The 144179-nt window shown below is 35.0% G+C and overlaps 2 protein-coding genes across 4 annotated transcripts in view; one reads left to right on the top strand and one right to left on the bottom strand.

Annotated features, from left to right (window-relative positions):
- Positions 1–55529: 55529 nt before the first annotated feature.
- On the bottom strand, positions 55530–94350 carry LOC145249594 (uncharacterized). 2 transcript variants are annotated; one of them, XM_080111303.1, is made up of 4 exons: positions 94205–94350; positions 82072–82256; positions 67918–68260; positions 55530–56495 (listed from the first exon to the last, which is right to left on the bottom strand). In XM_080111303.1, exons 1-4 carry the CDS (start codon positions 94292–94294, stop codon positions 56439–56441), a joined length of 675 nt encoding a protein of 224 aa, XP_079967429.1. In that variant the 5' UTR covers positions 94295–94350; the 3' UTR covers positions 55530–56438. The 2 variants fall into 2 exon arrangements, with proteins under 2 accessions (XP_079967429.1, XP_079967428.1); XM_080111302.1 differs by lacking the exons at positions 55530–56495; positions 67918–68260 and adding an exon at positions 75548–77907.
- Positions 94351–121009: 26659 nt separating this feature from the next.
- Positions 121010–144179, top strand: part of LOC145249593 (extracellular tyrosine-protein kinase PKDCC-like) — a 117502-nt gene continuing 94332 nt past the window's right edge. Inside the window, exon 1 of one of the 2 annotated variants that reach the window (XM_080111297.1) lies at positions 121010–121220. The gene's annotated coding sequence lies outside the window, so the exon portion shown is untranslated. Of the gene's footprint in view, positions 121221–127881; positions 127918–144179 lie in introns of those variants that run through there. The other variant, XM_080111301.1, reaches the window with a different exon arrangement.

Below are 144179 nucleotides of genomic sequence, written 5' to 3'. Positions count from 1 at the left end.
AATCAGTTTAGAAATGTCCTCCGCACTTTTACCTTTTGTCTCGATTGAGCGGAGAAACGACTCCTCCACTGTCACTTTATTTTCGTAAATTTTTACGTAGCGTAACACCTCACTCATCTGGTCCTTGTGAGATACATCAGGAGTGGAGTGCTATCCAAAATTATGCAAAAATATTTGCTTTCTTTGATCTGATCGATAATTTTCTTTCTCACTTGCTTTGCCAAAATACCTACACCCTTCCAGTTGAGAAATGCTTGAGTAATATTAATTAGACGTAAAATGATTTTTCATTTCAGAGATTCAAACCCACATGCATATATATATATATATATATATATATATATATATATATATATATATATATATATATATATATATATATATATATAAACGCATATGTAAAATGTAGCATTTTAGAAGACTAACCAAAAATTATTATTTTCCTCACGGAAATAAATTCTGTAAGCTTTTTAGGGGGGGGGGGTCTAAGCGATTACGCATAGTTTTACAACCTTGCCAGTCAGACTTCTGCTTAGTGAACCTTCTACAATGTTAGAGTAGCCTGGAAATGATAATTATTCATCATTTTAGGTTAAATTAATGTACAAAAGTTTAAATTTAAAAATAGTTGTTTGTGCTTTTTTTCGACAAGATTTTCAAGGTGTCCATATGCAATCGCATAAAACAAAATGAAAGTCGAATAAAATAAAAGGAAAATATAATTTTTAACCAAGGGTGTTAGTCTAAAATTCTCACAATATTAGTAAAAAGTATTTCTATTATAATTATCTGTATCTTGTTTTTTGTTTCGTTTTTTTTTTTTTTGTTTGTTTTTGCGTTAAAACAAATCAATCTACTACATATCTATGACATTGTCAGTAGTAATAATTGTTTATTAAATGTTAAAATAATACTTCTTTTCAACGTCTGGATTATTAACTAAAATTCATTAACTAAAATTTATTAACTAAATATCTATGATATTGTCAGTAGTAATAACAGGACAAATATTGATGACTAGCATGGGTGCCCGGCGTTGCCCGGGTGTTTGGAGGTGCATGCTGTATGGTAATTATGTTATTTAGAAACTCATGTTTAAAATGGAGAGGGGACTTTGTTAACTATTCTGATCCTATACCGTTTTATTTTGTATAAAAATCGTTAATTTCAATTGTTCATGAAATATTCAAATAGCATTTTGCCAACTAATGACAAATGCAAATCGGCTTTGTTTTAAAAGAGAAATGCAGCTTTAGTTGTTTCAATCAATTAAAAGGAAAACATTCGAGAAAAATATTTAGAACCCCCCCCCCCCGTATATTTATTATATGTCCCTCCCACACACACAAAATGCATTTTTTGTTTGCGAAAATATACCGTCTACTCCAGTTTGCTAAGATAATACCTTTGGAGTGGAATAAAAAAAAAAAATTTTTTAAATCATCATCTTGTGTTCGGTTAGCAGAATCAACTTCCAAGATGATTGATGAAGAATCCTCCACAGCTAAGTAAAGTCAGGTATGACGTCATGTTTATATATTCGTGTTATATGTAATTCACATATCCAAATACTAAGAGATTTCTAGACGATCACGGCTTGATAAATACGGCCGTAAATAAAAGAAGTTGGGGAACACACCCAGCTAGATAAGTAAATAAGAACATCGCATTACATAATATAGCACTAAGTCAGATAAGAAATGGAACCTGTTGAGTGTCGCGCAGTGAGTAGGTTTTTGTATTTTAAAGGACACACACCACAAGAGACTTTTGATGAAATAAAATAACAGTATGGTCATGATGCCCCTAAAAAATGGTATCATAAATTCGAACATGGCCGTAAATCTGTTAAAACAGCTTCCAGACTTGGCTGTCCCCCTTCTGCGATTAATGACGCATCTGTCCGTCAAAATGAGACCGCCATTTTGTAGGAGCGACGAGTGAGTACGCGCCAAGTAGCCCAAGAGGTCAAGATTAGTACATGGACTGTGGAAACTATCATTTATAACCATTTGCATATGCCAAAAGTGCCTGTCAGATGGATTTCCAAGTTGCTGACGCATTTCTAGAAGCGGGAACGCGCTGAGTGTACGAAAATGAATTTGAAGATCTGCCAAAAAAATGAGTTAAAGTTTTTTTCAAAAAAATTGATTACATATTATGAAACCCGGGTTTATCACGATAACACTACGATCTTGGAATCGTTCCATTACTAACATATAGATGCGCTTTAAAATTGAAACCTATCAATATAATAAAAAAGATTAATATAGTTGACAGAGCAATTAAAGAAGTAATGAAAATATATGAAAAACAAGTGAAGCCTGTATCGTCCCCCGTGAGTGCACAGTGAATAAGGCATAAAAAAATGACTAAGTTCAGCATTTGATCCTCCCTTCCACCCCATTTAACCCCAAAAGTCTCCAGGGGACTTCAAATCCTGGTGAAAATGAACAGACGGTGCAGTTTTAAGCCTTAACATGTAAATTTGAGTTCTACACCATGCAAAAAAAGAAATGACTAAGTCCATTATTTTCCCCTCCCCCCATTTATCCACAAAATTCACAAGACCTTAATATATTTAAATTGGAATTCAGCGCCATGCTGAATAGACTGCTAAATAGGCATACACAGAAAATTTGGGACAAATATGGTAAAATAGTCCTAAAAAATGGAGTGTTTTATTAACCCTAAAAAAGACCCTGGGGCACACCCAAGAGTTATCGCGAAGTATAAACAAACAAAATTATATAGAAATCAGTTAGTTTTACCTTTTCAGAAAGTTTTATAAAAAATCCAAGGCATCAATTTTTTTTTAATAAGCAAAAAATGTCAATTTTAACCCGAAAGGCACCCATGGTCGTCGGGGTTACATTTTCCCGGAAAATCCGTTCTGTTACGTTTCTACTCATATCATGTTTAATGTTTGTGCAAAATTTCAAAAGAATTCCAAGGCGCAGTTATTGAGATTAGTGCGTACAGGCGAGCGGGCGAACGGACAAGGGTGAATTTACAAGTCCACCCACATTTTGTCGGGGGACCAAAAATAAATTTGATTAAATTACAATATTGACTTTTTGGATTGTACAATTATTTATTCGCACTTAATTTGGCTTACTCTTCATTTACTGGATTTTTTTTTCAAATTATAACGATTATTTCGTTTAGATTTGTATTTTTTTCAGGAATTGATTAACTGGCTAATTACTGGTTGAAAATGCCTTATATTCTTATTTTTCGCATAAAGGTTTTCTATTTTATATATTTTTTTTAATAGTTTCACACTCGTGCTAACCATGAAGTTATTTTTCTTAACGTTTATCCTCCGAAGAAAAGAGCATATCGTTGAAAATACATGCATTAAGGATCTTTCACTGGTACAGTTTCCCTGTTTGAATTTCATAGATTAATAAATATTGTGATTTATAAGATTTTGTTTTTCATCATATATTTTGCGCCGCAACCAATCCCTTCCACAAAATTTTCAATAAAAATAACCTAAAGTTATCCTACAGCTGCTGCGAAAATTTAGAGATGATAATTAAAGCACATAATAAAAAAATATCAAATAAAAGCAATGAAAACAAAAACAAAATAAACAATAAAAATGGACACCATGATAAAATAAAACTAAACACAAAGAACACATATGTAACTAGTAGCAATAATAATAATAATAATAATAATAATAATAATAATAATAATAATAATAATAATAATAATAATAATAATAATAATAATTAACCAACTCCGGACAACGACAACCATACTAAAAATAAAAATAAAAATAATAATAACGAACAGGATCAATGCAATTGCAGAACCCGCACACTTCCCCCACTCTAAAATAAATGTTTCACCGAAGGCATAGTTTACCAGGCCACAATATTTGCGAAATAAAACCCGAATAACAAGAAATATTGCGTAGGCATGACTTCCTTAGATTTAAAACCCGATATTATTACCACAAAAGTATATTCAAAAATTAAAAAACACCGAATGAAAACAACCCTAGCAAACAAATACTGGGAACTCAAACAAAGCGGGCGTTCGCCGGTAGTCGAATGGAAAATAGTAAGACAAGCAAACACATGTAGAGATCTAGACGATCCCTGTAGATTATGCCTTCATGAAAAATTAGCTATCCTATACTTTAAAGAACCCCAACATCTGTTAAAATGTAGGGAGAAATAGCGAACAACTGTGTTCACAGGCTAAAATTTACTCTAGGATCGTGATACAAAACAATTTTAAAACAAACAATAACAATAGAAAATAAACAAATAAAATAAACACACATATACATAAATTATCACATATATATATATATATATATATATATATATATATATATTATATATATATATATATACTAACATGAAAAAAACACACACACATTTAAAATAGCTCAGGACACTAGATACCTACGCTCCCCGCCAAAACAGCACACACAAAGAAGCGGGGAAACCGGATGTCAACTGGGCCTTTCTCATGTAAGTGCCTGTTCATTGGCTGATTAGGAAGGGTTCGGCGAAAACTAAAAAGCTGATTGGCTAACTAAAACACAATAGAAGGTGCGTATATAAAAACGCCAGACAACCACAAAATCCTCGCATAAGCCTGATGAGTCCTAGTGTGGATGAAACGCGGAATATTCTGTGTAGCTGAATTGCCATATATATTTTATAACTTACTACCTAGCTCTACCTACGTATTGAGCACTGCTGAAGTAAATACTTAAAGTTTACGCATTTATTTTTTACTTTCGTATATTAATTTATGTGATTAAATTAAGTAATCATATATATATATATATATATATATATATATATATATATATATATATATATATATATATATGTTTACGAAATCAATTCTAACTCAAATATATGTGTGGATTAGAATGGAAAAATTGAAAACTTAAATGTTTCGTCAAACTGCCTAAGCTGATTCTTCATGGTTTATATAGAGAGTTGTATATTAAGTATTGAAGACTTAAGCGAATAAAATGAGACCAGAAAGAAACTTGAGAAGATCCCTAACAAAACGTCCTGCAACTAAGCAATTCGAAAACATAGAATATTCACAAAACGCTTGAAACCCGTCCCTCCCCCAACTTTTCTATTCCGCCCCCGTATCCATTAAAAGTAAATCGCAGAATGTCTCGTCAGCAGTTATTGGGGGTCTGCCTATGAAATATTATCTTTACATCTAAGTAAATGATATCCACGCGAAGTAAAAAGAGACAACGCCAAAATTGGCCACAGGAAACGGTTGCGGTTTTATTCCATATTGTATTTACATTAATTTTTTTGGGGGGGCACTAATTTATGTATTATTTAATTTGTCCAGGGAGGGAGAGGGGTACTCGACATACTGTAAATTAATAGCACGACAGGAATTTTTATTCAGTGAGGGTTAGGGTCAGGATAAGCATTAGGGTGGAGAGTCCTATATTGTTGACCGTGTTCAAAAGTTGAGTGCATTTTATGAATATCGAGTTCGTTTGTATTCGATCACCACTGAAAGAATCTATACATCTTACATTGTGTAGCAGCTAGGCTATTTCATACGTAAAACCAAAAATGAAAAACAATGAAACGATTTATGTCTGTGTGTGATATTTGAATTATTCAGAATACTGTTCTTATCTTGAGTGTAGTTTTCACAGCATTTCGGCCGATGTAACCTTCGACATTCTGTAGGTATCACTTGTCGAATTCGAGAATCTTATTGTCGAACTCGAAAACCTTATTGTCGAACTCAAGACGCTTATTGTCGAACTCGAGAATCTTATTGTCGTATTCGAGAATTTTATTGTCGAACTCGAGAATTTTATTGTTGAACACGAGAATTTTATTGTCGAACACGAGAATCTTATTGTCGAACTCAAGAATTTTAGTGTCGGACTTGAGAATCTTATTGTCGAAACCGAGAATCTTACTGTCGAACTTGAGAATCTTATTGTCGAACACGAGAATCTTATCGTCGAATTTGAGAATCTTATTGTCGAACTCGAGAATCTTATTGTCGAACTCGAGAATCTTATTGTCGAACTCGAGAATCTTATTGTCGAACTTGAGAATCTTATTGTCGAACTCAAGAATCTTACTGTCGAACACGAGAGTCTTATTGTCGAACACGAGAATCTTATTGTCGAACTCGAGAATTTTATTGTCGAACTTGAGAATTTTATTGTTAAACTCGAGAATCCTATTGTCTAACACGAGAATCTTATTGTCGAACTCGAGAATCTTACTATCGAAGTCGAGGATCTTATTGTCGAACTCGAGAATCTTACGGTCCAATTTGCGAATATTATTGTCCAACTCGAGAATCTTACTATCCAACTTGAGAATCTTGTTGTCGAACTGGAGAATCTTATTGTCAAACTCGAGAATTTTACTGTCAAAGTCGAGAATCTTATTGTCGAATTCGAGAATCTTACTGCTAAACTCGAGAATTTTATTGTCGAATTCGAGAATCTTATTGTCAAACTCGAGTATCTTACTCTCGAACTCAAGAATCTTATTGTCAAACGCGAGAATCTGATTGTCGAACTCGGGAATCTTACAGTCGAACTCTGAAATCTTACTGTCAAAAATGGGGAATCTTTTTGCCGAACTCGAGAATCTTATTCTCGAACTTGGATATCTTACTGTCAAACTTGAGAATCTTATTGTCAAACTCGAGAATCTTATTGTCGAACTCGAGAATCTTACTGCCGAACTTGGGAATCATTCTGCCAAACTTGAGAATCTTACTGTCGAACTTGGGAATCTTTCTCTCAAACTTGGAGAAACTTACTGTCAAACTCGGAAATCTTACTGTCGAACTCGAGAATCTTACTGATGAACTCGGGAATCTGCATGGAATTTCGAACGGAACACTCTTACTCGACGAGAGTGACATGTTCTCCTCCATTAATAAAGTGTTCTGTTTTAAAATCTTTGTTAGGATAACACTTAAGATAAGAATAGTAGTCCAAATAATACCAATAACACAAATTATTATACTTTATCTAAAAAAAAATTCCAAAACATCATATTGAAACGATATTTTTCAATTTACCCTTTTGGATATTGAGTAAATACAAAAAAAAAGAAAAATAATTAAACGATTTGGAGTGGGAATTATTCGGATTATTCGGACGACTGTTCTCATCTTTAATTCAATTTTCACAACATTTCGACCGATATATTACCCGATCTTCTTCAGCTGTCTCTTGTCGAACTCGGAAATCTTTTTGTAGAACTGGGAATATACACAGAATTTCGAAAGCAACACTTTATTTAATCCACGGAGGTAGCATACTCTTATTCCGTTAGCCAGGTAGACCGGGTAGAAGTCTTAAGTAATTTGCTATTGTATTCTCAGTATTGCCCGCAATGAGGATTGAACCTTAAACCTGTATGCAGTCATGGCTGGCGGAAGAACATGCTACCCTCATAGATTAGATAAAGTGTTCCGTTCGAAATTCCATGCATATTCCTTAGCTGGACAGAAAGATTCCAGAATTCGATAAGATATACTCGAAAAAAGTCAAAGGTTACATTGAAATATTATGAAAAATAAAATTCAAAATGAGAACTGTAGTTCGATTAACACAAATAGTACAAATTATCAATCTTTATCGCAAAAATTTAAAAATATCGATTTTTGTTTTGCTTTACTCTATTGGGTCTTAAGTTTTTGGGACTTTTTTCTTTTTCTTTTTTTTTTTTCATAGGATATTGAATTACTTTTCAATTTCAATACTAATTGTACCAAACCGGTGTTGAACAGGACGGAGTAAAGTCATTTTAATTTTTCACTTTTATTAATTTTACATTTTTAAGCTTATACAGAAAAAGAAATAACATTTTGGTTGTAATGTAGATAACTGTGATCAATAACTGATAATTATTATTAGCGATGATCTTCTACAAACGATCCAAAACTTTTTCAAACTAACGCAGGGGAGGAGACAAACCGACAGATGGAACTTCCTATAAACGTGCAAAGTCGCATGCAATACTTAGATTACCATGTGTAAAATGAGAACGGGGCTCGCGCGGCAAACGAAATGAAAATATGAAAACATAACTTCATTTGCTCATAAATCATGAAAACACTTGGTTTAATAGGAAGAAGCGAAAAAAATGTCAGGGCGTTGTTTGGATTGGGAGTTATTTTACTAGACAACAAAATATCTTTTTGATGTAAAAGTCTTCTTTTTAATGACAGTGGTTGTAAAAAATATTGATAATCACACCACACAATCATTTGAGGTTTAAATATTCTTTCGGAGGTTGATGTAGGGGAGTCCTTTATAATATACATATATAATACTTAGGAGGCGTCTTCTCCAACCCGTCCACCATATGGGGGAGGAGGAAACTATCCCAGACGCAGCCACTCTCCTTCATGTTTCAGAAACAAGAGAAAGATTTTATCAACTTATCTTACACGTGTCACTGAGGACTTCTTTTATATTATTATTTAAATTATTCGGAATACTGTCCTCATCTTAGGTACCATTTTAACAACTTTCTAATCAATGTAATCTCTGACTTTTTGGAGGTGCGTCTTGTCGAACTCAGGAATCCGTCGAACATGGATTCGTAATGCAATAGATAAAGTGCTATATAATCATTTGTACTAAGTGACAGTCTTCTGAAGGTTGAAAGATTAATCATCAGTACAAAAGATACTAAGGAAGTAATAAGAAATTACAGGGTTCTACCTGGTCATACCTAATGGAACGAGAACAATCTACCTCTGTTGATAAAATAAAGGGTTGTTGGAATATTGGCGCCATAGGTTTGGAGCCACCTAAACTGATGCTTAAGCTATTTTGTCCATTGTCCCTCAAATTCTATAAGCGATTTTTCTGACAAAGGTGGAAAATTGCTGTTTCTGAGTCAGACTCTATTCCTCTCACACTTATTGTTAGCTGGTTTTTAAACTTAAAGTAATTTTTAGCTTCTTACATCAAGTGACTTCATACTTTGTCTGCCAATCTCGCACATTGCCTAACGAGCCGCGTCTGGTAACAAAGACACTTTTCTTTTACCAGTAATTGTATACGAGATCATTTCTCCAAATTCATAGTCTGTCAGCAATACAATTTAATTTATTTTATGTTGATTTATCTTTTTTTTTTTCACTCTTTCTGACATAGTGTTTGCCTTTGGACAACAAATCACCTCGTGGATTAAACATAACGTCCAATTCGTAATTCCGTATAAGTTCCCAAATTCGACATCAAGATGTTCAAATTCGAAAAAAAAAATGTATCTAAAAAGATCGGAGGTTATATCGGTCGAAACATTGCGAAGAAAACAAGCAATGTATGTATATTAATCTCGATAATACTAATAATACAATGAACAATTTTTTGTTATTGAAAATAGCAGCGTGAGAACGCTGATTTTATATATATTCACTTCCTAAGTTATGAGAGTTTCCTCCCTTGCACTCAAATGTCTTGGCTAGGCTGCCCATTTTGACAGTATACAATTTTAAAAATATACGTATATTTTAATTTCACGTCGCCCTTTTTGAAAATATCCATATATTTTATGGGTTTTTTTTTTTTGCATTATGAAAATATATATAAATTAAAAAAAATGCGCTATGTGAAAAGGGATGTGTGTATATATATATATATATATATATATATATATATATATATATATATATATATATATATATATATATATATATATCCAATTCCTAAGTAGAGAGGGTTTTTTTCTTACATGCAAATACTTACGTTACATCCCTTTTAACATAGCGCATTATATATATATATATATATATATATATATGTATTTATATATATATATATATATATATATATATATATATATAAGAATAACAGGATATTGAAATGTAACTATACTGTTGTTATTATTATATATATGTGTGTATATATTTTATAAAGCCCCCCTCTTGGGTTGAGCACTATCGTAAATAATCTCACTCGCTACTTAATTTAGCTGAAAGAATGCGAAGCTCGCGGTTTGTTTACAAACATACGTTTGAGCACTTTACGAGTGGCGGACGGATGTTTATTTAAATAGACATTCGGACAGATTAATTGCGGCCACCGCTTCCGTGGTCAGGGGGTAGAACTGCCGACTGTCATCACGACGGTTCTAGGTTCGATCCACGGCTTGGGATAGGTGTTAGTCTAGCGGCACTGATGAGTTGTGAAACAACGAAACAGGACTGTATGTCGATGACTAAAATATATTTTATAAAGCCCCCCTCTTGGGTTGATCACTATCGTAAATAATCTCACTCGCTACTTAATTTAGCTGAAAGAATGCAAAGCTCGCGGTTTGTTTACAAACATACGTTTGAGCACTTTACGAGTGGCGGACGGATGTTTATTTAAATAGACATTCGGACAGATTAATTGCGGCCACCGCTTCCGTAGTCAGGGGGTAGAACTGCCGACTGTCATCACGACGGTTCTAGGTTCTAGGTTCGATCCTCGGCGTGGGATAGGTGTTAGTCTAGCGGCACTGATGAGTTGTGAAACAACGAAACAGGACTGTATGTCGATGACTAAAATATATATATATATATATATATATATATATATATATATATATATATATATATATATATATATATATATATATATAAGAATAACAGTACAGTTACATTTCAATATCCAAATATTTTTTCATGCAAAACAGCTCCTCTAGCATACTACAATTTGGGTACATTTATTTATTTATTTAATGATTCGTTTCATTATGCGGAAACAAACGGTTATTATTATATTAATACCGTCTCTATCCATGCATATACCCTTCAGAAAAATTACAAGTTCTTTGCTCAGGTAGAAAAAATGCATGACAATATAATGTTGCAAGAAGAAAACGTTTCCTAGAAGACACAACTGAAATAGTCATAACTGATTGTTTCCATAGACCTCTTGAGATATTTAACGATCTTCAAAACTGGCAACCTTAACTTTACTGACAGATGTCTCATTAATGGAAGAACAGGGGCTAGCAGATTGTAGAACTGTTTCTACAGATTTCCGGTCACATTTGAATTCACAATGCCAGCGTTTTACAAGCGTTTTTTTATAATGAGGCATGGTTAGCATACGTTTCTTGTTTCATCAAAAGTCTCCTGCGATATGTGTCCTTTGAAATACAAAAACCGGATCACTGCGCGACACTCAACAGCCTGCATTTCACACCTCTCAGTTCAAACACCTGTGAACCAGAAACCACAATTATTTCAGAACTATAATTCGCACATACAAAATTTTAGATCAGACGATTGAAAGGGGCATTACTTATTGAACACCTCTCGTACAGCAACAGGAAAGTGACGGTTGCTAAGTGGTTAATGACACGGATTTACAACTTGGGTGGTCTAATTTTACATTTCACAGAAATCTTGACAACTTTCGTGAGGTCCCGTAAAAAATTCGAACTAGAAAGATATCAAAGAAACGAATGCCAACAATAATCCTCTGATTCATTCGAAATTAATGAATCAATTAATTAATTATTCTCAACAACAACATTCAGTATCTGATGTTCCCAAACGTCACTCATCTGGTACTGACCAGGCTCAACGTTGCTTAACTTCAATGATATGACAAGAAGTGATGTGTCGATGTGATTATGCGGTACATTGGCATCGGGCAACGCCGGATGATTCTTGCGTGTGTTGGATATCGGAAAAATGTTTGTTTTGACGCAAATCATTCCAAAATAAGTAGATTTTCATCACAGATAACGACACACGCTCGTGAAGATGTATACGCACACATGCATATGAAGAGGAAATAACTTGAGCAGCTGTGCAGTATTGATATTGGCATTGGTCCGGCCATCAAAAACTGCATTGGAATGGAAAAGAAAAATAAAGAACTTGACGACGCCAACAAATATTATACAAAAACAAGTCTCGTTTGGCAGAAAATAAAACAAATATTTCCTTTTTTTAACAAAAGATGCAGATTTCAGATAAGAAACTTAATGTTCATTTGTGTCTTTCATGTCTCCACCCAACGGCTAGTTTTGTGCAATTGCACCAACATCGTACGTTGAAATGGGACACGATGGCGATGAATCATAAGCACGACGTCGTTTGGAGGTGAATAAGACGCCCAGATTAGTTGGGAATTCTGTTATTGTGTTTGTGAATTTTTTAGATGAGGATTGATGGTCGCCATATTGGATTATTTGGACTAATGTTCTCATCTTCAGCTTTATATTCTGGAGGTTAAATATTCAGTCCCCGGTGCGGGTGATACTCAGAATACAATTGCGAACTTCTATAGCCATATTTATGTCCGGTGAAATGCTGAGTGACATCGCTGGTATATGACCATATTGTCAGATTGAAAAGAACAAAACGAAATCTACAAATCCAAGCATGTTTTCTTCTATTTCACGTAGAGTTCACTCATTGGTATCCTTTCTTCGTTCAGGTGTTTTATTGTTAGTCTTTTCTAATATTCAATCTCTTCCTTCTCACTATCCTCCTTACTGAACTTCTATCTGATCATGGCTAACAGAACGAGGGCATGATAAGCCCGTGGATTAATTAAAAGGCTCTGTTTGAAATCATGTGCAGATTCTCAAGTCTGACAGAAAGATTCCCGAGTTCGATAAGATAAACCTGAAAAAAAGTCGTGGGTGCTACATTGGCCAAAACGTTGTGATGAGAAGAGTAGGGCGAATAGTCCAAATAATAGGAATTACTTAGGACTTAGTCATGGCTAACAGAACAAGAGCATGCTACCCCCATGAATTAAATAGAGAGTTCTGTTCGATACATTTGAAGAAGGTCAGAGGTTACATAGGGCGAAACGTAAAAATAACACTCATGATAAGAGTAGCCTGAATAATCAAATAATGCGAATCCTGATATTGTTTTGTTTAGAGAAAAGAAAGGCCTCTTCAACTATATCGAGAGGAGTATCAGTCATTGGAATCGATAGTAAGCTTTATTGATACACTTTAAAAACGTTTCATTCAACAAATAATATTCATTCTACGTGGGATGATCATGTGAAACATCCTTCTCGATAGAGAGACAATATTCTGATCGATTTCTTCTGACTCTCGATAGAGAGACATATTCTAACCGGATTCTCCTGACTCCACATTGCTTAAGACTAGTTACAGTCTGATATATATATATATATATATATATATATATATATATATATATATATATATATATATATATATATATATATACACACACACACACAATAAAAATTACAGTTAAGTTTACCAAAATGATCCAAGATGGCAAAACTAAAGTAAATTATAAATATTAAAGAATTAATATGTATAAAGTATTCTCAAACTGAAGTAAAAGTTCGATAAAACCAAATAGGAGATAGAGATTATAATAAGAACAAATTAGTTAATAAAACATGTTTAAAACACTTTGAAAAAGAGTTAAAAACATATTTAATTTTAAAAAGGAAACACTAAAAAAGTGGATAGTCCTTAATCCGCAGAGTTTCGAAGAAATACTTTCCTTCTCCTCAGAGGGTAGGATTTAGCAAAATGCGGGATCGGATTTTGATTGCAAAAGTATTTGATGAAACTACAATTAAGTCATAGATCTTACTTGATAACAAAAAGTGAATCAGAGAAAATAGGGTGAATAAAAAAGTGATTTCATTTTTTTTTTTTTTTCATTTTTCTTAAACTTTTTCTTCTAGGGGATGGGACATCCAATCAGATGTCTGACATTTACCCCTATTTTAGTGAGTCCAACCAAGAGATCTTTTCAGGATTCTAGCCGTCCCTTTCAGTGCAATCGTTTGTATTTCACTTGCACTGGGTTCACCGGGTATGCTTGCTATGTACTTTTTAAAGTTCTTTTTCATAAGCCCAGTTGCTCCTATGATGACTGGTATAATTGAAACGTCTTTTCCTGTGAAGGGTAAAATATCCAATGACGGTAAAATCCAAAGATGCAGAATCCAAAATTTTACACAAAATGAGATCAACTGAAATGTACAAGTTATTGTTTAAGAATTAAATTATCAGCAGGAGTTTTTGAAGGAAACCAAATGAAATCAGAAGAAATATAAAATAAATACATACACATGTAAATACAAACATACATACATACGTATATATGAATACATACAATTACACACATATATATACACAACAAACACACACACATACATACATATAAGTAAATAGATGAATGAATAAATAAATAAATAAAAAGTTTTTAAAAATTTAGAGGGAGAAGAAAGGCCGGTATCTGCAAATTCCGGATAAAGCAAGTAAATATGTAAGTAAATAAGTATGTAAGTATGTAAGTAAGTATGTAAGTAAATGCATATAGTAAAGAATAAGTAAAAATACATGCAGAATATAAATAGATTGATATATTTGATAGATAGGAATATTTAAACACTAAAACGGAAATTGTAGATGAAAAACCGGCCAAACAAGGAAGAAATAAAGAATTACAATAAAAAAAATACAAAGTTATAAAATATTTAGAAAGTATGTAGAAAAAAAGATAATGTTATAGAAAAGCATGTATATATATATATATATATATATATATATATATATATATATATATATATATATATATATATATATAATTGTTTTTTTACTATTATAGTTAAATACCTACAGACACTAGTGTTTCATCCTTTCGGGAATCTTCAGTGCAACACGAAACATGGCTAGCATTAACCGCGTGAAATAACGTTGAATTTAAACATTTTAATTTTAAATGTTCATTTACGTCAGTCAGACAGTGATCTAATCATTATACGATGATCTATGCATAAGAGTTAAATTGACCGACTTTAATTCAACTGAAAGTACTCAACGATAAGAAACGAATTTCTTAAATGTAACCTTTCATATATATATATATATATATATATATATATATATGAAAGGTTAAATCAATGGCTATGTAATTTCAAATTTCCCATAATTAAATTTGGACTTATGTTTGCAGAAAGAGATAAGCTTGTTTTTAAAGTTTATATTATTCATTGCTACTTTGAGACGAAGGAATTATAGTTATAGCTTCGGTTGTGCAGAGGTGACATGATTTAAAGCCTGGAGTATAAGACTTAATCTTTTTTAGGATAGTCCATTTGATTAAGAAAGGGGTATTGTTAGAATTAAGTTTTTTAATTAAGGTGGTAGAAGTACCTTGGTTATTATTAGAATTTTGGTCGTTAAAAGAAGAAATGTGGCTTGACATTCTTTTCTTAATTAATGTTGAAGTAGCGCCGATATATGCATGTACTTTATTAAAAGCTCGAGGTCTGAAATTAATATTAATTTGCAGATTTGTATTAGGGAAATAGTTTGAATTTTGTTCATTGTGTTTAACAAAGGGCGGGACAATGATTGTACGAGGGCTGTTTTGGAGGGGATAAGGAGTGTTGTTAGTGTTAGGATGGCTGTTAGGAGAAATATTATTCTCATTATTATTCTCATTATTGTTATTGCTTGTTGTATGATTATGTCTGGGGCCTGCTCGTGTGATTAGTAACTATATCAGATGGAGGATGGGAAGAGAGATAAGTAGAAGACAAAATATTAGTGTCTTTTATGGATGTGTGTGTAATTGTATCTATTTATATATATGTATGTATGTATGTATGTATGTATTTAGATGTGTATGTATTTATTTTATATTTCTTCTGATTTCATTTGGTTTCCTTCAAAAACTCCTGCTGATAATTTAATTCTAAAATAATAACTTGTACATTTCAGTTGATCTCTTTTTTGCGTAAAATTTTGGCGCTTCTAACGTCATCTTGTCTGGGTCATTTTGACATTGGTTTTTCTATTTTAAATTTATTCCAATCACCATTCAACTTTTTTTCTTCCCTTCAACTTCTTCATGAATTTTCCTTAATTCAGCCTAGCCTAGACAGTCGAGCTGTATATTTCTTCCATTCCTTTTTTTACGCACATTTTATCTTTCTTTTAATAATATATTGGAATTCTTTCCCTTTTCCTTGTACCTATTTGTGAATTATTCCACGGATTTCTGCCTTTTGGATTACTTTGGATCATCTTTCAATTACGCAATTCCCTTGGATTTTACTTGTGCGAATGGAAATTTAACTAACTTTCTTGGATTTTGCATCTGTGGATTTTACCGTCATTGAATATTTTACCATTCATCAGACTATCCATTCACGTGAAATCATATTTTTATTCACCCTATTCCCTCTGCTTCACTTTTTGTTATCAAGTAAGATCTATGACTTAATTGTAGTTTCATCTAATACTTTTGCAAGCGAAATCCGATCCCGCGTTTTGCAAAATCCTACTCTCTGAGGAGAAGGAAAGTATTTCTTCGAAACTCTGCGGATTAAAGACTATAGTGTTTCCTTTTTAAAATTAAATATGTTTTATTAACTACTTGTTCTTATATATATATATATATATATATATATATATATATATATATATATATATATATATATATATATATATATATATAGAATTTTTTAAAACAGTATATAGATATAGAATTTTTTAAAACGGTAATCTACGTACACGCGTTTTTCGGGGCCCTAACCCTCATCCGCGTAGATTGACTGTTGTTAGGACTCGAACTCCGGACCGTATGTATTTCAGTCAAGCGTCTTAATCCATCACGCTATGATGCCATAAGCAATTTATCGCTTCGATTTATCTTTTATCTATTTACGTAGGTTTGTTATTGATTTTTAAACGATATTAAGGTTACTGACTCCACTTTGGAGATCCGGTGTTTTTCTTATTTTTGAAAATAATGAATAAATAAATACATCCAAATAAAAAGAGGGCGACTTTCTAAGAAAAACACCGGATCTCCAAGGTGGAGGCAGTAAACTTAATATCGATTAAAAATCAACAACAAACCTACGTAAATAGATAAACGATAAAAACGAAGCAATAAGTTGTCTATGACATCATAGCGTGATGGATTAAGACGCTGGATTGAAATACATACGGTCCGGGTGTTCAAGTCCTAACAACAGTCAAGCTACGCGGATGAGGGGTATGGCCCCGAAACACGCGTGTACGTAGATTATTGTTGTTTTTTTTTTAAATAATAAATAAATAAATACGTCCAAATAAAAAGAGGGCGACTTTCTAAGAAATACACCGGATCTCCAAGTAACCTTAATATCGTTTAAAAATCAACAACAAACCTATATATACTAGCAAAGTACTCGTCGTTGACTGGGTTCAAAAACAGCCTACAGAAAATGGACCCTGATTTATGAAAGTATGATAGGTTATGAAAAGGAAGGGTTGTAAAGAGATAGCTTCGAATTTGGGGGTATCAAAACCAAAGCAAAATATGATGAAAGTAAAAATAAAATAAACCCCATAATTTATTATTCCATACCTGTTCACACTGAAACACTTATCACAATATTCTATGGATCTATATTAAAAAACCTTGTTAAACTTTGTGACATATTTCCATTCTATGGAGGTCAGGCACGAACGAACACTCAATAATTTTATTATACCATATTTCTTCAAACTGAAACATAATTATCAAAATATACTTACGCAGATAGATATGAAAAGTCTTTATAAAAGTTTGTGCCTATTTCCATTACATGGAGGCCAGGCGCGAACGCAGACCCCACAATTTTATTATACTATCCCTGTTTAAGTTAAAACATACTTATCAAAGTATTCTTATGTACATCTATATCAAAAACACTTGTAAACGTTTTTTTTTTGTTTTTTTTTATTTCCATACTTTGTGGACCATATTTGTTTTATATTTCGCAATTTCCGATTAGACCAGATTGCGTACTGATATGAGAAACTTCTTTGCATTGATTCCGGTTTTTTGTTACATAGTTATGTTGATTTAAACTCAGACTCAGATTTAAAGGCAGATTCGTTCAAGAAAGTGCATGACATTCCATGCATCAGATCAAATGCAAAAAAAAAAAAAAAAAAACTTCAGTCAACAGTCTGAAACTTCTGGAAAATCTACAATAGTGTAGTAAATAATGGGCAATCAACAATGCCCCCATTATCCAACAATCATGAGGTTGTTTGCTCTGCAACTAAGAAGGCTAACATGCTTGCCAGTCGGTTTACCTTCAACTCCACACTGGACCCTACCAACCACCCCATCCTTGAATTTCCTTTGCGGACAGACGCCACACTAGACGATCTGAAAATCGCCCCTTCTCAGGTGCATGCTATCATAAGAAATCTTGACACTGCAAAAGCATGTGGACCTGTTCTCATCCAGGCTGTGCTATTAAAAAAGTGCTCCGCCGAAGTAACTCCAGTTCTCTCCAACCAAATGCCTTAATCAATCTTGCTTTCCTGCCTGCTGGAAAACTGCTTCTGTAGTACCAGTTTTCAAGAATTCTGGCGAATGAACTGACCCAGTAAATTATCGCCCCATTAGCCTCCTCCCACTTTTCACCAAAATATTTGAGACAATAATTAACCAAGCTCTAGTCCATCACCTTACAGATGCTAAACTTCTGACTGAAAAACAATATGGATTTAGGCCAGCCCGTTCCACAGCAGACATCCTAACTGTAATCTCAGAACGTATATACCAGTCACTGGACAAAGCAAGGGAACGTAGAGCGGTAGCTCTAGATATATCTAAGGTTTTTGACGGGGTATGGCATGAAGGTCTTCTCAGGAAAATCAGATCATATGGTATCACTGGAAGAATACATAACATAATTAAATCTTTCTTAGATAAGAGAAAAATTCAGGTTGTCCTCGACGGTCGTACATCTAAACAATATGATATAAATGCGGGAGTGCCTCAAGGGTCTATCCTTGGACCTCTGTTATTTCTAATATTCATAAATGACCTCCCTGACAAAATTACCTGTGAGATGGGTATATATGCTGACGACACCACGCTCTATAACAGACAGGACAGGAAAACAAATGAACACATATCTAAAGAAATAGCAGAAACACTAGAGGATGACCTCCGATCTGTAGTGGAACGGGGACATAAATGGATGGTCACATTCAATGGTGCCAAGACTAAACTTGTTTCCTTCAATAATTACAAGAAACCTTCTCTACCACCAATAGCAATGGCCAAAAACTTTATCTGAAAGTACATCTTTTAAACTCCTCGGCCTAACGCTCACAGGAAACATGAGTTGGAACAATTACATTGAGAGTATCGCCAGGACCGTTGCGAAGAAGGTGGGTTCTCTCTACCGTGCTAGAAAGATACTAACGCCCAAAAATATCCTATACCTCTATAAGGCCACCATTCGCCCATGTATGGAGTATTGTTGTCATATTTGGGCTGATGCATCTGCCACTAGTCTCTCGCTCGATAAGGTTCAAAAGAGAGTCGTCAATCTGATAGGTCCTGAACTGTCATCTAGGCTTCAACCTCTGTCCCATCGACGAAACGTTGCATCCCTCTGCCTGTTCTACAAGTACTTTAACGGTGAATGCTCTGACGAACTGCAAGCACTTGTGCCCCCTCGACGTAAATACCCCGACAAACCCAACAAGCAGCTAAATCCCACCCCTTCACAGTAGAGATCCCTAGATGTAAGAGAGCCTTCTACTCCAGTAACTTCTTCCACAGAACAGCTAGACTTTGGAATTCCCTTCCGGGTCTCTGCTTCTCCAACTGTACTGACATACAGAAATTCAAGTGTAACGTGAACCGACATCTTGCTGCCCAACTCCCTACACAGTACCCCTGATGTCCATGTCCCTGATATTAGCCCCCTACAACAAAGTGGCAATGTGCCTTGTTTGGGGTGAAAATGTAATGAATAAAAAAACAGTCAAAAGGAACATTCAGAACCGTGTGGACCATTTCGAGGATATTTTATAGAAATCGCTCTAGACAAGGCATGAAGATACTTGATGTATGGGAACTAAAAGAAGATTTCATTTCAAGGTCAAATGCTAGCCAATGATGAATGAGTGTTATGTGCATAGATACCGACCCATGACTATTTCCACGGGATCGAAACTGGACAATCGGCGTTTCTAACCCTTACACTATTTCAATGTAAACTCTCTCTCTCTCTCTCTCTCTCTCTCTCTCTCTCTCTCTCTCTCTCTCTCTCTCTCTCTCTCTTCTCTCGCTCTTCTCTCGCTCTTTCTCTCTCTCTCTCTCTCTCTCTCTCTCTCTCTCTCTCTCTCTCTATATATATATATATATATATATATATATATATATATATATATCGCTCAATCTCTATATCTATCTCTCAGTTCAAAAGTTTTGACATCATAAACCAATATTATTTCAAAAGTGTAAGCCCTGACCTTTGTTTGCTTGTTTTTTTATATACGAATGTTCTCTGCGTTATAACATGGGCTTGGACAAGAGAATATTCTTATCGTTGTTTTGACTCTCGAGTATATATCCGACACAGTAAGACACAGTTAATCAATCGAGAACCACATCACTCTATCTAAAAACATATCAGACATTAACTTATACTTGAGAGTCAAAATAATGAAAAGAATATGCTCTTTTAGTTACTTAATCATTTAAACAGTTCGAGAGCAAACCAATCGTATTTAATGTAAAAATGTGATTGCTTGCCGAATCATTTTAAATATTAACATCTTGAGTTGGCATTTGCTGATTTGAGAGTTCTCTTTATTGTTTCAGTATTATTTACTATGCTTGGTAATGGTACAGTTTTTGAACCGGACAAAAATCGACTAATTTAAGGTTATGTTAGGATAAGAACTCGGGAAGCAGTTCAGTTTTTGTCCGGTTCAAAAACCGTACTCGTATACTGGTAAGAGGTTAGACACAAGGTCAGGTTTTATTTTAAAAATCCAGTGCATAAAAATGCCTGAACAGTACACCAAGCATTATGATATTAATGCGTGTGTTTCTTGGACTGTTATTATTCCTGATTTTTATATATGACTTTCCTGATAGAATTGTGTGCGAGATGGGTATATTTACTGACGACACCAGACTCAATTCTGATTATATCCAAAGCAGTATCTGAGTCCTTAGAAAATGATTTTTAGTTTGTAGTTGAATGAGGATATAGATGGATGGGAACATTTAATGATCATGGTAGCAAGGCGCCTTTCTTTTAACAATTATAAGAATCTATTTAGTCATATATTATCATAACTAATAGCATCCTACCTGCGAGTTCACCATTCAAACTGATCAACTTAGCATTTATGGATAACATTATAAAAACTTGAAGATATTTCCAACGACGCAGCAATGAAGGTAGGCTCCCTCTACTGAGCTAGAGAATTTCTTGCACAAACCAGTATCTTACATCTCAAAAAACAAAACAACATAATTTGCTCATGTGTAGAGTATTGTTACCACATCTGGTCTGATACACCAATCACTCCATCTTAGGCAGGGTCCAAAAAAGAGCTTATAATTTCATAGGCCCCCATTATCTACGGGTCACATTTTCTTTCAAGTATTTTCCTCAAGCTTATTTATTAAAACAAAAAAAAACATATCTAATTCCAAACTTTGCTCAATAAACTAACAACAATTGAAAGTTGTTTCTCTTTTCTCCATGCCCAACATTCTAACGTACGAAAACATTTTAATTTTGTTTTTAATAGCCATATGACACATATTTGTAATGCATGCTCGAGAAATCCTTGTTTTGTTTGTTTTTTTTTTAGTTTGTTTTTTGTTTTTGTTTTTTGTTTTTTTGTCAAATTGGTACAGTGGGAAAACCGGAAACAAAAGAAAAAAAAACAGGATATGAACATCAATTCAAAAAAATACACGCTCAAAAGAACTAGGGACTGACATGAAAATAGCTGACTCTTCTTTGATGGAATGGGGTATTGTTCAATTCAGACCTAATGGGTGCATCCTGTCAAATATTGCCTCCACTTTTAAGAAGGTTTTTATCGTAAGCCTCAAGCGCCCTTACTATGGAAATGCCGATAGTTTAGTCCATTGCTATTAAGCAAGTACATAACTGATGAAATAGGAATTGGCCTTTTTCACACTAATCACCAAATACATATAAACAAAAACTCGAGTGATTTTTTTTCACCATGTACATACATTTACAGGTATAGGTACATTTATGTGTTTATATTTACAGGATTCATTCTTAAACAAATTAATTGGCTATTATGAATTTTGGGATACAGTTGTTAACAACACAAGTGCCCAAATGTAGGCTATATTTAGTTTACTTTAGTTTTACAAAAAAAAAACAGGATAATACGATATCAAAGACCTAAGATAATCAGATGCCTTCGAGTTTTGTAAAAAATTTAACAATAGATATTAGGTATCAACTAATAAATATTTCCCCGATTTAAGGGTGGAACGATAAAATTGTCGCCCTAAAGAAAACATTACAGCTTTATTTTAAAACTTTTATTGAAAAAAAATCAATTTAGGTAACTTGATTATGTAGTAGAGCTGACACCTATTGAATGTAGCCGCCTTCAGCCTCAATCACCGTCTCGATACAGGTCCTCGATATGGGAGCATGCATTTTCCACAAATTCCGACGAATACTCAGCAGATGGCGGCGATCAGGCTGCCTTTGATGTTGCGGAAGGTCATGTCGATGATGTTCTCAACGTATAACCAAACGAAGTAGTCCAACAGGTTCAGGTCGGGGGAGCAGTGAGAGAAGAGTACAAAGTCGTAGCACTCATTCTGAAGCCAAGTCTGGGTCTCTTTGGACTTGTGGGCCGACACCAAGTCCTGCTGTCACACGCAAGATCTGCCAGCAGCCACCTGATTGCACCAGGGGATCGCCACACTCTTCAGCACATCTCGGTACACTTTGGTGTTGACTTTCAAGTCGACTTCAAAGATGTGAGGTAGCATGCATTGGCTCTCATTTGAAACCACACCAAAACCAGAACCGTGGCTGGAAACTTTGTTTTCATCACAGAAGAGATGTTGCGAGTTTGTCTCTGCTTTATCGTTATTTTCGTGGAAAGTGTTCGACTGAGCTTCAGTCTATGGTCCCCCCTCGCCAAACTTTCACAAGAAACACTCGTCTAGCTGAAAACACTATCAATAATTCCACCCACTCTTTATCTGTCCCTAAACCTAAACGTAGATTCCATGAACAAAGCTTCTTTCTTAGAACTGCACACCTATGGAACTGTCTTCCGTTTTCCTGCTTTCCGGCTGACTACAATATGGTTGTCTTCAAGTCTAACGTAAATAAGTTCTTGATGAGCCGTTCCATATAAGTTAACAAATTTGCCGAATTTTCATTACTAATGATTACTATATTTTCCAATTTCTACTGTACACTCTTTAACCCTTATCCTTGAGTGGCCTCTTGGCCTTGATAATGTGGTGATGCCTGTGTAAAAAAAAAATCACCATGGGCACGTCCCTGTTGTCCGTGGCAATTCAACGGTGCATTTTGAATGCTGGCAATGGTCCTGTTGTCAAAACTTAGATCGGTAGAGAGCATGAGTTGTACAGTGGCGCATCTCTGATCTCGCTCATTGAACATTGTTTCACTTTCAGACATGATAGAAGGCTCGTATCGTTCTTGAGATTTGTACACAACTGACGAAGTAGTACATGGTCTGCAACAACAAAAAAGAAAACCGATTTTCATCTAACGAAAATGGAATCATGTCGTCTTTTCTATGGCGACAATGTTATCGCTCCATCCTGTATTCCAAAGAGGTTTTAGGAAGCATAATATGGGCACTAATTCCAATTCAAAAATTCAAATATTTCAGATTTGCATTGAATTTGATTTATAGTCATTATAAATGTATTAAGCAAGATTCTCTGAATTTCAGTTTCGTTCTAAGACTTTTTAAGCATTAAATTTTAGACATTTTCTAGACTCTAAAGCATGCAATGAATTTTAATCAAAATTAGAGTAAGGATTCTAGACACAAGTGTTAGTAGCAATATGCGTTGATTGAAATATTTATAAGTGAATATAAAAGTGGTGCAAAAATACTTCTGCTCAGAGTATCAATATTACGCGTCTTGTGACGAGTATTTTTCTAGTTTCTGCATTTAAAAAAAACTTAAGGACTTATATGTAGCAGAATCCGCAACGTAAATTATTTGAAGTACTAATAATATATACACCCATCCGTCAAAGAATGACAGGAAAATAATTTATGCTTCGCCAGGTTTTGCACTTTCTATTCATCCTTATAAGTTACTAGCCTGGGTGCCCGGCATTGCCCGAGTGTTTAGAAATGTGTGTTGAGTAAAAAAAAAAATGTGGTAGTAGGCAGGCAGGCTTGAACCCGGTAGTGAAGGAGGAAAAGAACGTGACGTCTTTGCCGTTGCACTGATTGCGAAACCGGAAGTCAATCGAAAATATCAGCGAAAAAAGTGACAAAAAAGCGACTCTCCCTGTAGAAAAGTGCTCAATTGATAGTGAAGAATTAATGTTTTTAGCTAATTTCTCGATATTTGTCGTCCGAGGGGTCGGGCTTCAAAACGATACCGATCTCGTGAGAATTCGTCGCCTCTGTCGAAAGTTTTAGGCAGAAATACATACTTACATACATACATACATTTAAACAAACTGGTGAAATTTATATTAAAGATAAGCCTGGGTGCCCCAGCGTAGCCCGGTTTTTGGAAATGTGTGTTGAGCAAAAAAAAAGTGGTAGTGGGCAGGCAGGCTCAAACCCGTACCGAAAGGTGAAAAGAACGTGAAAAAAAACGTGGCGTATTTGCTGCTGCGTCCATCGCCAACCCGGAAGCAATGTATGTTTAAATTAAGGCTAGTCAATCGAAAAGAGGGGATGACTTTCGAAAATATTGGCAAAAAAAGCGACCCCTCCCCGTAGAAAAGTGCCCTGTTAAAGGTGAAGAAATTAATGTTTTTAGCTAATTCTTCGATATTTGTCGTCCGAAGGGTTGAGCTTCAAGACGATGCCGATTTTGTGAAAATCTGTTGCCTCTGTCGAAAGTTTTAGGTATACATACATACATACATAGATACATACATTTAAACAGATCCTCTTTTTGGTGGACTCGTCTTAATTTAAAACTTTGCCACTTAAGGTTTGGCGATGGACACAATAGCAAAGACGTCATGTTTTTTTTTGTTGGGGGGGTTCACGTTCTTTTCCTCTTTCGCGGTACGGGTTCGAGCCTGCCTGCCTGCCTGCCTGCCTACTTCCCTTTTTTTTTTCTTTTTTTTTTTTTTTTTACTTAACACACTCGGGCAACGCCGGGCATCCAGGCTAGAAGTATTAATAAAAATGAGACTAGTGACATCACCTCTATGATGTTTTCAATTCCTCTATCACGGGGAGAAAGAGTTGAACTTCAGGGTGTGTGATTTTTCTTGTGAGAAAGAGTCTGAAATTTTATTTTACTTTGGTTTTATGTTATTGTTTGTCTTGTTTTATAAATGCAGTTTTTATTGTTTCCATTTTCAGTCAATGTGTGTGTGTGTGTGTGTGTGTGTGTGTGTGTGTGTGTGTGTGTGTGTGTGTGTGTGTGTGTGTGTGTGTGTGTGTGTGTGTTTGTGTGTGTTTGTGTTTGTGTGTTTCTATATTTGGTTGGCATACCCCTCACTGAACACGCAATGAAATCATCTCGAGTTACCATCCAGCGGGTGTCCACGAACGAGGGAAATACCAACTTTTGAATTCGCGTAAGAAACATCTTGTACAGAAAAAGAAGGATCGTATTACCATTATACACACTCATGACGTCATTTTGTTTGTTATCAACAAAACAAGCATTTGTCATCAAATGGAACAACCATTTGAATCACAAGAATTATCCCCAAACGCATAATAAGATCATGTGTGTTCGCGTATATGTATGTTTTCATTCGATGATTTAAGTGCGTTTTCGTGTTTTTGTTTCAGCTTTCGCACAACAATGCTTATATGCACGTCTCCACTTTGGACATGTGTATGAACATCAGGGCGATGTATGTGATTCTTGGTGCTATTATTATTTTAGATTTAAACAGAAGGCAAAATGATGTTATTTGCTAGAACGCAAGCGACAAATTTCGCTAATAATCTAGCATACTCCTATTCGGACATTGTGTGTGTGTGTGTGTGTGTGTGTGTGTGTGTGTGTGTGTGTGTGTACATCGTAACGATAAAAGTGGTTCTTAGTGCTATTATGGAAGGTGACGATGGTCTAATGGTTAACAGCACGGACTGACAACCTCACTGACAACAAGTTTGTATCCAGTTCGCGTCACAAAAAATCACTTTCACTTAGGATGTTGGCAACCATCATGTGGTCCATCTCGTAAGTATCCGATTACTTTCTAGAAAGAATTCTGACTAGAAAAATATCGGGGAAAGCAATGCCAACAATAAAATCTTCGGATTCATGCGATATGATGTAGAGTGCTATTATCATTTAAGAATATTTTGGGATACCAGGTGATGTATGTGCTCTCCGCTTATCTTGCTATTGGTTGCAGTCGTCTTGGACTTCTTGTTACTGGATTCGAGCAGTGCCGATTCAGAAGTGTGGTTATAGATTATGTAACCCTTGCTTCACAATTTGCAGCCACTCTTACAGGGAGTATCCATTGTCTCTCAAAACGTAACGGAGAGCATCATGGATGAGTTAAGATTTTGACAGAAAGCGCAAATGATGTTATTTACCAGAATGCGAGTAACAAATCTCCCCAACGCTCCAGCACACTCCTAGAGTGGATGAAACGCGGAATATTCAGTGTAGTTTAATCGCCATATATATTTTATAACTAACTAGCTCTACGTATTGAGCACTTTTGAAGTAAATACTTAAATTTATACTTTCGTATATTAATTTTATGTGAGTAAATGAAGTAGTTATATATATATATATATATATATATATATATTATAACATTATATATATATATGTATATATATTATAATATTATAAATATATATATATATATATATATATATATATTATAACATTATACGTATACATATATATATACATATATATATATATATATATATATATATATATATATATATATATATATATATAATTATTTTTTTACTATAATAATTAAATACCTACAGACACTAGTGTTTCATCCTTTCGGGATTCTTCAGTGCAGGGTGTCACAATTACTACCAGTCGAACGATTCGAACCCCGCGACACGAGACATCTCTGGCTCGATTAGCGGAGACCGTATCCATTCGGCTACCATTAATCGTGTGAAATAGCGTTGAATTTTAAACATTTTAAATTTAAATGTTCATTACGTCAGACAGACAGTGATCAAGTCGTTATACGACGATCTACGCATAAGAGCTAAATTGACCGACTTTTATTCAACAGAAAGTGCTCAACTATAGCGGCACCTTCCATAAAAAATTAATAATCATAACGGAAGTTGACTTTCTCTGTCACATATACGCACATGCGCACAAGCATCATACATGTACTGACCTTTTTCAATTAATCGGTCTTTCATTAATTCTTAGCATTTGCTTTAATCAAACTGAGTTTCTGCAGACGCTTTATATTTATAAAAATGTTGACAGTGGGTGCGTCTACTAGTAACTATTAGCTAGCACTCATTGTTGAGATATAGGAAACGTTTCAAATAAAGGATCACGAAGATTTCAAGTGATTGATTCTCCTGAATGGGGAGAACTGGAGGTTTGTAAAACAGCCAGATGTGACAGCATCAGTTTGTGAGGAACGGGCTTATTATGAGAAGAACTGATTTAACTGAAAAGACGCGTTTTTTAAGATGATCTAATGAAATGGTAAATAATTAAGCAAGTTGCTTAAACCATAAGTAACTCTCTCTCTCTCTCTCTCTCTCTCTCTCTCTCTCTCTCTCTCTCTCTCTCTCTCTCTCTCTCTCTCTCTCTCTCTCTCTGTTTATCTTCCTCTGTTGCTCTTGCCGCTATGAGATTAATAGCTGGTTGAATAAATTTTTCATTCTTTTAAAAATCTGTTGTTAAAATCATTACGGCTAGGACAACAGCATATTCTTTTCATTGTTTTGACTCTCGAGTGTGTATCTGTTGATATCTCATATGCTTTTACATAGAGTAATGTGGTTCTCGATTGATTAACTGTGTCGGATATATACTCGAGAGTCAAAACAATGATAAGGATATTCTGTTGTCATAGCCCTAATGATAAGTAATATAAAAAGTACATCTTATCCTTTCAGCTAACGGAATTAGCCTCAGTCATTGGAGAAAGTCAACACGCCCGCACGCTTGACGATGCCGGGCAGTAACGAAGATATGGATAAAAGATTGTTTTAAAAAAGTGTAGCATTACAAAAGGTATTCAGATTTAATTATATTCTCTTTGTCCTGCAAGTGCTGGACGCGGTAAGATCGTGGACTACAAACCCCAAAACACAAAGAGTCTCCTTTTTTTCTTTTTTGGCTTACGCGACACTTCTAAAACGTGCACACAAAATGCAAGGTATGTAAGACACATTCTATTAATGTATTCACACACGCAACATATATTCTCCTCAGACTTTCTTGGAATTATCTATGCATTTTACAAACGGAATCCAACTGGAAATGAGCGTTTCTGGGTTTGCATTAAATAAATAGTATTTGGTTTTCGTTGTTGCATATGCTGCTTGCACAATGAAATATATATGGAAGGAATGCTACCTAATCATCCACAAAACTCCACAAAATGAATGATAATGTGAGGTCACTTGTAAACGTCGCTATGCCACTGCAACAATAGTTGCTTAATAAAAAGCAATCAATAATGTCCAGGGTTTGTTTTTTTTCGTGTAAATTATATTAAATGTACAAAATATTAACATTTCTTCCTCTTTACACCTTTTTCATTCCTCAGTGTTTCTTACATAATGAGGACCGGTGTTTGAATGGAAAATTTTGAGTGACACTTAAGGATCAGTGATGACTCTAGAAAGAAGTTGCGGAAAACGCTGGAAGTGCACTTTGTCAAAATTGCCTTAGCTGCCCCGTCGGTATTTTCCGGTAACGGCGCCTTATGCGATTGATAATAAACAAACCTCTGCTTGAAAGGCGAATGTAAAACCTGAGGGAGTATACACCTTAAACCTGAACCTCAGCTAATGTCATAGTGACACACCCAGTTGGACTGATTGTCGATAACATATCCTTAAATGGTATGGAATGTTCAAACAATATGTCTCATTTTGATGGAGTCCAGATAACAGATAAAATTACTTAGATAACCACAATATGCAACAGCTTTTGGCCGTCTCAGTTTATATTTCAGATTAAGAAACGGAAAAGAAAAGACAGTTCGTGTAAATAAAGTTTGTAAAAACAAAAAATCTGATGAAGCCAGTAAATTTGAAGAAATTGGGTTGCATATTAAGATTCGTTTTTTGTTTGTTTGTTTTTTTGTTTGTTTGCTTTTGTTTTGTTTTTGTTTTTTGTTGTTTTTTGGAGGCTTTGGTTTTTGTTTTTATTTTCTTAGTAGAAAAGTTTGAGTGACACAGCTAAAGGTCACAGGTGATCCCAGAACGGAAGCTGTGAAATCGCATTATTTCCGAGCAGAGATTTTTCGATATTTGGATAGTGAGACTGCAAGCAGAAAAGACGTGTCTGCGTAATGCCTCCAACACCTAAAATTTAGAAAACAAAAACTATTCAATCTTCGGACGATTTTAAGGAATTAATTGCGTCATACCGACTCATCCCTCGGGAATAAGAGGGAGTTGTTTGCGTGCACATGTATATCCAGAGAATAGAAGAGTTGGGCAGAAAATAAAGAGGGCATGGGAAGAGGGGGAAACTGGTAGAAGAAAGAAAGACAGAAAAGAGTAAGACGTTTTAATAGAATTACGTTACACTTCTGAACCGAGCAACACCGGGTAAGCTTGCTGTTTCATTATAAAAAAGAAAACAAAAACGAAGTAAATAGTTTATTTAATCTTTTAATAGAACTTTATTAAGTGATTTCAGAAAAACTAATGCTGAAAACCTTGAAATTTTAGTAATAATTTCCAAATATCTATGAACTCGGTGGTTTGAAGGGTGGTTTCATATCAAATAATGAATAACCACATATTTATTTATGAATTCCAATATAATTATCGACATATCGCCTTTCCTGTCCGATAGAGTATGTTCAAGTGACCTTTCGTCGGCAACAGCTTGATACATCCACTTAACTTTTTAGTTGAATATGTAATAATATATAGATGATGATGATGATGATGATGATTATGATGATGATGATGATGATGATGATGATGATGATGATGATGATGGTGGTGGTGGTGGTGGTGGTGGTGGTGGTGGTGGTGATGATGATGATGATGATGATGATGATGATGATGATGATGATGATCGGGGTGGTGGTGGTGGTGGTGGTGGTGGTGGTGGTGGTGGTGATGGTGGTGGTGGTGGTGGTGGTGGTAATATTAATAATAATAATAATAATAATGAGGAGGAGAAGGAGAAGGAGGAGGAGGAGGAGGAGGAGGAGGAGGAGGAGGAGGAACTGTCCAGAGAGTTCGAAGGGATCTGGAAGATGAAGAAAGTCAAAATAACACCATTAATAGTAGGAGCACTAGGAAGAATATCGAAAAAAATTTGAAAAGCAAATAGGAGAGATTGGAATCAGAGGGAAGATACAATGGATAACAATAATGAAAACCGTAGAAATATTAAGGAAACCCCTTGAATGCAGAGATTACCAAACATGAGCTATAAACACAAACTGAACATACAAAAACTTCTACAGATGCAAAACACAAAGGAGCATCACATGAAACGGTATAAATGTTAGTTACCCCCCCCTGCACCTCTGCCTTCCGCCCCCACATTTTTGTGCATGTGCGCGTGTGTGGGGGGGGGAGTTACCATAAACTGGCACCACACCAAATAAGTGAGGAGGTTCAAGGAGGATGGAAAGACCGAGGAAAGAAAGCACTAGCCAGACTTCCACTGGATGAGTGCAAAGAGAACTAGGACCTTGGGGAGGCTTATTGTCGCCCACATTCCAGTGAAGAACAACGGTCACTGCTAACGAGAAATCAATCGTGAGAGGCTGATACGATAACGTAAATTCATCGGTAAAGGTTATCGAAAGTGATGGGGAGTACCGGAAATCTGAGGAGACTTCTTGTCACTCCAACTCCAGAAAACACCACAAGTTGTTCTCAAAGAGAAATCTTTGATGACGGTTTGTGTGACTACGCCTAGTGAGTAAATAATAATAATAATAATAATAATAATAATAATAATGATAACAATAACAATGACGATGATGATGATGATGATGATGATGAAGAAGAAGAAGAAGAAGAAGAAGAAGAAGAAGAAGAAGAAGAAGAAGAAGAAGAAGAAGAAGAAGAAGAAGAAGAAGAAGAAGAATCTGCCAAGTCGTAGATATTTCCATCCGGGTAATCAAAGGGTGAAGATCAACGAGATAGAGAGCACAGCAAAAATATACAAAACTTGCCTGAGAACTGAATATGGAACATAAAGAAAGTCAATATATTAGGTCACTGCATATGTTCCCGCCGTTTTTTTTTTCTTTGTTTTGCTTCTTTTTTTATTTGTTTGTTTATTTTTTAAGAAAATCAGGGAATTTTAACAGCAAAAGTAAGTTCGTTTGAGACCCAAGCTCCAAGTTTTTGTGTGAATCCCATCGACTGAATGTGGCGCGAAATTGTCGCAAAATCACAGTTTATCTTCTCGCCCAATTCTCTACACGTCTGTCGCTTTTTGACCTCGATTAAAGGCGAAAAGAAGGGGGTGTTGAAAATGTGATGTTTTTATCTACTTGACAATCCATTTGACGGTTCTGAAAAACGAGAAAAAAATGATATGAGCAAAAAACGATGACCATTTTCTTGTAGAACAGAATACATGCTTTCTAATGATATATAACAAAACTATCAAAACATGTTTTAGAACAAAATTTTCTTTACTAAATGGAGCGAATTTATGCAACAACCTGATAATACCAATAATCATCGGAGCATTGGGAACAGTCCGAAAAAAAAAAAAAAACGGGAAACTGTACTGAAAGAAATTAGAATGAAAGGGGAAACTGAGACGATATATTGAACGGAAATGATGAAAATAGTTGCAATCTTAAAGAAAATTCTGGAATGCAAAACTATCTCAAATAATATTTAATATCGGAAACAACCAATTCCTGAAAAGAGGCACTCTGGATATGAGACACAAATTTAAATCAACTCAGTTTGCTAGAATTTCTTCTCCACTACCGGAGACAGAAAAAATTAAGTGCGGGATCAGAATAGATAATGCACTCTGCTCCTAGCCAAAAAAGTAAATAAAGGAATTAATCTGTTATTCGGACGGTAATACATACCTTCTTTCATAAATAATATATCGCGTTCAATATACATAATTACAAGAGAAGCAAACGCACACACATTAAATAGAAAGTATTATGTTATAACAATATCAAAATTAATCAAAATTAAACGAAGAAATAACCAAATGAACTATAATTTATATATTAATACATCTAGAAAAAACTATGTAGTATACAAATAAATCTGTTTTCATTTCGTAAGTCGATGATGATCTGTGGATTCTAATGGCCTTCATTTAACGGTAAAAACTCAATCTATGTGAGTGAAACTTCGATATGTCTCTGAAATATGTCACATAATTTTAAATAAATAATTTGTATATATATATATATATATATATATATATATATATATATATATATATATAGTAAGTCATAAAATATATATGGCGATTAAGCCACACTGAATATTCCGCGTTTAATCCACTTTAGGACTCTTCAGGCTTATGCGCAAATTTTGTGGTTGTCTGTCGTTTTTATATACGCACCTTCTATTGAGATTTTAGTTAGCCAATCAGCTTTCTAGTATCCACCGCGCCCTTCCTATCAGCCAATGAACATGCACTTATCGGACAAAGGCCTATTTGACCTCTGGTTGACCTGTTCCTTTGTGTTTGCTCTATTTATCTAGTTTCTTGACCTGTTTTAAATCTAGGTTAGGGTTTTTTGTGTGTTAGTTTATATATGAATATATATATGTACATACATATATGCATATATATATATACATATATGTATATATTTGTATATATATATACATACATACATATATGTGTGATCGTTTCATGTTTATTTAATTTATTTATTTGTTTATTTTCTATTGCTTTTGTTTTAAAACTATTTTGTATCGCTATCCTAGAGTAAATTTTATCTTGTGAACACAGTTGTTCGCTATTTCTCTTCTACAGTTTAATAGATGTTGGGGTTCTTTAAAGTACAGGATAGAAAATTTTTCATGAAGGCATAATCTACATGGGTCGTCTAGGTCTCTACACGTGGTAGCTTGTCTTATTATTTTCCATTCGACTACCGGCGAATGTCCGCTTTCCTTGAGTTCCCAGTATTTATTTGCTAGCATTGTTTTCATACGGTGTTTTTTTTTATTGTTGAATGTACTTTTATATATATATATATATATATATATATATATATATATATATATATATATATATATAATCGTGTTGACACACCGGTTTTCATCAGATCACCGAAGTTAACCAACATTGAGCCTGGTTAGTACCAGATGGGTGACCATTTGGGAATTCTAGGCACTGTATGTGCTCTTGCTTATCTAGGCATTTGTTTTCAGTCGTCCTGTACATACACTACACTTTCCACTGGTATTTAACAATGTCAACTCACAAGAGGTGTGGTTGGAGATTGAGCACCTCTTGCCACAAAGATTTCATGCGCAGACATAGTCTGTCAAAGACTGAAGAAGCCATATATATATATATATATATATATATATATATATATATATATATATATATATATATATGAAAGTGACTGAATAAATTAACTCTCATATAAAAAGTTATTTTGTCGGATTGACCATATTGGACCTAAATATCAATGCGTCTGATTAATCCATAGTTAATTCTGACTAGGAAGTTATTCCTTTTTGTTCTTGCAACACAGTTTTACAAAATAAGAAAGTGTATATTGTTGTTAATTATTTTCTAACATCAAAATCAGACTTTTAAAAATAAGAATAAAAAAAATAGAATCGCTTTTATTGTCTAAATAAAATGTATATATACTATGAACCGTTGTAAAATATGTGTTAAAATTAATTTGGGGGAGAAAGGGAGTATTTCAAAATATCAAAATTTTCTCCATTTATACTGGACTCTATGAAATTATAAATGCAACATAAATAGATTTGGTAAACAAACTCGTCAGATTTCAAAATTTGTCCACCACACAAAATAACGAAAAATAATCCCTACTTAAAATTCCATCAACTAGTGTAGATTTTTAAAATTCAAATTTGCAAATATTGTCTCCTCGACAAACAACGGAAAGAAAATTTGAATCTCAAATACAGTTAAGTACACTTCATAAAAATTTGCGTTTTGTCAAACAATATACCAATTCAAATTTCAATATTTCGTCAATTGACGTATATTTATATATTAACAAACGAAGAAATGGTCTTTCATTTTTTTATCTCATATATAATAAAATGACTGCAGAAATTCCCCTCTGAACCAACGTATCGTAGGTTTGCAACAACTGATGCCACATAAAAACTTTAATACATCTCGGCTAATAGTCACTACTTTCTGTAGCTTTCGAACACCATTTTAGATACATTCAGTCATGATAATGAAATGCTACATTGCATCCTACAAGCAACACCATCACAATCGCAACATCTCTAGAGGAAGGAATCCCTATTTTTCTCTCTAAATATTTAGTACTACCACTGCTACCAGTTGTCACCGAAGACGGCATCTTCGTAAAAGCATCAACAAAATTGCAGTTCCTCGAGTTCTTTTTACCATTAAACACACTACATGTATACTGGTGCTGTTTCAAACCGTCGCATTTCATATATATTGAAGAGTTTAGCCCCAAAATATTTGTTAATTATTTTATCACGACGACTACGACGACGTCTTCGTTCAAACATCACCAAAATTACACTGTTTCTCGAGTTTTTTTGCCATTAAACACACTAGGTGTGTATTGGTGCTGTTTAAAACCGTCGCATTTCATATACATTTATCTAGTGAAGAGTTTTTCTCCCAAATATTTGCGTCTTTTATTCGTCTTATTATTTGTCTTGTATTTTATCTTTTCCATGCGATTTGACGACATGTTTTCCGCTATTATAATACTGAATACCGCATATAAAATTGTCGAAAAAAAAACGTTATACTGAACGAAACAATGCGCGTGCACGCGTTGTTTCGCTTATGGGAAGACTGTTTCTCAGCGACAAATTTACATGTATTTACAGATTACTAGAAAACCTATAAATATTGCCAAATTAGAATGTATGTGAAAGGCGGTTAGAAACAACAAATTTAACTATTTTTGAATCTTGAACATTACCTTCATTAATGCTATGTACAGGATATGGCTATATTGAGGATGTAAACGCGTGACTAAATTGAAGAGGTTAGCTTCCAAATATTTGCGCTTTTTTTATTATTATGCCGATAACGAAAAAAAGTTACGGAAGTTTAATATGGCTATATTGAACATGTTAACTCGTGACTAAATTGAAAAGATTAGCTCCCAAACAGTTGAGTATTTTAATTACTATGCCTAAAAAGAAACAAATACGGAAGTTTATTGAACGACGACATAAAACAAACTTATTTTTTGCCAACAATCTTATTTCTGCAACATATTTCTTTTTATAACATTCCATTTTTTTTTTTTCGGAACAAATCATAATATAAAAGACCCGGTTAGTTGGCAGCTAATTACTTCAATATATAAGTATATATGAAATATGGATCCCACAAAAAACCGTAGTTTAATTGTTTTTTATACAGGTGGGGTGAGGGGACATACTTCTACCGGGCAACGCCGGTATACGGGTCCTGTTAGTTAAAAAAATATATTTTGCTTTTCCCATGAAAAATTATCCAGAATGTTCTAGAAAACAGCAAGGACAGTGAATGTGTGTATAAGTATTTCATCTAGATTTGGTAATACCTCAATTAGCAGGGGGTTTTTTTAACCAATCACCGGTGAAAAAAATCACCACAGAATTTTGAGTGTAAAAGAAAAACTCAATGTACCGTTTTGCCTTTATCTTGTTTTCCTTTCTGACCCATCACATTTGTTACGCTACTGAATCCAGTTTCGGCCTCTAAGCTGAAAGCCCACTCCAGACATAAGGAAAAGATTCATGAAATACTAAACACAGCAACGGTATATACACACTGCTTATCGCCCTCATAACACACATAAATTCACACATACTCTCACACAGGCTAAATTCAACATCTCACATTCACGGATTAATCACATACACATAAGTTCAAGATAATATTATCAGACTGACTATACAAAGGCAAGCACCCATACTCCAACTGACTACTCGTCTACTGAACTTACATACTGTTTGAGTTACCGGGCCATCACACCAAGAGTGGTAATCCCGCGCCTGGTTTCTAATCAAGATATTTCTGCACCCCTGCCTGGGTAGATATGGATAATAAGTTTAAATTTAATAAAGTTTTGCTCTCCTCCAAAGAAATTAAAATAAAGTTGAAGAATGTGTTGAAATAGTAATGTTTTTAGGTAGTAAACCATTCTTAACATGTTAACTATTGGATTTTTGTATATGGCATCATAATTACCTTTTGATCTGCTAAACTACATGTGACCGGTTGGATATATATATATATATATATATATATATATATATATATATATATATATATATATATATACATATATGTATCATATCTGATCTCCCTCTCCATTCCATGTTTAAAAAGGATGCGTCCTCTATAGTATCAGACCTGACCGAATGGTTACTTGTAAGCATAGACCAATTCATACCATCTAAAAAATTCCAACAAAAACCTAACAGCCAGCCATGGTTCTCCCCCGAATGTGCTGCTGCCATCGCACACAGAAATCACTTTTTCCATAGCTACCAAAGTAATAGATGCACTGAAACTAAAGCTGCTTTCAGAACCGCCAGCAACCACTGTAAAAGAGTAATAAAAAGTGCAAGAGACCTATATGCGCAATCCGTTAAGTCCAAAGTAGCTGAGCAGCGGCTTGGTTCCCACCAGTTCTGGCAAATAGCAAATAGGATCTTGAACAGAAACGTGCGTTCTATCCCAACCATTATCAATGGACCAGAGGTCATCTCAACAGCATCCGACAAGGCCAAACTATTTTCCAAAAACTTTGCGGCAAATTCTACCCTGTGTGACGAAGGCCATCAACTTCCTGTATTTCCCCCCTATAACAGACAACATGCTATGCAACATACAAATATCTGTGCGTGAGGTCGCCAAGCTAATCAAGAACCTTGATTCCAGTAAAGCAACTGACCCTGACAGCATTGCTGAAAAAGCTTCAAGCAGAACTTGCCCCCATATTTACAAAACTGTTTAAGCGTTGCCTTAAGGAGAAGTGCTTTCCAACACTCTGGAAAACCTCATCAGTATGCCCTGTATTTAAGAATTCAGGTGATAAGTCATCCCCTTCTCAGTATAAACCAATAAGTCTTCTGTGTGTCATGAGTAAGTTGCTGGAATCCACAATAAATAGAGAAGTAGTCAACCACCTCAGCAGAAATAACCTTCTTAGCGACACGCAATATGGTTTCCGCTCTGCTAGATCTACATCAGATGTGCTAGCGGTTATATCTCATAGGATTAGCAAATCTCTCGACAAAGGCTTCATTTCTAGGGCAATTGCTCTCGACATATCAAAGGCCTTCGATAAGGTTTGGCATGAAGGCCTACTACACAAGATTTCCAGCTACGGTATAACTGGAAATGTTTTCTCTATCATTAAGTCATTTCTCTCAGATAGGCTCATAAGAGTAGTTGTTGATGGGCAGAAATCAGAAGCCCACAGTATTAATGCTGGAGTCCCTCAGGGGTCCATACTGGGCCCAACTCTCTTCCTGATCTACATCAATGATCTCCCAAAACATACTAAAATCTTTCGTTGACATCTATGCTGATGACATGACCATCTATGGCAACACATCAAAGGCCGTAAATGATGATGTTCTCTCTGATTCTCTCTCCTCTGATCTTGAGCGCATGGTACGGTGGGGAAAGAGGTGGCTGGTTACCTTTAATGCATCTAAGACCAAGCTCCTATCTCTACATCATAAACGCTCTGATCCCCATCTGGCATCAATTGAAATGGATGGCTCTCGTCTAAGGGAGGCCCCAGGCTTTGATAAACTCCTGGGTTTGACCTTTACACCTGATCTTAAATGGAACACATACATCAAGTCTGTGGCCAAGGTCGCTGAGAAAATGGTGGGATCCTTCTACCGCTTCAGAAGATATCTCACTACTGATGCAATTCTCTACCTATATAAGAGCCAAGTACGTCCAAAGATAGAATACTGCTGCCACATCTGAGCAGGAGCTGCTAAAAACAGCCTATCCTGCCTTGACAGAGTACAAAATAGACTCCGTGGCTTGGTGGGGATGCCCTTTTCTCTACCCTGCAACCTCTTTCTCACAGAAGAGACGTAGCGAACCTGTCATTGTTCTATCGTTATTTCCATGGCAGGTGCTCGTCTGAGCTCCATTCTCTGGTCCCCCCTCGCCAATCTTTCTCAAAAAACACCCAACTAGCTTAAACCACCGTCAATAATTTTCCCCACTCCCTATCTGTGTCTAAATCAAAACGTAGATACCATGAACAAAGCTTCTTTCTTAGAACTGCACGCCTGTGGAACTCTGTTCCGCTTGCCTGTTTCCCTCCCGACTTCAACCTGGATGTCTTCAAGTCCAATACAAACAAATTCCTGATGAACCGCCCCCCTCCTAATTAATGACACCTTACCAATTCTTCAATACTATTGCTACACTATCCCTTTGATTACTGTACACACAATAACCCTTATCCCTGAGTAGCCATTGGGTCTTGATAAGTGGTGAACTCCATGTAAAAAAAAAAAATATATGGTTATCTTTCAGATGCAAGGTTCCTTGTTTACTTGCAGTTGTAACGATGTAAGATTCTGTGGTACGGAAGACCAAATCGGCCATAATTTAAATATTTAAATTTATTTACTGAATTTAAATATTTAAATTGATATACTGTTTAAATGATAATATACGTCTACGATGTTTTTATTGGCGCTTTTCTTCGTATTTTTAATAACATTTTTTTGCACCATTTACAAGTTTAAAAAGTTCACTTTTTTATTATTAAAAATACATTTCATGAAAACACTCATTATAAAATGTTCACGTTGTTTAATTAAAAGTTCTCAATTTTAATCTAATAGTTTTATAATTTTGTTATTTTGTTACAAATTTCTAATAAAGATTATTTTAATTTTAACGGTCATGTTAAAGGCTTTAAAATCACTTTAAATAGTAAATCAATTTTAATATTAAAAAAAAAAAAAAGAGAAATCAACAGGAAAAAAATCTCGTGTGAAAACATTACGAGATACTTTTTCCGTATAATTAATAAATGTATCTTTATTTTACTATTACAGTATTAAAAAAAATTATTTGTAAAAAGAACTTGTAAATGGTGCAAAAAAATGTTATTAAAAATACGAAGAAAAGCGCCAATAAAAACATCAGACATTTTGGCCGATTTGGTCTTCCGTACAACGGAATCTTACATCGTTAAAACCGCAAGTAAACAATGAACCTTGTATCTGAAAGATAACCAAATATATATATATATATATATATATATATATATATGTGTGTGTGTAGGGTGAATCACGGGAAACGGATGTTCATAAGCAAACACATGACTCCACGTTAGCATGAGGGCAATAAACTGAAAAGAAAAGCAATTCAAAACCAATAACTAAAAAAAAATTTAACGTAAAAGATAAACAAATAACAACAAACTAAACGGCATCTTATGCAGGTTTAAAGACTACCTTCCTCACTCCTTATCTCTTACTCAAGGAGAGCAAGGAGCGTTCTAAAAACATCTGTTTCCCGTGATTCACCATGTGTGTGTGTGTGTGTGTGTGTGTGTGTGTGTGTGTGTGTGCGTGCGTGCGCATGTACTAGCTGCCCGTATCCCGGCGTTGTTCAGGAAACGAGATTAACAGAAGAGATACCATGACAGTACAATTTGGTAGAATTGGCTTTCATTAGTTTCAAATGTTCTGTTTTGTTTGCATTGTTCAGATTTATTTCTATATAGTCTCAATCTCGCTTCTTTTGCTTTTATTTTTTGGTCCAGTTCTTCATGTTTCTTGTTTAGCCTCTCCCTGTCAATCACATTTCCAATCTTCCATCTTCTCCACATTGCTTTCTTCCTGTTGATCATTTTGGCTTCTTTTTTATGTTTCTAGTCTCATTTCATGCTTTTAACTAGTAGAAATAATAATAATAATAATAATAATAATAATAATAATAATAATAATAATAATAATAATAATAAACCAACTCCGGACAATGACAACCATACTAAAAATAAAAATACTAATAACGAACAAGATAAATGCAACTGCAGATCCCACACACTTTGCCGACTTCAAAATAAATGTCTAACCAAAAGCATAATTTACCAAGCCACAATATTTGCAAAAGAAAACCCGAATAACAAGAAATATTATGTAGGTATGACTTCCTTAGATTTCAAAACCCGATATTACGACCACAAAAGTACATTCAGAAATAAAAGCACCGAATGAAAACAACTGTAGCAAACAAATACTGGGAACTCAAAGAAAGCAGACGTTCGCTGGTAGTCAAATGGAAAATAGTAATACAACAAACACATGTAGAGACCTAGACGATCCATGTAGATTATGCCTTCATATTTTTCTGCCTTTGTCTATCCTTGTTGCCATGTCACTAGTAAGGGTGCTGGAGGTAAACGTTTTGTCTGGGCTGACGTTATCCACCTGATAGTCAGGGACCCGAACCTTGGATTAACCACTAAGGAGGCTGTCCTATCAGCAGGCGCAAAGTACTGGGACTGCTGTATTGCCATTTGGTGAGTGGATCTGGACCATGCAGTAGTCTCTGGTGGGGCCTCTCGATGCCATACTAGTGGGTAATTGTTACGGCTTTACCTTTTCGTGTGCTACAAATAAAAAAAAATTTTTCCTGTCTTTTTCTCTCTTACTTTCCCTCTCTGTACTGCTCTAACCAAGTATGCCGACCTATTCCACAAATCCCAAAACATCAACATGAAATATCTCCAGAATAAAAACTCGATTAAACCTAGAACCCCATCTTCCAGCGTAGACCCCTACTACCAGGTCTCCTTCTCCAATATCAGGGGTCTACGTTCCAACCTTCCAAAGGTTGAAACCCAATTACAGGAGACGAAACCGGACATATTATTTCTATGTGAAACTGGAATAGGGCCGACCACTTCCCTAGATGAGTTCATAATTAATGGATACTCCAATTTAACAGCTAAATCTGACTCCCAAGATCGCCATGGGCATGGAATATGTGCCTACATTAAGGATGGCTTCCCATGTGGCAGGGATATCTCTAGAGAAGATCCTAATTTACCCTATATGTGCTTCAGGGTTGCACTTGCTAATACCACTGCATTTATATTTGCCCTCTATAGGCCCCACAACAGCGGAGTTACTATCTTTAAGAGCATATCTGAGAAAATAGACAACATACTGTCTTCACATCCCTCGGCTAACATCCACATCTGTGGTGACTTCAACGTCCATAACGTGGAATGGCTGACCCATTCAAATAAGACAGATGATGAGGGGAGGTTTTGTCATGATTTTGCCATTGCTTATGACCTCACTCAGATTGTTCGCGAACCCACCCGTGCGCCCGATACACCCAATCAATATGCAAGCCTCTTAGACCTTTTTCTTTCAACTTCCCCTGAGCTATGTTCATGTACCGTTCATTCTCCTTTAGGATCCTCCGACCACTCCGTAGTATCAGTTAAGATAAAAACAAAATGTAAGAAGCCATCAGACGTACCCCTCCACCGTACTGTATACCGATACTCTATGGCTGACTGGGATAGCTTCCGTACATTCATATCTGATTTACCTCTGCACTCCATGTTTAAAAAGGAAGTGTCCTCTATAGTATCAGATCTGACCGAATGGTTAATTGTAGGCATAGACCAATTCATACCATCTAAAAAATTCCAACAAAAACCTAACAGCCAGTCATGGTTCTCCCCAGAATGTGCTGCTGCTATCACGCACAGAAATCACTTTTTCCATAACTACCAACGTAATAGATGCACTGAGACTAAAGCTGCTTTCAGGACTGCCAGCAACCACTGTAAAAGAGTAATAAAAAATGCAAGAGAGCTATATGCCCAGTCTGTTAAATCCAAGGTAGCTGATCAGCGGCTTGGTTCCCACCAGTTTTGGCAAATAACAAATAGGATCCTGAACAGAAGTGTGCGTTCTATCCCAACCATTATCAATGGACCAGAGGTTATCTCGTCAGCGTCAGACAAGGCCAAACTATTTGCAAAGAACTTTGCAGCTAATTCTACCCTATGCGACGAAGGCCATCAACTCCCCATATTTCCTCCTATAACACAGAACAAGCTAGGTAACATACAAATATCCGTGCATGAGGTCGCCAAGCTAATAAAAAACCTAGATTCCAGTAAAGCAACTGGCCCTGATGGCATCCCAATTATAGTGTTAAAAAAGCTTCAACCAGAACTTGCTCCCATACTTACGAAACTATTTAAGCGCTGCCTTAAGGAGAAGTGCTTTCCGACCCCCTGGAAGACCTCATCAGTTTGCCCTGTATTTAAGAATTCAGGTGATAAGTCATCTCCCTCTCAATACAGACCAATAAGTCTTCTCTGTGTTATTAGTAAGTTACTGGAATCAATATTAAATAGAGAAATAGTCAACCACATCAGCAGGAATAACCTTCTTAGTGACACACAATATGGTTTCCGCTCTGCAAGATCTACCGCAGATGTGCTGACGGTTATATCCCACAGGATTAGTGAATCTCTTGACAAAGGCTTCCTTTCTAGGGCAATTGCTCTTGACATATCAAAGGCCTTTGACAAAGTATGGCATAAGGGTCTACTTCACAAGATTTCCAGCTACGGTATAACTGGAAATGTTTTCTCAATCATTAAATCATTTCTCTCCGATAGGCTCATAAGAGTAGTGGTAGATGGACAAAAATCGGAGGCCTGCAATATAAATGCTGGAGTCCCTCAGGGGTCAATCCTGGGCCCAACTCTCTTCCTGATCTACATCAATGACCTCCCTAAACACATACTTAAATCATTCGTTGACATCTATGCTGATGACACGACCATCTACAGCAACACATCAAAGGCTGTAAATGACGAAGTTCTCTCTGATTCTCTCTCCTCTGATCTCGAGCGCGTGGTTCAGTGGGGGAAGATGTGACTAGTTACCTTTAATGCATCTAAAACCAAACTCCTATCCTTACATCATCAACGCTCTGATCCCCATCTGGCATCAATTGAAATGGATGGCTCTCGTCTGGGTGAGGCCCCGTGTTTTGACAAGCTTCTGGGTTTGACCTTTACTCCTGATCTGAAATGGAACACGTACATCAAGTCTGTTGCCAAGGTCGCAGGAAAGATGGTGGGATCCTTCTACCGCTCCAGAAGATATCTCACTACTGATGCAATTCTCTATCTATATAAAAGCCAAGTACGGCCAAGGATGGAATACCGTTGCCATATCTGGGCAGGAGCTGCCAAAAACAGCCTATCATGCCTTGACAGAGTACAAAATAGACTTCGTGGTTTAGTGGGGTATGCCCTTTTCTCTACCCTGCAACCCCTCTCCCACAGAAGAGACGTTGTGAGCCTACCCTTGTTTTATCGTTATTTTCATGGCAGGTGCTCGTCTGAACTCCAATCCCTGGTCCCCCCTCGCCAATCTTTCATGAAAAACACCCGTCTAGCTGAATCCACTGTGAAAAATTTCCCCCACTCTATATCTATGCCTAAATCAAAACGCGGATTTCATGAGCAAAGCTTCTTTCTTAGACCTGCACGCCTGTGGAACTCTGTTCCGTCTGCCTGCTTCCCTCCGGACTACAACTTGGATGTCTTCAAGTCTAATGTTAACAAATTCCTAATGAACCGCCCCCCCTAATTAAACACTTCATAAAATCTCCTCACTAACGTGATGTACTTGCAATAACCCTTATCCCTGAGTGGCTTCCGGGCCTTGATAAGTAGTGATCACTGTGTAAAAAAAAAAAAAAATATATATATATATATATAAAATAACATAAAAACACATTTAACCTAGTTTAAAATAGAACAGAATGCTAGATATCTACGCCCTTCGCTAAAATAGCACACACAAAGGAACAGATGAACCGGGAGTCAACCGGGTCTTTGTCCTCTAAGCGCCTGGTCATTGGCTGATTAGGAAGGGTGCGGTGGAAACTAGAAAGCTGTGGCTAACTAAAAGCTCAATAAAAGGTGCATATTTAAAAATACGAAACAACCACAAAATTCTCGCATAAGCCTGATGAATCCTAGCGTGGATGAAACGTGGAATATTCAGTGTACTTTATTGCCATATATATTTTGTAACTTACTACCTAGCTCTACCTACGTATTGAGCACTATTGAAGTAAATACTTAAAGTTCACGCATAAATTTATACTTTCGTATATTAATTTATGTGATTAAATGAAGTAGTCACACACGCATATATATATATATATATATATATATATATATATATATATATTGCCCTACTATTCCAAACTGTCAAATAGTAATAATTAGGGCTGTGACAACAGCATATTTTTTTCATTGTTTTGACTCTTGAGTATATATCCGTTAATATCTTATATGTTTTTATATAGACTTATGTGGTTCTCAGTTGATTGACTGTGTCTTACTGTGTAGGGTATATGCTAGAGAGTCAAACGAATGAAATGAATATTCTGTTGCCACAGTCCTAGTAATAATAAAGTGAATGTTTTCAATTTTAATAATTCCGCATGGTCGAGAAATATAGAAATAAAAAGAGATAATGTAACACCTGTATAAAGGAAAAATTAAACCAGAAATATTGTCATCTAAGGTTAGTGCATTTATTAACATAATTGTAAAACTTATAAACCATTTATACCATTTGTACTGATGATTATAGACTGTGGCGCGTAGCATATGATGATAAGCTGTATGTATCGGACTGTCTGTTAGGACAATTTCTAGGTCAATGTGACTTATTGTTATTTGTTTTTTACATATATTCTTAGTGTTGATAAATCCCCCACTGAGCTAACAATAATAAATCACATTTATGTAGAGAGCTATGTATAAAAAATATCAGGAAAAGGGCAGAAACTGTTGTAAATTTGTATAGTAAACATAAATGAGTCTTTTTTTAGATGGTTTCTGTTACCAGGTTCGAATTTATCAGCCGGTGTTAATCCCTGCACTGATGATTCCAGACACTGCCCGGGATTCAATGATTATCAGTAAATGTTTTACACTTTCATATTTTTATTGTCATCGAGATCAGTGAAATCGCCCATTTTCCAATTAAATCGATTGATTGCTTGCTCTAGTTGGGAACCCATCGTGGTGCACTGGGAGGAAGTTTCACATGTCTCATGCTGTGATTTAATCCACAATACGTTGTAATCTACACTGCACTGTAGAGAATCTACTGTTCATGTTATGAAATTACTTTTATACTAGCAGATGATTATTGCCCCATTGGCCTCCTCCCACTTTTCGCCAAAATATTTGAGACCATAATTAACCAAGCTCTAGTCCATCACCTTAGATGCTAAACTTGTGATTGACAAACAATATGGATTTAGGCAAGCCCGTTCCACAGCAGACATCGTAACTGTAATCTACTGTAAACTGTAACATATATACCCCTCACTGGACAAAGCGGGGGAGGGTAGAGCGGTAACTCTAGATATATCTAAGGCTTTTGACAGGGTATGGCATGAGGGTCTTCTCAAGAAAATCAGATCATACGGTATCACTGGAAGAATACATAACATAATTAGATCCTTCTTAGATAAGAGAAAAATCCAGGTTGTCCTTGACGGTCGTATATTTAAACAATATGATATAAATGCGGGAGTGCCTCAGAGGTCTATCCTTGGACCTCTGTTATTCCTAATATTCATAAATGACCTCCCTGACAAAATTGTCTGTGAGATGGGTATATATGCTGATGACACCACACAACAAGAAAACAAATGAACACATATCTAAAGAAATTGCACAAACACTAGAGGATGACCTCCAATCTGTAATGGAATGAGGACAAAAATGGATGGTCACCTTCTATGCTGCCAAGACTAAACTTGTTTCCTTCAATAATTACAAGAAACCTTCCCTACCATCAATAAGAATGGCCAATGACTTTTTATCTGAAAGTACATCTTTTAAACTCCTCAGCCTAACGTTCACAGGAAACATTAGTTGGAACAATTACATTGAGAACATTGCAAGGACCGCTGCAAGGAAGGTGGGTTCTCTCTACCATGCTAGAAAGCTATTAACGCCTGAAAGTATCCTATACCTCTATAAGGCCACCATTCGCCCATGTATGGAGTTTGTTGTCATATTTGGGCTGGTGCATCTGCCACTTGTCTCTAAACTTCAGCCTCTGTCACATCGACGAAATGTTACATCCCTCTGCCTGTTCTACAAGTACTTTAACGGTGAATGCTCTGACGAACTGCAAGCACTTGTTGCCCCCTAGATGTAAATACCCCCGACAAACCCGACAAGCAGCTAAATCCCACCCCTTCACAGTAGAGATCCCTAGATGCAAGAGAGCCTTCTACTCCAGTAGTTTCTTCCCCAGAACAGCTAGACTTTGGAATTCCCTTCCGGGTCCCTGCTTCCCCAACTGTATCGACAGCAGAAGTTCAAGTGTAATGTGAACCGACATCTTGCTGCCCAACTTCCTACACAGTACCCCTGATGCTGATAGTAGCCCCCTACAACAAAGTGGCAATGTGCCTTGTTTGGGGTGAAAATGCAATAAAAAAAAAAAAAAGAAAGATGTATCTGGTGTTGCCCAGTATTAAACGTAACGTTACATTCCTTTAAAAAAAAATAAAGTAAAAAAAAAACGGAAAGAAACTGAGACATGTGCATGCGAGCATTATGTTGTTTGTTTTTTTTCTAAACAATTCACTTCTTGTAAGTAAAAAGAAAAATACTCGAGCTGAGATCAAAACCAAAGCCTAAAAACAGTAAGTCAAGTACGATAATCATTAGGCCAGCTTGCTACGATCGTTGATAAGTGTTTTCAAACCTTCTTATTCCTAACATAAGGAAGATGTCATGTAAACGATTCGTGCATGCGCATCTGTGAAACAGTTGGCAAATATATTGCTGTTTAACTCTGTACTAAATAAAATACAAAATGCATATACTGTAGGCATGGTACCTAATTCAATGTAGCTCCTTGCGTCTCAGTGACAATATGCTTAGTTTGTGGGGAATATGAGCAAAACACAAAGTGAACCCGTTCTGAAATCTTATGTTGATTATTTGTTGCAACAACGTAATGACAAAACGACTGAAATATTTTGCGACTCAAAATGAGGTTGATATGACGACCTCTAAATTCAATCCGGTGTAATATGAAGCATATGTTTGTTCCTTGCTAAAACAGAAAACAGTCATCGCTTAAAACCCATTTGCATCTGTGAAAAGTAATCGCCCACCCACGCCATCATTCCCAAAAGACTAAAGAAAAACCGCGTACAGAATAGTTAAATGACACTCCAGACCCTATCACAACTGTAAAACAGTGGCATCATCGCCAAAAGCTTCAATAATATAGAAAACAATACCCGAGAAAGAAACACACATTGTGTTGTGAAAAGTTATTAAGTAAATGTAAAATATCCATTCCTAATAAAACAGATGACCAAACTTGAGAACAGGAAATAGTCTGACGGATCACGAAACAATAGATAAATGGACCCCAACATTATGCTCCCCCTCTTGCCCTTTGAACCCAGAGCGGGTGCAAAAGGAATACTCAACTTGTGCACAGAGAAGCAAATGATTAGTTCACACACATATTCACGTACTAACAAACTGCAGCATATTCATACACTGACAAAGGCCGCATACACAGTCTCATAAGCTCTCTCTCTCTCTCTCTCTCTCTCTCTCACACACACACATACACACACATTCAAAATGACAGACAACAAATATATAGACATACAGCCGCCGAACACTCGTGTCTTACACACTGGAATGTTCTAACAAACCGGAGAACTTTTCACTGTAAATTTGTATTGATATAAGTATGTTTGTCCCTAAAATCTGCTTTCTTGTTGGTTTAATGCATTTAAATATGTATTATTTAGATTGTTCGGACTACTGTTCTTATCTTGGTTATAACCTCCGACCTTCTTCAGGTGTATTTTAACAGTGGTTTTTATTGGTGCATGGTGGAAAGAATGTTTTTTTGTTCTTTTGACTTTTCATTGGACATACAAACGTACACACAGACAAATGTCCTTTACAGGATAGACTATCAAGGCCTGTGACCCGGGGTTGGCCAGGATGGATGGAATATGAAAGAATGATTTAACTGTAGAAATGATTTTTTTTTTTGGGGGGGGGCTGTATATATTACGACACAAGAAGGCGTATGTATTATTGTTGGGGGTTCTGTATGACATTGAGGGGTGTGTAGTGAGTGTATATACAAGAGGTATGTATAAATTAGGGAGTCAACCTGTGTACATGTTATATAGTTGTCTATGTAATGTTCGCTGCATGTGTGTGTGTGTGTGTGTACATTTTAACACATAATAAACAGATATAGATACCTTCAACAATAGTTCAACAAAAAGGACAAATAGCAAATTGTCTGCTTGTCCAGACAAGGGAAGGACATACCTTTTTGGTCGGAACAATCGCTGTATTGTTTCAGAAGTGCTCCTGAAAATTCAGACAACAAAATTGTTTTTCCATATTTACATTTATTTCTGTTGCGACTTTTTGTTCATTAGTTGCACGCCATTCCTTCCTCAGGTATTTACATATCATTGTCTTCTTGATTCGCAATCAGCTGAGAACTTGCTGTCCCGTCTCTTCATTTTAACTCGTTCCCTCAAGACATCTGACTAACTCCTAACTTGCCTCTTTATATTTAAACTAATCTTTTGTGCTTACGTCATTCGACTACACAAATACCTAACAGGTGACTTATTAGTCATGTTCTTTCTGGCCTAATTTTATTGTTTTTATATCTAGGTTTGAAAACCTATTTTGTTTATGTCCATTACATTCTTTTCTATTAAAACATATTTGTTTTTATTTATCTAAAATTCCGTTTTGTTATTGTTTATAGAATCTAGTCAAGTTAAATTCCTAAAATGTCATTTAAACCATATTTGTCCTTGAATTGTATTTTTCTCTTTAAAACAAATCTACTTCAATCTACACGATAATAATAATTATCTTTTGGCAATACCCCATCATAAAATATTTTAGGATTTAGAATGAGGGATCATTGCGTATATATAGGGTGATGCATAAAAAAGAAACTAGAAACTATAAAGAAATTAAATTTTTTATTGTACAGTTCCCATCCTTTCATTTATATTAAAAAAAAAAGAAAGAAAAAAAAAAGAAAAAAAAGAAAAAAAAGTGCAGCAGCCACCTGAATTTTCTCGTCTTAAAACTGAGAAACCATTTGGTTATTATTTTACCTTAAATTCATATCAGAAAGTGATCCCTCACATTATTCTTTCTTTGTGGATATTTAGAGAGAGGGAGAAAGAGAAAGAGAGATTTATAGAGAGAGAAAGATAAAGAGGGGAATAGAGAAAGAGAGGGGGGAAGACAATAAAATGTGAATGGTACCATAGACAGTATTGGAATATGCAATTCTGAATTTTTTAGATGAGATGTGAATATTTGTATTATTTTGATAAATTGGACAATTATTCTCATCTTGGGTTTTATTAGCACAACGTTTTGGCTGCTGTACCCTGCAACCTTCTTCGGGAGTTGAATACATTTCCTTTTCCTCTACTAAGGAAAAGAGGGGTTAGCTCTGCATTGCAAGAATTTGAACCGTAAATTCGAGGGTGGGTCCGTAGATCATAAAGAAAGTTCAATCTTCAGGGGTCACTAAGATATTTTTTTAGGGTTTTCCTACGACTCAATTTTTCGGGATATCGATGCTAAATGTTAATATTAGTGAAAAAAGTGTTTTACAAAACAGAGGATCGATACCCACATGAATTTTTATTTAAAAAACACACACACACACACACACACACACACACACACACACAATGCAAGGGGGACAACTCCAAGGAGAGAAGGTTTTTTTTAAGTTACCTCCCTTGGGCTGGGCATCTTTTTGTTATTTCTCCTTTTTCTCCTGTGAATTTATAATTAGGGGAATCCGAAAGTGATTAAATTCTATGCTGGGACGGTTAATAATATTGTTATTTTTTACCATATGTTCTGCCTCTTTAAGTTTCCTGATCTGCCATCTTTCTTCTGTATCCAGTATTTTGACATCATCCCACATTGGGGAATGGTTACTCCCCCCGCTTCACACATGTTCAGCTAGGGCTGATTTTTTTTTTATTTTTCCACGTGCGACAGCTTTTCGGTGTTCTTCTAGTATTGGAATATCTTTTGTATTTCATTATTATTGTTTATCTGGTCATAATTTTCCACAAAAATTGAGCGATTTGTATTATCGAAAATGCTAAAACTATTATTTCTGTATTCTGTTATCAAGAAGAAATCCTTATAGACCGAGCCATTTTTAATTTTGTGAAAGTATTTTTTTTTTTTTTCACAGTAAAAAATGTAATCATAAAGTTGTATATGCTTCCCTGAATGCACTAACATACAGAAATTTAAATGTAATGTAACAGACATCTTGCTGCTCAACTTCCTATATAGTGACCGTATAGGTATGGTCTCACATAGTAGGCCCTTACGTCCAAGCCGAGATGTGCTTTGTTTGGAGTAAAAAGAAAAAAAAATAGGGAATTGTTTTACTCTAAGCTTGAATGATGCAACTTATTAAGATTGTAATTTTTTTCTCACTTCTTTTTAGTTTCAAACCTGCAATCCACAGGAAAAATCTAATACAGCTAACCTATCTTTGTTGAACTTGCAAAAAAAATGAATAACATTTTATGTTGAATCATGCTGATTATAGAACAAAATAGATTATACTTAGAAGGATCCTCAATATATATATATATATATATATATATATATATATATATATATACTGGCAAAAGCCAAAAACAACAAGAAGGAATAACTTCATATTTGTATTTTTTCGGATATTACAATTTTTCAACATCAACCAAACAATTTTAAATTTTGTTATTTAAATATTTTCATAGTTACATCTCACCAGACATGTTTGAAAAAAAAAAATACAAAGTTTGCACGTATCTTGTCACATTTTCATTCTGTTAAAACTACATCGGGCAGTGAGTACCGCCCCCTTGTGCTTTTAATAAGTTCACCATCTGTGTTGAAGAAAATTTGTATGGGCCCTATTTTCGTATATTTGTTCTAAATTATGGTGAAAATTGTTAAATTCGGACTATTTTTAAACCGAAGCAAAAATTCTGAATTAATGAGATTTATAGTTTCTTACTTTTATTATTTTTAGTTTTTTTATTTGTTAATCAATTTCAAGTAATTTGGTTAGATTTTAACGTTTACTCTAAATGGGTAAGCATTGATGTTCAGACGATGTTGAGTGTACTCGATTTTGTTTGACTCGGCGTTGTGTGTGCCGACGTGTCGCATCCGCTGGTAATAAATAAAAATAAATAAATGAAAATATTTTCATTGCACAGGTCTTTCATCTTCTTCTAACGCTGGTTTTTCTTGAGTGATGTTTTAGTGAATATCTTTTTCACTGCCATCTACAGCAGAGCTGATATTGGGTGACAAACAAATATTTCACAGGTTCATGAAGGAAAAGAAATTCAGATAGATAGAACCATTATGAAGAAGAGTCAATATGACAACCCGTGCCGGTTTGAGACCAGTTTGTCTTTGTGTAAAAGTAATTTAACAAAGAAATACAAGCATTCTTTTTATAAGCAAAAAAAATGTCTTGTGTCAATGAGAGCTAAACAGACTTGATTTGCCCTCCTTGCAATTGGCATTTGTATCAAACAAGTTTGATTCAGATAGTTCATGTTTATGTGTTTGCATGTGTTTATGTGTGGATACTAATTTTGGATTTACAAAATGATTATGCTTTTCCACATTTGATTTGAAATTCACAACCCTTTTCAAAATATCATTACTATCTGAATAGATAAAAATGACACTATTCAAAAAAACTTTTCCAATTTTTTTTAAAGAAGTTTTTACATTTAAACAGGATTTTTCTTTTCTTTTCCTTTCACTTATTCTTTATTTTGCATCACGTTCAGTTTTTTTTGTTTTGTTTTTCCGATTTAAAAAAAAAGTTATAGTTAAACAGGATTATTACGTTCGCTTATTCTTTATTTTCCATTTTGTTTTGATTTACCCTCCATGACACCTCCAAACACCCAGGCAATGCCGAGTACCCTCGCTAGTCATTAATAAGAAAGTCGCCTTTATCCTGTCTACAGAGCATAAATCAGAACTTAAAAAACACAGACAGTCCAGAGCTTAACCAAAAAAGTTATAAAATCTTTTTAAATTTGCACTTTTGATTTACGGCAGACTAATAAAAAAGATTAATTATTTTGAGACAGAATTAAAATCCCTACCACAACAAACAAATTAAATATATCTTTGTAAAATTAGTGAGAGAGAAGCTAAGTAGAGTGCTCAATTATAAAGAAAAATTTTAAAGTTAAGAATGTAATATTCATGTATTACAGAAGATTAGAACAACATTGGTCCAACAATGGAGAGATGGGCAGCACATGGGCTCTCTTCAGTCTCTTGTGGTTTGTTGCTTTGGAAAATAGAAATGCTATTTTCATAAACAATTAGATCACAACAGAGACTGAGTAGAGTTCATAAAGGATAGTCAAGTGCAGTTTATCTCATTGTTGAATTTAAAACCAACGGTACTGATGTTGTCTTGACAATTCCTTACAGTGATGAAACGCAGTATATTCTATGTAGCTAAATTGCATAATTTACTACCAAGCTCTACTCGCGTATTGAATACTTGAAGTAAAAACTGAAATTCAACACACAATATATATCTCCTCATAACATTTTATGTGGACACATGAAATAATCACACACACACTAGTTATACTTTTTTCGTGTTGCCTGGCATGCAGTGAAGTTATTTTAGTTTTTAATTTTTGTTTTGTTTGCACATTTTTTAAACACATACAAAAAAAAAAAAAAAAAAAAAAAGAAATACAAATTTATATTTTTCAATTAAAATAAGAGTTATTCCCCTTATTGATACAAACTTTTCAGTGATTAGTCCTTAATGTTGCAACTCCATAAAAACTCAACAGAAAAGATGAAATGCGATATCAGAACAGCCAACAAAAATCTTTCATAACATAGATTGTCTGGGCCAGATTAAGTAATTTTTATTTAATAAATTGTATTAGAGTATGTTATTATATTGCCAATAACATGGTACAACAATAATGAATGAAAATTTGTTAGAAAGAAAATTTGATTTATCAGCTTAAAGACTATTTGGGTTCGGACTTACAAAATTCGACTCAATCACGTTTTAGATATATTATGAGCATAGTACACACAATATATTATAAAAGGAAAAAAATCATGGAGACAGAATGTATGAAAAATAGAAAGGAGAAACACTTAAACACAAAAAGAAACTAAAAACCGAAGCAAAGATTTGACTGCTTTTAATTGTTTTTCTTTTATGTCTTTTATATATTTTTCTTTTATCTGTTTGGATTACACAAAAAATGAGTTAAAAGCCTTTTTAGTAGTTTTATAACATATAGAAAATAAAAATTAAAGCTCAAATATTATATGAGAATATAAAAGTTTTTTTGCTAGAAGTATTTATTGTACTCCTCAAACTGTTTTGTTTGTATTAAATCACACTTTTTGCTTATTTATAATTATCCTCTTTAAAGGTTAGTATGTTTAAATATTTATATATTTCTATGGGCAGGATTCACTCCTAAACTAATCACGCCATTTCATCAATTTTCCATTTATTTTTATTAGTCTCTTCTTTTACTTCCCTTTTCCCAATTAACGTCTTTTTCACACAAATCACATTTTTTTTCAACTAAGTATGCACATATTTTTTTTTCAAATAGGTATACACGTTTTTTTCAAATAAGTATACACACATTTTTTTTTTCCAATAAGTATACGCATATCTTTTTTTTTACAAATAAGTATACACATTTTTTCAAATCGGCATACACGTGCCACAAACAGCTCATTCTTTCCTATATTTTGCCGGGTTTTTTTTTGTTGTTTTTTTTTTTCAACGAATTTCAAATCTTCACCTCTACTGAATGTTTGTTGATCCCAGCAAAAATAGTCAATCTCATTTGAATTTTTCTTGCAGTGTCTAATTGTTTTTTCTTTCTATCCTTTTCATAACTGTTTATTTATATATTTAATTTTTTGCAAATACTAAGAAACAGCAAACGGAAATTATTAAACACCCGTACACTATAAACAAATAAAAAAACTACCAAGAAGAGAAACACTTAATTTTCTGAAATTTTTTTTCAAGACATCCTATTTCTTTTATTTAAGTTTCTTTCAGCCAAAGGTTCCATGTATTCTTCAAGAGTTTTGCTTTTTGAGACTTAACAACTGCAAAATTAATGAATGCCTATCCATGTGTATTTATGATAAGAATTTGTATTTATGATTGTGTATTTTTTTCTTCTTATCAAGCTGGGGAGTAGGCATTGTACCAGACATTAAACTTTCACTTACTATTTCATATTATAACTAAGAGATTCTAACCGTCCCTTTAAGTGCAATTGTTTGAATCTCTCTAGCACTTGGTTCATCGGGTATATTTGCCAGGTAGTTTTTCTGTATGCATGTGTGTGATTTGAATTTATGTGTCACAGAGTCAGTGCACATGTATACACAAGTGAGAGTCGATCGCTAATGACTTGACTTCTCATGAGAACAGAGTTAGATACATGGGTTTTTAATGTGGGGGAAAATGAAGCTCCTGAAAAAGGGGCACTCTGGATCGAGACGAAAATAAAAATCCTCTCAGTCTAAGACTTCAGATGAAGTGCAGTATCAGAACAGATAGCACACTCTGATCCTGACCAAAATAGTTGATCATTCAGTAACAAGAATTGTGTGTTCACTGTAACTGAAAAAAAAAAAAAAAAGATGGGAAGAAAATGTATTTTCTAAAAATCAAGTGACAATCCATTCTTCCTATTGTTGTATTGGCTAATTTGCTTGATTTGTGTTTATTGACATCTTCCACTACGTGTGTGCTCGTATTTGCACACAGAACAGAAATGTGCTTTAGAAAGCAAGAAATTTATGACAAACCTTCCACACTTTTCCATGACACATGAAGACACATGTAAGCATACATGTGTCGCTCTCTCAAAGATTATAAAAGCCCAACTTCATAGGATGCTGGCATCTAGCATGCAAGTTCATAGAGAAAGGTTACAAAAAAACAACAGAAGAAAACTGATGATGATCAATTTATTTGTGAGATAGTTTCTTGGAAGTGTTTGTCTGTCGTTCCGATATGTCAACTAGTTTAGTAGATTGGGCTCTTGTCAACAATTTCCTCTATAGTAAAAAAAAAAAAATAAAACAAAAATAACGAAAAATCTATATGATGTACATACTTGTGACAAAACAAAAGATACCAAATTCCAAAAATCATGTAAATTCATCAAGTAGTTTTATTTTTAAAAAAGAAAACCAAATTTTATGAGTAACAGAAGAGCAGCTGTCATCTCCACCATTTTTAAAACAATCTTTTTTTTTTTAAACGGGGGGGGGGGATAACTCAACAATAATTAAAACTTACGAGATTTATGTAGTGATGCCTACGAATCCCCATTAATCACTGGAAAATGATTTTCTTTATAAAAATAAAACTTCTTGATCAATTTACGTGATTTTTAGAATATGATATTTTCATTTTGTCACAGGTATGTGCATCATACATTTTTCTTTATTTTTGTTTTTCAACAGACAAAAACTGTAGATTGGAAAACATAGGGAAGGGGTGGAATAAAAATAAATAATAAAATGAAGTTCATGATGGATTGTGTAACTAACTTGATTCCTAACCCCCCTGTTCCGCACTTCCTCCAAATCCGTGTGTAGAGTTCCGCCACTTTGTCAGATGTTATTCCGAGCAGAGGGTAGTGAACATGTAAGATGGAATGGTGGTTTCATGGAGTCACTCATGACTGACACTGGTATCTTCCGGCAAGTGAACAAGAACATTCATTTGTGAACCCAAATGTGCTATTGTTCCCTGGCCTGAAAGATGAAGGATTAGAGAGATCAGATCAACAACTGCAGACCAAATGAAACACTTTTTTCCTCTCAGCCAAACGTTTTCTTCCCCTTCTCTTTCCAGTTATGGCCAAGTGATTCGAGGAATTACTTTCTTCTTCTTACAAGGTTCTGGACAATCCTGGAATAAAAAGGAAAGATTATTTTTTTTATCAAATTTTAAATAAAAGCTAACTGATAATAAGAACACAAATCAGTCATGCAACAGCATATCCATCTGCCTGATGGTGATAAACCAAAAGTCTGGATCTTACTCTTCAGTATTATACAAAGTAATCCAGAAGTTATGAAACCACTGAAAACCCAAAAACTATCTGATGAAGCTGAAATTTTTTATTGTTATCAAAGAGCATCAAATCCATGCACCAAACTTGGAAAACTTGAAATTCTGTCAAAATTTTGACTATAACAAAACATTTCAAGATCAAGTTAGAAGTCATATAAGATGAGAATTCATTCAGTACAATATGGGTCAAATAGTGAATCTCTATGATGATCAAGTATGAAAATTATCGCCACAAGTGGAATTATTCAGTTTTTCACCGATCTAGATATTTCAAAATTTAGTTTCAACAAGCCGCACGTGCATGGTTCCCCCTCAGCTGCATATGAGATGACGCCACACAAAAAAAAAAGTGAAGAAATGATGGATGTGAGAAGTGTGAAGGGCCAATGTTGTCTTCACATTTTCGTCTTCACATTTTTGCCAACGTTTCATTAAAATCTAATAGATGGAGTAAAAGTTATGGGGTAAAAAGTGTCATTTTTTGCAATTTTGGGGCATTTGTGATCCCTTTTGAGTTCCTGAGAATGTCAAATCCCAGTGAAAATGGACAAACGATGCAGTTTCATGCCTTAAGACATGTATATTTGAATTCAGCACCATGGAAAACTACTATATAAATATACATATCAAGTTTTTGAGCAATATGAAAAAAGAGCTCTAAAAAAGCATTATTTTTTTAGCCCTAAAAGTCCCAGAAGGATGTGAACCAGAATTTTGCCAGGGTCACCTATACTGGATTTATATTAAGAACAATGGCCTCCACATTTTGGCCAAGTTTCAGGAAAATCTAATGGATGGATCAAACGCTATGGGGCAAAAAGTGTCATTTTGGGGTATTTTTTTAACCTCTTTTGAGCCCCTGGGGATGCCGAATCCCAGTGTAAATAGGTAACGATGCAGTTTCAGGCCTTAACACATGTATATTTGAGTTGACCACCATGAAAAACCACTATATAGTCAAACATATCAAGTTTTTGTTGAGAAATATGAAAAAGTGCACCAAAAAGGGGCGTTTTTAGCACTGAAAGTCCCCGAGGACGCAAACCAGAATTTTGTCAGGATCACCCATATAGGATTTATATTAAGAACAATAGGCTCCACATTTTGGCCAAGTTTTAAAAAAATCTAATGGATGAATCAAAGTTATGGGGCAAAATGTGTCATTTTTAGTAATTTTTTTATCTCTTGAGCCCCTGGGGGCGCAATCGGAATTTTTGTAAAAAAAATTTCTTTACTGTGCACATCTATTTAATGAAATACAATTTGTGGCAAAATTTCAGAAAAAACTAATGGACGGTTATCTAGCAATAGTCCAGACTAACGAACGCACGGAAGCACGGACGCCACTGAAAACGTAGGTCCCTCTCCGATAAATCGGGGGACCAATAATCAGTATTTTGAACAAGTTTGGCAAGGATTGGTCAGGTATACAATAAATTTCATATCACAATGTCATTAGAAATTTCAGATGAAAAGTGATACCTCACACATAGCAAATAAATCAGTTACAGGTTGGTTATGTGCAATTTGGTCTTTTAAATTAAAATAGGAGAAAACAATAGAAAAATGAAAGAGCACATTTCATTTATTTATCTTTTTTTTTTTACTTTCATAATGTTGCATCTTATTTAATTTCCAAATCTCTATGACTCATTTTAGAAATTAAAAAAACAAAAAACTGAGAAATTAAATTCAATATGTATTATTATTCATCAGACTACTGTTCTCATCTTGAGTGTGAGTTTCACAACGTTTCGGTCGATATAACCTCCGACCTTCTTCAGGTGTATCTTGTCGAACTCGGGAATGTTTCTGTCGAACTCGGGAATTTGGACAGAATTTTGAGCGGAACCGTGGCGGAGTGGTTAGAGTACTGGGAAAACTCAATTGTAAAAGTGATATTCTCCTGAAGGTTGACCTCCAATCTGTAGTGTGGGCGACCGAAATATACATTTGCAAATTACTTAGGACCTCTATCCAGTCATGGCTGACGGAATAAGAGCATGCTACCCCCGTGAAATAAATAAAGGGTTCCGCTCGAAATTCTGTCCAAATTCCCAAGTTCAACAGAAACATTCCGGAGTTCAACAAGATATACCTGAAGAAGGTCGGAGGTTATATCGACCGAAGCGTTGTGAAAAATCACACTCGATGAGAACAGTAGTCCGATGAATAATAATATATATAACCAATCCTCATCTAAAAAATTCAGAAACTTTAAATTCAATATTCATGTTTTTTGGCAATTTTTAAATATTTTTAAAATGTTTTATGGCAATAGTTTTCAAAATGAAACAATATTTGCACTTTTATGGAATTTGAATTCAATTAATTGAAAATAGCCAAAATTACAAAAGAGAAAACTTTTCTTTTTTTTTTTAAATTATCATAAAAGAAGTTTAATTCTGAATGTGCAAAACAAGGTTTGAAAAAATGTCTTGACCCATTAGCAACCATTGTTGGATAATGAAGTCGAGCAATACCGGGTTTTATGAAGTCAGGCAATACTGGGTTTTCAGAAAATACAAAGAACAGCTTTTGAGGTACACGTGTTCCATTTTTTACCGCTAACATAGAACGATGTAAGCCAAACAAAACAAAGAAAATTCCAATTTATGCAATGACATTTTTATTATTGTTGCACATATTGAAATTTTGTTTTGTTTGACTTGCACCATTTTTTTTTTTTTTTCAATTACATTTTCATCCCAAACAAGGCATATTACCACTTTGGTGTAGGGGGCTACTATCAGGAGCAACATCTACTGGGATACTGTGGGGATTTGGGCAGCAAGATGTCTGTTCATGTTACACTTGAACTTCTGCATGGCAGTACAGTTGGGGAAGCAGGGACCTGGAATGGAATTCCACAGTCTAACGGTTCTGGGGAAGAAACTACTGGAGTAGAAATATCTTTTACATCTAGGGATCTCTACCGTGTGGGGGTGGGATTTAGCTGTCAGGTTTGTCGAGGGTGTTTACATCATGGAAGCACAAGTACTTGCAGTTCGTCAGAGCATTCTCCTGGCAATGCTTCCAATGTAATTGTTCCAAATCGTGTTTCCTGTGAACGTTAGGCCAAGGAGTTTGAAAGATGTACTCTCAGATAAAGAGTCGTTGGCCATTGCTATTGGTGGTAGAGAAGGTTTCTTGTAATTATTGAAGGAAACGAGTTTAGTCTTGACGGCATTGAACGTGACCATCCATTTTTATCCCCATTCCACTACTGATTGGAGGTCATCCTCTAGTGTTTTTGCCATTTCTTTAGATATGTGTTCATTTGTTTTCCTGTCATGCCTGTTATAGAGTGTGGTGTCATCAGCATATATACCCATCTCAGAGGCAATTTTGTTGGGGAGGTCATTTATGAATATTAGGAACAACAGAGGTCCGCATTTACATCATATTGTTTATATGTACGACCGTCTAGGACAACCTGGATTTTTCTCTTATCTAAGAAGGATCTAATTATATTAAGTATTCTTCCAGTGATACCGTATGATCTAATTTTCCTGAGAAGACCCTCATGCCATACCCTGTCAAAAGCCTTAGATATATCTAGAGCTACCGCTCTGCCCTCCCCGACTTTGTCCAGTGAGTGGTATATACATTCAGAGATTACAGTTAGGATGTCTGCTGTGGAAAGGGCTTGTCTAAATTCATATTGTTGGTCAGTCAGAAGTTTATCATCTGTAAGGTGATGGACTAGAGCATGGTAAATTAAGGTCTCAAATATTTTGGCAAAAAGTAAGAGGAGGCTAATGGGGCGATAATTTAATGGGTCAGTTCTTTCGCCAGAATTCTTGAATACTGGTACCACAGAAGCAGTTTTCCAACAGCCCGGAAAGTAAGATTCATTAAGGCATTTGTTGTAGAGTTTGGAGAGAACTGGAGCTATTTCAGCTGAACACTTTTTTAATAGCACAACTGGGATGAGATCGGATCCACATGCTTTTGAAGTGTCAAGGTTTTTTATGATAGCATGCACCTGAGAGGGGTGATTTTCAGATCGTCTAGCGTGGCGTCTGCCCACATAGGAAAGTCAGGTGGGGGGTGGTTGGAGGGTCCAGTGTGGAGTTTGAGGCAAACCGACTGGCAAGCATGTTAGCCTTCTCGGTTGCTGAGCAAACAACCTCGTGATTGTTGGGTAGTGGGGGAATTGTTGATTGTCCATTATTTACTACACTGTTGTAGATTTTCCAGAAGTCACGAGTTCCTAATTTTTGTGCTACTATGCGTTTTTTAGTGGTTTCAGTAAACTCTCTCTTAGCTGTCGCTATTTCTTTCTTAACGTTACTTCTAGCTTCTATATACTTCTGTCTGTTTGAACTGAACTTATGTCTTTTAAATCTGTGGTATGCATGCTGCCTTTGAGCAATGACAGTTACGCAAGTCGAAGTAAACCATTGGGGAAAGTGTTTGAATCATTCAGTGGTCTCATTTGCGCACTGTTCAGCAGGAAGAGAAAAAATATTTTGCAATGGGGCATCTCTGATAAGATCTCTGATAGCTTCCAAGTCAACCCTTTTATAATATCTCATTGTTTTGAGCACTGGCTCTTCAGTTTTGGCTCTAGAGTTTAGGGCGATTTCAACCATTATCTCTGCATGATCAGCGTTCCCAAGTAGGCTGTCGCCATTCGTTATACAATCATCGGGAACTGTGATCAAAAACAGATCTAGAAGTGATGCGTGTTGTTCTTGCTGGTCAGGGAAACGGGTTGGGAACGTAACCATTTGTGATAGGGAGTGAGATATAGAGAAGCTTTGTGTTGTACTGCCCGCTGCGTCTGTAAGTAGAGAATCCAAGCCAGTTTTTGTAGTGGACATTAAAGTCACCAAATACATGTACTTGTGCGTTAGTGTCGAAGGAGAGTGCTCTGTCTATGCTGTCAGAGACTTTGTTTATTATGGTGCAGTCCTAGGTCGAGGGAGAGCATTAGCGATTAAAAATGGAACACGTGTACTTCAAAAGCTGTTTTTTGTATTTTCTGAAAACCCAGTATTGCCCGGCTTCATTATCCAACACCATGATCCTTTCTGTTTTTTTTTAAGGACCAGAGGGATAATTAACCATATTTCAACAATATCTACATCTCTATAATAAGGATTTCTATAATTAATCATAAACATTGGAGAAGCTTTCAAATATTACCCTTGCTGCCCAATTGTATATTGGTATAATTAATGTCTTAGCTTTTAGTATACATTGAAAATCTAGAGTGGAAGGATACAATCAGTTTCATCGTATTATTCAATCTAAAAATTGTTAATAAGCAATTCTTATAATTAATCTGCATTATATTAAACATAGATGAATTATATTAAACATAGATGAATTATCTATTTTATAAAGTCAAGTGGCGATGGACACAACAGCAAAGACGCCATGTTTTGTTTTGTTTTTTTCACATTCTTTTACTCCTTTGCGGTATAGGTTCGAGCCTGCCTGCCTACTACCACTATTTTTTTTTTTTTTTTTTTTTTGCTCAACACATCTCTAAACACCCGGGCAACGCCGGGCACCTAGACTAGTTTACAAGAATTTGGATTTCTTAAGTTTTATATTATTTTATTTGAAAAGAAAAAATTATACAAGTTACCAACCAGAATTGGATAATTTTTTTTTTTTAACTCAGCAAAGCAAGGGGCGTAACTCTTACATTGCATTTTTTTTCTTATTTTGTTCTAACTGGTTTACTCACTATCTCATACATTCCAACTGAGTGATCTTTTTAAGATTCTAGCCATGCCTTTAAATGCAATTGTTTATATCTTTCTTACACTTGGTTCACCGGGTATATTTGCCAGGTAGTGTTCGAAGTTCTTTTTCATGAGTCAAGTTACTCCTATAATTATTGGAATGATGGAGATCTTCCTAAGATTCCACTTTCTTTTTACGCCAAACATAAGACCTTAATATTTCTGTAAACTGTTTTTGACTACTATTAGGGGGTATGAGACCAGTGGATTCGCCAATCATTTTTATAACCACTGACTGTGCTACACAACCAATGAAAACCTTCCAAAGTTAATATAAAAATTGTCGAATTTTGGATTCAATCAGTTTGCCGCTAAATATGTCACGGACCGCATTTGATTCTTGGCCACCATCTTGGTTACTGCCAATTACAGTAAAGATCTGATCTGAACTACGCCGCCATCTTTGTTCAACATAATGTCACAACACTTAACAGGTTATGCGCCCAGACATTGTCTTTTCTTTGATGGATTGGAATCTAAATTTGAATTGTGGCAGATAAAATTTCTGGGATATCTAAGGATTCGAAAACTACACAAAATCATACAATCTCCAACAGAGAATCCTAACGACTCCGAATTTCTCGAAAATAACACAACTGTTTTTGCAGAACTGATTCAATGCTTAGACGATAGAAGTCTGTCTCTGATTATAAGAGATGCATTGGATGACGGACGGAAAACATTGAACATATTAAGAGAACATTATTTATCAAAAGGGAAACCGAAAATTATATCACTATATGTCTCTGAAACATAACAAGGATGAAACTATTACCGACCGAAAATTATATCACTATACGTCTCTGAAACGTAACGAGGATGAAACTATTACCGACTACGTTATAAGGGCAGAAACAACCGCCAATGCCTTAAAACTCTCAGGTGAAATAATAAGCGATAGCTTGTTGATATCAATGACCCTCAAGGGACTTCCAGCCGATTTTAAACCATTTACAACTGTTATAACTCAGAAAGACAAACCCATAAATTTCAGTGAATTTAAAGTGACATTGCGCAGTTACGAAGAGACAAATTGGATGCTCGTGGACAATAATAACTCCAGCAATATTATGAAGTTCAAAAATGCTTCTCAAAAACAGACACCACCAAATTACACACCGCACCGCAACGTGTTCCCAAAAAGTAATTTTCCCAAGAAAAAGAATAAAATTATCTGCTATAATTGTGGACGACCAAGCCACAAAAGTTTCCAATGTCAATATAAACGTTCTAAATTGGACTCCGTAAAAAACGTTGAGAACTCTGAGGAAGAACATACATTTCTATTCACATGTAACTTTGACAATACCACAAACGGTAAAAATTTCCTTGTAGACTGTGGTGATACAGCACACGTTATCACCAAGGAATCTGATTTTATTAATTTTGATTCAAACTTTAATCCTCAAAGTCATTTTTTCGAACTTGCTGACGGTAGTCAAATAAATGATATAGTCTTGAAAAGAGGCGATGCTAAAATATCCCTAAAAAATAATAAAGACGAAATCTGTAACTGTATTCTAAAAAATGCTGTGTTCATACCTACATTTAAGCAAGACATATTTTCCGTGCAGGCTACAAGGCGCGAATATAAAGTTTGGCCAAAACAAATCAAAATTGATATACTCCAATGGAACTATATTTGACATTAAAGAAAATGGCCGTCTATATTATTTAAAAAGTATGGTTCCCTCAAAAACTGCCTGTCACGACTTAGAAACCTGGCATAAAATTCTAGGACACTGCAATACAGCTGATATTAAAAAATTACCGAATGTAGTCAAAGTCATGAAAATAATACCTTCAGACGATCTCCCAAATTGTGATGTGTGTGCACAGGAGAAAATGACAAAATATATAAGCTGAACGCCAGACAAAAAAGCTACGAAAATTATCTCACTTGTGCATTGTAACTTAGCAGGTCCGATCAGCCCGATGGGGAGAAACAATCTAAGGTACGTTTTGAACTTTATTGATGATTTTTCCGGTTTAATTCTAGTTTATTTTCTAAAAAACAAATCTGACACTCTCCTCGCCACTAAGAAATATTTACCTGATATTGCCCCGTACGACTCACTAAAATGTATTCACTTAGACAATGAGACTGAATTTACTAGTAAAGACTTTGAACTTCTATTAATTAACCACCGTATTAAACACGAGAAATCTGCGCCGTATTCCTTCTTCCAAAATGGTAGCGCTGAAAGGGCATGGTGAACCCTTTTTGAGATGACAAGATGTTTACTTATCGAATCGAAATTGGCGCATAGTTTATGGACTTTCGCTTTAATGGCAGCAGCATATATCAGAAATAGATCGTTCAATAAAAGACTAGGAAAAACGCTGTATGAAGCGTTTTGCGGTGTAAAACCTAAAATGAACAGAATGCATCTATTTGGTTCTGATTGTTTTGCATTTATAGAAAATACCAGTAAACTAAATACTAAAAGCGAAAAAGGTATTTTTGTAGGTTACGATAAAAACAGTCCATCATATTAAATCTAGTTTCCAACCCAAAATGCCGAAAGGGTTAGATGTGTAAAATTCAATGATACATTAAATTTAAAAATGGCGATCCAGTGGATGAAAAACATGAAATATTACCTAGCATCTTAATCGATCACAATGAAAATATTAATAACAACGACAATTACAGTAGAACTTCTGACGAAAATATTAACCAGACACGTTGATACCCAATAAGGGAGCAAAAAAGGCCAGACTTCTTACAAATTAAAAAGATACAAGATTACACAGTGGATTACTGTTACTCGTTGAATAACGCACCAGAAAGTTATGAGGCAATTAATTCAGAAAATCACCAAGAATGGGAACAAGTTATGATATCTGAATTGAAAGCTTTATCTGAAAATAATACATACAAAATAGTGGCAAAACCAACAGATAAAAATATAATTTCTTCACGCTGGGTTTTTTTCAAAAAAAAAAAAAAAAAAAATCACAGCTTCTGGCAGTGAAATTTTTAAAGCAAGATTCGTTGCAAAAGATTTTTCACAAATTTCTGGAGTGGAATATTTTGCAACATTTTCACCAACAACAAATTTAACGACAATTAGAATTTTATTACAACTTGCTGCTCAATACAATTTAAAAATACACCAAATGGATGTAAAATTGCTTGTTTAAATGCTCCGATTGAGCGTGAAATCTATATTTACCCTCCAGAGGGATTTAAAATGAAAAATAAAAATTGTGTATGGAAATTGCATAAATCGTTATATGGACTAAAACAAAGTGCACACAATTGGAATTTAACACTCCATAATTATTTAATAGAACAGGAATTCAAGCAATGTCCCATAGATGTGTGCATGTATATCAAAAATATAGGTAATAAATTGTTAATTTTGTTTTTTTGGGTTGACAATATATTACCTCAAACTGCGACAACACTTTAAAAGATCTTAAGAATAAATTACATAAAAAATTTTAAATGGCCGATCTTGGATGACTGTCATGGTTCCTCGGTATAAAATTTATCTGTGAAAATGAAACTATAACTATGAACCAATCACGATACATGGAAAAAAATTCTGCTCAAGTTCGGAATGCAACATTTTATAACCAAACTTTTTGGAATATAATTATGAATAAATCCCTTTTCAGAAACCCAGAAAGAGAAGCATGAACAGTCAAAATCACACAAAAAAAAATTTTTTAAATAAATAAAAAAATTGTAAATTGTCCCGGGCAAAACGCTAAATTGTGACCATTTCTACCTTACTAACCAAATTAACTAACATAATGTTTCCAGTTTTTGTTAAAAAAAAAAATTTTTTTAATTGTTTAAAAAGTAACTTGTTGTAAATTTCCTTTTTGTCAAATAATTTTTTTTTGTATCTAAAAACAAAATGTATATTTGTGAATTTTGTGCATATGTTTATATGTATTTTAAAAGTATTCTATTTGTATGTTTATATATATTTGAAAAGTGTTTATTTTTATATGTATCAAAATAAAAAAAAATAAAAAATCAATGTGATTTAAAAAAAAAAAAAAAATGGCTTCTTTTTTCACACATTATACCAATATTTTAACAATTCCTTTTGACCAATGAGAATAAAGACAAATTCCCCCAAAACAAAAAAACAAAAAAAAAACAATTATTTTATTGGTTTATTTTTATTTGTTCATTTATTTGTTTATTTTTATTTATTTTATTTTTCATTCCTTTTCTCAAGTCAAATCAAAATTGAAATCCGAAAGGATTTTTCCATTATATCAAAAAAGGGTGTGTGTAAACTGTTTTTGACTACTATTTGGGGGTATGAGACCAGTGGATTCGCCAATCATTTTGAAACAACCAATGAAAACCTTCCAAAGTTAGTATAAAAATTGTTGAATTCCGGATTCAATCAGTTCGCCGCTAAATACGTCACGGACCGCATTTGATTCTTGGCCGTCATCTTGGTTACTGCCAATTACAGTAAAGATCTGATCTGAACTACGCTGCCATCTTTGTTCAACATAATATCACAACACTTAACAATTTCATTGTTTTTCTTCTCAGTTCTGTTCAACACAGCATCATTGGGAACACTAACTTCTACTAATGTTGCTTCTTTTTCCTTCTTGTCCCATATTAGGTTCTCGATCAATTAAGTGATTTTTGGCATATATTTTCTTTACCTCACGAGTGCATACATCACACAGATTTTTCTTTATTTTTTTGTTTTTAATAGGGGGGGATCTGAACAAGAACCTTCTTTTTATATTATTCTCTTAAAATTGGACTTTCCTTTTGATTCATACAAATACTGGGATCAATTATACTTGTGGCACCCCAGAATTTTTTCATAAGAGATGAATTCTGAATAAACACCCTTATTTTTACTAGCAAGCTGCCCAACGTTGCCCAATCGTAAAATACATAAAAATATTATATTTTAATTAATGCAGAATTCTTATCTATTATAAACAGAAATACTGTAGATATTAAATGTAATGTTAAATTCCTTAAAAAAAATTAATTTAAAAAAAAAACGGAAAGCAACTGAGACATGTACATGTGAGTATTATGTTTTTTTTCTAAACAGTTCACTTCTTGTAAGTAAAAAAAAAAAATACTCAAAATCGAAACCAAAACTGAGTTAAGCATGATAACCACAATCTTTAAATGTTTTCAAACCTATTTATTCTTAACATAAGTAATCTGTGATGTGAACGATTCATGCATGCGCATTCGTGAAACAGTTGACATAGATGAAAATCCAATGACCCCGCCTCATGTACGAATTTTTTTTTTCAATTTTGACGCCTTAGCAGCCCTTTTTTCCAGATGAAAACTGATTAAAATGTTTTCCACATGTCTGAATACCCTATATACTAAATTTCAAGCCTGTAGATCAAAAATATGATAAATGAGTATATAGGTTGAGAAGTGTTCAAACATTCACATTCTCATAGATATATAGATTTATGAAAAGTTAAAACACAATTCTTGATCAAAAGAAACGATGGATAAGTAATCTTACCTTTACATTATTGTCAGCTGATCGTTTAATACATTCACTTGTGTCTTTATCTTCCTCGGACGATGATGATGACGGAACTGTCTTGTCTGTTTTGATGATTTCTACAGAAGTTTTGTTATTTGAGCCGCAAACATCCGGAGAAGACTTGTCACCATTGTTGAAGGTCTTTGAGGAAGGGTTTGCGTCCGGGCTTGAAACTGAGGTACGAGAATTTAGTTTTATTGTTTTACGGTCAAAATTGATGCATGACGCCAGTGGTTTCAGAGGGCTGGATGAATCTGTTGATGGTGTGAATGGCGACATAAATCTCGGTAGGGCTTTCTCAACAGGCTCGGGAACATTCCTGGAATTAAATACAAATAAAATTAAAAATGTTAAGCTGAAAGAAAACACTTATATATTGAGACCAATAAGTAGAGATTATGCTAACTGGTATGAATTTCGAGAATGTTAAATTACGTATAAATCTGGAAAACTGGGTGGCAAACGGAAAAAGACCTGGTGCACCTAGTGTGAGTGAGGCAGGGGGGGGGGGGTCATGGGTCAGTCCCCTAAATAAAACATGCTAGAAGCTAGTGTTGATGATATTACATAAATGATCATGTATCAGAGGATAGGACAGAATTTCGAAGCAGTTTGAGGCAAAGAAATGGCCAGACCAGACAACGTATAAAATTAAGAGAATATTAATTCAACATACAGTCTGTTCATTGACCATTTTCAGGCTAAGTAAGAAAATTAAATACGGAGTTAATTTTAGCCCCTCTTTTAGAAGGAATTAATTTTAGCCTTTTTTTTGGGGGGGGGGGGGTCTCTTTCGCTCCTGGATAAAACCTTTAGAACTGCTAACAAGTCTTTATTGTGTTTCCATGAGTTTTATTCACCTAAGTTAAACAGTTGGTCACCAACCACTAAACGATGCAATAATACAAGGAATTGCATATGTGAAAAAAAAAAAAAAAAAAAAACGAGAGCATTGATCAATGCTTGTGGCACCCCAGAATTTTTTCATAAGAGACGAATTCTGAATAAACACCTTTATTTTTTACTAGCAGGCTGCTCAGCAATGCCTGGTTGTAAAATATGCAAAAATATTATATTTTAATTCATGCAGAATTCTTATTATAAACAGAAATACTGTAGTTATTAAATGTAATGTTATATTTCTTAAAAATTGAGTCATGTATGATAACCATGTAGAAAAAAATTATTTGTTTCTTGATCACTCACTAGCAATAACACACACACACACACACATGCCCAAGTATGCATTTGTGTGAAAAGATTATGTGCTTCTCGTCGTTTAACTATATTGTTATTGAAATGTTACACTTTCAAACGGATTTAATATTTTTTAAATTTTTAAATAAAATTAGTATATGTATACATTTTAATCTTTACATGTGTACATGTTTACCTGTAGATTATTTTACAGGTGTACATATGAAAATGTGTACATGATTTTGTGTGTAAGTTTTCATATGTACATGCAGATATGTTTTCATGTGTACATGTGGATATGTTTTCATGTGTACATGTGGATATGTTTTCATGTGTACATGTGAATACGTTTTCATGTGTACATGTTTTTATATGTTTTTGTGTATACATGTGTTTTCATTAATAGACTCAAAACGGTCCTGGATATGACCTAAAACTATATCCGATGGCGAGGCCCCAGCTTGCGGGCTTCGGGGAGTGTGGAGCCACCCTTTAATTGCCATTGCTCCCAGGTCCACTGACCCGGAGTGGTAGGGTCCCTACTATGGGTTAAATAGAAACCGACTTAAAAAAAAAAAAAAAAACAAATATACTCTATTAAAAAATTGTTCTTCAAAATCACTGGATTCGGCATTAAATAACCTGAAAAGGGTTGATATGCCGTAAAACAAAATCAACCAACCGCTAATAGACTCAAAGTTCTTTATACATACATGGGTTTTTTATTGTCCTTGTCTAATACCACCGCTGTTCTTCATGTATGCTGTTTCATCTACTAGTTGTTATGCTAATAAGCTCTTTTTCATGTAGGAAAGACACAAGCAAACAAGTTCTTAAAGGTTTTAGTTTATAGAAAACTAGCAGGCCACCTAGCATTGTCCAGTCGTAAAATATGCTTAAATATGATATTTTGATGAATGCAGATTTTGTATTTATTATTATATTATACTGGACCTAATATATGGTATTGATTTAAAAAGTTTTTAAAAAAAAAAGAAAAAAAAAAGACTTGTGCTACCAGCAAGAATAAAAACCAAAACGTTAAGCTTACGATTTACTTTTTCCTTTGACGTAAATGCCTAAGCTATGAAGACATGTTTGATGCAAGACTAAAAATTAAAACATGAACAAATAGCTATTACGTTACACATGCATAATATGCTGTCATTCAACCTTTACCTGGCAAATTCCATTTTTTTTAATTTTCACACTTTTACACCAATTTTCCCCGGATAAAACACAAATATAAAGTTTTGCATGGGTTCGAATACCCTATATATTAAGTTTCATGTCTGTAGACCAAAAACTGACAGGAGTTTGGTAGACGAAACTTTTTAAATAAATATACATATGCATACATAAATGTATATCAAAAGAGGATTATAAGCTTTTTATGCAAACATTACGCAAGTATAAATCATGTAGAATATCTGCATGAATATAATTACACGTAATAGCTAACTAAAGATGATTATCCCAAAAGAAAACAAAAAGAAAACTAAAAGGGAATTAATTAAAATGAATGTTTAAAAGAATATGCAAATTTGCTAGATCTTTTGCAGATAAATGTTGCATTCATTTGTAATGCTGCATTCAACGACCCACATATATATATATATATATATATATATATATATATATATATATAAAACAAAGTTATATTTTCTTTTTAGATAAATAGAAAAAAGTTTTTAATATGAATATCAATACACAAAAAACCCAAATTTATAGGAGTATAGATTGATTAGGAGAGGGAGACTAAGGCCCTTTCAGCTAATTATTAATTAACTTCTTAATTTAACTGAAATTTTGTTCTTATATTCTAGGAAAGAGAGAGGAATTGCTATTTTCTGTATCAGACTATTCCATTCAACACATATCATTGACAAGTTTTTGACCTTTCAGTAGTACTAGACTACCTGTGACCTGTTGGGTCTTTTACAAATAGGTCAGAACATTATAAATTAGGTATTATCGACTGGTCGGTTGCTAAGAAAAATGACAGATCATTCTAAATCTATATTTATGAGAACAAATATTAAAGCAAAGCACTTTTATTGACAATATTTTATTGTACGCATTCTCTGAGACATATAAAGCTTGACATTATTACAACATTCAATATTGACCGTGCTGGAATACTGGCTTCTTTAAATTAAAACTTTTTCTAGTGTCTGTCCTTGTGATTTGTGTATTGTCATTGCAAAGGCAGGCTGCATTGGAAAGTGAACTCTTTTGAAATGGAACAAAATCGCCATGAAATTGCGATGCAACGATTTTAGCAATAATTAAGTTATCATAAAGCTTTTCAACAATCAATCTAGTGCCATTATATAGACATGAAGGATCCAAGTTTCTCACACACATTATTGGTGATCCTTTCTCCGATTCAAGCTTATGAGGTGGTAATCCTGACAATTCAATATAATCCAGAAATTCTGTAGGGAAATGAGTAGCAAGCAAACTGAATTAAATGATACATAGTCCTTTAATTCACTCGAAAGTTTCTTATGCATGTATTCTTAATTAGTCTCACTGATTCGTTAAGAGGGTCCAATATGGACTTATGCAAAAACATTCTTTCGAAATTAGTGAATGATGGATATATGAATCTAATGCAATCTTTAACATTATGTTTGAATAATATCTTTTCGTAATTCTATTTTGCCATTTTTCTCAACCTTATCTTCACCTTTGAGCAGAATCTTGAATATTCACCATTATCTTTTGTGTGCATATTTGTTTTTAGTTGGTATTTCTTAAAATGTTTCCACAAATATGACGGATGCATGCTTTGTAGATATCAGCATCATTTCCTGGTTTTACCACTGGTAATAGTTGTTTAAAATCACTGCAGCACACAGTCAATAATACTCCAAACTTCTCACTTTTACTGCATGTGTCTTGAAGGGTTCTATCTACAGCTTCAAAACTTTCATGTCTGACCATGGAACACTCATCCCATACAGTAATTTTTGTATTTCACAGCAAATCTGCAGCGGGTGAATTTATCTCAAAATTACAAAAATCATTTTCTTTGATAATAAGTGGTAACTTAATTTTGGAATGAGCTGTTCTGCCTTCAGGCGTAAGAGTTGCATCAATGCCAGAAGAGGCTATATTTACAGTGCTTCTTATTTTTGCAAATATTGTATTGATGAGAAATGTCTTTCTGGTTTGACATTCGCCAGTGAGAAAATGATGATACAGCCATAAGAAAATAAGATGAACAAAAAATCGACACAATGTTAGGGTCAGTGACTCATCGGTGAATGTCATATAGTGTCACAAACTGGTGCCGTGATCAGGATCAACTTGTACAAGCAAATGAAGTGAAAAATAGGCACAAAAATGTAGCACAACTAGTCCAAGTGATAGAAAGATCGACCCTTACAAGTACAAAAAAAAGTAAGACAAAAATGTTGTTCTGTGGGCCAGCTTAGAGAAAAACGTAGACAGCAAAAAAGACAGAAAGAAAGATTGCATAGATTTGTGTAAAAAAGAAGTGGGATAAGTAAATACAAAAAGAAAGATCTAATGCAAGAAACTATATGCAAATGAGAAAGAAAAAAATAAACTCAAAAATGGTTCTCAAATAGTGTAATGGAGAGAAAATATAGACAGAAAAGAATAGACAAAAAAGTGTGCGTAACCTTGCACAGAAAAGTGACAAAAAAACAACCAATCGAGAAAGGAAAAAAAATTGAGAAACAAAGAAAAAATGTGAGCAGAAAAATAAAGACAAACAATGTTAAATTCAGAAAAGGTGACATGCTAGAAAGAAAGAAAGATGAAGAATGAGGAAATAAAAAACAAAAGATGGACAGAAAAAAAAACATGCAAAGGTAAACGAGGTGGACTTTCTCTTTTTTCTTTTAAAATCTGTGCAAAAAGAAAATCGGCTTAAATATTTTACTGTTAATTTTATTTTATAAAAATGTGGTGAAGTGCAATTCATAGAGAGAAAGAAAAAGAAAGGTGGTGTTAGAGGTTAGTAACCGTCAATAAAATGGATAGTATTGTAGTAGTGGTAGTCCTAGTAGTAGTGGTGGTAGTAATGATAACATTGTGTTTCGGGGTAGAATTTGAAAGGTAGGAATTTATTTTTACTTTACTATTGATACCTAATGTCTGTTTTTACTTAAGGTAATGAGTATTGTTGATAATAAGTATTGTAATTAGTAGTAAGTATTATTGGTAAATGATCTGCATATTATGAGCAAGTTTATAAGAATTGCTTTATTTTAAAAAAATAATTGTTATGGAAAAAATGGGGATGGATGAGCAATCAAGATGATGCTGATATTAGCATTTTTATTTATTTATTATTTTTATTGTTGTCCATCATGTGTGTTGATCTCTCTGAGTGAGAAGTGCAGATTGTTGAGTGTTAGGGTGATGGAAGGCCAATACTCAGGAGTAATAGGCTATGAATAGTATTTTTCATGGATTTTTATTATAAAAGGTGAAATTAATTCAGGAAATTTTGATATCAGAGTGATTTCTTTCGAAAGGGTTGAGAATTGATAGAGGTAAGATGTCCCGGTAATTCACACATTGAGAAGTAGTTTTTTTTTCCGTACCTGTTGACTATGAGCACAAGATGTGGCCATATACACCCAACTCCTAATGCACAAATTGTGTTCACTCGGTGTTCAGTTCGGATCAGAGAGCCTGGCGATGTATCATTTTGTTAAGATAGGAATTCCTAAACATTCCAATTTTTGTCCATATAGAAATTTTCCATATTTGCGGTGTTCGCTTCTCTTCACCTCCAGTTAACAAGGACTGCTAGCAGCATAGCAAGTTTTATGAGAGAGATGTTCGGTGATTTTAAGGAATTTCCTAAGGTCTGCTGTGAGAACAGGGATTTGTTTTGCACCACGTGCTGGTGGTAGTCTTGCATCATGTGAGGGTGGTAGTTAAGTATTGGAGTCATGGTGGTTTGACTTGGTCAGGGAATTAGGCAGAAAATGAGACTAGTTCTTGTGAGATGTGGAACAAAAAGGCATCCAAAAATTCAGATAGTTAGATAAGGATATGGTATAGTGAAACCTTGTGCATGGGACTGTGTCCTCCACCTGGCACGGGATGTGCAATTGGTTCTACAACCCAGTGGCAGAAAGAGAATCATTGAGAAAAACTGCGTTTAGAGATAGAGAGAGGAGATAGGTAGTACACATTGGGAGCACATTTGTGTGAAAGCTTAATGCTTGGAAACTGAGTGACTCATGCAGAATAAGCTTGACTTAATTGGTGAATATACTGCATAAAAAAAAAGAAGTAAAAAAAAGTCAGTTCAAAACAATATGGTTTAAATATTGTGATCTTTTTTTTTATTAAAGACTAGCGGGGTACCCGGCGTTGCCTGAGTGAGAAACACTAGGAGGTAAAAAAAGTTTTGGTATGTAGGTAGGATTGAACCCGAAGCCCCGAGGTGAAGTTGGAAAATAAAATGTGAAAAAAACATGACACATTAACCAATCGGCCAGCAAGAAAGAGTTACTGAAAGACGTTTGAATTTATTTAAGTAGGAAGAGAATTGACAGGTGCCCGCACCTAATGACTTAATGAGGTTAAGTGGAAATCGTGGAGTTAACATTTTCTGCGAGCGTTATGACGAAACAATAGCTAGTCAGCAGTTAACATTTTCTGCGGGACAGTTTTTAATGAGGTCAATAACTCGGTTTGTTTGTTTTTACCCAACTTTGGGGAAAACCAGCTCCCTGTTTATTAGGGGAGTGTCCAGACGAAAGCAATTTTTGATATGACACTAAAAAAGCCGACATTGACCAAACGCTTACATCGCTTTCCGGAGACCACGGGAACTGCCGATTTGAATCCAGTTTCTCTCTTTTATACTGAAAAGCGAAAGATACACGTGACAATCTAAAATTCTGGAAAAAAATAGCATGTGAAAGTCGGGCAAATTAAATACGCACGTGACCCCCGTTCGTAACTCTTAGATATTATCATTTAGAAAGCATATAAAAAGTTTTAAGAAGGAATGAGCTGACCAAGAAGTCCAGCAAAAAAAGCCTTTTACAGACATACACAAAAAGCGAACATAAATACATGCATACACACATTTTCGCTCTTATATTTATAGATTGTAATTTTTTTTTTTTTATTAAAGATAGCCTACAATACACATGGGGGTAGAATTTAAGGATGCAGGCCAATGATTTGTGCGGAGGGACGATTAGAATGAAAAAGAAAAGACTTGTTTTTTCAAAAAATAAATAAATAAAAAAGATTGTATTTTTACGTAATTGTTGCTCCAAAGATTTACCCCAATTTTTTTTTCTGTGTAAAATTGCATAAAGACATTGTATCGGTTGTTGAAAAGAAAAGTGAGAAAGACAATCAGAAATAAAAAGAGACTTACAGTTGTTAAATGCTGCAATTATTTTTTCCGGGATATGGGTTTTATTGCATTGAGTTTTATATGATTGCTTTTGTGTGTTTAACAAAGGAAACAGTAGAGATATATTTTTGTTAAAATGTCACTGGTTTTAATAGATAAGAATGTTGTCCTTATTATTTGCAAAAAAAAAAAAAAAAAAAAAAAAAAAAAGAGAAAATGGCTGAATGCATGAAGTCCTTTGGGTAGGTTAAAAAAGTCTTCCTGATTTTTTGGGAGAAGGAGAGGAAAATCTCAGAAGCCCGTTTATATTAGGTGGTTTCAAGTCCTTTGATAGAGATGGTTAAAATTCCTCCTGTACTTTTTTGGGAGAGGGGCATGAAATAGTGGAATGCCTGGTTATACAGGAGGTGTTTGAAAGTCTTTCTGGGAGAGATGGTTAAAATTCCTCCTGTTGTCGTTTTTGGGGGATGGGCTGACGGAATGCCTGTTTATATAGGTATCAAAAAGTCATTCTATGGAGGTGGTTAAAATTCCTCCTGTGTATTTTCTTCTATTTCGATGGAGGAGCATGGTTGTTTTGCCTCTGGTACGAAAAACATGTACCAGTCAGTAGGAGCCTGTTGGAAAAGGAATTGCTTTGCTGATATTTGGTGTGGGGCTACTCAAATACCACTAGGCCAGTAAGAGAATTAGATACACACCTGTGTGGTGGAGTTTTGCTTTGTTGTTCTTGTTTTTGAGTTGGCTGTCATATCTGTGCCGTTTCATATAATATGAATGTATGAAATATGTATAATTAATGTAAATATAACTATGACTATCGTTTTTGTAAATTACGTAATAAATGACAAGTTGGGCATAGAAGGGGGTGTGACACTGTTTGACTGAGGTCGTTGAGTGCTGAGGGGGTAGGAAAAGAACAAAGGATAGATGACAAAAGAAAATGAAGTAGGTTTAGCAAGTAATAAGAGGACTTATCAATAGACAATGGATAGGAGTTTGTTCTTAACACAGATAAAGAGAAATAAGGGAAGGGTTTAAATTAGGGTGTGACAAATGGTAATAGCAAAAGGATTGAACAATGGACTAAGGATTGAGCAATGCACATGTCAGTATCTTGGGAGCAAGATTACTGTCAGGGGAACAATAGGAACAACACTTCATAGGGGAGTTCAGTTGGACACTTTATTGAGGCTTGAACTCCAAGGTGGGCAGTTGGATTTTGGATACAGCTGAGAGCAGTTGGTCACTTGGAGGTTCTTGAGGAAGATGGGGAGATGAACTGACGGCAATAGACGCACCCAGCTTCGACAGGACGGATTTGTTGGCCTTAGCATATAAAGGGTTGACGAGGACACACACAAACACCTATAGTCCAACCGACATAGATGTGAAGCATGGGCATCTGTGTTTTTCCTGTGCTGTGTTTTATTTTTATACTTGTGAACCCGTACATCCTCATCAATGGTCGTCAATAAGAAAATGACGATACAGCCATAAGAAGATAAGATGAACAAAAAATCCATGGCACAGAATGTTGAGGTCAGCAACTTGTCGGTGGGGCCATGTAGTGTCACAGTTCTTTCCACGCCATTTTAAATGACTGGCATATCACACCTTCAACAGTTCTTAGAGCCTCATATGATCAGGACCTTTAACGTGATGAAGCAAAAGACACAGATAATACAGATCACCACAATTGGTAGAAACGGTGTATATAAGACAGAGAACATTTGTCCAACCTTCTTTCTCTATCTCTGGCTCTTCGTCGGATAAGCCTTTCTTCTCTTTGTTCGTTTGTTTCTTCATTCCTTCTTTGTCCATCTCTGGCTCTCTGTCTGATAAGCCTTTCTTTTCTCTGCTCATTTGTTTCTTTATTTCTTCTTTGTTCATCTCTGGCTCTCTGTCTGATAAGCCTTTCTTCTCTCTGTTCATTTGTTTCTTTATTCCGTCTTTTTTCATCTCTAACTCTCTGTTTGATAAGCCTTTCTTCTCTTTGTTTGTTTGTTTCTTTATTCCTTCTTTGTTCATCTCTAACTCTCTGTTTGAGAAGTCTTCCTTCTCTTTGTTCATAGGTTTCTTCGTTCCGTCTTTGTTCATCTCTAACTTTCTGCCTGATAAGTCTTTCTTCTCTTTGCTCATCCGTTTCTTTGTTTCTTCTTTCTTCGTCTCTGACTCTCTGTCTCCTTAGTCTCTCTTCTCTTTCTTCAGGTGTCTCACTATTTCTTAACTCTCTTTTTCTCTCTCTCTGTCGCTGAAGGCGAAGTACTCTCTGTTCGTCTGTTTCATTTCTCCCTCTTGATCTCGAGATTGAAGTAGGATGTTGGACGCAATGATTGCTTAGAGTTCCATAATTGTATTCCGAAACGGATCTCGGTCTTTTGATTCCTCTTTGGGGCATTCTGTGGGCACATTAAAAAAAGTTGAATAAGTCTTAGTCATAATTTGGTAATTGTATTTTATCATTTCATAGCATTTTTTTTTTTACTAAGAGATATCACAAGGAACTTACCGTTTGTGTGTTGTCAAGTAGTAAAAGAAAGGGGATTTTTTAATTCAAAACTTTGCTATTTTACTAATATTTATAACAACTGAACTTCAAATGCTCGGATTTTTCTTTTTACGCATAATAACTGTTACGATTAAGATTAAAAGCATAAAAATTGCCATTATGAATGCATAACTTTGTTGTTGTCCAGTCGTAAGTGCATTTGTTTCGCTTGACATGGTCTGCAGGTTCGAATCTCACTTAAGGTTTGGAATGGTAACAGCATTGCATGTCAGTGCAAAGACTGAAACAGTTGTCCAGCACTATGCTATAAGTTATGCAAGATTTTGTGTTTTTTCAGTGAAGAAACGTATATCCACTCTCTAAGCTGTCAACTGTTGACAGCTTATAGAGTGGATATACATTTCTCCACTGACAATGAGATGCTCTCGAAAAAATCTTTGGAATAAATACCATCTACAGTCGAGGAAAAAAAAAAAAAAAAAAGCAAGATCAATCAGGTAAATAAAAAATATTATTAAATTATTTATTATTTGTTTATTTATCTGCTTACAACGACCGTACATTCCTGTATTGTTAAGACTTCAAAAACACCTTTTATCCGTTAAACAATGCTTCAAGCAAACCACAACATACTTCTTGTAAATAAAAACTAATTATTATTTTTAGCTGTATAATTTTGATAATTTTTATTGTATACTTTTCAATAATGTCCTTTTCTTATATTTTATTTCAATAAAATGTCTGTTCTACAAGTATTTTAATGGTGAATGTTCCCATGAACTACACTTGTACCCCCTCAACATAAATACCCCCACAAATCCGACAAGCAGCAAAATCTCACCCCTACACACAGAGATCCCTGGATGTAAGAAAACCTTCTACTCTAATAGTTTCTTCCCCAGAACCACTAGACTCTGGAACTCCCTTCCGGGTTCATGTTTTCCCAACTGTATCTGACATGCAGAAGTTCAAGTGTAATGTGAATAGACATCTCATTACTTATCTCCCTACATAGTATCCCTGCAGCTTATGTCCCTGATAGTAGCCCCCTACTTCAAAGTGGCACTGTGCCTTGTTTGGGGTGAAAATGGAATAAAAAATAAATAAATCATTTCACAATAGAAATACTGACGACCAATAAAAGTGAAGGAACTGATTTGCCTTGTCACCACTTCCGGTAGCGTTATGCTGGAAGCTAGGAAATATGTTAGCTGACTATAACAAGGATTTCTTTTCTTTTTTTTTTTTTTTTTTTTTTTTCTTTTTTACCTCTCTACATCAAGTGGCTTCTGGAGTGATTTCCACAAAAAATAAAATAAAAAAATGATGACATGCAGGCAGATGTTAAGTCGGTGTAACATTTCACACTTAGCGATTATCAAAGTTTTCTATATTATTGGCCAACTGCCTCACACAATCCATGGCAGACTCGCATTACTGATGATGTCTTTGTTGAACGGCTTCCACAGACAGACTGATTTGACTCATACCACTGTTTTGTCTAACTGATCTGACCTTTCATTTCATTTTAACCACAGATGTCAGCCATTCTTGATTCAACACTGGAAACGATTCTGTTTTGCAGATTTAGGTTATAATGACATGTACTCAGTGTGACCCTTGTCAAAATCCAAACTAGGTAACTTAATCGCTATTGACAGAGTACCTAATATGTAACATATGTTTATATATTTTCATGTACACCTAAACTAATTAACTGAGCATTATGAATTTTGGAATGCAGCTCCTAGATGTAAGGGTGGGCAATGCGGGCTGTGTTTAGTTTCATACATAATGGGAAAAGGAAAGGTGGAATCCCTTTGTGAAAATTTATATACCTCCATTTTAATAGTCAAAATTTTAGCTGTAAAAAGCTTTTTAAACAATTATCAAATTGTGAATTATTTGATATCGGCCATACAAAACAAAATATTTTTAATCTTTATGGACTATCATTTTTCAGATGGTTTTATTCTGGAAACTGACAATTTCCTAGATTTTTTAGGTTTTAGTATGTTGAAACGGCCACGTTGGCTGTTAGCACATGTGCAAAAATTAGTGATGGGACGATTGCTACATTTTTACCCAGATTCCGATACAATTACCGATTCCATACTAAATTCCCGATTCCGATTCTTTATAAAACTCTAAATATTCAACTATATAGTTGCATTTTTTTTTTTATCTGATTACAGTAAAAACACATGTTATATGTGCAAATATTTTCCGAAACGTAAAAATATACATGTGGGAGATGATCTATCAATTTTTTGTTTCAGTGGTCATTTAAAATCAATAAATATATATTATTTTATCATTATAACCAGCAATGGAAGAGTTTGCTTTAAACAAATTCAAATAAAAAAGACAATTAAAAGAATCGTTTTGGCATCGGAAAATTGGTACAATTTTTAACAATACCCTCAAATATTCTGATTTTTCCAATTTCCGATTAATCGTCCCAATGCTAGTAAAAATGTTTTAGATTTAGCACACTGAAGGTATAATTTTAACACTTTTAGGTTGATTAAACAAGTTACCGTGGGATTGCTTCCATACAAACTATAACAAGATCATCAACAAAGTCAATGTCAACAAATACTTAGGAGAGTAAAAAATGAATTCTGGGTTTCGGCAGTCTTGTAACTTTCACTTCTCTTATTTTTCCATGCATTATTTTGTCCATGCATTCGTCTTAGCACTCCATGAGTAATGTTTCTGGCAAAGGAGGAAGAATTACTATTTTCTGGGTCGAAATCTATCCATCTTAAATTTATTGTTGGCTATTTTTTTTACCTTGAATTGTTTTTTCATTTTTTTTTTTTTTAGCTCCTTATTTCAAGTGAATTCATGCCTTGTCTGGAATGCTTTCCATATATATAAAAAAAAAAAACCTGTGCTTAAGAAGCAATCAAATTTTGCTCATTCCAGTCATTATTTTCAATCCTCTCATAATAGTTTTTGTCATTCAACTAACAATCTATCCATCTCGTTAATCCTTATCCTCAAGTGGCTTTTAATCATGACAAATGGTGACACATTAGTAAAAAAAAAAAAAATAAATAAAAGTTTTTAAGTTTACATACAAGGTGCCTTCAATAAGTTTCCAGACTTTTTTGTACAGGCATTTAAAATTGTTGTGGTCTCTTAAAAATTTTGTGTTATTGCTATACATCTTATGAGATGACTGCCCAATTTTTATGATTTCAGTTTCAAATGAACAGCTACAGCAGGAATTGGAATACACCCTACTAAAGCCTGATTGTCACAGCTGGTGAATTTAAAAAATGCAACTTGGATGCGAGGACACTTTAGAAGAATGATATGTAATAAAATTCTGTTTGAAACTTGGTAAAAATGCCACAGAAACGTATGGAATGCTTTAGACTGCTTTTGGACCACTTTGCATAAATCAAGCATCAGTTTTGGAGTGGCATAAGAGATTCAAGGAAGGCAGAGAGTCTGAGGGATGATAGGTGTGGGAGGGGTAAGGAAGTCAGAACACTAGAGTTGATTAGCAAAATAAAGAATTTCATGGATAAGGACCACCATGTGTCTACAGAGACAATAAGTACAGAGTTTGATGTCAGTGTGGGAACTGTACACACAATTATTTGCGAGGAACTGAAGATGTGGAAGATTTGCAGAAAGTTTGTCCCAAGGTTGCCCAGAGAAGATCACAGACTATTTGACAAAGATGGGCATCAAGATAGTCGCTCCCTCTCTATAGTCTAGACATTGCTCCCTGTGGCTTTTGGTTATTTCTTAAGCTCAAGGAAAACCTTAGAAGCTGTCGTTATGAGACAATTGAGGAGATACAAGAGGCTGTGATGAAGATCATTGATACGCTCACACGAGAGGACTTCCATGGGACCTTCCAGAAGTTGTTGGAACGGTACAACAATTGTATTGCAGTCGGAGGAGATTACTTCAGAGGGGACTAGAGTTTCATGTGTGCACTATCAATAAAAGTGCCCATATGAAAAAAGTCTGGAAACTTATTGAAGGTATCTCATATTTATGAAAAATAATTAACAAAAAAATATTTGCTTACTTTTTGATGTCATCATCACTTGGAGTTTTGCTCGTCTTTGCTAAAATAATTTGTTTCTTGGTCATTTCCTTCCCTCTGCGGTTCGGACGATATTTCCTCTGTGGCAAAGGCAGCAGGTAATGATTGTAGACATTCACTAGAACATTCTTATCAAAGGCATCGATGCCTGGTTGATTGATCCCTCTCTGGAAAAAACAAAAAGACAAATTCAGAAAAATAATTTGGATAATTTGGATTTTTTTCTTGTTTTTATTTTTTTATGGAAATCACTCCAGACAAGACATAAAGCCACTTGATGAAAGAAGCTAACAAGAACAAAAGATTATTATCGAAAAGACAGAAGATACCTACTGACCTTAGTCTTGAAAAGACCAAGGTTATAGATAGGAGAAAAAAGTCAGCAGGAAGAGCATTCCACGAGCCGGTTCTTGGAAAGAAGCTATTGAAATAGGAAGCTGTATTACAATAACAGCTAAACAATGGAGACCACTAAACCAACAAGTCAAACAAGCTGGAACAAAAGAAGCAGGGAATAGATCAGACAATTCTGAAGAACATATGCCATAACAGTATTTATCGAAAAAAACTGAGACTAGCAACATCACCTCTATGAAAAAGGTTGCAGAGAAGAAGAAAGGGTGAGGCCAATCAAATTATATGTTTCTGCACCTTTTCAAGAATCTTCAAATGGGATAGATTCGCCACCCCAAATATTTACCATGCACGCACTGGTGAGAACGATCCAAGGCAAGGAATCTTGACCAATGAGAGCAAAAGATGTTAGACAATTAGAAACTTTTGATCAACACTGCTTGCATCACATCCACCGAGTTAGATTGCACCACTTTCTCTCAAACAATACAGTATGTTTCTGCTGAAAAATTAACTCCCTCCGACAAATCATCTTAATGAGATGTCTACTCCAGCTGGGCCACGCCCTTTGCTGTCAATTCATAGAGTTCATCTTCGAAGCAATTGACCCAGCTTCTGTACAAGATTAGAAAAAAACGATGCACTGAACAAAGAAAAATTTAACTGATGACAATTAAAACTGAACCCCCAAATCTACAGAATTCATCATTAGAAGAGCTAGTTGACTTCAAATCGCCGCCGTGAGGGATGCAATAGTAAAGATGAATGAAGCTGTCTCAATCCACTGTAGGGGAATGCTGTTTCAACTACAAAAATCTAAGTGATCAACTTATAATCAAGGGCAATCCAAAAACTCCCTTTTCATTATCTGCTACACCATCGTCTTGGGGAGGCCTCAAGTTTTGACAAGCTTCTGGGCTTGACCTTTACTCCTGATCTTAAATGGAACACGTACATCAAATCTGTTGCCAAGGCCGCTGGAAAAATGGTCGGATCCTTCTATCGATCCAGTAGATATCTCACTGCTGATGCAATTCTCTATCTATATAAGAGCCAGATACGTCCAAGGATGGAATACTGTTGCCACATATGGGCAGGAGCTGCTAGAAAAGACTTGTCCTGCCTTGATAGGGTTCAAAATAGACTTCGTGGCCTGGTGGGAGATGTCCTTTTCTCTTCGCTGCAACCTCTATCTCACAGAAGAGATGTTGCGAGTTTGTCTCTGCTTTAGCGTTATTTTCATGGAAAGTGTTCAACTGAGCTTCAATCTATGGTCCCCCCTCGCCAAACTTTCACAAGAAACACTAGACTAGCTGAAAACATTATCAATAATTTTCCTCACTCTTTATCTGTGCCTAAACCTAAACCTAAACATAGATTCCATGAACAAAGCTTCTTTCTTAGAACTGCACGCCTGTGGAATTGTCTTCCGTTTTCCTGCTTTCCAGCTTTCTATAATATGGTTGTCTTCAAGTCCAACGTGAACAAGTTTCTGATGAGACGTTCCATATAAGTTAACAAATTTACCAAACTTCCATTACTATTGATTACTATATTGTCCTTTTGACTACTCTACACTCTTTAACCCTTATCCTTGAGTGGCCTATCAGCCTTGATAAGTGGTGACGTCTATGTAAAAAATAAAATAAAATAAATAAATAAAATTTCAAGAATTGCTCCACTCACCCTTAATCTTCTATTCATAATGCTGAGTGTTTAGAAAAGGAGAATCAAGTTACATTTTTTAAGTCTTTCGTATGACTTAACCAAGGATTGAACCCAGTCTCCTGGTCCATTAGTGAACACGCTTACCATTATGTCAAATGAGGAGATTCTAAATAACATTAGAAATTCGCCGTGTAAATGCAGGTGTAAATTATTGGTACATGTATTCGATCAATAAATTTTTATCCTTTTTGTCATTTTGTAATCCTATGGAGACTGATTCCCTCAGGCCCCCAACAGAGATTAGATCATTCCTGTAATGAACTCATCCCTGTTGACTGTGGTGTAATGCTGGTTCTAGAAGGTTCACCTACCTAGGATTTGCAATCTTTCTTTGAAAAGGAATTAGTTTATTGCAAATCGCCTGAGGTGCCCTTACCAGGGAATGATGACAGAGCTGCCCAGGCACAATATGCAGGTCAGCGGTGCCACCTTCTCAATCCCACTTTCTGACCCTGGAGTCACAGTTCTTGCAGTGGGAGAGAATTAAATACATCCCCCTCCCATGGAGAACGATTATTTTAGTAGACACATCAATCAGGCCGGTACAATGGTAGTTGCTGTAGTAGTGCTTATCACCTTTCTTAAAGAATGGTACCAACGTTGGATTGCTCCAGTCTCCAAGGATTATTTTGATCTCCTAGACCAGATTGATGATGTGAAGCATGACAAGGCCGAGTATATTTGAGATGTGTTTGAGGATCTCAGCAGATGTTATCTTTATCTGCAACTCTTATTTTTAAAACTTTTGAGAACTGCAATGACTTCAAGCATGGGAGGAGTTTTTTGGCAGTTAAAACAAAATGTTTTCTGCCACATTCCTCCAAATTGTATTTCTATCAAGCAGAATGAGTAGCTTCACAGCATAGTTGTTTGAAGTTATAAGATTTGCTGCAATGAGATGATTTGTTTTTTCAGCAATTTCATCTGTTTGGCTCGAGATCCAATCTTTCTCTTTTCACTCGGTGGTTCTGAACATTTGACATCACGGATCAGAGATTATACTTGACAGTTTGCCAAAGCTCATTTGAGGTAGCATTTTCAGGCTGGTATACCTCAAGATTGCTGAACCGATTGAAGAGTTCCATACAGAATGCATCTTTGCCTTGCTTACTTTTCAGTTTCAAAATATCGTACCTGAGAAGCTTAGCAAATGACTTCACGGATTCCAATACGTGATCGAAACCAAAATATGTTACTGATCCCCAGAACACTTGACAATCAAAGACACTTTATGACCAGCATCATTTAACCAAGTGGATGATTTGGTTAGCTGTGACACCATGGTTGAAGTATCAAGGTGTCAGCAGGAATGTTGAAAACACGTGTTTGATACGGTCATTTGGTTTTCTGCAGCAAAGTTGATTTTCACTATTAGAACATTGGTCTACAATGGCAAATCGTCCAAGAATATGATTGTTGCTAATGCCGCCTGTGCTTGTGTGGATGTCCCAATCACCTGCAATAATTAGAAGATCACAAGAGAGCATGGGATTAATAGTAGCCTGCAAGTTGTAGAATCATCAGTTAAGTGTGAGAGCATAGAGGGCATGATACCAACATCGAGAATCAAATCTTTCAAACAGATATGGGCCAGACAGATGGGGGTAATAAGGAGGGGGGGGGAAGAAGCAGTGCATTGGCATGATCACAACTGTGGTAAAGATACAATGTAAATTTTTAAAAAAGAGGGGGGGGGAGATTCTTCAGGTCTGTCAATAATGTTATTAGATTACCCGGTACTTGTTTAGTTTAAAACATAAAAGAATGAAAATATTGAAAAAAACATATAGATTGTACATACTCGTTATGGAATATAGTCTTCATAAAAAAAAAATTAAAAAATTGGTACTACTACAGTTTATTACCGAAAATGGAGATGCCATTTTGGGGAGGGGGCACCTGTCCTCAAAATAAGAGGGAGAAATCAGTATTTTAAACTATGATCAAAGCATGAAATAAAGAACAAAAAAATTAAATTAGATAATGATTACTTCTGGAAAGAACTAATTACTACATGCCCCAGCATAGTATAAACACCCTCAAACTCCCCATTAAGAACGGCTTTCAAGGTTTGGAGGGGAGTGTTATTCCGAAAGCCGTTCTTAACATGGGGAGGTTGGAGTGTTTATACTACGCTGAGGCACATAGTAATTATTTTTGGAAGTAATCATTATCTAGTTTAAGTTTTTGGCACTTCTACACTATTGGGACGAAATTTTGTAGTCGATAAATGGAGTTTTCAGATAAAAAACAATGGTTTCTACTGATTTTTTTTGTCAATTCTAATAAATTATAGTGGTAGCTTCCAAATTATGCAGTCAAAATTACCTGAATATTACTGAATTATTAAAAAAAAGTTTGTGTTAGCAGGTGAAAAATTACAGCCATCTAGTTGAAATCAAAATGGACAATTTAAACTCTCCTGTGTCTTATGATCATTTTCATCAAATTCTATTTTTTATTTCCTTTAATAAATAATTTTCTACCTTATTGATTTTCGTAATTTTTGGATATAGTCATCTTAAAAATCCGAGAAATATGTAGATACTATTGTTTTCGTGTAAAGTTCAGTTTCACAATTTCTGAAATTTCGTTCTAATAGTGTAGAAGCGACAATTTTTTTTTGTTATTTATTTCATGTTTCAGTCATAGTTTTAAATACTGATTTCTCCCTCTTAATTTAACAACAGGTGCCTCCCAAAAATGGCGATAAACTGTAATAGTACCAAAAAAACAAAAAAACAAAAAAAAAAATCACTGCATTTAATCAAGTAATTTTTTTTGCTTTTTTTTTTTTTTTTTTTTTTTTTTTTTTTTTTTTACAAAGGAAAATCAAATGTTAATGAGATCAATCGTGTCGCAGCTATCTTGCCTATTTCATGGATGAGGAGGAGGACTTAAGGAAAGATAACCCCAATAACTGCTTAAAGTTTGTTAAAATTTAACAAGATTTTGAAGCATGGGCAGAAAAAATACCTAAATAAATATTTTAGTTTTTTTCACATATTTTACAGAGTTTCTGTCCTTTTTTAATCCCTTTTTCATTTTGTCCTTTAGGTAACTCCAACGTGCGCTACAATTTTACCCCCCGCCCTACAGGTAACCGATGTAACTGTAATTTAATTTAATATTAGTCTGAGTGGCAGGCGTTGCCCGGGTGTTTGGAGGTGTGTGTTGAGAAAAAAAAGAAAGTGGTAGTAGGCAGGCAGGCTCGAACCCATGCCGCAAAGGTGGAAAAGAAAGTGAAAGAAAATCTGTCTTAGCCGATGTCTCTGTGACGCGACAGGAAGTCAAAAGCTTTGAAATTAACCGAAGTCAATCCAATGGTGACGATGACTTGCTAAAACGTCAGTGAAAAAAACATCGATCCCTCATTGTACAAAACGGCCAAGTTTAAGATGAAGGAATTAATGTTTTTGGCCAATTTTTTGATATTTGCCGTCCGAAGGACTAAGCTTCAAAACGATAGCAATCTCGTGAAAATCCGTCGCCTCTGTCGAAAGTTTTAGGCAAACATACAAACGTACATTCATTTAAACAGACAGATGAGATTTATATAATAGACTAGCCTGGGTGCCCGGCCATTGCGTGGGTATTTTGAGTTGTGTGTTGAGAAAAAAAAAAAAAAAAAAAGTGATAGTAGGCAGGCAGGCTGAAACCTGTACCGCGAAGGAGGAAAAGAACGTGAAAAAAAAAAGTGACCTCTTTGCTGTTGCATCCATTGTCAAACTGGAAGTGATGTAGGTTTAAATTAAGGCTAGTCAATCGAAAAGAGGGGATGACTTTCAAAAATATTGGTGAAAAAAGCGACCCCACCCCGTAGAAAAGTGCCCAGTTGAGGATGAAGGAATTAATGTTTTTAGCCAATTTTTCAATATTTGTCGTCCGAACAATACCAATCTTGTGAAAATCCATCGCCTCTGTTGAAAGTTTTAGACAGACATGCATATATACATACATTTAAATAGACAGGTGAGATTTATATTATAGACTAGTCTGGGTGCTTGGCGTTGCCCGGGTGTTTGGAGGTGTGTATTGAGCAAAGAAAAAAAAAAAAAGTGATAGTAGGTAGGAAGGCTCGAACCCATACCGCGAAGGAGGAAAAGAATGTGAAAAAAAAAAAATTGACGTCTTTGCTGTTGCGCCCATCGCTAAACCGGAAGTAAAGTAGGTTTAAATTAAAGCTAGACAATCGAAAAGAGGGAACGACTTTCGAAAATATCGTCGAAAAAAGCGACCCCTCTCTGTAGAAAAGTGCCCAGTTGAGAGTGTGGAAAAAAACTAAGGGAATGACCAATGCTAGGAAGGGGTGAAGGTCCGAGAAGGTCGGTTCTACCCTAAGGCGTTTTCGACTGTCATTATACGTTATAGGTGGGAGACACTGGCCCTTGAATATATATTGAACATGCCTTGGGCCAGTGGAGTGGGTTATTGGTGCACACCACTCCATTGGATAGAGTTCTGAGGGGTGCCTATGTTGTCCGTGTTCTGTGATGTTCCCTGTCTGCTCAGTAGTTTCTTATATTGCATCTATTCGAGTTACATGACGTGGTAGGTCGCTAGCAGTACCTCGGTGAGCATTTATCTGTTACCAGTTGCTTGTCGACGTACATGCACCTTTTCAGGTTTGGGCGTGGTATGAGGTATGCTCTGGGCGGGGGTCTCTGCGGGATGCGGGTGTCGTTGGTTCCTTTCGGAGCTTGTCAAACATCTCACCAGAGAGTCAATGCGTCGTATTCCTCCAATTCGCTATTAACTGACTCCTGAGTTGGGGGTCGCGAAATAACGATCATTTCGCATCCTTTATACCGGTCCCATCTTGGACCATCCAGCCCAACTCTGGTCAGAATTAAATTTTCAACAAGGGTGAAGGAATTAATGTTTTTGGCCAATTTTTTGATATTTGTTGTCCGAAGGACCGAGCTTCAAAACAATACCGATCTTGTGAAAATCCGTCACCTCTGTCAAAAGTTTTTGCGAAACATACATACATACATACATTTAAACAGACAGGTGAAATTTATATTATAGATTATCATGCTAACATTTTTACCATTTAAAACAAGCTTCAAATAAATTAATATTTAAAAACAAATTTTTACAGCATACAAAAATAATGAAAATGCAAGACAAAAATTGTGTTTACATTATCAATGTTTAAAAACAACGTTCCTATGTAGTGACGTTTTTGAAGCTGTAGACATACCCATGTTTTTAAAATCTAGCAAAAATCATATAAAAGTTATATTATCCTGAAATTTTCGATATTTATTCATTATTAAATAAACTTACCTAATAATAGTAGGTTTTGTTAAATATATTGGAGGAAATATTTTTTTAGGTGTTTACCCCCCGCCCATATCAGGTTACGAAAACTAAACAAAATAAATGTAGGCCGATAGAAATTTCAACATTTTTTAAAGCCGAAAAGATCAGATAATTAAAAAATAGTTATTTTTATATATATAAAATCCCGTTATTTATATCACTTACCTTAAAGTTGCAAATAAAATTGAACGTAAAATCAATATTATGTTAAAAAAAAAAAAAGAAAATGCTTTTTTCTTGATAATTTTTTTCTTTGTAATATAATTATTTGAATTACAACAAAAGCAGAATTCTAAAAAATAATTATTTTTAAAAAGCTTTAAATGATATTAAATTCAAATATTACACAATATGAAGTAGACACCGCCAAAAATGGCCGAAAAATCAAGTTGTTGTTTTTAAAACGAAATTACATTTATTAAAATCCATTATTTCTGAGTAACTTTTTTTTTCCAGAAAGATAAAACCCTGAATTTTATCATATAGAAAACAGAATAATGTAAAACTTTTTCTACTATTTTTAATTAAATTTTAAATGTTAAATTTTCCCAAAAAGTTAACAATTGACATTTTTTATCTTGCACAAAAAAACGTACATAAATATTTAAAAAAAAAAAAAAGGTTTTTGAAATAATTTATTTATTTGTTGTCTAACTAAGATTTAGGGTGATTTTCTATGAGAATATGCAAAAATATTATAATATAAGTACCTGGATTTCAAATAATTCCACTTATTCATATAGGCAACCAGTTACTTCGCATCGATCTAGACAATGTTTACGTTTGTACTTGATAAAAAGCAAACTATGGAAGACCAAACAGGTAAAAAAAAACTTATTTTTCAGTGACGAAAATTTCAATGTATTATTAACGCTGAGGCTGGCCAGTACCAGATGGGTGACCATTTGTATGAGTTTGGTTTTTAATGTGTATGTGTGTGGGGGCCAGGCTCCCAAAATGGGGGGGGGGATTTAAAGCAGAATAAAAAAAAATTATTTCAGCATGTTTGGTCCACCGTAGTTGAAAGGCGGCAAACGTTTTCAAACGGGATCGAAAAAATGATGCTATTTTTAACACAATATTTATCGAATTTTTTTTTTTTTGTATCGATTCTTCAAAGCATGCCCTGTTTAATAATGGTCATGCATTATTCGGCTCGCTAAAAAAAAATTGTTAATTTATTTATCAAAGATTTTAAAATGGCTTTTTTCGTATAAATATTAAAAAAAATTTTTTTTGTTTTTGCTTAACTTAAATTAATTATTTTACTTAACATATTCCCCGAATTTCACACTTCAAAACTCAAAAGCGGGATAATTAAACACAATATATATATCTGATATTCAGACGTCAAAATAAGGTATGCAAACAATTTTTTTTTTTTTTTTTTAATCTATAATCCTGTCCCTTACAACAACACAATATGTTTTGTTCAGTTTCAGATGATTATTTTAAGCATATTTGGAATCTCCTCAAAACAAGGGGGGGGGGGTTGTAAGCAAAAAATATATATATAAATATCGTTTATGAAAAATAAGTACACTGTTATAAAGTTCATCCTTCTCTTAATAATCGCTGAAAATTTCGTATTGATTGGATAATTACCTGATTTTTGGTAGATTTTTAAAAAGATGGTCCGTCAAAAAGTACTTACCTGCCCCCCCCCAGTCTTGGCGGTGCCTAATATGAAGTTTAAACAAAGATCTTTTTTTATAACAGGTTTCCAATAATAAAACAAGGCCGATAGCCATTAGTCGCATTCTCTCATGTAATGAATGAATGCGTGAATGTAGGATTGACATGAAATTCTTAAAGATAAACTAAAATGACCGAAAAATGGTCTGAAATGACTTAAATAAATAAAAAGTAAATGACTTAGAATGACTTTAATGAACTTAAAGATGAATTGAATGACCTTAAGAATGACTTGAATGCTTAAAAAATAACTGGAATCCTTCAAAAACAACTTGAATGATCTGGAGAATGACTTGAATGGCTTTGAGACCGACTGGTTGTAAAGTGAGTGATCATTTTACATTAAATTAATAGAGAAAAGTGATCCCCCATTTTATATCACAAAGTTACAAACATAAGTACAGCATGTAGTAAGAAAAGATACTACACTTCGATCGTGGCCAAAAGGCCAAGAAAAGCTTAAAAAGCTAAGAATAGCATCTATTAACAACAGACCTTTGATCTTAACCAAAAAGGCCAAGCACAAAAGTGTTACAGACAGACCATCCGACAGACCGACGGAGTGACTTATAGAGTCGTTTGACTCTTGAGATAATAAAAATAGCAAATCCCAAATCGACCAAAAAATAATTCGTTTTGATTTTATTATTTAAATTGATAGAGGGTGATCTGTATTTTTTGTGCCTTTTTTTCAAAAAAGTACGGAGGCCTGTAAGCGACATTATCTTTAAATACATGAGTGTCAACAGAAGACGTTAAAATTAATTTTATTTTATTATCTCTCGTCTGTAGTTTGTTAATAAAAATCTAGGTGCTAGTGCAGAGAGTGATCCGCACTATTTTTTAAATCGTATTTCTAAGTTTAATTAAATTTTTATGATATGTTTTTTTATTCAATTGTAAGGTTGAAGTATAGAATAGGTACAAAACACCCTCCCCTCCCCATGTTAAGAATGGCTTTTTTAAATAATGACGTTATTATTTACGTCCGGATCACTCTCTGCACTAGTACCAAAATCTATTTGTTTTACAAAAGATAAGTCTTATATTGTTTTTTAGCCATAGCAAAAATTAAAAAAAATAAATAAAACGTTACTTCCATTAACCATTATAACGCGAATGCCCATCCATAGAAACTGACACCAACGTAAACAAGTTCTTGATGTGCCGTTCCCCTTAAGTAATCCAATTTACCAAATTTGTACTACTAACAATTAGTACAACATTGTCCCGCTTATTAACCCTTTTCCTCGAGTGGCCTCCGGGCCTTGATAACTGGTGACTTCTTTGTAAAAAAAAAACACACACACACACATACACACGAAATGATGACGTTGCTATTAATGCGTACAATGCTGACGTTTTACACAACGTCGTGGAGATACCTATAGTCCTTTTTTAATTACTTTTTCGTTTAAAGACACTCCTTCCTCGTCTGCGAAATAGGCAATATTGCCGCGATACGATCGATCTCATTAACATTTGATTTTCCTCTGTAAAAAAAATTAAAAAAAAAAACTACTTGATCAAATTAAGTGATTTTTTTAATGAAAATTTTATTCCATAAAGAGTACGTACAATATCACTTTTTTTCTTTTTTTTTCAATATTTTCATTGTTTAATGTCTTGATTAAACTAAACAAGTACTGAGTATTACCCGTTATTATTTTAGAACAATCCGTGTTCTGAATAAGCACCAAAAATTGAGTGAAAATACTGAATAGTTCCTATTTACAATGCCTTCCCCACGGGACAGAGTTAGACACCAGGGTTGTTTCTCTGACGTAGAGAAAAGGAACAAAAATAACATTTGTCTCGGTCGTGAAGAATTTCTCCACCACCGAGGGAACAATAATTGAAGTGCAGCATCTGAAGAACAGATACTACACCTTGATCTTGGCAAAAAAAAAAATACAGAGTAGTTAATAAAGACCAACCATACCATTTAAAAATAACTTTCTCAATAATAACGTTATTATTTCAGCGCGATTCGTAAACTGCAGAAGTATCATTTATTTACCTTAAATACACAGATGTCTATTCTTCCGTAATCATCGCTTCTTGGTTCCGAAAGATTTCTAGTTTTTTGTCGGTTATTCTTCTGGTCATTCATTCTAATGATTTTCAAATTTTTAGATGAACACTAAAATGTAACACGCGGTTTTTATAAATGGAAGTGTTTTTTTAGAATGGCACCCTCTCGCCTCCCTCCGCCTCACCCAATTCAACAGAGATTAGACCATTCTTGTAATGATCTGGTTTGTGATGTAATGCTGGTTTCTGTGCAGTTATAAGAGGTCCATCCTCCCAAGCTTTGCCTTCTCTCTTTGAGAAGGAGTTAGTTTATTATTAACGGCCTGAGGTACCTTTACCGGGGAATGCCGACAGGGCTGCCCAGGCACTTTATGCAGCTCCACGGGGGCACTACGTTCTCATCCCACTTTCCAACACTGGTATCACAGTTCTTGCAGTGGGAGAGAATTGTATCGGAAATGACTCAGAATAAGGTTTCGGTTTTTCGTAACCAACATGTTTGTCGTCATATTATAACATAAAACTTATGCACTTTTGATACCGTGCTGAAATGATAACGTTAATATTTAGAAAGTCATTCTTAACATGGGGGAGGGGAAGGGTGTTTTCTAACTATTTTCTATTTTCACTTAATAATTTAATAAAAAAAAAAAGACATCGTAAAACTTGAATTTAACTTGAAAATACTATTTTTTTAAATAGCGCATAAGCACCAACAATTGTTTTTTGGTTGTTTGTTATTGTTTCATTTTTTAATAAATTTGAAAACGCAAAGCTTTAGAAATTGTTAAAAATCAATCCAACTACACAAAAAGGAAGATAGAAAGTTTGAATCTCGCAAAAAAAAAAAAAAAAAAAAGAGGAGGTTTCTTAACGCAAAGACGCGAACCGGCCTTTTAATATTAACAAACAAAATCATATGCAAAAATTTTGCGAATTATTTCAAGGGCTTAGGCGGTAAATAAAATTTACTTACAAGTTTGAACAGGCGTAAAAGTGTCTCCTTTGATAATAAATTTGGATAATTCCAATCGATATTGGAAATAGACTTTTGATCAACAGCCATTTTGAATAAGGAAAGCGGTAAATAAAACGCGTCTTCTCATTGGTTAAAAAAAATAAGGGGGTCTCTCTCTCTCTCTCTCTCTCTCTCTCTCATCTTTATCATTATTTTATCATTAATTTTAGTACTTGCCGAATAAAGACCCCTTTATACGAGCTTTGCATTACTACAGATGGCTAACACAATAGCAATATTTATATCAAATATATTGTAAAAATATATCATGCTAGATTTTTCAGCTCGTTCAAAACCGGGAAAACAACAATTGACAGAATGAGTGCTTTATGCCAATTTAATGGTTGAATATTGTTAACTTTGTACTCATTTTTACATTAAATACTAATGTTGCAGAGGGGAGCGAACGATAATAAAACCAATCGACCGTACAACTAAGAATATTAGGCACAAGGCAAAGGAAGGTAACAGCAAAGACAAAGAAGAAATGACAAACACAGTTCAGTTAAAAAAGGGCGATAGGAACCGTCCTCTTTTAATTACAGCAAAAGATGAAAGATTGTAAGGCAAAAAAAAAATCAACATAGTGTCAAGATTGTGAGCTGGACGTCAGTGGGCACTGGAAGAGAGGCGTCAGCTGACTACTGAGCTGGATGCCGGTGGGCACTGGAAGGTAGACATCAGCAGGCTACTGAGCTGGACGCCGGTAGGCACTGGAAGGTAGGCATCAGCGGGCTACTGAGCCGGACATCAGTGGGCCATGGAAGATAGGCGTCAGCGGGCTGCTGAGCTGGACATTAGTGGGCTCTGGAAGGTGAGCTAAGGTGGATGTCAGTAGGCACTGGTATGGGTAACTGGACTGCACTAGAAAGAGTAGCTTGATAGTTACTGGCACTAGAACGAGTAACCGGACATTGACAGGCTCTGGAGTGGGTAGCCTGATGTCGACCAGCACTGGAAAGGGTAGCTTGGTGGCTACCAGCACTGGAATGTGTAACCGGACGTTGACAGGATCTGGAATGGGAAGCTGGATGTGGACAGGCACTTGAAAGGGTAGGTTGACGATTACAAGCACTGGTAACCGGACGTTGTATGTGGAAAAATTTGCCGTTATGTCCTGTCGCTTTACAAGAAAAGAGAGAGCGCCAAAAAAACATATATATATATATATTTTTTTTCTTCCTAGATCTTTTTTATTTATAGTTATGTCTCGGAAGTAGAGTGAAAAGCACATCTTATTTTTCTTTTATTAATATTATTTTTTTTCCTTGTACACATGTTTGTGAATTATTCCATGGATTTCTGCCTTTGGATTATTATGGACCATCTTCTTCCAATTACGGAATGTCTTTGGATTTTACTTGTACAAATGGAAATTCTTTTAACTTTCTTGAAGTTTTACATTTGGATTTTACCGTCACTGGATTTTTTATCTTCCACCAGACTATCCATTCATGTGTAATCACCTTTTTCTTTACCATATTCCCTCTGCTTAACTAATTTTGTTTTCTAGTAAGATCTTTGACTTACTGTTTGTTTCATCAAATACTTCTGCATGCAAAATCCGATCCCGCATTTTGCTAATTCCTACCCTCTGATGAGAAGGAGAGTATTTCTTTGAAACTCCGCAGATTAAGGACTATCCATTTATCTAGTGTTTCCTTTTCAGATTAAATATGTTTTTAACTCATTTCAAAGTGTTTTTTAACATATTTTATTAACTGTTTGCTCATATATATATATATATATATTTATATTATATTACAAATGAAGGCACGGTCCTGAACAAATTCATCCACGCAATCCTGAACAATACCGCTGAATTGATGAGTCACGCCACCGAACAATATTGTTGAATCAACACGCCACGTTCCCGAGCAACACCATTGACCAGCATGATACGTCACTAAACAATATCGCCGAATCAACACGCCACCAAACAATATCGTTTAATCAACGCACAGGTTCCCAAGCAACACTGTTGACCGACATGATACGCTACCAAAGAATATTGCCGAATCGACAAACCATATTCCCGAGCAACACCGAACAATCTTGTCAAATCGACACACCACGATATGAAATGCAGTAGCGCAAGACACGTTATCAGAGCAATATTTTTCAACCGCCTCCAAATGACTTATTGGCTTGTTTTTTATAGCCATTGGGCGAAACTTAATCGTCACTCAGGGTAGAATGGATGTAGCTCATTGGTAGACTTTTGATTTTCAATCTAAAGGTTCCGGGTTTGCTTTTCGAAGCAGGTATGCTAAACTCATACACTGGCACACAACTCTTGCGCTTCCATGCATGCTCATCACATGTCCAATGACGGTTATCCCGCAGGTCATAGTTACCAAGATACAAAATAAAATTCAACAATAAAAACAAGAAAGAAGCAAGAAACAACTTTCTAGAAGATAAAATAATTTATTGAAAAAAAAGTAAAAAATAAGAAAATCTAAAATGTTCACTTGCATCTGCAACTTCTTTTTCCCTTTAGCAAAGTTTAACAGACCTTAAGTAACTATAAAAAAAAAAAAACATTGAGAGAGTGAGGAATAGAAGAAGGAAAAAAGGAGAGATGGATAGAAAGAAGTCACTTATTGTGGTGCCTTTTACAATGGTCTACCACATTATCTTTTAACGTGTAGACGAAAATAAGTCAACATAAGTTACTTCCCCTTAGTCATTGCAATATCTTTTTTCGACTTTCGGTAAATAAATCCATGTTAGTTCCTTGTAAATGACGAAAATAAAACCACGAATGTTCAATCAAAGTTCATCTAGCAATTCCCGTAATTTCGTCTCTTCGGTAGCTGAGTTCCACCACCTCACTTATCTTTTTTATTGTGCACATCAAACGTCGCCTTTCCATTCGAACCTCGTTTATGCAATTAAACAATTTCTTCATTCTTAGAAGAAATATTCTGTCTTTTAACATCAGATGCACGAATGTACTGATTTTTATGTCTTTACTGACATGTCTTTTTCTTCAACTTTTTATAGACTAATCACGACATCTCTTCCTTTTCATAGTAGTTTCTGTTCTCCTATGCAAATTAATGGCACATGTATATTACTGAGTCTTCTACAAACGAAGACCTTTTTCCCTTTCTTTCCCTCATTTGATCAACCGACAGGATAGAGAGAAGCGCATCCGTTTGTGTAAGTGATGCGCGAGCCTTTTCTAGTCTCACACAAAAACATGCGTTCACATTTCAAGCTATATTACTTACATACCCGCACACAAACATACACGCCCACGTCCACACACGTACATATATTCACGTTCGCGTACATACACTCACATTCACGTGTATACACACACGCTAACGTACGCACATGTACACACACATGGACAACGTCACTTTCCCTTTCAAAGGAAATCCACACATGCACAAAAGAACACCAGAAACACCTATAAAAGAAAGAGCAATAAGCAGCATCTTCCTTTTCCAACCTGCCTTCTGAGGTGGTTGGCCGGCGCACCAGCCGCCGCTGTTTCGGCAGGCGTGTGCACGCGCATACCTCACACCACTTGCTACTATGTGGGACAAAAAGCCAATAGACCGTACGTAGACTTTATAGGCTTTCTATCTCCATAACCTGGATTGACTTTCTCACTCTATCTCCCCTTTCGTTTTGGTCCATCAACACAGACATGTGCGCGACTCTCTACTGAGCTTAACCCTCTCTTTCTACAGGCCGGCTTGCCACTTCGCGTTTCTGTATTGCATTCCCCTTTCCTTCCACACGCGTAGTCGTCAACGGCTGAATGAACACGTGTACACCCAAGACTTTCATTTCTCAACAGAAAATAAACGACATGTTTATTTTATTCCAGCATTTGAGTTCTTTGTTTCCTTCATTCAATTCGTTTCATTATTTTTTCTTGTAAGGGTATTTATATCCTAGTCTTCTACAGTGACTTTCTTCATTACATTCACCACATAATCAATTTTTCTATTCTTGTTCAATTCTGCTACAATGATATGACCAATATGACCTTTTGGCCAAGATCCAAGTGTAGTATCTGTTTGTAGTAAATAGGTACAATGATATGACCAACAAAGAGAGGGAGAAAGAGGAGTAAGAGGGAGAGCGTTCTCTGTTTTACCTTTATACACTCGGTCACGTGATTGAGAGCTGGCTTGTGATTGGACAAGCCAGGGAGAAAATGGATTTCACATCTCAAGCCGCGAGAATTAGCTCCTGCCTGTGATTGTAGCAAGTTTCAACTGCTACAGTAGTTAGTTTTTTGTATTTTCATCCAGTTTTATGTTCCAGTAGCCAGGTTTCACATCAACTATTGAGAACCGTTTTGCTCCATGAAGTCTGGAGATGATTTCTTCAAATGTTACTGTAACACAGCCTTGTTTAAATGCATTGGTTTTTGTGATGCAAACAAAAGTGTTGACCCAGGATGTTGGTTTTGTTATGGGAGTTATAATGTCCTGGTCTGAAAGAGAGTTCTGCTCTGCTTTGAATTTCTCTTTTAAGGCTATTGGTACCCGATGGAGTGGGTGTATTTAAGGGGCTACTAACGGGTCAATCTTAATGCTGTACTCCCCTGGTAGGCATCCGATGCCTTTGAACATATCAGCGAATTCCTTAAGTATGTGCTCTCTTTCTTCCATATCTCCTTCTGGCTTTGATTGTATTGCTGCAGTTGCAATGGTGTGATTTTGTACAAATATATTGGTCTCTATTGTAAAATTAAGGGTCACTAGTCCCAGTTTCTTTGAGATTTGGTGGCTAAGTAGTGCAGATCTATTGCTTTTCACCACATGGAATTTAGTACTTGTAAATTTATTGCAATATCTGACCCCTAGGTAACACACATCAACTTCATCGATTGGGACACCCCCAAAGGCAAATAGTCGGCTTGAAGTGTCTTGAAGGTGTACATGATTGAGTTGTTTAAAACATTCCCAAGGAATAACACTTTTTTTTTGTATTTTACTTCAGTAAGTTTTAAGAGATCAAGGGTCTCCTTCCTGGAGCTAACACTTGATTCCATTCTGATTTAAATTTATATCCGAGGGCTCTTTTAAGAATAGATACTGTTCCCTTTATGACTGCTTATGTATTTCATTAGAGCTTGGTCTTCCAGGGATTACTTCTAAGTATTTATGAAGATTCTTTTTTATTAAGCCAGTTGCTCCTATCACAACCGGTATAATGTTTATTTCTTTCAGAGACCATGTCGTTTTTAGATCATTTTTTAGGTCCTGATATTTTGTTATCTTTTCCTGCTCAGCTCTGTTAAGGCTGAAATTATTTGGGACTGTGATATCGAAAATGAGTGCAGTTCTTTCAGGCTTGTGTCTATCTTCACATTTGTTTTTATTTGGGATATTTTGTTCCCTAATCTCAGTTTTAAATATATCTCTCTTACGTCTGCTGAGATATGGGATTTTGCTATTTTGGGCTCAGACATGATACAAAAGTATCCCTCTGGGGGTGAGTGGTCGTCTTCTTCATTGCTGTGTGTTGTTATGTTGTAGACGTTTCTATTTTATTGATCTTGGAGACCCATCTCATTTATGAGTAGAGTCTTTTGTGTCTCTGGTATAGCAAACGACCGCAAAATCCCCTGTCCTCTGGCACTTCCCACAGGTTTTTTCTTCTTGCTGAGCATTCGCCTCTGTAATGGACTCTTCCATAAAAGTAAGAGTTGTTATAGTACTCTTTTTCAGCCTTTATTGCATGGGCATCTTGTTTTTTCCTCAAGAAAATGTGGTGCGCTTTGCGTGTTTTGTATTGCCTCTGCCTGCTTCAATGTTGCCTCTTCTGTCTCTGTGGTGCGTAGGGTTTCTGCAATGCTGAGGTTATTCAATTCTTTGAGTAAGGACTTTTGTGTGGACTTAAAGTTTAGTATAAAAATGAAAAGGTCGACCAAAAGGGTTTTCTTAACAGGTGGATCATACTCACAATATTTCAAAATTTGCCTTAACCTCATGAAAAATGTGTGGGCTGGTTGATTAAGTTTTTGCTGGTACTGTAGGAGCTGGTATCTTGAGCTGCAAAAATTTGACCTTGATTCTATATTACGTGCTTCACTTGCCTCAAATTTGAATGTATCACTCAAGTCTTGGCCTTCAATTCCCGACCAACAGATAATTTACTTTTACTTCCCCACTGATGTTCTTGAGTGGTCTGTTAAAATGCAACACAACCTGTCAGACAAATCTATCAAAATCTTTTGGTAAATTAATACTTTGCCAAACTATAGAGGGAGGGTATTTAGCAGGCCATCTATCTATATATATAAAAGGCAAAATGTGTGTGACCATTTCGTGTATGTCTTCAAAAGGCTTTTCTCGCACACGGTTCCGATGTCGTTACGATCGCTTAAAACTGTGTATATAGGTCCTATATAATAATATCTAGGAATTAGGAAAGCGTGTAGCGTATGGATTTATTTACGTCGATTTTTACAAAATTATTGCTATTTTGGTTTCTCGCGCGTTGATTGGGCTTTTTAGTATAAATAAAGTGAAACTAAACTCAAACGGACATGTTTGCGGCATTGCGCCGGGAAAAACGTCCAGAAGCAATCAGCTTTGATCAATCTTGTATATCAGACAGTCAAATTTCGATAAACAAACTCAGACGCTGATGCTGCGTGACTTCTATTTGACCTTCTTAATTAGGTCAAATGGAAGCAGCAAAGTTAACTTTTATCACGCACGCCTGTTTTTATAGTTATAGTTAGATAAATTCAAACACGTCTACGCTGTATGTCGCGATGGCCCAATGGTAACATCGCACTTTTTTTTCTTTTTTCACACATTAATTTCCAACTCAAGGGTACGGGTTCGATTCTCATACTCACCTACCAAAATATTTTTTTATTATTATTTAAACCCCCTCCCCCCGAGTTTTGATTTACCTCAAGACACCCGGGCATCGCCGGGTACCCCCTGCTAGTCTATATATATAAAAGGCAAAATGTGTGTGACCATTTCGTGTATGTCTTCAAAAGGCTTTTCTCGCACACGGTTCCAAGGTCGTTACGATCGCTTACAACTGTTTATATGGGTCCTAAATAATAATATGTACGATTTGGGAAAGTGCGTCGCATCTAGATTTATTTACGTCGACTTTTACAAAATTATTGCTATTTCGGCTTCTCGCGTGTTGATGAGGCTTTTTCGTATAAAAAGCGAAACTAATTCAAAGTTAACAACGAACAACGCCGTGAATTGTTGTACATCAGACAATTGTTATTCAATCTGGACAATTGGGAGCTGGTTCCCCTCTCCCCAACATCTGTTGGGGGGGGAAAAAAAAAGTCAAATTTGGGCAAACAACTGCGTGACTTCTATTTGACCTTCTTAATTAGGTCAAATGGAAGCAGCAGAGTTAACGTTTATTGTGCACGCCTGTTTTTATAGTTAAATAAATCAATTAAAACCTGGGTATGTTGTATGTATGTCGTGGTGGCCTAATGGGTAACGTCGCCCGGTTTTTTTTTCACACACTAATTTCCAACTCAAGGTTACGGGTTCGATTCTCATACTTACCTATCAAAACATTTTTTTTTTATTTAACCTCCCCCCGCCCACCGGAGTTTTGATTTACCTCAAGACACCCGGGCAACGCCGGGTACCCCCCGCTAGTCTATTATATAAAAGGCAAAATGTGTGTGTGTGTGTGTGTGTGTGTGTGTGTGTGCGCTTTTCCGCGATGTCTGCAAAAGGCTTCTTTCGGAAAAGCGCTCGCTCGCTTCGCAACTTCTTAAAACTGTTTATATCATCCATAAATTGTAATATCTCAGAGTTACCCGCGAACCTCGCCTGTCTATTTAATTTTATTCACTTTCAAACCTTAATTATTCCACATTTCCCGCATCGGCACGCGTTACATTCGCTTTTCGGTATAAACAACAGCGAAACTCGACTCTAATCACAGGCCCAGAGCCAGTGTCGACTCCGTCATATCAGACGAGCGAGCGGGTTTTTCAATTGACCTCATAAAAAACTGTCTCGCACGTCAATCAAAAACGCGCACCTGTTTGTTTTTTTTCACACTATTTTCCAACTGCACGTCAGAAAAGCTTCCTTTTTTTTTCAAACCCACCTCTTTTTTTTCACACACACCCAAAAACACCCGGGCAACGCCGGGTACCCCTCGCTAGTATATATATAAAAGCAAAATGTGTGTATGTATGTATGTTCGCTTTTTGTGTATGTCTGCAAAAGGATGTTTTCGGCGGCTTCTTGAGGCCGTCACTCATTTTTAAAACTTTTTATATCATGTCGAAATCATAATATTTACGAGTTACGAATGGGGGTTGCATGTGTATTTAATTTGCCCAACTTTTAAAAGTTAAATATTCAACATTTTTCGATCGGCACGTGTAAATTCGCCTTTTTTGTATAATAAAAGCGAAACTAATACGAATGATGTTGTATCGTTCTCAGTGTCCAAAAGCAATCAGCTTTGTTCAATGCGGTTTTTTCCTTATATCAGACAATTGCTATTCAATTTGGACAATCTCCTTTCAATGGGGAGCTGGTTTCCCCTCCCTCCCATCATCTTGGGGAATCCCAAACTGCCTCGCAGTAAATGAAAAAATGATCCCGCAGTGAAACAAAGTAAACAAACGCCAAAAAACTGCCCCTTCATCGTAATGCTCCCGCAATGACCTCATTAAGCGTCCACTTGTCAATCAAACTTCCTTGACTTGACTCATTTTAATCGCTCTTACATTAATATTATCGCCGTAGCGTAGGTGTTCAGGCTCAGTCTATAGACCTCAAGGCTCCGGGTTCAAGCCCACATGCCACCAACCCCCACCATCTTTTTTTTTTAAAAAATCGCTATCGTTAAGTTTCCTTTTTGTTCTGAAACACACACACCTACAAATATCCGGGCAACGCCAGGTACCCCCCGCTAGTCTATGTATGTTTGTATGTCTCGCAAAAACTTTCAACAGAGGTGACGGATTTTCACGAGATCAATATCATTTTGAAGTGCGACCCTTTAGACAACAAATATCGAAAAATTGGCCAAAAACATTATTTGCTTCACCCTCAACTGGGCACTTTCCTACAGGGAGGGGTGGCTTTTTTCACCGATATTTTCAAAAGTCATCCCCTCTTTTTGATTATCCAGCCTTAATTTAAACCTACGATGGGTGCAACAGCTAATGTGTCACTTTTTTTTTTTTACTTTCTTTTTCTCCTTTGCGGTACGGGTTCGAGCCTGCCTGCCTACTACCACTTCTTTTTTTTTTTTGCACTCGTAATACCCCACCTCTTTTTTTTTTTGCTCAACCAACACCCTGACACACACCTCCACTTTCTTTTCCGCTTTCGCATCACGGGTTCGAGCCTGCCTGCCAACTACAATTTTTTTTTTTTTTTTTTTACTCACGCACACCTACAAACACCCAGGCAACGCCGGGCACCCAGGCTAGTTGTTAATAGAGAGGATTAGCAACTAGCACCCTTTCTTTTTTTATAGGAGATTGGTGCTTATTATTAGTTCATAAATTGCTTGTACGGCATATGGTATTTGTTTATAATGAGTGGTAATGCAATAATTTGTGCTGTTTGCTTTTATAATAATATAGTAATGAGCCAACTACCTTGAATAGTGTCTTATTTTGTACGTTCTTGATGCTTATTAATTTGATGGTGTTTCCTCCCCCTTTTTTTTAAATGTATTGTGTCTTTCTGTCTGTGACTTTCTAGATATATTTTTTTATTGGAGTTCCTCGGTTGACGTTTGTGTTGCATGCACTTATTTTACACCATGATTGATACAACTTGGTTTGCGTTCCTTGGTAAAGCCCCTAAATATCTAAACTGTTAGACGACTCGATTTTTTAATTTTTTAATTTTGTCAGTTTGTTTTAAATTTCTGCTATAGCCATAGTTGTCTGTAAATTATTTTGCAATCACTCCTAACACCATGTTATAATCTTATGATGTGCAGATGGTTAATGATTAGACGAAGATGCAATGAGACTGGAATGAAACAGATTTTATTCTCTCAGTCTAAAAACCAGAACTGCTTCACGGTGAGCCCAAAACTGGAAACCGGGGATATGGGAGAGGAAGAGGACAGGTTGGAGCTGCTACTATTGATACGACAACAATGATGATTTTATTTTTCCATCACTAAATAATTTTCAGGGTCCAGAAAAGAGTCTCCAGCCTAATAGATCCCGCGCTTTCAACTAAACTTCAACCCTTTCCCCATCGCTGCAATCTTGCATCCCTGTGCCTACTTTACAAGTATTTTAGTAGGATGTGCTCTGACAAACTTGTAGCACTTATACCTCCTCAACGTAAATATCCCCGACTAACCTAACAATCAGCAAAATCACACCTCTACACTGTAGAGATTCCTAAATGCCGGAAAGCCTTCTACTTTATTAGTTTCTTCCCTTGAACTGCTAGAGTTTGGAATTCCCTTCAGGTTTCCTGCTTTCCTGACTGTACTGACATGCAAAAGTGTAAATGTAATGTGAACAAACATCTTGCTGCTCAACTCCCTATATAGTGTCCTGCTAGATATGATCCCAAATAGTAGCCCCAAATGTCCAAGTGGCATAGTGCCTTGTTTGGAGTTAATGAGGGTTAAAAAATTAAAAAATAAATAATAATTTAACTAAAACATATCTCAATTTGAAGCTGGGTAATTTTCTGAAAACTTATTATAAAGAACCTAGCAATTTTACAGTAATTGAATTAACAGATAACGTCCTAGCTATTTCTTTCAACACAAAATCAAACAGAGTTTAGGCCATTGTTGAGATGCCATTTTCCCTGCTGACTGAGGTACAACTTTGGTCCTGTGCAGTTTTAGGAGGTCCATCCTCTCAGGCTTTACTTTCTTACATTGAAAAGGAATTACTTTATTGCTAACTAGCAGGCCGCCCGGCATTGCCCAGTTGTAAATGCTCATAAATAGTATATTTTAACTTATGCAGAAACTGAGACATGTGCATGTAAGCATTATTTTTTTTAAAACAATTCATTTCTTGTAAGTAAAAAAAAAAATACTCGAATTGAGATTGAAACCAAAACTTAAAGACAGTGAGTCAAGTGTGAGATAACCATTAGGCCAGCTTGATACGATCTTTAAAAAGTGTTTTCAAACCTCCTTATTCTTAACATAAAGAATCTGTCATGTCAACCATTCACACATGCACATTCGTGAAACAGTTGATTGTAACCCCTACAGGACAGCTCAGGTGCACAGGCTTGGAGATTGAGATGCAGCTGTAGCCGATACCTGTGGCGTCACCCGTGTTTTCGTCTAGTGGTCGAATTCGTCTCCATCGCCGTTGGTCGCTCTCTGGTTCCGCTTTCGAATCAGGTTCCAAACGTAACCTGGGCTATCTGAGAAATGTATTGCGTTCACAACGACGTTTTCAAGTAAAGAAAAAAAGTCAAAGCTTAATTGTTTTTTCTTAACATAGAATTGATTATTGTCTTCGACTTTACAAATGATAGTTACACACTGGCCTAGTCATGCAACTTAGAGGGCTGGCAGTTTTCTTTCTTTAACCAAGTACTTTGTTCTTTTTCTACCGTCAGTCTGTTATGTAATGGATGGCTGGAACCATCCGATACATAACTGAAAAGAGAAAACTTCTTTAAAACAAGATAATAAAAGATTTAAAAAATGGGCATTGAATAATCGATTGTCCACCAGTCGAAACGAAAAAGTGATTACGTCGTAAACAGAGAAATCAGACGACGATTTTTTTGTTTACAAAACAAGGAAACGTGACATTCCTTGCAACTTTGGAATGTATAGAAAGAGCATGAGAGATAAATTCACGTGTGTCAATAGTCGGTCAGTTGAAGAGAAATCGGTCACGATGGCTCTAGGTCAGGAGGCGGCGAAAAATTGTCAAAACGTGACAAACAGACGCGTGTTCTATTATCGAGCAGTATGATTGACAGATCGCGTGGATTGGAAAAAACCAAGTGAAAGACATATGCTAATATAAGAGAGGATTTTTTGGAGTCTAACGAGAAGGAGGAGAGAAGAGAGAACAGGCAGAGAAGAGAAGAGAGAAGAGGAGGAGAGAGACACCGATAGGAAACGTGCGATTGTCGAGAGCATAACGTTTCCACACACCCCTCTCCATCACTGAAATGAACAGTAAGCCACACTGTTAAATTTTGAACTATTAAAAATCTCTATGTAAAACGAGAAAATAATTTCAAAACAAAATATATTTTTATATAAAAAGCCAGTGTGTGTTACGTCTTGATTTGTTATGCTGAGTTACGTCTGACCTTTGTCTGCATGTCAATTTCTGTTTAGTTGGAATCATTATTTTGACAGGTATGACAGCCGAAGAAAAGCCGAGAGGAAAAAATGCACAGTCAAGGGGGAAATAACTCTGCCGTCTTAGCCATTACCATAACAACCAGAAAACTAAACAACATAGACGATCAATAAAAGACGGCTACTTGGTTTTTGTTGCAGCGGGGAACTAACTAACAATGACCGTTCCCAACCTAGGGGTCCTGGCGCTATATAACAAGTCTACGGGGAAGGATCAGCTGACAGAGACATGCATATCAGAATGTGTCATCCAAGCGCGTCGCAAAAGAATCTCTCTATCCTTTTTCTCACCTCGTTTTATCAATATCGCTAGCTGTAACCTTCCCTCACCTCTCCAAATATGCCCACAAGTAGCGGTCAACCAATCAGTAGTTGCACCTTTGTTCGGAGGGAGGGGAGCAGCAAGGGCTTGTTTGGTTGCCAAAGAGAAAGAAAAGAAAATAATAAAAGCGACCCTTACATTTATCTAAGCAAAAGAAAAGGAAAGAAAAGATTTTCCTCTCTCATCTTTTCTCCCCCCCCCACTTCCTCCGCCCGATCAGTGAGGAAATAAACGTCCCTATGCCAGGTATACGAGATGTCACACCTAATTAGCCTCAACAGACCTGCCACGCGGGCCTTTGGGTGGGCTCTCCTTCAGTCACTGAAAAACATCTCTATCGGCAGTCTATCAACACAAGTCCGTCTGTTAATTTTCAGAATTATCTTTATAACTTATTCTGGTGTTGACACGCGCTATGGTATTCATTCCCGGCAAGAGGGAGGAGGAGATCATTTGGATTATCCATCAAGAAACAGACGTATTCTGTTTAAAACAACATCAAACCATCATCATCATTAGAATTCAGCCGTGCAAATTCTTCTGAATTCGTGTCAATGAGACCACTCAGGTGACAAGCTGTTCCTTAATCAACTAGCAAGGTCTCTCAGCGTCGCTCAGTCCCCATCGGGTTACATGATAAACAGATAAAAATCTGTAACCCTAACCTCCCCACGTACCAATTTTTTTTAATTTCGACCACTTAGTAGCCTTTTTTCCCAGATGAAAACCAATTGCAAAGTTTTCCACATACCTGAATACCCTATATACAAAATTTCAAGTCTGTAGATCAAAAATTTGTTGAGTATATAGGTTGGGAAGTATTCTCACATACACATTCTCACTTTCATCGATATATAGATTGCCTGAGGTGCATATACTGGGAAGTGCAGACAGGCTCCCTTGTAGGCCAAAGTGCCTTTCCTCTTGGGTGCTGGCTCTTCAAATTCGACTTTGTTACCCTTGTATTATATCACCCCACCATGCGGGGAGATAGATATCAATAACGTTAGACTTGTTTTCTTGGTTGGGAGCAAAATGGCCTTGTTGCTACAATGGTTTCCCCTCGATAACTAGAAGAAATGACTTTCGAAGAAATAAGTCAGGTTATCAAGGGAAACATGAGGCCAAAGAAAAGACTGGTGATTGCAGAAAGGACCAAATTTATGGCAATGAAGCAGGAAGTAGATGAACCGATAGTAAAATATTTACAACGGTTAAGAAGTGTGAGTAAATACTGTGACTTTGAAAAACTAGGAACAGAAGAACAGTTAACCCAACTAAGATTAATTGAAGGTATGCATAATTTGGCACATAATCTAATGGAACAGTTAAAAACTTACAAACATGTCCTTGAATATGTGTCTAGAATTTATACAACAGCAGGAATTAATACATACCTACAACCAAAATAAAAAAAAAACTCCTACAAAAAAATAATGGCTGACATGTATATCGTAGAAACGAAAAGAAAAAAAATGTATGTAATGTGGAAAAATTCATGAAAGGAAAAAAGAAAAATATCCAGCGTTTGGAAAAACATGTTCAAAGTGTTTAAAAAAGAAACACTTCAAAGAAGTATGTAAAACGAAAAATGTGGAAAGAATAGAGGATGAAAATAGACAAATTTTTAATTTAAAGAAGGATAATATACAAAATACTGGATCAAAGAATGGAGATACAAATATAAAAACGAAAATCAACAATTGTTTTTATTAAAATGCAAATAGATACTGGCAGTGAAGTAACCATAATACCCAGAAATTTGTGGGAAAAAATGGAAAAACCGTTTTTAAAAAAAGCAACATACAATTACGTCAGTTTGATGGCTTGATTATAGCAATTATGGGTTACTTTGAAGGTTCAATAGAACTAAAAGAAAAATATGAAGTAGTACCCATTATAGTTACAAATTGCCGAAAAACGCATGAACTATTGAGGAATGATGTATTAAAAATAAATTCAATGAAGTTGATTAATGAGATAGAAATGGAAAAAACAGGAAAATTAAAAAATTATTAAGCTATCCTGAAATTAAAAGAAAATGTTTCCCCCTCCTACTATGAAGCAAGAAAAGTACCAGTGCATTTATTACCATTAGTAATAGCTAAGTTGCGAAAGTTAATAAAGGAAGATTTATTAGAATCTTCCCCTTCAGGAGGAAGTAAATGGGCATCACCCATTGTGGTATTAAAAAAAAAGATGGTGATTTGAGAATTTGTGGAGATTATAAAATAGGGGTGAACCATAAAGTTTGCGCCGACTAGTACCCTATTCCGAATGTAGAAGTAGCTTTACATAAACTTGCCGGAATGAAAGTATTTTCAAAGATAGACCTAAAATCAGCTTACCACCAAATTCTTATAGATAAAAATTTTAAAGAAGTGACGACGATAAACACACCAATAGGCTTGTTAAGGTGGAAAAGGATGCTGTATAACATAAAAACGGCAAGTGCAATTTTTCAAAAAGCTATTGAAAAAGTAATAGGAAATGTTGAAAATACCATCTGTTATCAAGACGATATATGTGTTGGAGATTTAACTGAAGATGATTTAAAGAAAAAAAACTGAAAATATACTGAACCGGCTAAGAGATGCTGGAATGACAAACAATAATGAAATATCATTTTTGGGTTACTCAATATCAAAGGAAGGGATCTCTCCAGATGAAGCGCTAATAGAGAAAATTCTAAAAGTGGCTACACCAAAAAATAAAAGCCAATAGTACATTTTTTTTACCCTAAGAAGAACATAACTCTAACTACTGACGCTAGTGAGCATTCTGTATCCAGTATTTTGTCACAAGATGGTCATCCCGTAATGTACTTATCGAGGAAATTAACAACAACTGAACACAATTATTCAAATATAGAAAGGGAGGCACTAGCCATAGTGTGGACAACAGACAGAGCAAGACAGTTCTTGATGGGGAAAAAATTCTTGTTGAAAAGTGATCACAGACCACTGGAATTTATTTTACACCCAAGAAAACAACTACCAAAAGTTACAACGTCCAGAATATTATGTTGGGCAATTAAACTGATGGCGTTCGACTTTGACATTGAGTATGTTAAAGGAACACGATACCACACGTTGATGCCTTATCTAGATTGAGGTTTTATAGAGAGGATAAGAACAAAAGCGACGAGGAATTTCAAGACAAATTCCTGCACCTTGTAGAAACGGATGTAATATCTGTAGATAAAATGGTTACTGAAACTACAAATGACCCAGTGTTAAACAGAATAGTGTTGAGGATAAAAGAGAATCGCTGGAGAAATTGTTCAATGGCCGAAAGACCATTCAAAGAAATAAGACATAAACTGACTATAGAAAACGGGTAATATGTAATGGAGACTTAATAGTTCCCCCCAGAAACACAGAGGAGACAGGTTATAAAAATGTACATGATGATGTACATTGTGGAGTAGCAGCTACGCAAAGAAGATTAAAATTGGAAGCATGGTGGCCGCGATACTCAAGAGATGTAGAGGATTACGTAAAAAGATGCACAAAATGCACTGACCTCAGTAATTTTAAGCAAAAGAAAATACATGTGTGGCCCTAAGAAGCAGAACCGTGGAGCAGAGTACATATGGATCATGCCTATGTCAATGAGATAGGACTAGTATTAATATTAGTAGATGCATATTCAGGTTGGCCTGAAGTAATGAGGATAACTAATAAAAAAGTACCACTGTAAAACAAATATTAAGAGTAATATTTTCGAGAAATGGGATACCCAGAACATTGGTGATGGATAACACGCCAGATGCGGATGCTGATTTGCATGAATGGTTAAGAAAAATAGGATGCAGACCTTACAAGACCCCTCCCTACCACCCTCAAAGTAACAGGATAGTGGAAAGGATGGTCCAGACGGTAAAGAAGGGCATAAAAGCATGCATGCAACAGAAGGAAAAAATTGATGCTTTCCTACTAAGTTATAAAACAATTCTGAATGCAGGCAGGCCAGAAAGTCCATCTGCCTTAATGTGCAGACAATTAAGGTTCCTTTTAACTATGATATGGTACAAAAGAACCATGAATACGGAAGCCGAGACAGCAGAATTTATTATGCAGAAAAGACATAATACTGCAATATTAAATAAAGAAAATAGGAACAGTGTACTAGCTCATGCTGACCAAATAGGATCCCAAGGAGAACAATCAGATGAGGAAATGCCTTCAGAGCTGCTCGTTATTGATGTAACAGAACAGTTACTGCAGAATGAGACTGCGGAGGAAGAAGTAAAGAGAGACGAGGTAGAAGAGGGAGAAGTAGAATGGGACAAAGCAGAAGAGGAAGATCAGAATATGCAGGAGGAACACTGCGATTATAGGGAAAGACTTGATAGATCCAGATCTCCAAGGAAAAAGAGAGAGGTAAAGGAAGATATTCAAAAGGACACGGGAAGAAGTACAACAAGTACTCGCGGCATAAAACCCATCCTTTATAGGTAGATGTAGTGATATGGAAATTAAGTATAATTTACATATGGCTCATATTTATAAACCGACACCAACTGGAACAGGTGGTTGTTAAACGCTTGCTTAGTGTTATAAAGACGTCTTGAAAATAAAACCATATAGAGCTTTGGATGAGGTGAGATGTTTGTAGTTATATCGCTAGGTCTGTATTCATTTAACTGGTTTTCTTTGAAATGAAGAAGAAAAACGTCAGCAGAATTCCAGATTAACCTCTCCACAATTAATATACACTTTATTTAAAAGTCTCATCAACACAGATATAAGGCAGGTTGATTCAGTCGGCATGTATCAGTGAAAAGGAATTGAATTCATGTATTTAGTCTCATCTTGGATATCGCATCCTATCTCATTTTAAATTATAATTTCAAGTAAGTAAAAAGAATCCTTTTTTGTTTCTTGTTAGGATACTTTTATAGTTAGAACTTTTGATTTTACTTATCTTTCTCTCATGCATACATAAATATCAAAATTTTTAATTGCCTCAATCAAATAAATTTCTCTTTTACTGAACGAGAACAGAAAGCTGAATTAGAATCAGAACACTGGCATTGTACTTTTATAAAAAAGAATTTTAGACGTAAAAAATAGTATAAGGGTAGATAACTCTTGGAAGCTTTAAATTCAAATTGTTCACAACGAAAAATTTTAACAATTAGCTGTAATAAATTAAGGATCTTATCTAGAATTCAACCTAATTCAAAAAAACAGAAGTACAGAGAAATCTTTATTGTGTACGTACCTGGCACAGAACAAAAATGTTATATTTCAAAAATCATATAAATTGATCCAATAGTTTTAAATCGTTCTTTAACGATTTTGATAGGAATTTCTACCTATTACAAGGCTGAGTTTGATCTCGGTAGTTCGAATTGAATTGTCTCCCTTTATTTACTAACTGACTGATTAAAACACTTTTCACTTTGTCATAAAATTTGAATTGTTTAGTCTAAAAAAAATAATTTCGACGTAACACAAATACGTAATGATGTTTGGTTCTTGTTCAGAATTCACCCTATTAAAAAAAAAAATACAGAAAAATCTTTATGTTGTAAATACCCATCATGGAACAAAAATATTACGTTCTAAAAGTATGATATTTTTAAATTTATCAAGTAGCTTTATTTTTAACAAAAAAAATTAAACTTTATGAGTAAGCATTGCCATCTTGTAAAAAAAAAAAAAAAGGTAGATAACTCCATAATAATTCAAATTTGAGATTAATGAGTTCAGTGAAGTCAGTTCAAATTAATCACTTACAATCGCTTTAAAGTGATTTTCTTTATAGAAAAAAAACTACTGGATCAATTTATGTGAGCTTTTAGGATATGACATTTTACAAATTTTATGTACATCATATATTTTTTTAATTATGGTAAACTCTGGACTTGCACCTAAATTAGCATTTTTCATTAAAAACGGCAACTTGTTATATCAAGGGAGATAACTTATCTCGACTTATTTTTACTTTTAACATATATTTTGGTATTTATCCAGTTTTACCCCAATGTACACCAAACTTTACACAAATTTATACAGTGTTTTACTTTTTAAAAAATTAAATCATACCCATGCAAATTTTGGAATCCATTTGTAACATGGGGAGCATGCGTGGTGGTTTTGTTAACTCTTCAGTTCGATTTATGTTTCTTTGACATTGGCCTGAATGAAGACGAAAAATCGCTGATGACAGAATTTGACAACCAAATTTTTATTTTTTTAAATAACAAAAAAATGCAGAATTTTTGGTGTGCTGTCTTTTGTAACCTAACACGCAAGTCCAAAGAAGAGTCCCCTATCTAATAGGTCCCGCAATGTCAACTAAGCTTCAACCTCTGTTGCATCCATGTGCCTGTTTTATAAGTATTTTAATGAAATGTGCTTTGATAAACTCATCGCTCTTGAACTCTCTTGACATACATACCTCTGACAAAACCGTTCAGCAATCAAATTTCAGCCATTCACTGAAGAGGTCCCTAGATACTAAAAAGCCTTCTACTTTAATAGCTTCTTCTATCGGACTGCAAGACTTTGAAATTCCCTCCCTATTATCTGCTTCCCTGATTGTACTGGCATGCAAAAGTTTAAATGTAATGTAAACCAACATCTCACTTATATATATATATAAATATATATATGCATATACACACATATATATAGTGAATCAATGACAAAAGTCTATATTCCAAAGTTCATGATGTTGATCATCTTATAATTTATTCCTTTAATTCAGTTGACATTTACAATTCTTGACAGTATCTGTTTCGTAGGATAAAATAAATCGCTTAATTATTATATTAATTAGTGAATCTATTTTTCCCTTAACTCATCAGAAGAAATAGCAACAATCAATCCATCATTGTAGAATATATATATATATATATATATATATATATATTATTTTTAAAAACAGTAATCTAGGACTCCAAAACACGTGTGTCTGTAGATTACTGTTTTTAAAAATAATAAATATATAAATAAATAATATGTCCAAATAAAAAATGGGTGACTTTCTAAGAAAAACACTGGTGCTCTCCGAGGCGGAGATGTTAACCTTAATATTGTTTAAAAAATTAACAACAAAAACTATATATATATATATATATATATATATATATATATATATATATATATATATATATATATATGTATATATATGTTAAGATTTCTTGTTCCTTAGAAGCACCGGTTGAGTTTGAATAAAATAAATATGTATTATATACGTTTGAAACCAAAAACAACGCATCATTACAAAATAAATAGACATTTATTTTGTTTGAAATTATGTTGAAATTCATAAATATATTTTGAAGCAAAGCCGCATCATCAGTATGTCTTTCTTTCTTTTTTTTTTGCCATGTTGTTGCTGGGGCAGAGAATCAGAAAGTAGAAGTCTGTATCCCGCGTGACCTAACGCACCGTTCTGAGATTTAAAAACACTACCGTAAAAACAACAAACAAACTTCTACTTTCTGATTATCTGCCCCAGCAACAACATGGCAAAAAAAAAAAAAAAAATTAGAAAGAAAGACATACTGATGATGAGGCTTTGCCTCGAAATATATTTATGAATTTCAACATAATTTTCAAACAAAATAAATGTCTGTTTATTTTGTAATAATGCGTTGTTTTTGGTTTCAAATGTATATAATATGTATTTATTATATATATATATATATATATATATATATATATATATATATATATATATATATATCTCGGGATATGTAACAAAGACTTGTTCAAGGCTGGGATAGAGGAGATGGAACCTGCCATCATAGTAAAAGGAGCAGTTTAGTATACAAGAGACACTAGTCACATACAGAGAAACCTGCAACAATACCAAGAAGATCTCTCGCAAGTGCGCGAATGACTACTGGCTGAGATTATGCAGAGACATTCAGACAGCGGCGGAAAATGGCAACACCAAGGCCATGTATTAAGTGGATGAAGAAAGTCCCAGCATATTCAAGATTACACCCATCAAGTCTACTTCTGAAGAGATCAATCAAAGATCTTGGTAAACAAATGGCGAGATTGTCTGAGCAATAACAAGAGTTATATACTCAAGGGAAAACGTCATCAGTGATAAAGCTATCAAGAACACAATACCGTTGCCCATCATGGACGAGCTCAACTCCCCACCCATCATCGATGAACTGATGAAGGCCATTGACTCATTCTCCTGCGGAATTCTATCACTCCAGACAGTGATGGAATTCCACCAGAGATTTTGAGAGCAGGAAGAGAGAACTCACTCCTAGGGTTGGGAAGAGGGCATGATATCCCAGAATATGCAAGATGCAAGGATCGTTATGCTCTACAAGAACATTGGTGACTGTAACAACTATCACAGAATACCCCCCCCCCCGTCAGCATTGTGGTCTTCAACTGCTGGCTGACTGTGTTTACCCAGTGTCACAATGTGGGTTTCAGACCAAATGATCCATGATTGACATGGTGTTCTTAATTAGGCAGCTGCAAGAAAAGTGCCACAAACAGAAACATCCCTTATATCTTGCCTTCATCAACCTGATCAAGGCATTTGATTTGGTCAGTTGATCAAGTCTTTTCACCCTCCTTTTTAGGATTGAATGTTCCCCCAAACTCCTTAAGATTATCGTATCATTCCATGATGGTATGATGGGCACTATCCAGTACAATGACTCTTCCTTGGACCCCTTCCTAATCAAGAGTGGCATGAAGCAAGGATGCATCTTGGCGCCTACATTCTTTGACATCTTCTCTTTGCTCTTGCACTATGCATTCCACAAGATGACAACATCTTTCTTCTCACTAGGAGCAATGGCAACCTATTCAACCTTGCCCATCTCAGAGCGAAGACGAGAGTGCACCAAGTGCTCATTAAAGAGATGCTCTTCGTAGATGATGCAGCTCTCATTGCTCATTCTGAGGTAAGTCTTCAACAACTCATCTCCCGCTTTGCAAATGCACGCACAGAGTTCTCCCTCACCATCAGTCTGAAGAAAATCAACATTATGAGTCAAGATATCAACACCACACCTAAAATTACTATGGGCGACCACACCCTGGAGGTGATAGACAAGTTTACATACCTCAGCTCCACCATTCCTAGCAACTGGCCTCTGAACGCAGAACTCAACATAAGAACAGGCAAAACAGCAACTGCCATAGCTTGTCTAACAAAGAGAGTGTACCTATTTACTATGCCTCCCCACGGGACAGAGTTAGACACCAGGGTCGTTTTTTAACATGGAGAAAAGGTACAAAAATAAAAATTGTCTCAGTCGTGAAGGATTTCTCCTCGACCGAAAGAGAACAAGAAATAGAAGTGCAGCATCTGAAGATCAGATACTACACTTTGATCTTGTCCCGAGTGTAGTATATCATCTTGCTGACACTAAGTACAAAGGTGAAAGTATACCAGGCCTGTGTGCGGAGTACTCTTCTTTATGGTAGTGAGTCCTGGACTGGACTGAACAAAGAATGAATGCTTTTCATAAGTGCAACCTTAGACGTCTTTTAGGCGTCATTGGTTATTGGAATTTAATTTTTTGCAATTAATACATGAAAAAGTGTCAGATATAGAACATCCTTAAATCAATAAGGAATATGTAGTGGATTACTCAATAAAAGCCTAACTAATAAAACAGCAACTTTTAGGAAAATTTTGATTTTCTTCATTAATATAGTCACAGTTATTGTTACATATAATGGGCTCTATGTCGATAGTGGTTAAGTCAGCTAGTGTGAATTTTGACAAGAGTCATACTGAGTGCACGATGATAACCCAGATCTGTAGAATGGAATCGTTCTTAGAAATAAATGGTGTAAAGTTGAGGCAGAAGGTAGCAGATAAAACAGTAGACAAAACAGAGGTATGAGGACATGATGAATAACGTCATGATTTTCAAGCAGGTAGAAATAAATTTTTTTAAATCAGTCTCTCCGTGGAAGCTGTGCAAACAAGACACCGCCAATAATGTAGAAAAAATTTGTAATTCAAGGTGAATGTTCCTTCGATGTCTGTCTGTAATTGCATTTCAGTAAGTTAGAAGGTGAAGAAGTAAATAATCTCCAAATAAAACAATTTATGAAAACTGTCAGTGAATGTCTCCTTGTCCCATTTTCCTTCAGGAAAAGAAGCTTATTTTTATACCAACCATTAGACAAAGCAACTATAAAAGAGAAACCCTGAATAAACACCCCACCTATCTATAAAAAAAAAAAACCTTCTCTTTTTTGTTATTGAAAATGTAACATTATGTGGTTAGTGATAATTATGATTTGTAATGCTTCTTATTTTTTTATTCTGCCTGAATGGATTTTTTTATTCTGCCTGAATGGATTAGAGGGGGATTGTAAACTGCATTAGCACCATGACTGCATTCATGACCTGAAAGTTTTATCTCTCTGTTCCAGATATTGACAATGTGAGACTCTAAGAAAGCAACCCTTATCATGGATTGTGCGTCAGAAGCAGAGAATTCTTACCATTCATTTCTTTCAACATATTAAAACCTTCGGTACACTTTACAGATTTGTTTCGTTAGGCAGTGACAATCATTATTTATATGTCAATATTTTCCTTACATATACTTCTCAGAAAAATCAAGAAACTTTACTTAGAATGAAACAGGTAAAAGATCATGTAATGTTGGACAAAATTCTAAAGAAAAAGTTACATTGCATATTTATTTAGGCAGCCATTTATATATATATATATATATATATATATATATATATATATATATATATATATATATATATTTATTTACCAGTGGTGAAAAAACCGGACTAAAGTGCTCAATGTGTAGTCAGAGCAGTATATAGGAAATTTATTACTGTGAGTCCAGATCATTCTGGACTCACAGTAATAAATTTCCTATATATATATATATATATATATATATATATATATATATATATATATATATATATATATATGATTGATGTGTAGTTTGCTTGAAGCATTGTGTGGGATAGGTATGTAGTAAAGATTTAGAGGGCTGTCACAATGCGAAGAATGAAATATAGTCGTCGTTGGTAAGAGAAGACGAGAACAAGTGGCGATTTCCAAATTACACAACAACAAAGTCAATAATTTGTACGATCGTACTTATCGTGCCTATCAAGCTTATTATATATCTGCATTACAACGAGCACTGTTCTTTTCTTGTATTTTAATTAAATTAGTAATTTTACTATCACATTAAAATACACTCTGCTCTTTAGACTACTGTTCTAACCCCCTTTAAATATATATATATATATATATATATATATATATACATACATACAAACTGCCTTTAATAAGTTTCCAGACTTTCTTTTGTACAGGCATTTAAAATTGTTATAGACTTTTGAAAATTCAGTATTTTATTGCTATACATCTTATAAGATGACTGACCAATTTTTATGATTTCAGGTTCAAACGAACAGCTACAGTAGGAATTGGAATACACCCTACTAAAGCCTAATTGTCACAGCTAGTGAATTTAAAAAATGCAATCTAGACGTAAGGACATTGTAGAAAAATGATATGCAATAAAATTATGTTTAAAACTTGGAAAAATGGCACACAAACGTACGGAATGCTTCAGACTGCTTTTGGGCCATCTTGCATGAATCAAGCACACACACATATATATATATATATATATATATATATATATATATATATATATATATATATATTACGAGGAATAATTTGACCGGTGGACTATTTTGCAAATAAAATAAAAAAAATAATGATAATGTCATTCCGTCTTGTTTTCTTTTTTTTATCTATAAGAAAAAAAAAATATTTTTAAGATTAGATTTTTTTGATTTTCGAAATTTATCAGATGAATTTCTGTTCAAATCCTATCATAACCTAAGAACATTGCCAGACACATAAATTACCTTTGTGTGAAATTTGCAAAAGATAGGCAGCCGTTTCGGAACCTATGAGGAAGAAACTCAGACACAATGTGACTTTTATAAAATAGTAGATATATACATATAAAATATGTGCACACAAGGATGTCCACCACTTATAACATAAGGAATTACATTGCTTAATATCCAAAAAACTACTTGTTTGCAGCAAATTTAAATGTGATATTTGTTTTCAGCAAACCTGAAAACCTCGACAAAACAAAATTTTTAAGGTAGGTTTTGTGTTGCTCTACCAGGCCAGAATTACCCATTTTACGTTGATCAAACCCCCATTCAACAAAAAGTGGCCATAAAGTGGGTGCTTATTTTACCTTAAATAATATACAAAATTAATCCCCCACTTTTTGAAACTATAATTTCTTCATATCTTGGAAACTACTTGTTTCCTGGAATTTTAAACATTATTTTCGTTTGAGGGTGGAATCATGCGGCAGCTTTACTGGTGTCACATTCCAAAAATCATATGAATTCATCAAGTAGTTTTATTTTTAACTAAGAAAACCAAATCTGATGAGTAAGCAAAAAAAAAAAGGACTGTCTCGTGTCACAATTTTGAAAAAAATATATATATATAATGGTAGATAATTACACAGTAATATAAATTTGCGAGATCAGCGATTTCACATTAATGGCTGAAAATCGATAGAAATGATTTTCTTTATATATGTAAAAAAATACTGGTGCTTAAGCACTTATGTTACCATGTTATTTTTTTAAAATAGTATTTTCAAATTAAATTTAAGTTTTACTATATCTTAATTGATTAATGTCAAGATTCTTTCAAATTAAAAAAAAAACCTTTACAATGATGACTTCTGAAGGTTTTCGGGGGTGCTGAAAACAAATATAACATTTAAAAGTGGCGCAGAAAAATAGTATTTATGATATGAAGAAATTACTTTTGCAAAAAGTGGGGATCACTTTTCTATATAAATTTAACGTAAAATAAGCACCCACTTTTTGCTTTTGTCTGAAGACTTTTTTTGGTAAATTTTTATTTCCTTCCCACCTTAACAATCGCTTTTAAAATGACTTTTATAGGTTTTCGGATATGCTGAAAACGAATATTTAAATTTGCTGCAAACAAGTAATCAAAAATATGCGCGCGTTTACGTGTACAGAAATGGCCACTACGAATAACTAGGGTTGTGACAATAGCATATTCTTTTCATTGTTTTTACTCTTGAGTATATATCCGTTAATATCTTATATGTTTTTATATAGACTGATGTATGTTGTTCTCAGTTGTAGTAAGACACAGTCAATCAACTTACTGTGTCGAATATATATTTGAGAGTCAAAAGAATGAAAAGAATATTCTGTTGTCACAGCCCTACTAATAACATACAAAATTACTAATAAAATTAAATTAAAAAAAAAAAAATTGCGGCAAATTTAAAGCAAAATAATTATCACTAGGTGGTCAGAAAATGAGTGCTCATTTTATGTTAAAGTTATATGAAAAAGTGATCCCCACTTTTGGAAAAAATAATTTTTCATATCATGAAAACTATTTCTCGGCGCTAACTTTTAAATGTTATATTCGTTTTCAGCACCTCCCAAAACCTAGTCGTCATTGTAAAGGCTTTTTGGAGTTGGAAAGAATCTTGACGTTGACCGATATATTTTTTTTTTAATTAAATTGTTTGGTGAAAGTACAGAATAATTACAAAACACCCTCCCAGACCCATATTAAGAATGGCCTTCTAAATAATAATGTTCTTATTCCAGCACGGTAACATAAGTAAGCATATATCAAGATACATGATCAATTTGCATTTTTGGAAAATAACAGTTTCGTTCCGGACAGGTACTTACATCATAAAGATTTTTATGTACTTTTATTTTATTATTTTTTTCTTTCTTTTTTTTTTTTTTAATTATGTTGGATTCTGAATAAGAACGAATTTTTTACCACCTTCATTTCGCTAAGAAAAGAGGAGGGATTTAAGCTCTCTTTCATTCCTAAAAACGAAAAAAATACTTTGAATGGATCTAAAATTACTATGATGAGATCTGTCAACATTTTCAAGTAGCGGCACGTCAGGCGGTAAACAACCTTTCCTCTCTTCCCGAAGGAGGAGATAATGCCTAGGACTGGTAGGATGGTCTTCTATGGATGAAGAGAATCGTAGTACATTATAGGAAATACGGCGGGAGGGGGGACACAAAAAAAAACAGCCTTGGTGAAGCTAGTTATCTGCCCTTGTCACACCGTGCCCTACTGTTAGTACTGATTGTTGCCAGCAGGTGGTGCTGTGAAATATTTAAGGCATTTTCAGGATGCACTGTAAATATTAATTTCAGGCATCGATACAAACGATACATGTCGTTTCTTCTCCGGAAGATTTTCTGTTTTAAAATCATGACTACATAAAAATAAACGGATTATTTTAAATACCATTTACATCAGATAAAGGTAAGGATAGTTTTGCACTTCACCTGTAGCTATTAAATGCATGCATTTATTTGCAGGATTCTTTCTCCTTACCTACTCGGGTTTTTTTTTCATCTAATTAGAAACTCCTTTGTTTTGGTGGTACCAAACCGGCGAAAAGCTGACGATCCGCATTTCTTACACTATGGAAGATCAGAAGTACATATTTTTTTTTTTTTTTTTTTTATAAAACAAACGTGATTATATTATTATTATTTAACGAGCCATAAAAAAATGACGGAAGAAAATCCTTCGTCAATTTTCGGGTGCTTGTGTGGATTGGTAATCTTTTAAATAACGCATTCATTTCAGGCGAAAACATTACGTACTTACGTGTCATGTCGAAATTAGTATTTTTTTTTTTTTTTACATGGTGGTCACCGCTTACCAAGGCCCTGAAGCCACTCGAGGATAAGAGTTATTGCGTGTACAGTAATCAATGGGATAGTATCGTAGTAATCGTTAGTATTGGAGATTTTATAAAGTGTCTTACTTAAGGGGGCGGTAGATTTGTTTATGTTGGACTTGAAGACATCCAAGTTGTAATTAGGTGGAAAACAGGCAAACGGAAGAGAGTTCCACAGACGTGCACGTGTATAGATTCCAAAAATGATCAAATAAAAATAGAATTTATTGAATTATCGAGTTTTATCGTATGTTTCACATGGAAGAGTTGTTCGACCAATTCAGTATGAGAAACTGACATCTCCCCTGACTTAAATTCAGGGTCCGCCATTTTTTAACACAAAATCACAGAATCTAATTATGGGTCTTTTTTCTTTTTTTTTTTTTTTAATACATCTAGCACAACTTCTACTGGATCATTTTTCGTAATTTTTGGAATTTATAGTAATTTTGATATGACACGAACTGCATGTAATTTCAACTGAAATGCATGGGTTTAAACGATCACCCATCATCTACACCAAACCAGTTTTTGTACTAATATTTATAAAGAAAATAACGACAGAATCGGCGAAGTTAAAAAAATAAAATAAAATAAACGAAAAAAAAATGGACCTCTTCGTCTGGAAATTAGAATAAAAATAAAGGCAGATAACGTATAAATCGGTTTAGAAAGAAAAAGGGAAAATCATTTGGGAACTAGATTGAAGGCGAAGGTTGTCTGACTTGCTATTTGCTTTTTCAATCCCATTAAATATTTGAAATGATGTTCATGGGCATCAATACACGAATTAGTAAACGTGTCTAACTATAATCCTAACAAAAAGAATACAGTTCGGTTGTGGAATTTTAGTTTCTGCCAATGCAGGGAAAAATGTAAAAAGGAAGTCGATAATAAAGTATCTACTTCCTTTTTTTTTTTTTTTTCTTTTTCGACTTTCGATCGTAAATTGCTTCAACCATTTCCGTCACCACGCACTTTTACTCTTTTTTTTTTTTTTTTTTTTTTTTTTTTTTAAGGCAGAAAGCAATTCAATTCAATTCAACCCCTTATAGATGAATAATTTTACGTAAATTGAGCACCCACACAAAATTTCGGCAAATGTGCATTTCAGCGGCATAAATTCAAGTTTTACACTAGTGGTGGTGGTGGCCATAAAGTGGGTGATCATTATACGTTAAATTATTATAGAAAAGTGATACCCCACTTTCTTTAAACTAACATTTCTTCATATCTTGGAAACTAGTCATTTGCTGGAATTTTAAACATTATTTTCGTTTTCAACATCCTCAAAAACTTTTCCAAGTTTTTTTTGTTTTTTCTATAATGTGGAAAGTTGATTATTTGCCCCTTTCTGATCTTATATTCCCAACATTGCCAATAGGTGTCGCTACATTCAAAAACAAGATGGTGAGTTTTTTTTTCTTCTTCGATAAAATGTCTCATAATATTCGATTTTCTTAAATAAAAAAAAAAACTACTTGATCGATTTACGTGATTTTTGGAATATGACATTTTCATGCAGTGACAAGTACGTACATTATAAAGATTTTTTCAGATTTTTATAGTAAAAAAGATTACCTGTGGACCATTTATAAACTTGCACCACACTTTTTAATGTTACTTTCGGTTTTGTAATTCCATAGTGCATTTTTTGGCAGAGTTGGGCTACCATACTTAGAAATTGCCGTCTGCTGACACTTAATGTGTGAAAGAGCTTTTTACATCATTTTTTTTTTTTTTTTCTGTAATGAATGAAATATTTTTAATGATTCGTCGCCAATCGATTTTTATTAAAAAAAAATATTTTTATTTAAATAAATGATCAATCTGTTGTGAAGGAAAATAAAAGAAACCCTTTCATTTTTTATATATCCTCCCCGTCTGTCACTTACAACAGAAAGATTGCAAATCGAATGAATGATGCTTTGGGAGACCGGGGCTTAGATGAAGAACTAACTCGTAAATTCAAGCGCTTATTCATAAAATTACATGCTGTTTGATAATGTATTTATTTTACTGAGAATTAAAAGAAAAAGAATATTACCCGACCTCGACCTATGAACTTTAAACTCTACCCCAAAATTTCGGGTACTAGTGCAAGTGCACTTATTGATCCGTGCTGAAATAATAACGACGTTATTATTTAGAAAACCATTCTTAACGTGGGGAGGGGAGGGCGTTTTATACCTATTCTATACTTTAACCTTACAATTGAATAAAAAACAGACAAACTTGAATTAAACTTGGAAATGCGATTTAAAAATAGCGCGGATAGTGCACTAACTGCACTAGCACCAAATTTCGAATTGACAGTTTAAAGGCTTCAACATTGCTTTCTAACTTCGCACGGAGAGACGAACGTCACGGCCAATTTTAATGATGTAGAATAGAGCGCGATACTTATGCACTTATGTTACCGTGCTGAAATAATCACGTTATTTAGAAAGCCATTCTGACTGACCTGTATGAGAGTGCTGCTGCTCCAGTGCTCCACTACTCCAGCTCCACACACTATGCGCGTTTTTCACTTTTTCCTTCAAGTCAGGTAGCAATGAAGAACCCCCTTAAAGTCATTAAATTTTTTTTCAATTTTTTTCTGTTAATATGATACTCAAGTCTGTAATCTGATAATTGTCGAAAGAAATTTTTTTTTTTTTTTTTTTTTTTTTTAAGTAACACATTTTTAGGGGTGGCCACTCTCGTACAGATCCGCCGCCATTCTTAACATGTTTTTTTTTATAATTATTTTGTACTTTTACCTAACAATAAAAAAGATAAACAAAACTTGAATTTAAAAAAAATAGCATGGAAACGTAAGTGCATAAGCACCTAGAGCGCTTGTCCAGAACCTCCCTTCCATCTCCACGAAAAAAAAAAAAAAAAAAATATGCATGATGCAGTGATGCACGTACCGATGACAGAAATTTCCCTTAATTTCATCAATTTTTTTTTTTTTTTTTTTTTTTTTTTTTACAGCGAAAATGCCAACAAATTTTTATGATAGCGAGCAAAAGGTTCGATTTTTAGGAAGAAAAGCTAATATTAAAGATGGGGAGGGAGTGTCGGCGGTTTCTCCCCGTGGCGTGTTTAACAAATTCTATAATGGCTGACTTCAACGTGCTCTCATAAGAACGTGTTTTTCCGCTGTAAAAAAACAAAAAAAAACTACTCTATCAAATGAAATTATTTTCGGAGATCTTTAGTCCAAAACCGATACGTACATCAAGGGAGGAAGTGTCACATGGATGGATATTAAATTCACAAGCGGTCCCCAGTCGCCTTTTAGAAAATTATGCATATACTATTCTTAGGACATCATTTATTTAATCCATAGGACACTGACAGAAATACTAACACTCCGGCTAGAGTGGACCTGGGTGCACTACTATGTAAAGAGTGCTTACGTAATGTAACATGTGGCCGGAGCCGTGATTGAACTGACTACACGAGTTTGTAGTGTAATTCAAATCTTGTCCGTAGCTGAATACTTGATGCTTCATCATAGCTATTAAGGGTAATTTTCTATCGTGATGCCATCACTATATAGGGTTTTTCTTTTTTACAAGGTGGTCACCACTTATCAAGACCCGGAAGCAACTCGGGGATAAGGATTATTGCGTGTATAGTACGTTAGTGTTGAGATTTGATAGTGTCTTACTTAAGGGGGCAGTTCATCAGGAATTTGTTTATGTTGGACTTGAAGACATCCAGGTTGTAGTCAGGTGGGAAACAGGCAAACGGAACAGAGTTCCACAGGCGTGCGCCGCGTGCACTTCTAAGAAAGAAACTTTGTTCGTGGAATCTATGTTTTAGTTTTGGCACAGATAAAGCGTGGGGAACATTTTTGACAGTGGTTTCAGCTAGACGGGTGTTTTTTTGTGAAAGATTGGGGAGGACCAGGGATTGGAGCTCGGACGAGCACTTGCCATGGAAGTAACGTGGGAGAGACGTTGTAAGGAAGAGAAAAGCCCCCCCCCACTAAGCCACGAAGCCTATTTTGTACTCTGTCATGGCAGGATAGGCTGTTTTTAGCAGATCCTGCCCAGATGTGGCAGCAATACTCCATCCTTGGACGTACTTGGCTTTTATATAGATAGAGAATTGCATCAGCAGTGAGATATCTTCTGGAGCAGTAGAAGGATCCTACCATTTTTCCAGCGATCTTGGCAACAGATTTGATGTACATATTCCATTTCAGATCAGGAGTTAAGGTCAAGCCCAGAAGCTTATCAAAACATCTCCTAGACGAGAGCCATCCATTTCAATTGATGCCAGACGGGGATCAGAGCATTGATGATGTAAAGATAGGAGCTTGGTTTTAGATGCATTAAAAGTAACCAGCCACATCTTCCTCCACTGTACCAAGCACTTGAGATCAGAGGAAAGAGAATCAGAGAACTTTGTCATTTATGGCCTTTGATGTGTTGCCATAGATGGTCATGTCATCAGCATAGATGTCAATGAATGATTTGAGTATGTGTTTTGGGAGATCATTGATGTAGATCAGAAAGAGAGTTGGGCCCAGGATGGACCCCTGAGGGACTCCAGCATTAATACTGTGGTCCTCTGATTTCTGTCCATCAACCACTACTCTTATGAGCCTATCAGAGAGAAATGATTTAATGATTGAGAAAACATTTCCAGTGATACCGTAGCTGGAAATCTTGTGAAGTAGGCCCTTATGCCATACCTTATCAAAGGTTTTTGATATGTCAAGAGCAATTGCCATAGAGAGAAAGCCTTTGTCAAGAGATTCATTAATCCTATGAGATATAATCGTTAGCACATCTGCTGTAGATCTGGCAGAACGGAAACCATATTGCATGTCACTAAGAAAGTTATTTCTGTTGAGGTGGTTGACTACTTCTCTATTTAATATGGATTTCAGCAACTTATTCATGACATCAGAAGACTTATTGGTCTGTACTAAGAGGGAAATGACTTATCAACTGAATTCTTAAATACAGGGCATACTGATGAGGTTTTCCAGGGTGTTGGGAAGCACTTCTCTTTAAGGCAACGCTTAAACAGTTTTATAAATATGGGGACAAGTTCTGCTTGAAGCTTTTTCAGCAATGTTGTCAGGGTCAGTTGCTTTACTGGAGTCAAGGTTCTTGATTAGCTTGGCGAATCATGCACAGATATTTGTATGTTGCATAGCGTGTTGTCTGTTATAGGAGGGAATATGAGGAGTTGATGGCCTTCGTCACACAGGGTAGAATTTGCCGCAAAGTTTTTGGCAAATAGTTTGGCCTTGTCGGATGCTGTCGAGATGACCTCTAGTCCATTGATAATGGTTGGGATAGAACGCACGTTTCTGTTCAAGATCCTATTTCTTATTTGCCAGAACTGGTGGGAACCAAGCTGCTGCTCAGCTACTTTGGACTTAACGGATTGCGCATATTTGCATTTTTTATTACTCTTTTACAGTGGTTGCTGACGGTTCTGAAACCAGCTTTAGTTTCAGTGCATCTATTACATTGGTAGCTATGGAAAAAGTGATTTCTGTGCGCGATAGCAGCAGCACATTCTGGGGAGAACCATGGCTGGCTGGTTTTTGTTGGAATTTTTTGGATGGAATGAATCGGTCTATGCCTACAATTAACCATTCAGTCAGGTCTGATACTATGGAGGACACATCCTCTTTAAACATGGAATGAGAGAGGTCCATCTACACTCACAAGAAGGATAGACCGCGTTAGTTTTCCAACCTGGTATTTTACCTTGCAGTACATACAGCGCCTCAATTTCCCAAATGGTTACCCATCTGCTACGGGCCATGCTCAACATTGTTTAACTTCAGTGATCCGGCGTGTCAAGACTCATGATTGAAATTTGTATGCTGAAATGTAATTTAGCTTGTAACTTAGGATTTTTATATGTTGCTTACTACAAACGTGTATTGAATTTAGTAGTTAATGTTCAATTAAATAAATTGAGGCAGAAGCCTAGAAAGCTAGTTTACAAGAAAGCCAGGATATTACACTATGCTTAGCTGGGCAAGTCCATTCTCTGGGTTCTGATTGATAAGGATCTATGCAGGATAAACTATTATATAAATGTTACTTTGTTTTTTTAACAAGAATTTTCTTATCAACTAATCAGTGACAGGGTGGATCCTATATCTAAATCTGTAAGTTTTTGTTTTTTTTAATAATTTTCTTATCATATTTGTCTAACTGTGGATGGGGCATACTACTGAATATCAAACATTTTCCTGCTATTTCAGACAGGTCAAGTGAGAGCTGCTTTAAGATTTTAACTGTCTCTGTAAGTGCAATTCTTCGTATCTCTCTCTTGCATTTAGTTCACCGAGTATATTTGCCAGATACTCTTTGAAATTCATTTTCATGAGTCTGGTTTGCTCCTATAATTATTAGAACAATGATGATGATCTTCCTAAGATTTCAGTTTCTTTTCATTTCGTACATAAGACATTATTTCACTGTTTTCCCTCTCAGCTCTTTTTAACCCAGCTTCATTGGAGACACTAACTTCTAAGATTGCTTTTTTCTTCTTGTCCCATGTCACTATATTAATTTAATAGTTCCATTTTCTATAGCTGTAAGAATTGAGCCAAGTACGTCCTAGTACGTGGAGTACTGTTGCCACATCTGGGCAGAAGCTGCTCAAAGCACCATATCCTGCCTTGACAGTTCAAAACCGACTTTGTAGCCTAGTAGGGTATGCCCTTTTCACTTCCCTGCAACCTCTTTCCCCACAGAAGAGACGTTGCTAGCCTGTCTCTACTCTATCATTATTTTCATGGAAAGTGCTCGTCTGAGCTCCAATCTATAGTCCTCCCACTTACCAAACTTTCATTAAAAAAAACACTCGCCTAGCTGAAACCACTATCAATAATTTTCCCCACTCTTTATTTGTACCTAAACGTGGATTCCATGAACAAAGCTTCTTTCTTAACTTCTCGCCAGTGGAACTCTGTTCTGTTTACCTGCTTTCCAATTGACTATAATATGGTCATCTTCAAGTCCAACATAAACAAGTTCTTGATGAGCCGTCTGCTTAAGTAATCCAATTTACCAAATTTCCACTACTAACGAATACTATGCTATTATCCCAAGGACTACCATACTCATTAAACCTTATTCTCGAGTGGCCTCTGGGCTTTGATAAGAGTTGACTCCTTTGTATATAAAAAAAGTCATAGTCGATGGTGTATAACTTATTTCCAACTGTTCTTTCTGGTAGATAAGGTTGGTTATGTGGATCATTTAAAGTATGAAATACAACCATCTAAAATGTTTCCCATTTTTTTTTTTTTTCATTTTTCTTAAACTTTTTCTTCTAGGGGATGAGACATCCAACCAGATGTCTGACATTTACCCCTATTTTAGTGAGTCCAACCAAGAGATCTTTTCAGGATTCTAGCCGTCCCTTTCAGTGCAATCGTTTGTATTTCACTTGCACTTGGTTCACCGGGTATGCTTATTTGTGTGACGTGTAAAACCAGTTTTGAGCCTCAACAACACATGGTTATTATATACAGAAAATCGATCCTGAAAGACAACCCCTTTAGATACAGTGGAAAGTATGTTTGCCTGCTACCTCGGCTGCAGACCATATACATGTACAGATTCTCTGAAAACTTACAAAGTCATGGATGCAATTATGTTAAAACGTCAGTTCTGTTTGAATATAAAGAAAAACTAATTTCTCCCCTCTTTCTATCTCTCCTTACCCACTTTCTAATTTTACTCTCCCTATCTTTTAAATCTTCTGTCTTTTTTTTTTACTCCTCTTTCCCTCTCTTCTTTCTCTCTCTCTCTCTCTCTCTCTCTTAACCTACTCAGTCTTTCTCTCCTTGTACACTCTTTTCTTTTACCCTTTCTATCTCTTTTGTATGTAATTTCTTTCTTTATTCAGTTTTCCTTTTATGGTACTCGTGTACTTATTGATCCGTGCTGAAATAATAACATTATTATTATTTAAAAAGCCATTCTTAACATGGGGAGGGGAGGGTGTTTTGTACCTATTCTGTACTTTAACCTTACAATTGAAAAAAAACCATAAAACTTGAATTAAACTTGGAAATATGATTTTAAAAAAATAGTGCGGATCAGTAAGTGCACTAGCACCTCTTATATGTCTTTCCTTTTTTACCTCATCCGTGTCGCTCTTTTTAACTTCCCTTTTTTACTTTTTGTCATCTGTACTTTTATTTTTACCCCTTTTTATCTTTTTCACTCCCTTTTTACCCCCATCTCCCGCCCCCTCTATCATTTTACTCTTTCTCTCCTAACCTTCTTATTTTCTCTCTTTATGTCCCACCTCTTTCTTTCCAAGTGACTTCTCTTTCCTAAACTTGCACTCCCTACTGTGAACTAGCCCCTTGTCTATTGAGGGGTGGAGCAGTTTCTACCCTTCATGCTTTGATGATCATATTTATTTTTTGTTCACTTTTATGAAAGTAAATCAATCTCCCATCTCCTTTTGTAGTGGGAAGAGAAATGGTGGGGAGGAACTCTAACCACCATCCATCAGACATATCCAAGGACCACCCGGACATTAGGGTAGCAGTTCATCTGGCAATCTAACCCTCCACTATTTAAATATAATATCAGTTGGCCATTTGATCTGATGCTCAAATTGGATGCTTTATCTGAACAGGTTCTAAAGTTTCAAAACTGGGAAAGCATTCTACAATTGCATTATCAACTACTTGGATGATACGCCTTTGTGTACTTGTCAGTGTGTTAAAATCACAGAAGTAGTATTGGGTTGAAGACAACAAAAAATTGTGGTGGAGGCAGAGCAAAAATAATCAATGACGGAATGATTTCTGATATATAGTATTGCTTTGTCACACAAAAAATAAGAATTGGTGATACATTTCTGAACTTTTGAGGAATCAATTGTAAAAGTAACCTTCTCCTGAAGGTTAAAGGTTCAATTCTCAGTGTGGGCGACTAAAAATACAATTGCGAATTACTTAGGACCTCTACCCAGTCATGGTTGATGGAAGGAGAGCATGCTACTCCCATGAAGTAAATAAACGGCTCCATTTAAAATTCTGTCCAAATTCCTGAGTTTGAAAAGATATACCTAAAGAAGGTCGAAGGTTACATTGATCAAAATGTTGTGAAAATGACACTCGAGATGAGAACAGTTGTCTGAAGAATTCAAAAATAAATAAGAATTGGTGAGTTGCATAGATTAGATCTCTCTCACCTTTATCTATAATATACCAGGGATAGTTCTCCGCTTTTTAGTGGAATTCCACTTTTTTTTTTTTTCTTTTTTTTTTTTCATAATCTGGAAAAAGCGGATTTCCACTTAAATTGTTGTAAAATCTGAATTTATGGAAATATCTGATCACTTTGAGACTGTTTTACCTTTTATTTATCTTAAATTTATTTCAAGATGAAATTCATATAAATTTAGATACATGGTCTGACAAACTTCATCTCACATCAAGGGATTTAGATGACTTTTGTTTCATCAAAGAATGGCATTCTGATTCCTACCACTCCAACTACATTAGTACTCCATGCCCCTCTTAATGTTGACTAACCTAAAAGTAGCTAATGGTGGTTGATAGTGTGGGGGTGTAGTTATGAATAGATACATGTCTCTCATATACTTGTATATTCTGTTTGGAATTCTGCATCCTAAATAGAATCATATAATAGAAGCCCATTCTCTGTATAATTATATTTCTAAAATGAGTTATGATAGATGATTTGATTAATCTATATGTTGATTTCTTTTGAAATGTATTATTGAAGTTGAAGGAATGATCAAAGTCAAACATATGCAAGCATGAAGTGTTTAATGTTGTTAGTTTTACTTGCTTTATGTTCATAATTTTAAATTTTTTTTCTAATTCAAATTGTGTTGGATTTCTCTAATATAAATCTTGTTGCCCTCATGGCATGGAATAGAATATATGTTAGCTTTAGGTGTGTAACTTTTCTTTTCATACAAGTGAACCGCCTAAACTATAAGTATTAAACGTTCAACAGTTTCAATGTGTTATGCACGTGAACTGCCTCAGGTAGTATAGTTAGTATGAACCTGGTTTAATATTTCCTTCAGTTAATAATTGTAAATGTACTGGAAATAAACCCGTCACAGGACAAGTAAAATGAATTCTCTAAACTGAACATGTTTTTTTTTTAAACATTCTTATTTTGTTCTAGCTGGGGATGGAGCATTCTCTATTTAGCTGACAGTAACAATCATTTTTTTACAAAAAATAATTTTTTTTTTTTAATAGTATCATCGTTGACAAACTTATTAATTAAAAAATAAAATTATAATTAAGAATAAATTATATAGATTGATGTAGAAAGCACCTTGGAATTTCAATTTTGTAGTAATTTGATTAATATACAGGGTGGAACGATAAAGTTGTTCCCCTAAAGAGAACAACACTACAGCTTAATTTTAAAAATTTTTATTGAAAAAAATCAATTCAAGTAACTTGATTATGTAATAGAGCTGACATCTATTCAATGTAGTCGCCTTCAGCCTTAATCACCACCTTTATACGATCCAAAACTGGAAGCATGCCTTTTCCACAAGCGCTAGCGAGAGCTTAGTGGATGGCGGTGATCAGGCTAGCTTTGGTGTTGTGGGAGGTTATGTTGGTGATGTTCTTGACATATGACCAAACAAAGTAGTCCAGTGGGTTGGGGGAGGAGGGGGTAGTGAGAAGGGTATAAAGTTGTAGTACTCCTTCTGAAGCCAAGCCTGGGTCTCTTTGGACTTCTGTATCTGCACCAAGTCCTGCTGCCACACCCAGCGTCTGCCAGCGGCCATCTGATTGCACCAGGGAATCAACACATCCAGGTACTCTTTACTGTTGACTTTCAAGCCAACTTTGAAGATGTGAGGTCGCATAATATGGCCCTCACTTGAAACCACACCAAAGACTACACCATAACCATGGCCAGAAATTTTTTCATAACTCTAGGCACGTCCCTAATATACGGATTTGCATTTTGAGGGTGCTGGCAATGGTCCTGTTGTCATAACTTGAATTGGTAGAAAGCATGAGTTGTACAGTGGCGCATCTTTGATGTCATTCGTTGAACATAGTGTCACTTTCAGACATGATAGAAGACTCCTATCGCTCTTCGGATTTGTATACAACTGGCCAACTAGTAGATGGTCTGCAACAAAAAAGAAAACCGGTTTTCATCAAATGGAAATGAAATCATATCTTTTCTATGGCGACAATTTTATCATTCCATCCTGTAGAGATGAAATGTTTGTAATGATAAAAAGAACCATGATACGTTTATGGCACTTACATACGTAATGATTTCACATGAAATGCGTTGATTTAAACGATCACCAATCTACATAAGCAAAGAAAAAGGGGGTGAATTCCAAAGTTTAAGGGAAGAAACTATTCGAGTAAAAGGCTTTCAGGGTCTCAACAGTGGAAGGGTGGGATTTTGCTGCAAGTATGCATGTCAAGGGGACACAAGTAGTGCGAGTTCATCAGACCACATTTCATTAAAGTATTAACGTGATGCAACATTATGGTGAGAGGACAGAAGTTAGAGCTTGACTGATAGTGTGCAACCTATTAGATTGATTCTTTTTTTGGACCCTGTCTATGAGGGAGAAATGAGTGGTGGATTTATAAGCCCAGATGTGATAACAATACTCCACGCATGGACAAATGGTGACTTTGTAGAAATGTACAAAATATGATTCAACACAAGCATGAAAGACGAACTGTCCAATGGAGACACTTTAAAGATGTGTTCACACATAGCTGCCTCCTTCTCACTGATTTCATTCAATGTACATATGTAGCAATGAAAATGTTTTCAAAGTTAAACTTGACAGACGAACGAACATTCTTTGCCTTTTATAGAGAAGCATTGTCACATCTAAGAACTACTTTTACAATATTTTTTTTATTAATAATAAGCCAACACTTATGGTTAAAAACTACTTGAGAATAAGAGCTAATGAAAAAGATTGTCAGTTAAATGATAACGAATATGATAAGAGGATTGAAAATAATGAATGGAATAGACAAAATTTAATGACTTATGATGACAGTTTATGACAAGTATTTGTTGTAATTCACAGGGAAGCAATCCAGTGGTGACTATAGAATGTAGGGGGTATCGAATCAAAGTGACACTTACCGACATAAAGTGTTCAAATAATTGATACGATACATAAATATTGCTTAATTCAAGCAAAAATTTTTCTAATAGATTATTCGCTCATAGACTAAAAGCCAATCAGAACTCAAAAAATGGACTTTCCCATCTGAGCATAATGGAACATCCCAACCTTATAACAGACCGATTTTCTAGTGTTCTTTTCAGTTTATTTGTTTGTAGCTAAACTGATCGAACAGTTGTGCACCGGCTAGTAAATTCAATAATAACATTCCACAGATGGAAAGTGTGTGGAAAGAAACTGTTCAAGGAAATTCTGTTTAATGTTAAGCACACAAAAAAATGAAAGTTTTTGCAGTTATAAGACAAGTTCTTGTAACTGTTTAACAAGGAGAAACCGGAAATTGCAGCTCAGGTAACATGGAAATAATGATAGAGTAGAGGAAATCTAGCAACTTCTCTTCTGTGAAAATTGGCCATTCATAACATTGCTTATGTACCTCTTTTTCTTTTTCTAGTGATATCCCAGATTTTGGCCATTTCTGATTCCGGATGGTCACTTGGTTATTGCTTGCAAGAAGGTTGCCACTGTCATGAAAACTGTAGATGTCAAAAGTCCTGTTCTGTCAGATTATCGCTCACCCCACATTGTCTAGATCAAAAATGTTATCATTTGGTATTGGTCAGCAAAGTTGTATCACTGAAGAGAAGAGGTTATTTTTCAGCAAGAAAAAAAATAATTTTATGGTTGTTCTTTTGTGTATAAAATTATCTGAATAAATGTTACAATATTGAGTTGGGGAAGAAAACTTTAATTGTACTTTCTATCCAGTGTTTCGGATTTTTGGTTCTTGAGTTAATGCAAAAATATCAAATAGTACACACATCACTTTATGTCCGCTGATTAAAAAGAAAGGTCCTACACGAATTATATGTATTCTAGTTTAATATATCCTGAAGACTAGAAATGACCTTCACCCACCACCACAATCCTCCTCTCTGATAAGTATTGGGATGAGAGAGGTGGTGAGAAAGCAGGGTTGTAACCATCTACATCCTACAGTATCCTATTTTTTTTTCTCTTCCGTTATCCATGTGCATCAAGTAAAATTTAGGGTTTAGCCAATGAGGTCACTCATACAAAGGTCACAGATCCTTTTTTTTTTTTTTTTTTTTTTTAATCAAAGGTCTTTCCTATATGATACAACATCCACTATGGCTATGCAATTCCTACAGTGATGTACCTTGAAAACTGAGCTATTAAACTTGACATAATGACATGGGATGAGAAAAAGTTAGTGTCTCTAATGACGCTGAGCGCTGAGAGGTAAAACAAAATACAAAGATTTTATGTACGACATGAAAATAATGTACGACATGAAAATAATGTACAACATAAGAAAATGGAATATTAGGAAGATCTCCATCATTCCAGTAATTATAGAAGCAACTGAACTCAAAAAAGAATTTTAAAAATTATCTGACAAATATACCCTGTGAACCAAGTGTAAGAGTGATGCAAACAATTGCATGTGAAAGAACAGTTAGATTATTCACAAGATCTCTCGGTTGAGATATATGAGATAGCGGGTTAATGTCTGGCATCCATTGAAACCATTTTTCATAATTTTTGGAATTTATACTAATTTTGCCAGGACAGGTAAATACGTAATGATTTCACATGAAATGCGTTGATTTAAACGATCACCAATCTACATAAGCAAAGAAAAAGGGGGTGAATTCCAAAGTTTAAATTTTCGAGTAAAAGGCTTTCAGGGTCTCAACAGTGGAAGGGTGGGATTTTGCTGCGAGTATGCATGTCAAGGGGACACAAGTGGTGTGAGTTCATCAGACCACATTTCATTAAAGTATTAACGTGATGCAACATTATGGTGAGAGGACAGAAGTTAGAGCTTGACTGATAGTGTGCAACCTATTAGATTGATTCTTTTTTTGGACCCTGTACTTACATGCAGAAGTTTAAATGTAACGTGAACAGACACCATGCTGCTCAACTCTCCACATAATGCCTTATAGACATAATCCTAAATAGTAACCCTTTATGTTCAAGTGGCAATACACCTCGTTTGAGACAAAAAAAATGTAAAAAAAAGTAAAATAAGACTGGTTTAATTTCAAGAATATATAAAGTCAAGTCAGTCTTTTCTGTTTTTTTTTTTTGTTTTTTTTTTGTATGATTTACAGACTATCTATTAGTTTAAGTTTGAGATTTTATTGAAATTTGGGTAAATTTTCAGATTAGGTCCACCTCCAAAATTTTCTTTAAATGACGATTTTTAAAGGTTTTCGGCCATGCTGAATATGAAAATCGCCTTGAAATTTTGCAGAAATAGTTATCGAGATATAAAAAGTTGTATTATGCATTGTATTCTTTGGCGGCCATCTTTGTTACACGTGTAGATTTGTTTATGGAGTGCGCGCACGCGCGTAAAAACGATGGCCGCCAAAGAATACAATGCATAATATAACTTTTTATATCTCGATAACTACTTATTTCTGCAAAATGTCAATGCGATTTCCATATTCAGCATAGTAGAAAACTTAAGTTATCATTTAAAAGAAAATTGCAGAGGTGGACCTAATCTAAAAAAATACCGAAATTTGTTGAGGAAGTGAAGTATATTCATTACATATTTCGGTACTTGTACAGTTTAATCAAGGCATTAAAACAAAAATATAGAAAAAAAAAATGGTTATATTGTACGTATTCGTTTTGGACTGAAGTTCTCTGAAAAAAAAAATTTCACTTAATTTGATCAAGTAGTTCTATTTTATTTTATTTTTATTTTTTTTAACAGTCAAAAAAAAAATTATGATACTGAGCAAAAGGTAGTCATATTTCGATTTTTAGGAAGAAAAGCTAGATAGAGAAGGAGTGTCAGCGCTTTAAACTGTGGCGTGTTCAAAAGATTCAAAGATGGCTACCTTCATTGCATAAAAATGTTTTTCCGCTGTAAAAAAAAAAAAAAAAAATTACTCGATCAAATTAAGTGAAATTTTTGGGCGGAGATCTTCAGTCCAAAATCGATACATACAATATAACCTTCTTTTTTTTTTTCCCCCGATATTTTCATTTTTTAAATCTTTGATTAAACTGTACCAGTACCTATATTTCTTTCTCACAAGAGACGTTCCAAGTCTATCTGTTCTATCGTTATTTTCATGGCAGGTTCTCGATTGAGCTTCAATCTATAACCCTCTCCTCCCGCCTGGTAAAACATTCACAACAAACACGTATCTAGTTACAACTGTCAACAATTTCCTTTTCTTTTTTTTCTTTTTTTTGTTTATGAAAATCTATATTTTTGTATATATACCAATTTCTTTAAGGTGATCGATTATGTGTTTGACTTATGTTTTCGAAAAGTTCTTTTCTATTGCTGTCTTTGTAATATTTTCGTCTTATAGGCAGAAAATTAATGCATTCAGTAAGAAAATGTTTTGTCAGCGGAACCTGACATGCAATACACATTGGCTGGTCTGACACGCGTGTTTCGGAGCCCTACTCCTCTTCAGCGTAGCTTGACTGTTCAGATTCAAACCTTGAACCTTATTTATTTCAGTCCAGCGCCCTAATCCATTACGCTATGATGCCATAGATTCAACAATTTCCCTTACTCTCTATCGATGCCTAAAACTAAATGAAAATTTCATAAGTAAAGTTTCTTTCCTAGAATTAAACGTCTGTGGAATATAATATCGTGGGGTTGCTTTCCAGCTGACTAGAACATCATTTTCAAGTTCAACATAAATAAGTTGCTGAGTTGTCCTACTAAATAATCAAGTTCTGCCCAATTTCCACTATTGCCAAACATCTTTGTATTGTCTTATCGCCCACCTGACACTCATTAACTACTATCCTCAAGTGATCTTTCCGCCTTGATGATGATCTTCTAGTAAAAAAAAAAAAAGTAAAGCCAGTCTTTTTTGTTTATGATTTAGTGAATTCAGTATCAATATTTACTTGTTTCAACATAAACATCTAGTTCAAGTTTTACTATGTTAAAAAATGCATTTCCGATCGCTTATATCCAGATCAATATTTTAATTTTGCTGAGTGATATTTATTAAAAGGTATGAGTTTTCACTTAGATTTATCAACTAACATCATCACTCCTGAAGAATATATTAATACCGGAGTACCTTTAACGTACATACGTGTGTCAGTTTCTAGATTATAAATTATTTGATCGGGAGATCCTATCTATTAAAAATGAAGGTTAGAAGGTGATAACATATGAACATTAAATTAGTATACAGATACGCTAATTTAATGTTCGTAGTATGTTATCACCTGTTTAACTAGGATCTCCCGATCACCGAAGATGCAATGCAAAAAAAAAAAAAATTAAAGATGTCGCTTTTAGGCCGTACATGAAACTAAAATATACCTTCTTGGTCTTCTGGCTAAGATCCAAAGATAGTATCTGTTTTGTCTAAAGATGGTATGATATCGTGGGTTTTCCATTCACACTGGGCATCCATACAAGTGAAATATGTCACAGACTCCTATAAGAATATTAGAGAAAAACCATAATAACCAAATATATTCTGACACTACATTAACCAGATTAGATAAATACTTTTGCAGTTTTAACAAAAGGGCTACAATAATATTGCAGGGTCTTCATTTTTGCTGAACATTCACAGAATGCTCAGCAGCAATATATTACATATGAAAGATGTCGCTGTGGAATTTCCACAGGACTCGCTAGTAGAGAATAAATTTAGTAAAAAAAAATTTTTATTATTCAACGGTAATGATTCATTTCAAGCGCTTTCATTGGCTTGGATTTCACTAATCTCTGCATTTGTTCCAAATTTCCAAATTGGTAGTGAAGTGGACAAAAAAAAGTACCAAGTGTGAGTTTTATTTGTTTTTATTCTATGTAGAGGCCTTTAAACTGTTGCTTAAAAATATCTCCTGGCGAAAAAATTGATTGTTAAAAAAAAAAAAAAAATAGTATAGTCAGGGAGCAGTTGTCATCTACTTCAAGAATTTTGCCAAAATTGAAATTTCACTTGGATATGATCAAGAACATCACAACGAATAACTTTCAACTTGTCTTCCAACTATTAGCATCATATTTCATCACGAGAGGGCGCTTTTCCAAAATGGCTACGAAAAATCATGAGAATATAGTAGAAACTTTATTTTTTACCAAAATATCAGGACATATATTCATGAATTTGTTCTCTGCCTTGATCTTGACAGAAGACACATAAATCTGAATCAAATGTTTTCCTTGATTTTGGTGATACAAAACTTGTACTTGGCCTCCCTCGCTTTTTGCTCATTGACTCTTTTAATTCTTCTTCATGACTCCTTTCAGCTTTTGCAAGATTGCTTGTGTTACAGAATGATTTGTAACACTTTCTATGGTAATGGTAATCTGTTCCTCTAACTATTTTCAATGTATTTATTCTATCACAAATGTTTTTGTTCTTGCCAATTCTACCCCATCTTTCACTACACAATCTGATATTGGAGAGGGATGTTTCAGTTGCAGTAGAAAACAGATCGTGCAGCTTCTCGTCGCATATGATGCATTCCTCCATATTGCCGTTGTTCTGGTTACTATTGCTCCAAACACAAATCTAAGGCCAGCTGCAGCCATGCAAAGGAAAAATACAACATTTAGAACATTGCAATATAATAAACTTAAGATAATCAATAGAAATAAATACATTTAGGGTTATTTTTGGGATTTTAGGTATTTTTGTCAGTAAATTAGGCAGCCAATTTGAAAATCGCTCTCACGCGCTTAAAACGGCTCTGAAATTTGGAAGACAAGTTGAAAGTGATTATCTATGATGACCTCCAACACATACAAGTGAAAAATCAATTTTGGCAAAATTTCTGAAGTAGCTATTAATTAATGACAAATGCCCCCTGACTAGTATGGTTTTAAAATGTTGTATTCCTGCAAAGACTTTAACTGTCAAATAGAAATTAATGTCTGACTTCAATTAAAGTTTGTAAAAGAAAAAAAAAAAATATATATATATATATATATATATATATATATAAAGAGGGGTGATGCTGATGCTTACGTTGGGTGAATCCATCTGTCGGGGGATAAAGAACCAACATGAGTGAATGGTATTATGGTCAAGGGGGTGGGAGCAGTGGTGGGATTCAAATTTTTTAAGAACAGGTTCTAAGAAAATGTTAATAAAGAATCTACTATAATGTAGTTATGAATAGGGGTTTACGTAATTTTAACAACCGGTTCGCCGAACTCATAATATTTTAAGCATCGGTTCGCGTGAGCCGGCTGAATCCCATCACTGGGTGGGAGGTGGTTTAAAACCTATAAAAGAAATTCTTCTATTCCCTCTCACGTCGAATTTTAGTTATCGTGGGAACTAGACCAGGCCGGTTGACTTGCTCCAGCAAGTATTTTCCATACTGTTGTTACTAGACTCGATTGGAAGGTTGCTAAAAGAGTATTTCTTTTTTGCAACCCTGACGTTTACCTGCTCATCTTGAGTGTCACCCTTCAGCCCTTTTTTTTTTGTTTTTTGTTTTTGACAAGTTTAAAGAAAGCATAAAGGGTGCTTGTGTAGATTGGTGATCTTTTAAAACGCATTTTCATGTAAAAATATTACATACTTGTCAAAATTAGTATGAATTTCAGAAATTATGAAAAATGATGTGCTAGATGCATTTTTTACAAAATTATGTTCTTGCATATTGTTTAAAAATATCGAACCCTTAATTTAATTCGAGGGAGTTCAGTTTATACTGAATTGGTTGCGCAACTCTTCCACATTAAAAAATACAATAAAACTCAATAATTTGATAAATTTTATTTTTTCTTGTAATTACTTTCGTACTTGATCATTTTTTATAACTTTTGAAATTTTTACTAATTTCGCCATGACAGGTAAGTATGTTTTTACCTAATATGCATTAGTTTAAAAGATCACCGATCTACAGAAGTACCACATAATGTATCATGATTCTTTTCACCATTACAAACATTTCATCATTTGTATTAAAAAAATTACTAGCTGAACAAAATGGAGATTCCATGGTGCTTTCTATATCAATCTGTATAATTCTTGATTATGTATGTTTTGTTAATTAATAAATTTTTATCAGGTTAATACTAATCAGAAAAAAAAAAAACACTTTCCTGTAAAAAATAATCATCAGTGTCAGCTGAATATTCTTTAAATAAAACGAATATATCTCTTATAAATATTCTGTCTTATCACAAATAATTATCACCTAAATATTTTTAAAATTGATAAAGCGAATATCACATTTTGTAATTCATTTATTTAAAATTATACTGTTTTAGTCAATGGGACAACATAATTTAATTTTGGAACAATTCATTTTAAAATGGTAAAGTTGAATTCCTTTTTACTTTAGCAACATAAAACTAATGACCGTTCATTATGATTGGACAATTTTTTAATACGTGTGAAAGGTGATAACGCATATATATAAATATGAAATGCCTTAGCTTATAACATAGATTAGACAATTTTGCATTTGTATGTGTGTTTCCTTTATTGAATATTTTTTTTTAATTGTTACTATTCATTATCATATACGACACAATCACATTAACATACTGGTCCTCGTAAGATCACTGAAGTTAAGCAACGATGAGCCTGGCTAATGGGAATACTAGGCGCTGTATGTGCTCTCCACTTATTTTGGCATTGTTTCCAGTCGTCCTGAACTTATATATATATATATTTTACATATTTGCAACTGGAATTAAAAAGTATTGACCTATGAGGTGTGGTTAGAGATTGTGCAACTCTTGCCACAATAATTTCACGCAAAGGCATCCTTCAGTGGATATCCATAGTCTGACAAGACTGAATGCGGCTGTTATTGATTATTTACTTAAATTAAAAACATGCAACAGCGAAATTTTATGAGTATAATAAACTGCATAAAAAAAGATCAAATTAGTAAAAATACTATTAGTAACCCAGGGTTTTACAGGCATATTTAACTGTAGTTTACCTTTTTATCTCTATATAAATAAAATGAACTCATTTTTTCCCGTGGGATTTTGACCTTAATAGGATTAAAAGTCAAGATATTTCATGCAAATACATTATGCACAAACGGCAGAACAATATCTGAGGTTTGTTATAGGCTTATTAGTTCTCAAATTCCTCGATAATCTTAGATTTCTATACTTTTTCTGCTGAGAAGTCACGGCCAAAATCGGTTAAGATCAATGGAAGTGGTAAAATATTTTCTCTCTTAAAAATTCCTCCTCCCCCTGCCACCACTTAACACCGTTTGGAGATCGTTCACAAGGAACAGTTGAGAAGAGAACACCGGTTTGGCTTCGTAGTTCTATCATGTTATTAAGTTATTTAAAATCACTAAACTAAGCTGCAGTGCTCTGTGGCGTAGTGGTTAGGTTGCTGGACAATTCACATTATATTTTCACGTTCGCGCCGACCTACCATAGTGGTTTTTTGTTTTTTTTTCCTAAACAACTGGAATGGACTTTTCTTGGTGGCCGAAACGTTGCAGATGTTTTTTTTTTTGTTTTTTTTTTGTTTTTTTTTTTCACACTTTATTTTCCTACTTTTACTCATGACTCCGGGTTTGATCGTTCCTACTTACCTACCATAACATTTTTTAAAACTCCCCCCCCCCCCGTCCCGGAAACAAACACTCGGGCAACGCCGGGTACCCCCGCTAGTAACTAAATATTTTCGTTTACTTGCCGAATAGAAAAGTTACTAGCCAAACTCGCCTGATTTTTGGAATATGACATCTTTGTTCCATGACAAGTTTAAATAAGTGTAATTCTAAATATGCATAATTCATTAAGAAAGTGTATATTCTATTAAACGTTTTGTTTAAATAATTTGACTTCGCACGTTTTATTAAAAAAAATAATGATGGTTGAAAAGATTATTCACTCAGTAATTAGTTTTTGAAGATTGTCAGCGAAAGAAATACAGTCGCCAAACGATGAGCGTTTTATTATTACTAGTCGCTATTTTGAAAGATCAATCACAAATGCGACTGTTTCACCCGCAATGTAAAGCCCTGTAACCAATATTGTATTTTTCATTTTATCGTGTCTGGTGCTCCCAAATGAGACTGTCTGAAGATATCAGCTTCCTGACTGAAATGTTTTTTTTCCGCCTTTCCCTTTTCAAAATAATCATGTTCTGCAAATTCAAAAGCAGAAACAATTTTTGTCCACAACCAAACTAAACACCATGAATAAATATTTGAAGATATAAACAATTTGAAGCATAAAAACTTCTGCCTTAAAATGATTGAACCGGAAAAGGGTGTATATAACAAACAAAACAACCAAACCAAACCCTATGAATAAATATTTGAAGATATAAATAACTTGAAGCATAAAACCTTTTTAACCAAAATTACCGGATCAGCTATTAAATAATCTAAAAAGAATTGATATGCTGTAAAACAACCAAACCAAACACCTTAAAGATGTAAAAAACTTAAAGAAAAAAAAAAACTTTTCTAAAATTACTGGATTTGACATTAAATAATTCCAAAACTGTTGATATGCCGTAAAACAATCAAATCATTCTGCCATCTTCTATCTATATATATATAGTCTAAAGAAGCTTTGAATAAAAAAAAAAAATGCAAAAATAAAAAAGAATGCAGTTTAGATTCCCGGAAGAAAGAAATAATTTTAACCTATCGCAGGCTAAGCACCTACGTAATTCGATTTCTAAAAAGTTATAATGACCAAAGAGAATTCATTTATATATGGATGAAAAAAAAAAAGCCTTTACTAAAATTGTTAAATAGAAATAGACTTAGCATTTGCATCAGCCGATTTCGCAAAAGTCTTAAATTTTAAAACCGAATTTAACTACATAAGGATGAAAAGAGAAAACCTTAACTAAAATTTTGTAAATAGAAAATGGGGATCATCAGCTGCTTACCGTGTGTGTGTGTGTGTATATATATATATATAAATGTTTGGACGTACAGAATTTATATATAGTTTTAAAAATAATAGGTGGAAGTTTCTCGAGAGTTCTTTCGGCTATCATCTCGTCGGGAGAAAATCGATAGCAAACAAAATAATATTGTGTCGAAAAATAAAAAGTTCTAATGGGGAACTTATTAAATGTGCCAAAATTACGTGGACACTAAAATAAATTTATTAACGTTTAAAAACGATTAAAATATTGGCACAACGAGGGAGGAAAAAGAAAAAAAGCGGGAGAAAAAATTCAAAGTTCCCCAAAGAGAAACAATGCGTTTGATGTTTCTTTTTGCCGGCACAAAGAAGGTTGACGCACCGCGATAGAGACAGACTCCAAAATCTTTAAATGGTTTTTGGAGTCTGCTCTATGTAGCACCTCGAACCAATCTATTTTATATCTATCGACACAGCACGGGTGGTCAACGTA

This window comes from Euprymna scolopes, chromosome 28 (assembly GCF_053919585.1).
Source record: "Euprymna scolopes isolate OS-2025 chromosome 28, ASM5391958v1, whole genome shotgun sequence".
Lineage (NCBI taxonomy): Eukaryota > Metazoa > Mollusca > Cephalopoda > Sepiida > Sepiolidae > Euprymna > Euprymna scolopes.
The sequence above is the reverse complement of the archived record's forward strand: the minus strand, read 5'-3'. Positions and strand labels throughout refer to the sequence as shown.

What these genes read in the sequence shown, in the direction of transcription:
- LOC145249594 (XM_080111302.1), bottom strand. Translation starts at nt 94,294, where the DNA reads ATGGCTGTTGATCAAAAGTCTATTTCCAATATCGATTGGAATTATCCA. An exon ending in TTTTACGCCTGTTCAAACTT is followed by an intron (nt 82,257 to 94,204) that starts GTAAGTAAATTT and finishes TGTTTTTTCCAG; the next exon opens with AGAGGGATCAATCAACCAGG. An exon ending in AGTGATGATGACATCAAAAA is followed by an intron (nt 77,908 to 82,071) that starts GTAAGCAAATAT and finishes ATGTGCCCACAG; the next exon opens with AATGCCCCAAAGAGGAATCA.